The sequence below is a fragment of the Solanum tuberosum genome, unplaced genomic scaffold (genome assembly GCF_000226075.1).
Source record: "Solanum tuberosum cultivar DM 1-3 516 R44 unplaced genomic scaffold, SolTub_3.0 scf00073, whole genome shotgun sequence".
Classification (NCBI taxonomy): Eukaryota; Viridiplantae; Streptophyta; class Magnoliopsida; order Solanales; family Solanaceae; genus Solanum; species Solanum tuberosum.
The window spans coordinates 1,052,716-1,182,891 of NW_006239002.1; the positions used below are offsets into that span (position 1 = coordinate 1,052,716).

Sequence of the window (130,176 nt, forward strand, 5' to 3'; positions counted from 1 at the left end):
GTCGTTTAGGGGTTTATTTACGACTTTAAGTAGTGTCTGGCCCGCTACAACGACCCTCACCCCGCTACAACGTCCCCGCCAGAGCGACAAAATCCAGCGCCTACGACGCTTAGAAAATACCCTTCACGCTAAGATCGATTTCGGGAGTTCTACTCGCCCGAATTCAATTCTGTAAAGTCGTACAAGTTCCTTAACGACTTATCTAACTACTCATATAATCAAAATCATAAATGAGTTACCCGATTGTTACCAGATTTCCCTACACCTCAATGACTCCAATTTCGTCCAAATCTGGACTAGGTTGGGAAAATCCAAATACTACGAAAAAGTTTTCCGGTCTTAAATTTCCCCCGTTGGCATTTCTATAACAACGGAAACAGGTTGTTACACCTTTTTACTTTGCACTTGCATTAAGAAATGATGTAACTTTACCCTTTCCTTATTTTATTTTTTTGGAACTCAAGTTTTCAATCAATGAATATGAATTATTGATTAATTAATTTAACCATTGAACATGAATCATTTACTTAACTTTTCTAAGTTGGTCAAATGTATGTTTTCAATGCTAATAACTCACAAGGGTAAAAAAGGAACATTATGCTAATTTATGCATTAATTTTATGAAATGACAAGTATTATGGACCAAATATTTATAGAAAGGGATGACATATAAAATGGGACGGAGGGAGTATATAACTTTACAAAAAAATTCCAAGTTCACATGTTGAATTTAGCCTATATAAAGTTGCTCCCGAATGAATGGTTTGATGGTTCACTTGTAATTTCTTTCAAATAAGTATAAATTTGATAGGTACTTAAATGTCTTTACATTTTTCTTCGCACATTAAACTTAAAAGAGCAGGTATAGTATTATTTTTGGGAGGTTAAACATATTAATTTTGAGAGGAAAAAGTGATGTTTAGCTAATCAGTAAAACTGTTTTTAAATGGAAGTAGAAACGTTTTTTTCGTTATTGGGAAGAAGTAAAAAAATTTGCTTCTTAAAAAAAGCAGAAGCAGTGACAAAAAATTAGTTATTTCAAGAACAAAATAATTCTATCATTTATACATATTGACCGATATATTCATTATACTTATTTATTTTTGTTGTGAGTTTTTTGTATGTAATGATTTGATTTTGCGGAATAGTTTTTAGATTTATATTTTTGATATTTTTAAATCACCATAGTAATATTATATTGATATATATATTTTTTAATCATCTATGAATAATATTAATTGAAATTTTGAATATGTATATTTTAATTTAAAAATAATAAAAATTTAATCAAAACTATTATATTAGATATTTAAAATAATTTATCTCTGTAAAATAATTAGATTGAGAGAAAAAAGGCTATTAGTATAATAGGGAAAAATGAAAAAGTATAATAGTATAAAATTCCAAAGTGGTTCCTAGTAAATTGGAAGAAAGGTTAGTGGTGAGCGGTAATGTTTTACAACTATAACTATGTAATAAATACATAGTATATGTTTGCTTAAATGCAAATTTTCCCAATCAGAAATAATTTAACTTAAAAATTATTCTTTTACAATTAATAAAATGAATTACCAGTACACAAATATCTAAGTATTATTATAAATTAAAATTTTCAAAAATCTTTCCTTTTTTGGTTAAAATACCGTGCCAAGTTAAATGAAATTCTATCCGTTCTATATTTTAGTTATTCATCATACAAAAAAAATAATTGTCCACCTTACTAAGTTAAGAAAACATTAATTAAAATTGTCTTATATTATCCTTGCAATTATTTCTTTTTCAAATTATTTATATTAAATTTTAAAATTTCTAAGAATTTTTTTAAAAGGTGAATTTGTAAAACTATTTTTTTTTAATTTCTGATTTCTTAATAGGTTTGAAAAAAAGAAAGTGATATACTCATGTAGTTTTAGAAACTAAAAAACGCGTTTGACGTGGAAATTAAGCTAACCGGAAGGCTCTCTAGAATTATATCACATATAAATAAGACCCTCGCTTCACTCAGACTCCACAACTTCCTTTTCTTCGTCTCTAAACTCAAAATTTGCAGAGATGATCCCGAATGAGAAAACATTCTCTTGGGCACTGCGAGAGAATAACTTCTTTCTCTCCTTCAAACCAATAGTACATTGTAGCAGGCGCCCACTTGTTCTACAACTCCTTCAAACCAAACTTAATCTTGATGAGAGTTTTTTCCCCATCCTGGCAAACGATTCTATGATTTCAATGAAATTCGTTCGAAGATTTTGGTATTCTTGAACTGCAAGACTTTGTAGTATTAGACTTAATTTGAATTTAGACTCAAATGGATTTAAATTGGGGCACTTCAGGTCTCAAGAAGACCAAAAAAATAGAAGGGTTTCTTCAAGTTTCAAGATCAAATCAATAAATTGTGAAGTATTATAGTAAGCGCATGTTGTTTAAATTGTGTTGCTAATTATGATGATATTATTGCTTAGATTACATGCGTCTCAAGTATCACTCATCTTAGATTATAAAACAGTTTGTTGGCATCTCATTTGTACACTTCTCCCATTAATTAGTGGACGCTCTTCTTTCTTTTGCACAGGATTTACTTTGGTCATGACAATATGTAGTTGAATAACTGACGCTAATGTAAGTTATCTTTCAAAGAGACAATGCTCTTCCCTATTGTAATGTATCCTGACTGAGGCAAGGAGAAATAGTAGTTCTGACTGAATGATTATTGGCTTCTATGTGCATCAGTTATGGTTAAAGAAGATAGCTGTGGATTTTGATATGGAAATATATGCATAGACCATAGTAACATCTAGAAGCAAGGATTGTATGAGGGAGGGAAGGACACTCAACATAATGCATCTCAGTTTATTGTTCATGTGATTTCTTTTCCTTAAAATTTCAGTAATTCATTCTCTTTTCTAACTGTCAATCTTTCATCATTGTCATTAGGCGGAGACAGAAAAAGTAGCAGGAGCAAGTAAACTGTTCAAGCTTTATGATTTCTCTCTGCACTCTTTCCTTTTGTTTCAATAGAAGAGTTATGAGGCATTATAGCACCCTATAATAGGCCTAAAGGACAGATGAATTAATAGAGAAAGTTTTACCCATTGAACACCAGAAGGGGACCAGAACGAGTGTCATGTTTTGAGAATCACCTTTAAATACTTAGACATGTCTTACCTTGTAGCTGCTGGTTGTAAATTTTTATTTACCATGTCTGTTATGGCACACGAGAAGCACAACATGAACATTTACTCTTTTCTGTATGACAAATTATAGTTGCATGTTCTATGTGTAAAATCTGATCTCCTAATATGTACCTTGCTGTTTTTCTTTCTAATAGATACATGTCTTGCTGTTTGTTTGATGACAGTCGTGTCTTAATTTGAATCCATAAATAATGCAATTCTTTTTAAGGATAATTAAAAGCATTAATAGGGTGGTATAACCAAAAAACCCAAGGAAAAAGGACTATTTCTGAAGCATCTACAATTAAACCTATGATCGATCAATAGAGGCAATAAACTGTTCAAGCTTTATGATTTCTCTCTGCACTCTTTCCTTTTGTTTCAATAGAAGAGTCTGAGGTAGCACCCTATAATAGGCCTAAAGGACAGATAAAATAATAGAGAAAGTTTTAACCATTGAACACCAGAGGGGACCAGAACGACTGTCATGTTTTGAGAATCACCTTTAAATACTTAGACATGCCTTACCTTGTCACTGGTGGTTGTAAATTTTTATTTACCATGTCTGTTATGGCACACGAGAAGCACAACATGAACATTTACTCTTTTCTGTATGACAAATTATAGTTGCATGTTCTATGTGTAAAATCTGATCTCCTAATATGTACCTTGCTGTTTTTCTTTCTAATAGATACATGTCTTGCTGTTTGTTTGATGACAGTCGTGTCTTCCTTGTGATTTTTGACTTATTTCTGGGTTATTTTCTATAAAGACAAATTAATGATATCTGCCCTAGTTATGGTTGCACCTTTTTTACTTGCATTTGTGCAACAGATGCCTCTTCTGTTTTTGTTGTTTTCCACATCAATTAGATGATTGTCTATCACCCACCTTCACCCCAATCACAGTCATTGTCCTGTTCCATGGAAAATGCAAATTTCCCATGCTTGCTGTTTGATTTCCAGCTATGGTATGGGACATCTTGTTGCTTTGGAATCAGATATTACCCTGAACTTCTTGCTTAATGCAGATTTTGGTGCAACACATCAGAACACTTCTTCCAGGATTGAAATAATGCATTAGTGCTGCACTTGTGACTTCTGCAAAGGAGCATGCTAGCTATGGGGAGATCATGGAGTCAAAGGTAACTTCTTTTGTCTTCCTGACGCTTTACTAGACACTGTCCTGAAGTTCTCGGGAGTTTGTTGTCATATTACTACCAATTGTTGAGTCCTGGAGGATTTCTTTCTGCTAGGTGTACTGTAATTTGTTCAATTAGTGTTCCCGAACTTTTTATTGACATCGTTGTCCTAATCCCCTGAATCTAGGCTGGTATGGGTGCTCTCCTTCTGAACATTCTTTTCAAGTACAGTGAAGGTAATGTGGCCTATACCTTGCAATATTTGATAGTAGTCCTCTACTAGTTTCTATCTCCTATATCTAATGTTGCTGTCCAGCATAAAATATCATATTAGTTGACCATTTACACTTCTAACCTTTTCACTGGTGTCTGTCTTTTTTATTTTGTTTTTTTCTTTTGGTTGAGAGCAGCATTCTCTTCAATGATAGAATGAAACAAAGAAGAAATGTCAACTTCTGAGCATTCTGGTGGAGAAAGTTCATTACATTTTTCAGGACATATTTGTGAAGTGTTTGGAGTTCCGCTTTCTTTCATATTTACTAATGTTTGAATTGCCTACATTATTCTTTTCTTGCTTGGAGAATTGAATTCATCTATAGACTTTCTAATGTTTGCACATAAACGACGTTGATTCCATTTTTGTCAATAGGTAGCTAGGATGTATGCTTTTGTTGGTATGGCCAACTCTGAATGGGCTTAAAATTCTTTTGCTGGGCATTAAATTTTTTATTGGTGTAGTCTTCATAAATTGTTGCTAAGGGCTGTGCACATATACAATCCATAAATAATATTTCCCACATAAGTTGGTTTTCATCCAGGAACATAGTCGCATAATTGAAATCCTCCATTTTGAATAGTCGTTTATCGACTAGCTCCTTCTGTCAATGAACCACAAGTATTTACAATATGGTATCCTCATATACAAGCGTTCTAAATCTTCAAGGCTGTAAAAAGATGTGAATGACAAACACAAGAGGTTTTCAGTAACTTTGCATATTAGTATGTTTATGAGTACAATTGGAATGCTTATCCTAGGTTCAGTTGCTTCTCAAATTTCATGAGATTTCTCTTTCTCTTGCAGGAAGTTTATCCTTGTGAAAATTTAACTGATGATGACATCCAAACTGCCATTCAAAATGTAATGGGTCCCAAATCCGCTTTATTTGTGCCAGAAGTAACTCCAAAGGATTAACCTGTTCCTTCCGTGTGCTTTTCAGCCAATAGTTCAGAACTTCATTGAATACTTCCTGTAGGTTTTATGACATTTTTTTGGTTGCATCTTAATTATTGTGTAAATATGCAGGTCCCATTCGAAGTTCTCATCCAAAGGTAAATAGCACGTTTAATGGAACCGGATTTTCAGTGTGCAAGATTTATATGTGTTGAGCTGGTTAAAGTAGGCCATTGTTGACTACCTTTTTATCCCGGTAATGCATTCTTATAATTGATGTTCTAACTTGAATGATTCCTTCATAGATGAGCCATCGTTGTATGGTCAATGAGTTGCAACAGTTCCCAATTTTAATAAAGCGCATGGATGAGGTTATAGGAGAGTTTTTGTGTGAAGGACTGGGGCAGCCTTCAGAAGTAATGATTGGACACATTACTGAGATGGAGGCATGTCAATATATTGGGTGTTTTATTTGGTTTTGCTAATACCTAAATACAACACACATTTGCATCTATGATCAAGTTTATTGAATTGATCGTAAGTGTGAACTGTTTCTGAAATATTTAGCTAGAATCTGTTCTTGCCAGAAAAGTTTGTGTTATACTTTAGCAAATCACTAAAATTCTAATGAATCTTTTGCTGTTAATATTTTTATATTGTTCAACTTAATTATTCTTTCTGTTGCAGATGGATTACATAAATACTTCACATCCAAATTTTATAATTTTATCAGTGGGAATAAAGCTCACGAGATGGCTTCACAGCAGGTAAAGTCATCTAGGATTGCTGCACAATATCTGTGGCAGAAAATAAATGCTTCATTTACTGTTTCACAAACTTTTGCAAATGGTCTTGCAAATTCTATCATACTGATCTTAATTTTTTATTTGTATATTGCCTTAGGATGGAGTAGATCTAGAAAAAGTGCCAGCCTCAGAAAGAAGTCTAAAATCACGTGCTATCCTTGCTAGATCAGTTGGTGGTTTTGTCCCTGATCAGGTAGGCCCTTTCTGCTTCATCATCTCCATGTTTGGTTTCTCCATCGTCTCCCTGATTGACATCGCACAGCTTTCAAATATCAAGTATAAGAAACTTAAATTATTTGTATTGACTAGTGTTCTTGACTGAGAACAGGTTGTTCAGCTTGCTCCAGAGGTCGAGAAAACTACAGTGTCATGTGTGTTTCTATCTGGTGATACATGATGTTGTTCATTTATGCCACATGTTTGTTACATGAACATACATGAGTTATTAGTTATTTTGACAAAGTTAAATATTTTATTGACAAGATAGGACTGAATATTGTATATAAGGAATGCAAATGCTGCTTTATGAAAAAGTCCTTACTCATGTAACTTATGGTACTCTTTAGTTCAACAAGCACCATGAACTTTTCTGTTGCTGCTTAGTATCATTCATTTCATTTTCTTGGACTCTTTATAATCTTTAGAAAATATTTTTTGCTGGGTCTTATTGCCAAAGTCATTGATGACATATTTACATTGTTCTGATATTTGTACCAGGCGCCCACTTGTTCAAACCAAACTTAATCTTGATGAGGAATGGGGAGAGTTGATAAACGATTCTTTCAATGAAATTCGTTCGGAGATTTAGGTATTCTTGAATTGCAAGACTTTGTATTAGACTTAATTTTAGTTTAAACTCAATGGATTTAAACTGGTGCACTGTAAGTCTCAAGATCAAATCAAGAAATGACCAAATAAAATAAGAGGGTTTCTTCAAGTTTCAAGATCAAATCAATAAATTGTGAAGTATTAGTAAGCGCATGTTGTTTAAATTGTGTTGCTATGATATTATTGCTTAGATTACATGCGTCCCAAGTATCACTCATCTTAGATTGTAAAACAGTTTGTTGTCATCTCGTTTGTACACTTCTCCCATTAATTAGTGGATGCTCCTCTTTCTTTTGCATAGGATTTACTTTGGTCATGACAATATGTAGTTGAAAAACTGACGCTAATGTAAGTTATCTTTCAAAGAGACAATGCTCTTCCCTATTGTAATGTATCCTGGCTGAGGCACGGAGAAATAGTAGTTCTGACTGAATGATTATTGGCTTCTATGTGCATCAGTTATGGTTAAAGAAGATAGCCATGGATTTTGATTAGGAAATATATGCATAGACCATAGTAACATCTAGAAGCAAGGATTGTATGAGGGAAGGACACTCAACATAATGCATCTCAGTTTATTGTTCATGTGATTTCTTTTCCTTAAAATTTCAGTAATTCATTCTCTTTTCTGACTGTCAATCTTTCATCATTGTCATTAGGCGGAGACAGAAAAAGAAGCAGGAGCAAATAAATGCGGATATCAACCTTCTGATATCGAATCTCAGAACAGAACAATGATAATGTCGTATGTTAAGCTCCCAAGCTGCTTAATATTGGCTGTAACACCGGCTAATTCAGACTTAGCCAACTAAGATGCTCTTCAGATTGCTGACCCTGTCGGTATGTTGCAACAATATATTCTATGCTAGGGAATTTAGGTGCTTTCTTATATGAGATATTCTTCTTGCAGGTTATCGAACCATTGGAGTCATCACAAAGGTCAGCATGAAAGGAAATGAATTTCATCCTTGTGTTTATCATATATTTCTCTGATAATTCTTTAAATCGGTTGGATTTGCATTGTTTCAGCAGATGGATTCGACTTGGTTATGTTGGTACTGTGAATTGTAATCAGGAGGTAATACATCTAGCTACCCTTTTGGTGGAGAATATAGTTTATCTTATGAGCTTTTGTTTTTGCTTTATTTTTTCTCATCTGAGCTTTCATATGTATGTTTTGGAGTTGCATATGAGTTTACCATATCTCTTTTAAAACCTTTTATTCTTATTAGACATATTCTGATTGGTGTAGAACCAAAAATGAAAATTGTCCACTTTCTTCATGGATATCTAGTCTTTATGGTCTCGGAGAGGCACCTCTACCAAGTTTTCTTTTCGTGGAGTGGCTTTGTTTATCTAATTGCATGTTTTTGACATTCTTACTAAATCTGATACCCTTGGAGTTATGTGGTTTTGACCATTTTCCTGGTCATCTTTGCACAACAAAAGCTTAAACTTTAGGACAAGAGTCCTGTAACCCTGGCAATACTTACCTTTTAAATACACTGGTGTAGATTGCATATTTACCTTCATGTCTGAACATGGGATACATTTCAGGTCTTATTTTCTTTTTCAGTCTCTTGGTTGTTAATTTGTATTGAACTTCTAGCTTTCATATTGTTGTGCGATTTTCTTTTTTGAACACAAAGTAATCTTTATTGAATACCACAAGCCAGTGTCTTAATTTGAATCCATAAATAATGCAATTCTTTTTAAGGATAATTAAAAGCATTAATAGGGTGGTATAACCAAAAAACCCAAGGAAAAAGGACTATTTCTGAAGCATCTACAATTAAACCTATGATCGATCAATAGAGGCAATAAACTGTTCAAGCTTTATGATTTCTCTCTGCACTCTTTCCTTTTGTTTCAATAGAAGAGTCTGAGGTAGCACCCTATAATAGGCCTAAAGGACAGATAAAATAATAGAGAAAGTTTTAACCATTGAACACCAGAGGGGACCAGAACGACTGTCATGTTTTGAGAATCACCTTTAAATACTTAGACATGCCTTACCTTGTCACTGGTGGTTGTAAATTTTTATTTACCATGTCTGTTATGGCACACGAGAAGCACAACATGAACATTTACTCTTTTCTGTATGACAAATTATAGTTGCATGTTCTATGTGTAAAATCTGATCTCCTAATATGTACCTTGCTGTTTTTCTTTCTAATAGATACATGTCTTGCTGTTTGTTTGATGACAGTCGTGTCTTCCTTGTGATTTTTGACTTATTTCTGGGGTTATATTCTATATAGACAAAGACAAGTTAATGATATCTTCCCTAGTTATGGTTGCACCTTTTTTACTTGCATTTGTGCAACAGATGCCTCTTCTGTTTTTGTTGTTTTCCACATCAATTAGATGATTGTCTATCACCCACCTTCACCCCAATCACAGTCATTGTCCTGTTCCATGGAAAATGCAAATTTCCCATGCTTGCTGTTTGATTTCCAGCTGTGGTTATGGGACATCTTGTTGCTTTGGAATCAGATATTACCTTGAACTTCTTGTTTAATGCAGAATTTGGTGCAACACATCAGAACACTTCTTCCAGGATTGAAATCATGCATTAGTGCTGCACTTGTGACTGCTGCAAAGGAGCATGCTAGCTATGGGGAGATCATGGAGTCAAAGGTAACTTCTTTTGTCTTCCCGACGCTTTACTAGACACTGTCCTGAAGTTCTCGGGAGTTCTTTGTCACATTACTACCAATTGTTGAGTCCTGGAGGATTTCTTTCTGCTAGGTGTACTGTAGTTTGTTCAGTTAGTGTTCCTGAACTTTTTATTGACATCGTTGTGCTAATCCTCTGAATCTAGGCTGGTATGGGTGCTCTCCTGCTGAACATTCTTTTCAAGTACAGTGAAAGAAAAATGAGCTAAAAGTGCCTTAAAGGTTTCCAATTAAAAAAATAGGACAAGTGGGTCCCCTTTACTTTTTCTCTACTCTTTTATTTTTAATATTAATAAAAGGACTAAACTAATAACATCTTTCCCCTTCACTTTTTCTCTACTTTTTTATTTTTAATATTAATAAAAGGACTAAACTAATAACATCTTTCGTTGTTGTCTGGACAACTGCTAAAGTTGTTGGACGACTAAAGAAGTTGTCCCCACAACTATGACAGTTGTTGGACTAAAGTGTGGAAGTTAAAAGTTTGGGACTATTGAGAAATCATCTTTTAACCTAATTAATACTATTTGTCACTTCTACCTAATTTTTAAGACTTGAAGGACTCCTACCTAATTGACTAACTAGTTTGTCCCATACTCCCATTTAATAGACCTTCTCGTTAGTGAAGGTAATGTGGCCTAAACCTTGCAATGTTTGATAGTAGTCCTCTACTAGTTTCTATCTCCTAAATCTGATGTTGCTGTCCAGCATAAAATATCATATTAGTTGACCATTTACACTTCTAACCTTTTTACTGGTGTCTGTCTTTTTTCTTTTGGTTGAGAGCAGCATTCTCTTCAATGATTAGAAGGAAACAAAGAAGAAATGTCAACTTCTGAGGTTTCTGGTGGAGAAAGAGTTCAGTACATTTTTCAGGACATATTTGTGAAGAGTTTGGAGGTCCACTTTCTTTCATATTTACTAATGTTTGAAATGCCTACATTATTCTTTTCTTGCTTGGAGAATCGAAATTCATCTATAGACTTGCTAATGTTTGCACATAAACGATGTTGATTCCATTTTTGTCAATAGGTAGCTACAATGTATGCTTTTGTTGGAATGGCCAACTCTGAATGGGCTTAAAATGCTTTTGTTGGGCATTAAATTTTTTGTTGGTGGTGGTCTTCATAAATTGTTGCTAAGGGCTGTGCACATATACAATCTATAAATAAATATTGCCCACGTAAGTTGGTTTTCATCCAGGAACATAGTCGCATAATTGAAATCCTCCATTTTGAATAGTCTTTTATCGACTAGCTCCTTCTGTCAATAAACCACAAGTATTTACAATAGGGTTCCCTCCTATACAAGCGTTCTAAATTTTCAAGGCTGTAAAATGATGTGAATGACAAACACAAGAACTTTTCATTAACTTTTCATATTAGTATGTTGATGCGTACAATTGGAATGTTTGTCCTAGGTTCAGTTGCTTATCAAATTTCATCAGATTTCTCTTTCTCCTGTAGAGGAAGTTAATCCTTGTGAAGATTTAACCGATGATGACCTCAAAAAGCCACACGTCCCAAATCCGCTTTATTTGTGCCAGAAGTAACTCCAAAGGATTAACCTATTCCCTTGCGTTTGCTTTTGAGCCAATAGTTCAGCACTTAATCAATACTTGTTGTAGTTTTTATGACATTTGGTTGGTTGCATCTTAATTATTGTGTAAATATGCAGGTCCCATTTCAAGTTCACATCTGAAGGCAAATAGCATGTTTCATGAAACCGAGTTTTCAGTGTGCAAGATTTATATATGATGAGCCGGTTAAAGTAGGCCATTGTTGGCTACCTTTTTATTCCGGTAATGCTTTCTTATAATTGTTGTTCTAACTCGAATGATTCCTTCGTAGATGAGCCACCATTGTATGGTCAATGAGTTGCAACGTTCCCAATTTTGAGAAAGTGCATGGATGAGGTTATAGGAATTTTTTTTGCATGAAGGACTGGGATCTTCAGAAATAATGATTAGACACATCATTGAGATGGAGGTATGTCAAAATATTGGGTGTTTTGTTTGGTTTTGGTTATACCTAAATACAACACACATTTGCATCTATGATCAAGTTTATTGGATTGTGGTCGATAAGTGGGAACTATTTTTGAAATATTTAGCTAGAATTTGAATCTGTTCTTGCCAGAAAAGTTGTGAATTGCTTTAGCAAATCACTAAAATTCTTATGAATCTTTTGCTGTTTTTTGTTCAACTTAATTATTTTTTCTTTATCAGATGGATTACATAAATACTTCACGTCCAACGAAAAAAATGATCTCTTCACCAACAGTATGTTTTGAGAAATACCTTCACCTTGAAATACTTAGACATGCCTTACCTTGGCACTGGTGGTTGTGAATTTTTTTTTTTTACACAGTAACCATGTCTGTTATGGCACACGAGAAGCACAACATGAACATTTATACACATGGTTAATAATGTCCTTTATATATACCTTTCTTTGTTGGGTTTACAGTATATGTGAGCAGGGATGTACCAAGCAGCTAACTTTATCTTGAAAAAAGCATCAAAATCTGGACACTCTTTTCTGTGAGACAAATTATAGTTGCATGTTCTATGTGTAAAATCTGATCTCCTTATACGTACCTTGCTGTTTTTCTTTCTAAAAAATACATGTCTTGCTGTTTGTTAATCCTCTTACTAAGAATAACAATGAAAATTACTATTATTGATGACGATGTTGAGAAACCCTGAGCTAGCATACGTCTACGTGAAACTAAATAGGGTCGTAGATATACTAGATAAGGTAGGAGAGAACTGAGAATACAAGAAACAAAATAAGATCACAAACATACTAGCTAAGGAAGAAGGAGAGAATGAGAATAAGTAGCTTTTTTATAATCTATTTTTGGAAGATCTATAATATAATACATTGCACTAATTTCTAAAAAAATTCTGCAAATAATTGCAACTACTTCAAAAATAAATAAATAAATTATAGTAGTTACTATAAGGTAGCTTATGTTGTAAATTATATTTGTCCTCTCTAATTTTGGGTTTAGTCATATGCTGAATTCCTTAAATTGCAGGGCATTTTTTTGTAACTGGTATTAACATGTTATCACAGTCGCCGTAACTCCGGTTGTAGCTTTTTCCGATATGCTACTGTTAAACCCTACCGGAGAGCCCTCCATAGCTCAACTCGGCAAGTCCAATCCAAAACCCTAGGCTCACCACCTCCTTCCTCCAGCACCCTTTTTGTCGACAGGGCTGTATTCATTCTTAAAGGCTACGACCCAATTTCCTTGGACTCCATTTCTTCCCAATTCACCCCTCAATATGCTTCTTCCGTTCTTTTCCAATGCCGATTCAATAAACCCCTTGTTCTAAGATTCATCAACTGGGCACGCAACCACCAATTCTTCAATCTTCAATGCAAGTGCATTTCATGTAATGGGTCTTTCGAATTAGCTCAAATTTTTAATGATGATATGGTTAAAGTCTTTCGAATTAGCTCAAAATCTTTATGATGATATGGTTAAATCTGGGGTATCACCTAATGTGTATACTTATAATATTATGATCCGAGGGCTTTGTGCAAAAGGGGATCTGCAAAAGGGTTTGGTTGTTTTCAATGAAATGGAAAAAACTGGCTGCTTGCGAAATGTTGTAACCTATAATACCCTAATAGGTGATTATTGTAAGATAGATAAGATTGATGAGGCAGTCGAATTGTTGAAGCTAATGCAAGTGAGGAACTTGGAACCAAGTGTGGTCACATATAATGCTATTATTATTAATGGGTTGTGTCGAGAAGGAAGGATGAAATAGACGAGTGAGATTTTGAAAGAGATGAGGGGAAAGAGATTAATGCCTGATGAAGTAACCTATAACACACTGGTAAATGGCTATTGTAGAGAGGGTAACTTTCACCAAGCACTTGTTTTGCACTCAGAAATGTTAAGGAATGGGCTGTCTCAAGATGTTATGACTTCTTTGATTAATAGCATGTGCAAGACCGGGAATTTGCACCGCACAATGAAATTCTTTGATCAACTGCATGCTAGGGGATTATATCCCAATGATAGAATTTACACAACATTGATTGTTGATTTTCTCAGCAGGGTCTTATGAATGAGGCTTTTGAATGAAATGATTTCAAATGGATTTTCCCCTTCAATTGTAACTTACAATGCGTTAATTAATGGGCATTGTGCAGTGGGCAGGATGGAAGATGCTTTACGCGTGACTCAAGAGATGGAACAGAGAAGGCTGGTCCCAGATGTTGTAAGTTATAGTACAATAATATCTGGGTTCTGTAGAAACTGTGGGTTGGGAAGAGCATTTTGTGTAAAGCAGCAGATGGTTGAAAAAGGGGTTTTACCTGATGTTATTACTTATTCATCCCTAATTCAAGGTCTTTATGAGAAGCAAAGACTGACTGAAGTTTGTGAACTTTTCCAAGAGATGTTGAGAGTAGGACTGCAACCAGATAAGTTTACATATACTACACTTATTGGTGCATACTGTGCAAATGGGGATATTAAAGGTGCTTTTCACCTGCATAACAAAATGATCTATAAGGGTCTCTTTCCTGATGTCGTCACTTACAATGTCCTAATCAATGGGCTTAACAAACAAGCTCGCACTAGGGAAGCAAAGCGGCTTCTGTTCAAGTTGTTGTATGAGCAATCAGTGCCAAATAGTGTTACTTATGCCATGCTAATAGAAAGTTGCAAAGATCTTGAATTGAAGAGTGCGGTAGATCTTATTAAAGGATTCTGCATGAAAGGTTTGTTGAATGAAGCTGACCAAGTTTTTGAGTTGATGCTGCAAAAACACAAGAAGCCGAGTGAAGTAGCTTATAACTTACTTATACACGGTCATTCCAGGAGTGGGAATTTGCATAGAGCCTTGAATCCATTTCAGAGAAATGGCTTATCTTGGATTTTTTCTCATACAGTAAGTATTATTGTGCTCATGAAAGATATTTTAAAAAAAGGGATGAGTGAGGAATTACATCAAGTAATTCAAAGCACACTGGAAACCTGTAAAGTTGCTGATGGTGAGCTAGCAAAAGTTATTGTTGAGGTGAACTACAACGAAGGGAACATGGATGCAGTATTCAATGCACTTACTGAAATGGCCAAGGATGGCCTTCTTCCAAATAGTGGGAAAACCGCATTTTGTCACATGCCGCAATAAAGTACATATCGTCTTAAAATAATCACACCAACTTTTCCCATGCATGAGGTAGAATGCATCAATCAAGCAGGAAACTGGGTTGCAACAAATTGTTTGCCCCTCATTTAGGTTTCTCATGCCATTGTGAATGTGGGAGAGCTAATTTACTCCGATGAGCGACATTCTTTCGAGAGGGTTAAATTCCCACTTTGCTTGAAAATTGTAACTTTCCACATGCTTAGTAGGTCAGATTTTGAACTCCTTTTATCTTTGGACTTAGTACATACCTCAATTTTTGTCAATATCCTGCACGTTAAACTTACATATAGATAGGATTTTTATACTTTCTTTAGGAAGTTTCATTATATTTAGTCTTGGGTTCAGATGTTTGCAAATTTCAATGTATGGACATTAGCTGCATTTTTTTTTTTTGGGGTTTTCCTCTTCTGAAGTGGCATCATCATGCTAAATTGGGATTTCCTCTTCTGAAATGGCATTATCATGCTAAGTGTTAACTCCCAGCATCTATGTCATATATTCCATCGATACATCGCCTTCTCCTGTTGCTGATTTACTGGCCTTGCCAATGTGATGCCTCATGTTCCTATTGCCTATCACTATTACATCTGCTATATTTTAGTGGTAGGTCAGTTCCATATACCAGCAACACATTCACAAAAGGATGAACAGATAATTTTTGAATTCATCTCAGCTATATAAGTAGGGTGCTTACTTGAAAAGGTGAAACAAGACGAAGAGAAGGAAGTGAATTTCATTCGAGAAAGTGTGAAAACTCCAGGTATGATGTCTTTTACTAGTACATTTGGTTCACATAGTAAAACTACATTAGACAATAACATGATTGTAGATGAAAGAGCAATTTAAGTAATTCTTAAGCAAAACAATGCTGTTATAATTCAACTCTTTCTGCCAGTAATTTGATACATGTTTTCCATTGTGAAATCTTCCTTCCATGCAGCCTAAGGAGCTTTTCTGTTCAAGAACATTGTATGTACCATTGATGAAGTCTGTTTATGGATGGGCATGGCTGTTTCGAGAGTAGGATTTGATTTACAGTGTCTTGCCTTCAGATCAGCTATCACTTAGTCTCTGTACTTCTGGACTAACTTTTTCCATTCTAATAACAAATGTAATAATCCAAGTCTAGCAACTAGTCCCAGAACTTTCTGGTTTTGTAACTTTTATCAAAAGAACTTGAAGCTCAGTCTATCAGCCCAGAATTGCCAGTTAGAGGTAGAAAGCGTTTTCCATTTTAATAAAAACTCCAGTTGCATAAAATAGTACTGGCTTAAACATTCCATATTTCTCATACATTGACGTGCAATGTGGTTTTACTATTATGGTATACAAAAATAATCGAGAACATAACGAGATCAGAAAAGACCAAGAGCACTGCCCCAGGTCTTCTCACTTTCTATATTCTGCTAACATATTATGAATCTCAAGAAATATTGGTGCATTTGTGTTAAATAGGCTTCCCACAGGAAGCGACAGGGTGTTTTCATATTTTCCCACAAATGACTGTTTGCAAGTTCATCCAGAAGTTACATTTAATTGATTTGCTTTCTATGGTTCTAACGACACAAGTAGACCAGCTGTTCCTTTGCTACCAGTTGACATCTCATCTTACTAGAGTGCGATGTTGATTGTCAGGAACATCTGTTCCGTGTGCATCATAGCTAGTTTCTGAGTGTTGTTATTCAGTTCAGTGTTTCCTCTAGATTGGGCATGAAGGAAAATTCTCTGTTTTTCATGAATAATCGCTTTGTGCAGATAATACAAGATGGTGAAGCAATATCTCATGCAACAAATGAACATCCAGTAGCACTGCTTGCAGAACACACAAAAAAACTCTTGCAAAGAGATAATACTATTTACATGCCTATCTTATCTCAAAGGCATTGAAATGCTGCTGCTGTTTCTGCATCCATACTTCACAAGCTTTATGGCATCAAATTGGTAAGTAATGATTAATCTATCTCCTGGACTTCTAGTGCAAGGGGAAACAGATGTAAAAATTGGTAAGTAAGAGAAACAGATGTAAAAAAGCATTATTGCAAAGAAATTGAATGCAGTCATTCTTTTGCTGGATCTGCTCTCAGTAGTGTAATCTGAGCGCCTTGGATTTTTCAAATCTAAATCTGATTTCACAATTGCAAGCAATTACTGCATTAAATCGTTGTTATTTGGCAACTCTTTTATTTGCTCACTTTTATATATTCAAATTGTCATCTTGAAACTATTTAACACTCCCTTGCCTTCAGATTCATTGCTTAACAAGCTTTGACCACTAGACTAAAGGCATAAAATAATGAGGATTCACCAAATCCAGCTTTCACCCCACCCCCTAAATCCCCACCCCTTTTTCTTTTGATAGAGAGTCAAATACTTCTCTCATTGGAGTTATAGTGTAAATAGTTGAGAAATTACAGTAATCAAAGTTGCTGAGCTGTCATAAGGGGAAAGTTGTAGTCTACATATATCTTGTGATAGGTCACCTCACTCAGTCATTTTAGATTTTGAGAGCAAAACGAATTAGGTTAGCAGCGGCACATTCAACCTGATTCGAACTGGAATCATTCAGAACCAGATTTTATGGGTAAACAGGGGCCATGTTTCCATTGTAGCGTCAAGCGTAAGTTCTCTTGATCAATATTTTCTCCTGAAGTTTTCCACATAATATCTCATAATTGTGGTATTATAACTCTTTTTAGATATTTGAACTATTATTAGCCGAATCCCTCCACCTGTATCAATACTTCGATCCGTATCCCTGAATCTTAAAATTTAGAGCATGAAGGATCCAAACTACTGACACATAGACAACAACATAGCAAGTATAATCCCACGAGTGGGGTATAGGGAGAGTAGGATATACACAAACCTTACCCTACCTTTGTGGGGGTAGAAAGTCAGTTTTTGATAGACCATCGGCTTTAAAGAGGAGTATTTGAAGAAGGGTTGCAAGAAAATGACAACCAAATGACAAGATACGAAGTAAATAAACCATCAAATGGTGGGTGGTCCGCCAGTGGGTGGGTGGGGGATTATCTACCGTTGAGCACTAGAGAAAGGGATAGTCCCTGTTGAATATTATACAGTTAATCACTGTCGGCTTAGATGGTAACTTTCCTCCTTAAAATATCATGCAAATAAATGCAGTCTGCCAGGAGGCTAACTGTTCTGCATGGTACCTTGAAGTATCAAGCAAATCCTTTTCAATCTTTCCACCATAAAGCTCAAAGTTCAACTACTTTGTATGGTTCCTTAACACGGTGATGAAAATTTGAGTACAAAAACAGTTGACACATTTGAAAAGTCTATGCAGTTCACAGAGATATTTCCTTTTGTTTTGGCGAAGAAATACTCTAGTTCCGTGGTGCTTCTGTTCTCGTGAAATGCATGCTATACCTTTTTACAAGAAATCTTAATTGTCAGTGATCACTGTGCTTTAGTTTCTGAGATAAGTTTTTGCCTGTAAGAATGTTTTCTTAATTTTTCCCAGTTTAAACACTAATTAATTGTGAACTCAAACAGAAACCATTCTTTGGAGAAATGGGCCACCTGAAAAACCAGTGCTCTGCAATGCATGTGGATCAAGATGGCGGGTTAGGAGGACACTAGATGGCTATATTCCCAGACATGGAAACATAGAAAAAGAGAGCTATCAGCGACCTTCTGACATGAAGCCGGCTCGTGACGAAAAAAAGCTAGAAGTTGGAGTAGAGGTTTCTGGACAGGATGGCTCTTCAGCTTGTCTTGAAGAAGTGAATAACATATCAAGCCTAGGTTCAGCAGGGTCATCCTCAGACAACTGCATGCAGATGGAAGAAACAAATGGTAAAATAATTTCACTCATATATAGAGCACTTGACTTGTCGCAGCAAATATGATGCATGTTCTGAATCAAATCCTTTCTTAAGCACAAGGGTCATAAAAAATGGAGAACTAATGTCTTCCTATTTCTTTCCTCTGCTTGCATGGTAGTAAGCCCAAAACTCTTAATCTCAAAGAAAATTATGAGATAGATGAAATTAGACAGCCAAATCATTGTAGATGCACCTTCCCCAAAAGTAATCCTGCAGTGCTTAGTCTTCTGATTCAAAAGAAAAGGAAGAAACAGTTCACCCAATATTATTGTTGCTTCCAATTAAGAACTTCTCTTATTCTATTGATTAAAAATGGATAAATTTGCTCACCCCCCACCCCCACACCCACAAAAAAGTGCTCCAAGACAACTTGATAAGTATGTATCAAGATTCACGACACTCGGATTTATTTTTATGCAGGACATCCTTATTGTTTCCCGATTATTGCGATGTGATTGTCAAATCACATACAGGGTTTTACCAAAACAAACCGCAGGGAATCAATCACTATATTAATACTCTATAGTCAAAATATTGGGTTTCTTTCTTGTTCATAGATCATTAATTATAGTGTTTCCCCTAAACTTCAAAAACTTACTTTCCTTTACACAATGAACTGACATCGACAAATTACAGGTAATTTGGATTTTCAATAGAGCTATGAACCGATCAGTCCAACTATACATTAACCATACAAATAATAAAAGCTTTACCCCAAAGTAAAAAGATCCATTATATTAATACCTTATTGTTTTATGTGCACTAACATTCACCTTTTGTTTGGAGAAGCATACAAAGATCCTCTCTGGAATCCTGACAGTGTCCCCAGAAGAAAGAGATCAGAGCGTAGAAAACGCATTTTGTCACCTGTTGAAAGACTCCAGAGGCAACTTCATAACATTCTACAGGAGCCAGACTTTGAAAATATCTCTGCCAACGATGAAAATATTCTAATTTATGCAAGCAACAAATACATTCCTCCCAATGAGATTGGTCTTGGAGCTATGCTGCTTGTATCACCACCTACTGCTACAGAACACTTGGCATCTCAATCTCCAATGGCAGAAGATAATGATGCCTCTTGCTCAGTGAATGTTCCTGTAGGAAATTCCAATTCCAATTTGTAAGTGAATTTTGAGATGCATGCACAAGGTTCAAGCTGGTATGTGAGCCAACTCTTACTATCTAGCTAGTACAATGTTTGTTAAAACAATTTGAGTTGTTCAACTTCACTAGATGTCCGCAACGGCAACGCTCAACAACTTGTGTGTTTTGAGACCATATAGTTTGCCAATAGTGTCTTCATTTTGGAGATTTATAATTCTGTTGTTTTATTGTATGGGATTTCAATGAATTAGATATGTCTATTCTGCTTTTTGGGTGCATTTGATATGTCAATTCCGATGCCGGTCATAGTGTGCTTGCCTACAAGTTTGTTAGTGTAAATAAATAAATTTTGGGTCTAAATCAACCCTACGGGCTAGCTTATGAGGGTAGGATTGCTCAAGTCTATATAAGGAATTCATAATTCCCTCATGCACTTATGTGGGACTTAACACCCCGCCTCACGCCCAAGACCGGACATCTAGTATGTGGATCATTTAATATTGGGCCCAACATCGGATGAGTTTGACTCTGATACCATGCAAAGAAATCAATTTTGGGCCTAACTCTACCCCAAAAGTTAGCTTATGAGAGGAGGATTGCCCAAGTCTATATAAGGAGTCCATAATTTCTTCATCCCATGATGTGGGACTTAAAGAGTCCAATATCCATTATTTACCGTTTGTTTGCATGGGACTCCACATTACATGGATACTACATCAATGGTGTGTCGTTAAATTGTTCTCTAAAATGCTTCTGCGATTGCATCTTCCATATTCAGAGATGGGAGTTTGATTATTAAAGAAATAGGTATATCAACTTTAGATAAGGTATGTTCAGCCACAATAAGTTTGAGAACTAAGTCAACCAAAAAGTCTCTTCGATCTCCTTTTAAGTTATAACGATAAGTCGATAATATTTACACTAAAGAGAAGCTAGAGAGCCATTAATACATAATCTAGGAGTAATTAAGAGTCAGAATAATTTAGTATTAAGTTTCATAAATTCCCCCAAGTAGCAACATAAATCTAGAGGGTAGCGAGGGGTTCACCTGAACCCCCTTAACAAAAAATTACACGGTATTTTGAACCTCTTGAACATGAGATTGGAGGTGGACTAAGTGGTTTAGGGGGTTCAAAATTCACCTTGAGGTTTCAGTTAAAAACTCAAGCACCACATTTTTATTTTTCGAACCCCTTAGTGAAAATCCTTGATCTGCCACTTTACCCAATATAACTCTTCAAAAGCTTTATATTACTTGATTGACTTTTAAGTAATACGAAGTAGTTTAATAAAAGCAACAAGCATTGTAGAAACCAGAAAAATGTATTCACTACCATAAAACTTCTTAGAAGGTCAGGAAATACAAAAACAGTAGAAAGGAGCGAATAGAGTAAAATTCATTACTACTTAGAAAAGGAAAATAGGACATGGGAAGAAATGAGAACATTAAAATCTCCGTCATTCTTTTACACAGTGGCAGAGCGGTGTAAATGATAATAGCTGAAAAAGGAAACCATAGGAGTGATTCATGGGACTGGATAAGCATCTTAGGCTCTGGAGGGTCATACAACTGAAAAAGGCTACTTTTGGGTTTGTTAAAGAATAGATTTCGGGCCTAACTCAACCCCAAAGCCCAACTCATAGTGTGAGGATTGTCCAAGTCCATATAAGGAGACCAATTACCCATCCCATATGTGGAACTCTTAAAAGGGCCGTACCTTCATATTCTTAGTTTTGTTTGAAACGTAGAATGCTTAATCTACAAAGTTAATTATTTTGCCAAAAAAGGAAGTAGTATTGGTGGGAGATATAATTTTATGCCAAAATATTCTATAGACAAAATAGGGAATCAATCACTATATAATACTCTTATAGACAAAGTATTGGGTTTCTTTCTTGCTCATTGATCATTAATTATAGTGTCTCCCCTAAGCTTCAAAAACTTACTTTCCTTTACACAATGAATTGGCATCGACAAATTACAGGTAATTTGGATTTTCGATAAAGGTATGAACTGATCAGTTCAACTACACTTTAACCATACAAATAATAAAGGTTTTACCACAAAGTAAAAAGATCTATTGCATTAATACCTTATTGTTTTATGTACACTAACATTCACCTTTTGTTAGGAGAAGCAGTCAAAGATCCTCTCTGGAATCCTGAGAGTGTCCCAAGAAGAAAGAGATCAGAGCGTAGAAAACACATTTTGTCACCTGTTGAAAGACTCTAGAGGCAACTTCATACTAATCTACAGGAGCCAGACTTTGAAAATCTCTGTCGATGATGAAAATATTCTAATTTATGCAAGGAACAAATACATTCCTCCTAATGAGATTGTTCTTGGAGCTATGCTGCTCGTATCACCACCTACTACTACAGAACACTCTATGTCTCTATCTCCAATGGCAGTTGCTGGAAGTAAGTTTTGAGAAGCATGCATAAGGTTCAAGCTGGTAACTCTTTTATCTAGCTAGTGCAATGTTCGTTAAAACAATTTGAGTTGTTCCAACTTTACATGATGTCCTTAATGGCAACGGCAACACCTTGTATGTTTTGAGACCATCTAGTTTGCTAATTCTGCATTTATTTTGGAGATTTATATTTCTTCTGTTATATTGGATGGGATTTCAATGAATTAGATACATCTATTCTACTTTATGGGTGCATTTAATATGTCGATGTTTGTCATTGTGTGCTTGCCTACAAGTTTGTTAGTGTAAAGTAATGAATTTGGGCCCAACTCAACCCACTAAGCTAGCTTATGAGGGTAGAATTACTCAAGTCCGTATGAGGAGTCCATAGTTCCCTCATCGCATTGACATGGGACTTAACACCCAGCCTCACGCCCAAGACCGAACATCTAGTATGTGGACTATTTAATATGGGGGCCCAATATCGGTAAATCATATATTGGGATGAGTTTGATTCTGATACCATGTAAAGAAATGAATTTTGGGCCTAACTCTACCTTAAACTTTAGCTTATAAGGGGAGGATTACTCAAATCCATATAAGGAATCCATAATTCCCTCATCCCACAATGTGGGACTTAAGAAGCCCAATATCCATTATTTATGGTTAGTTTGTGCGGACTCCACATTAAATGGATACTACATCAGGGGTGTGTCATTAAATAGTTCTCTAAAATGCTTCTGCTATTGCATCTTCCATATTCGGAGATGAGAATCTATTATTGAAGAAGTAGGTCTATCAGCTTTAGGATAAGGTATACTCAACCGCAAAAAGTTTGAAAACTAAGTCAACCAAAAAGTTTCTTCGATCATCTTTTAAGTTATAATGACAAGTCGATAATTTTTACACTAAAGAGAAGCTAGAGAGCCATTAATACATAATCCAGAGAAATTAAGACTTAGAATAATTTAGTATTGAGTTTCATAAATGCCCCCAAGTTGCAACATAAATCTAGAGGGTAGCGAGGGGGGTCACCCGAACCCGAGCCCCTCGGTCAAAAATTACACGGTATATATTAGGTATTTTTAAAATTTTGTATGTATATATATTGATTTTGAACCTCTTGAAATTATGGTTAAATAAAACGGAAGAATATAAAGAAATGCACAACTGAAATTCTAGATGGTCTCAAAACACACAAGTTATTGTGCGTTGCCGTTGGGGACATCCGGTAAAGTTGGAACAACCCAAATTGTTTTTTTACCAACATTGCCCTAGCTAAATAATAAGAGTTGGTTTCCCATACCAACTTGAATGTTATGCATGCATCTCAAAATTCACTTACATATTGGAATTTTCTATAGGAACATTCACTGAGCGAGAGGCATTTTCTTCACAGATGTACTGCTGATAGTCTTGAGCATTATATAATGCTAGTTATCGTATCTACTTGTGCTGATGGAGCATCAGATACTTATTGCAGAAAGTTAAATTTGTTCAAGGTTAGGGAGCTCTTCCTGGGCTTCTTTCTTTCTTTTTATATTGCGGTAACTTAGGTTGATGATTTTGCAAAATTTATATGGGGCAGTTCTAAGGGAAATATTTTTTAGTCAGTAAATTAAGCTTATTGGATTTATAGTTTTCTGACTTAGGCATTCTAAATGCTCAGAACATTTTTATTGGTCTGTGGCGGGATGGTTTTTCTGATAAAGTTTGTCATGTATCATGCTCAATATTTTTCGTAATGAATTTGGGAACTTTCTAAGCCTTTTCTTGTTTTAATTATAGAATGAAACTGGGTATGTTGTTGTATTGAAACTGCGTCTGGGATGTTGGTACTACCATGGGTCACAACTTGCAAAATTGGGTTTACCGGGTTATTCAGCAAGTGGTAATAACTTAGGGAGTTGCTAAATCTATTGATTGTAGTTCTTTAAATAATTATATCATATATTGGCTTTGCCTTAGTCATTAACTCATTATACATCCTTTTTCTCAATAGATTTTTGTCATATTTTTCTTCCAATCTTTGCTTCGGAAACATTTCTTTTGAGCCGAGGGTCTATTGGAAACAACCTTTGTACCCACAAAGGTAGGGGTAAGGTATTACACTGGGTCGGTTGTCGATACATATTTGTGGGATGGTTAAGGACATGGATACTTTAATCAGATTGTCACATGTTAAAGACTTGGAACACTAACCATGAGCATACGTCATTTTTCATTTGCTTCATGCATGATGAAGATGACGATACTTGAAGTCTTGGTCATAATGTAAAATGGGTATCCTTCAAATTTCTGTGGTCATTGGTCATGAAGTTTCTTATATAAGCTGGTGAGTATTGCTTCTGGAGTATATGATGTACCTAATGTTGGTGCTCAGTGTCAAGCTTGTGAAGCTGAGCATTTTAGTACAAGCTAAGATCAGACACATCAGTTGCATTTTCACAGTGGTGTGGCAAGGCTGTACCTGGTTGCTTCATAGAGTGCAAAATAGGTATCCACAGTATCTGAAGTTTTCAGTTGAATCTGAGAGTTTAATTGCCTGAAATAAGAACTAACGCTATTATGTAGATGATCTTTCCTTGCTTATCCAGCTGGACGTGATTATCTTATTAAACAACTGCGCCGTCTTCTGTTGTTCAGGAAGCTCTGAAGCTACTTGGATGGGACATATGTCCTTCAAGATCATGTTCACGATCACTACCTGTTCTTTGGAAAATCTAGTTGGGGTTAATTATTGGCTTTAACGAAGCTCTATTTTATTACTAGGCTTCTACTTCCAGGACAACTCAACTGACGAAGTTGGCCGTTAAACTCTGTTTTATATTGAACCGATAGTTTTCCCTATACAAAAACCCTCTTCCAAGGAAAAAGAAAAGCTGAATAAATATTTCACTTGTATGGTGCGAAGTGGAGATCAGTTTTATGATCCATTACAAATGTTGTTTTGGTTATATAGTGTTTTTGCCCAGGAGATGCTAATATATAAGTCATGAGATCTTTGTAGGATCATTCTATTGTCGTGTGAGATCATTTCCTTGGAAATTTAGAAAAATATTGCAATATGCAATGAAAGAGACTTTACAATTGGCAATGGTTGATCGTTTAATTTTTGTAAGCAAGATTTTGTAATCGAGTTTCACCTGAGAAATCCACCATTTCTTTAGATTGCATTGGCCTTTGATTTTGTTTGCATTTTTTGGGTTCGATTTTAATAAACTACTTGTAATTTTTTACTTGGGTGAGGAGTTCAAAATTTACACTAACATGAATATAAAATTGCATACATGGATTTCGATACTCAAACAAAATAGAAGGCTTCGTTTCTTTTTCTTTGATCTTCCAAAAGTCATAAAAAGAAATGGCTTCCCCTGAACATATTGGATTATACATACAAAACAAGAAAAGCACATTAGCCTACTAGTAGGTAAATCAATAGCATCGAACCATGGAATTATAGGTGCCAAAACAACATAAAAGCTCAATTGCACTAATAGGGGAAAACGAAAAAATATGATACGTAGTATAAAATTCGGAAGTGGTTCCTAGTAAATTGGAAGAAAGGTTAGTGGTGACGGGTGAGCGGTAATTTTTACAACTATAACTATGATAATAATTAAATAGTATATGTTTGCTTAGATGCGTAATTTTTCCAATTAGAAATAATTTAACTTGAAAATTATCCTTTTACACTTAATAACACAAATATCTAAGTATTATTTTAGATTAAAAATTTCAAAAGTCTTTTTTTTTTTTTTTTGTTAAACACCATGCCAAATTAAATGATACTCTCTCCCATTCATATTTGTTGATATCATACTAAAAAATAATTGTTTCATATTAGTTGTCCACCTTACTAAATTAAGAAAACACTAATTAAAATTGTTTCTTGCAATTATTTCTTTTTGTAATTGTTCACATTTAATTGTAAAATTTCTAAGAATTTTTTTAAAAGATGAATTATTTTTATTTATTTCTGATTTCTTAATAGGTTTGAAAAAAAGAAAGTGATATACTCATGTAGTTTTAGAAACTAAAAAACGCGTTTGACGTGGAAATTAAGCTAACCGGAATCATCACATATAAATACAGACCCTCGCTTCGAGAAAATGATCAAAATGGTCCTTAATGTATGGGCTTTGATTCCATTTGGTCCTTAATGTATGGAGTTGATGGAAATGGTCCTTTATGTATCATAAATTGTGATCAATTTGGTCCTTAACCTTAAAATTTTAATGGCAGCAATTATTTAAATTTTTTTAAAACTAAAATCGCTACACGTGGAGCGATTTCCCATTATTTTTTAAGCAGTCCTCGCCTCGGAAATTTTTAATAAAAAAAATTTGAACTTTTTTAAGAAAATGGCTGCTATAGCAGCTATTTCTATTTTTTAAATGCTGCTGGGGCAGCGTTGTTAAAAAAATAAAATCACAACAGCGATTTTAAAGAAAAAAGAATTATTTTTTTGGACCGGCAGCGATTTTTATGTTTTTTAAAGGAGTAACAACGTCAATTTTGTCAGAAGAAAATCGCTCCGTCAGAAGCAATTTTCCCCTTTTGGTTAAAAAAAAATTGATGTGTCATTTTGGAATTTTTGGAAACAGGGAAAGGAAAGTCTTGAACGAGTGCATCTTTTACATATTCCGTGTATTTTGACGGCAAAATAAAATGAAATATTAATTTTAGGGTTAAAGACCAAATTGATCACAATTTATGATACATAAAGGACCATTTTCATCAAGTCCATACATTAAGGACCAAATAGAATCAAAGCCATACATTAAGGACCATTTTGATCATTTTCTCCCCTCGCTTCACTCTTCTCCCCAACTTCGTTTTCTTTCTTCTTCTTTTTGTCTAAACTCTAAACCATTCACCCGAATGGGAAAACAGAGAATAACTTTGTTTTCTACCCGGGACCAATAATACACTGTATTATCAACCATGAAGGAAGAAAATGCGGCGGCGGCGGCATTGGGTCATTCAGTGATACCTATGGTGAACAAGCTTCAAGATATATTCGTACAGCTTGGAAATCATTCCACCATTGAATTGCCGCAGGTCCCTGTGGTAGGGAGTCAAAGTAGTGGGAAATCAAGTGTTCTTGAACCTTGAGGCACTTGCAATTTCTTGCCCAAAAGGTTCTGATATTTGTAGCAACTCCTTCAAACCAAACTTAATCTTGATGAGAGTTCTTGCCCCATTCTGGCAAACGATTTCAATGAAATTCGTTCGGAGATTTAGGTATTCTTGAATTGCAAGACTTTGTAGTATTAGACTTAATTTGAATTTAGACTCAATGTATTTAAACTGGGTGTACAGCAAGTCTCAAGATCAAATCAAGAAAAGACAAAAAAAAAAAAAATTAAAAATAGGACGGTGTCTTCCATCTGTCCTGGCCTCGGCTGGTAAGAGGTGGGCAGGTATCCTGGAATTAGTAGGAAAGTAATTCGAGCAAATATTTTGTTCCAATTCCTAAATAGTTTCATCTACTAAATCAACCTATGCAGTAGGTTATAATTATGTAACAATGCTAAAGGAAAAAGATGTTTGGATTCCTGTCTATTAGTATTAGTTTACTGGTTTACTGTGTTTATGAATTGTTTTTTGTGGGATTTTGATTAGTGATCATTAGAAGATGAAGTCTTATTCATAAGACTCAAGTTCTTATAAACCGGTCTTGTCCTTCCTGATCACTATTACTGGTTTAGATAATGTTCAAGTTATGATGATCAACACACTTTTTAATTCTTTTGTGCGAGTTCATTTATCTTTAAAGATTAAATTATTAAGTATTTCTTTTTATGAAATAGACTAAACTGCTAAGTAATGCATCTGTGCCTCGGTAAAGTTCATTTATCTTTCAATTGTGAGAACATCTAATTTTATCTTAAAAGGGGTGGATTAAGTTCTCTTTTTATGAAATAGACCAAACTATGAAGTATTGCAACTGTGCCTCGGGCAAAAAGTAGTTGAAGTTGGTCATCCTCTCTATGTCCTTTCCACTTCATTCAAACCACTGTCTGGTTGATCTATTCACTCTTTATCTTATGGGTGTAAGCACGTGTTGTTTATATTGGTTGCTAATTATGATGATATATTTGCTTAGATGTTATTGTACATGCGTCCCAAGTATCACTCATCTTAGATTGTAAAACAGTGTGTTGGCATCTCATTTGTACACTTCTCCCGTTAATTTAGTGGTTACACAGGGACACTCCTCTTTCTTTTGCATAGGATTTACTTTGGTCATGGCAATATGTAGTTGAAAAACTGACACTAATGTTAGTTACCTTTCAATGAGACAATGTTCTTCCCTACTGTAATGTATAGAATATCTATGCGGTAAACTGTATTCTGAAATAGTCCCTCCCTGACATGAGCAAGGAGAAACAGTACTGTGCTACATATGAGCAACAGTATCTGTTTGTATATATATTCATAAATGTTTGTATATACTTGGTTTATAAGATTTTAATGCCATAGCCGAAATATTTAAAACATGATATTATGATGAACTGTAGTATTAAGGACGCACTTGTAGCTGAGGAGTAGTTCTTCCGCAGCCATCCTGTATGTTTACTATCGTCGCTTATTTAGTTGATTTCATGTCTATATCCATTAACTATCTCCTGTTTTATCTATTTTTTCTTGAAGGTATGTGGTGTCTCTCAATTAACAACCAGGTAATCTGTGCTGGTCAAAGTAACAGCAATTTTTCTTTTATTGGGTTGCCATTTTGCACGCATTACAACCTTGTAGGACCGAATATTTATCAAAAACATGAAACCACAATAAGCTCAAACAATTATATTTTTGAGTAGCATTTTCCAAATATCTCCAAATCAATTAATAACTTATAATTTTCATCCTCTAAAGTTTTTTCCTGAGTTTTAAAATGTAATTGACATGTTGAAATTCAAAAAAAAAGAAAAAAGAAGGGGTGTGGGGGAAGAAGTCATGTTTTGAGAAATACTTTCACCTTGAAATACTTTGTGCCTTACCTTGTCACTTGTGGTTGTAAAAAAACCTTTTTTACACAGTAACCATGTCTGGTATGGGCACTCTCCTTCTGAACATTCTTTCCAAGTACATTGAAGGTAATGTGGCCTAAACCTTGCAATATTTGATAGTAGTCCTCTACTAGTTTCTCTCCTCTATCTAATGTTGCTTCCCAGTATCAGATATCATTTTATTTGATCATATTACACTTCTAACCTTTTTACTGGTGTCTGTCTTTTTTATTTTATTTTATTTTTTTCTTTTGGTTGAGAGAAGCATTTTCTTCAATGATGGAAGGAAAAAATGAAGAAATGTCAACTTCTGAGCTGTCTGGTGGAGCAAGAAATCATCACATTTTTCAGGACATATTTGTGAAGAGTTTGGAGGTCCACTTCTTTATATAATCTTTGAAATGCCTACATTATTCTTTTCTTGCTTGGAGAATTGAAATTCATCTCTAGACTTGCTAATGTTTGCACATAAATGACGTTGATGCCATTTTTGTCAATAGGTAGCTAGGATGTATGCTTTGGTTGGTATGGCCAACTCTGAATGGGTTTAAAATGCTTTTTTGGGCATTAAATTTTTTATTGGTGTGGTCTTCATAAATTGTTGCTAAGGGCTGTGAACATATACAATCCATAAATAATATTGCCCACGTAAGTTGGTTTTCATCCAGGAACATAGTTGCATAATCGAAATCCTCCATTTTGAATAGTCTTTTATCGACTAGCTCCTTTTGTCAATAAACCACAAGTATATACAATAGGTTCCTCATATACAAGCATTCTAAATCTTCAAGGCTGTAAAAAGATGTGAATGACAAACACAAGAACTTTTCAGTAACTTTGCATATTAGTATGTTGAGGCGTATAATTAGAATGTTCATCCTAGGTTCAGTTGCTTATCAAAGATTTCTCTTTCTCCTGCAGGAAGTTGATCCTTGTGAAGATTTAACTGATGATGACATCCGAACTGCCATCAAAAAGCCACGGGTCCCAAAGCTGTTTTATTTGTGCCAGAAGTAACTCCAAAGGATTAACCTGTTTCTTTGCGTTTGCTTTTGAGCCAATAGTTCAGCACTTTCTAGAATACTTGTTGTAATTTTTATGACATTTTTTGGCTGCATCTTAATTATTGTGTAAATATGCAGGTCCCATTTCAAGTTCACATCCGAAGGTTAAATAGCATGTTTAATGAAACCGTGTTTTCAGTGTGCAAGATTTATATATGATGAGCTGGTTCAAGTAGGCCATTGTTGACTACCTTTTTATTCCGGTAATGCTTTCTTATAATTGTTGTTCTAACTTGAATGATTCCTTCGTAGATGAGCCATCGTTGTATGGTCAATGAGTTGCAACGGTTTCCAATTTTGAGAAAGCGCATGCATGAGGTTAGGAAATTTTTTTGCGTGATGGACTGGAACCTTCATAAGTAATGATTGGACACATTATTGAGATGGAGTTATGTCAAAATGTTGGGTGTTTTATTTGGTTTTGCTTAGACCTAAATACAACACACATTTGCATCTATGATCAAGTTTATTGAATTTATCGATACTTTTGAAATATTTAGCTAGAACTTGAATCCTTTCTTGCCAAGATAAGTTTGTGAATTGCTATAGCAAATCACTAAAATTCTTATGAATCTTTGCTGTTAATATTTTATATTGATCAACTTAATTATATTTTCTGTTGCAGATGGATTGCATAAATACACATCTTGTGGGAATAAAGCTCATGAGATGGCATTACAGCAGGTCAAGCCATCTAGGATTGCTGCACCAAATCTGAGGTAGAAATTAAATGTTACATTTGCTGTTTCACAGACTTTTGCAAATGGTCTTACAAGTTATATCATACTGATGTTAATTTTTTGCTAATATATTGCTACAGAATGGAGTAGATCTAGAAAAGTGCCAACCTCAGAAAGAAGTCTAAAATCACGTGCTATCCTTGCCAGATCAGTTGGTGGTTTTATCCCTGATCAGGTTGGCCTTTCTGCTTCATCATCTCCTTGTTTGGTTTCTTCATCGTCTCCCTGATTGACATTGCACAGCTTTCAAATATCTAATAGTAAGAAACTTATATTATTTGCATTTACTAGTGTTCTTGACTGGGAACAGGTTGTTTGGCTTGCTCCAGTGGTCGAGAAAACTATAGCCTCAGGTGTGTTTCCATCTGGTGATACATGATGTTTTTCATTTATGCCACATGTTTGTTACATGAAAAATACACGAGTTATTAGTTATTTTGACAAGTTAAATATCTTATTGACAAGAAAGGAATGAATATTGTATATAAGGAATGCAAATGTTGCTTTATGAAAAAGTCCTTCCTCATGTAACTTATGGTACTCTTTAATTCGACAAGCGCCGTGAACTTTTCTGTTGCTGCTTATCAATTCATTTTATTTTTCTGGACTCTTTATAATCTTTAGAAAATATTTTTTTGCTGGGTCTTATTGCCAAAGCCATTGCTGACATATTTCTTCATTAGGATCAAATGTTGGTTCAAGTTGGAGAATATCATCAATATTTGGTGGCTCGGACAATCGTCCATCTATAGAAGACAATTTCATTGGCAAACAATTCAGTGATCCTGTACAGAGCATGGACCATTCTTTCTGAATGATCCACTTGAGAGAGGTATGAGTTTTGAAGGCCCTCTCTGCTGTATGATTTCTTTATGGATTACGTTGGTGATAAAATCAAACATGATATCTCTATATGTTTTGCTTGAAGCCCCCAAGTATCTTGAGGCTTTCAGAAACTCATTCAGATCAGTAGGCTGTTGTAATTGCCATCACAAAACTGTTATTGAGGTCATACTGTGACATTGTCAGGAAGAAAAATGAAGACCTAATACCTAAAGCTATCATGCATTTTCTGGTAATTCTGAACAGCAATGACTTAGTCCTTCGTTGATTTCATGCTTTGATGTTTTTGACATCTTTGTGAGTGGCCTTTCAATGGACTTGTGCTTAGGGTTCTTCACGTCCATCTAGTGGTAGTCTTGAGGATTCCTAAATCTACCATTCTAGCAGTTCCTTTGTTAAGTTAAATGATAGTAAAAGTTCTTCCCAGCTTGTCGCATTCTCTTATTTTCCTACTTACGGATGTTTTCTTTCAGGCAGATTTTGTCAGCACTAGAAGACAGTCGAGACACAAATCGTAGAAGGCTAGAATAGAATAAGTTGTAAAATATTGCCAACAAGGGATCTTAGACAAGATAAACTCAGTAATCTGCTTTCTGTCATATTCTAAAAGCACAGGGGACTAGTGGTACTGTTTGGTTTTCTGCCAATAGTTAAGAGGCTAATTAATATCTGGGAAAAGTAATTTTCTGTAATCATCACTCAGCTAATTTCTTATCTTCTCATACTGATCAGTCAAGTTTCCATTCAGGTCTGCTTTTTCAATTGCCGATGCTGTGAAAATCCTGAACTTTATTTTATCTGGTGGAAATTTCTGTATAGTTGGAATTGTCTACTACCTGTTGTTGGCACAATTTCTCGAAATAGCCAATGAGAGTTAAAAAGTATCCTGGTGTCTGTTAGCTTTATTAGACTCAGGGTGTTGTGTTTTAAGTTTGAAGTAAGAATGCTCAAATAAGTAAGAATGCTGAAATGATTTTCATTTTCGATTTGCATTTCTTTTTTGTTGACAAAAATGGTGTTATTCTGCTTTCCAGGCAAATCAGACCAAAAGAGATCTACACAATGTGGTTCATCAAGAAACTTTATAGGTATTGGTAGTGGAGTTTTTATATTTAAGGTACTTTACAGGATAGTGGCTCATTGATCCTTCATTATGCTTCTTAGCTGCACAAACTTTTATGTGCTTATGCACTTGTATGTTGTTTCTAGCGCCTGTCAGCTTAGCCAATTCAAATGTGAACTATTTTGCATGTACTCGTAGTTCTTATCAACTGTGCTTGCTATTTATTGCAGAGAAAACCTCCTCGAAGAGATGTTGCAACAAGGTTCACTAAGCTTTCTGAAAAAAGTTCAAGGTTTTTGATAAGTTCCATCTTATTTAGGCTTTGTTTAGGAACTAAGCAGAAAAGCTTGTCTAAGTTGGGAAGAAGTATGCCAACATTAACTCATAACTGTACTTTGGCTATTTGCTCATTGTCATCGTACTCCTTGCTAAATCAGTTTTGCCAGATATTCTATTTGGCATTGTACTCCTTGTGAAAGTCTCTAACCTTATCCTAGTGATGCTTGCTGATTCTTTAAGATGTTCTGTTTGTCATCATTCTCTAGGTTTTGCTCAACTTATAATGACTTTACTTAAGGGTACCATTTAGCTGGAACTAATGTCTTCTGGTTTGCAGATATTGGAGGAGTTACCGCTTGATGCTGAGACAGTTGAAAGGCCTTTGGTGTTTATAGGAGGATGAGGCTAGTTTTGTTGCCTTTTGGTATGATCATTGGCAATTGTACCTGGCTGTCAATTTTTGGTGTCCGATCCTTCATAATTTTGTCAAATGAGATCATCACTTGTGTATAGTATTATTGCCATTATCTTGGAGAATTCTTGTCATTTTCTCACAAGGATGATGTTCCTCTTTGATGTATATTTCACCATTTTTACTATACTAGTCCTTGTTGAGCATAAAAGTGAGCTTGAACCTATCCAATTTCAGTGGTGTCATATGAGTCAAGAGCTAGAGCAATAAAGTATGAATTTAAAAAAAGCGGATTATCTTTCATGGGTAAGCGGTGCTCTTTTGTATAAGCGTAAGGTGATGGTGCTTTTATCCAACTGGAGTAGGTCTCCTATACAAGCAAGGCAATCCACAATAATGTGGAGTGGTGAGTTGTTTATAGTATAATCAACACTTCTCTTTAAGCTACTATATATACATTTTAATCGTGCATTGTTAATAATTAAATTGGATTAGCTCACAAGTCACATTGGTGGATTTTGGACTCGGCAAGTGTTTTTTCTCCCCCAATATATTGTGGCACTAGTTCTAATAAGGCACCTTCTAATAACAATAACATAGGGACATAAACATTCTAATAATAAATTATCATGAGCATTCCATAAGCTACTATGACCCAAAAATTCAGAAGTTACTACATCCAAAACCTCAATAATATCATAATAAATCACCACAAAAGACGCAGTGACCTTATAATCCCATTAGAAGAACCCGGACCCAAAAACATGTAAAAAAAAAATATCATTAATAAAATTTAAAATATATTTTTAAAAGTCAATTTTCAAGAGGCACGGATATTAAGCAATTTTTTTTATTTTTTTTTTGTAATTCGTAACATTATCCAATTAACCTCACCCAAATACTTGTATTTCCGTCGTCATACACATTCCGGCCGGCGACTAGTGCATTATCTCCGGCAACCAGAATCGAAATTGTTACCAGTAACAATGAAGTCCATATCTCCATTGTTCTCAGTTTCCACTGCCAAGTCTCCAATTTTCTACTTCAGTCCTATTTCCCAAAGACTTTCGTCTGTCAAATTTGCAGCCCCTCCGAAGATAAATTCACCAGATACGAAAAGACCCAGTTCAAAATCAGTTAAAACCCTCTCTGCAGCTCCTACAATAGACCCCATAACTACTACTGCCGCTTCCGCATCTCCCAAAAAGGTGAAGAGTCTCATTCTTTCTGTTCAGTCTTTTTTGTTTGTTTATTCATTTGCTTCGTATGCAAAATTAAAGATTTGCATTAGGAACTTGAAAAAAAATTAGTGCAGTAGAAATACATGTAAAAATATAAGCTGATTGCTTGATTATCATTTAATAATTTCAATGGATATTAGTATAGACTATAGAGGTTCATTGAGTTTTGCCTTTTCTTTTCATTTTTGAGGCGTTTATAGGTTCTAGTGCCAATTGGGTTTGGCACAGAAGAAATGGAAGCTGTAATATTGGCTGATGTTCTGCGCCGGGCTGGTGCAGAGGTAACAGTGGCATCAGTAGAGCAGCAGTTGGAGGTTGAAGCATATGGAGGCACTAGGCTAGTTGCTGATACTTTCATCTCTACTTGTTCCACTGAAATATTTGATCTTGTTGCATTGCCGGTTAGTATTAGCTTTCCCTTAGTATTGTTGATATCATCTGATCTGTTAAATGTAATATCCGTCATATATATGTATCTGTTACAAGCTGTGAAGATTCACGTGAAATGCATTTTCTGCAGTATAACTGGCTCCACTGCTTCTTTTACTACTCATATCCTTTCTCCACTTCAATATTTCTTTTACTTGGCAACTTCAAGAATTACCAAAACACAAAGCAAATCAGAGATGCCATGTTAAGCTGCGGAGTTGGTTAAAAATTCTGTGTAAAAACACGCAATTGGGTTATACTTAAGTAGTGTGTTTAAAGAGTCTAGATTTCATGGTAGTAATGGTCCTTCCCCATCTAGTGAAATGAAACTCGATTTAGTTGAGGCTGCATTGTTACAATTGATGCATGAACTTGGAACTGATTCAACTGTGAAAGAAGTGCCAGCACAGTGATACAATGATCCAACTGATTCAGTGATTAATAGGCTTCACGCTGTTCTATTGATGCATTTTCGTCCTTGTAGGGATTTTTCTTTCTCTACATAGACTTTGTATTTTGTATCTCTGATAATGTAGCTTACAGTTATTTCATCACAGTTATGTCTGTGTCAATGTCATAGGTGGAAATTTAATAACTGATGTATAAACTTGATATAGGGAGGAATGCCAGGTTCTGCTCGTTTAAGAGACTGTGAAGTTCTCCAGAAGATCACAAGCAGGCAAGCTGAGGAGAAGCGACTTTATGGTGCCATATGTGCTGCTCCAGCAGTCACTCTTTTGCCTTGGGGTCTTCTCAAGAGGAAACAGGTGACTATTGCATTTAGTTTATAGAGTTTGCTTTCTGCACTGTGTCTTTGTTCCTGGTTTGGTTAATTGATGCAGTGTCTATCAAGACCACTTGTCATCCTGCATTTATAGACAAAATTTCTTCCTTCCGGGTGGTGAAAACTAACACACGAGTCTCTGGAGAGCTAACAACAAGTCGTGGTCCTGGCACTTCATTTGAGTTTGCCATATGTTTAGTGGAGCAGCTGTTTGGCGAGCCTGTTGCCAGAGAAATTGGAGAACTCTTGGTGAGTGAATGAATTATTGATATTCTTAAATTCTTTACATAACTTCTAGTTCTAGACCTTCTTCTTCACATATAATTTTTTTTTTTAAAATATCAAAACTGAGCTGACTGGTAACTGGACCATTCATGGGTTGTTATTTAGTTATGTCATCATTCTATCTAGTTCGTATTGGGCTGAGGTACTGGAACCAATTCGATCATGAACTATTGCTAGTTAGGTTCTGAGGACATGTTTAACTAAGAGATGCAACTTATTTTGTGGTTTCCCCATTGCTTCCAGCATTGACTTGAGAGGTGGAAAATGGAGTTCTGTTCTATTTCTAGGATCAAATCTGAAAAGAGTGTTAAGAGAAAGTTGTTTCTTGACTCAGTTTACAAGTTCAATTGAACAGGATTCAACTAAATTTCAGAGGGCTTGTGCACAACTGGCAATTGTGAAAAACCTTTTGTGAACACTTCATTATTATTTGGCCTTTGATTTGTTTGTATCTGACTTACATCGTTTATCTGATTGGGTTGTTTGTTATACTTAGATTGTTCTCATAAAACTTCCGTACATTTGTGTAGTTGATGAATCCTGCAGGTGATGACCCAAAGAGACAAGAATTCAATGAAGTTGGATGGTCTCTTGATCGCACCCCCCAAGTAAGCCTTCCTTGTTTTTGCTTTATATAGCTGGAACTTAAACTGTAATTACAGAATTAATTTCAGTAACAATGCGCTCACCCCTATGAGTTCTTTATCTTGTGCATAATGTCGAAGGAACTGTTTAAGGGTCTTAATGAATGTGCATTTTTCTTATTCGGTGCTTATCCATTCATCGTTCTGGCATAATGATGATGCAAATTCATGTTTTTAATGCTGTGCTAAAAACATCTCGGTGTCAGTGGTCATCTTCCATTGTTAGGAATTCAGGAAATGGTTTCTTTATTCTTTTCTTCGCACCTTGGGTTATCAATTTATTAGTGTTGCCTTGCAGCTCTGATGCTGGTACTGCTTCAGTTGTTACCTTGTAGGTGAATATGTCTAGCAAGTGACTCTGGTTAATGTGAAACTTGTTTTTGACTTTGGGCAAGGTTTGTTGCGAATGTTATCAACGCTTGGGGGCATACATGGAATTTGTTCTTGATATTTATTTTTAGGAACAATTACACGCAGTTGCTTGTCTGACTTGATGAGAGATTGTACTTGTGTCCTAGGATTAATGATGTTTTCGTGTGAATAATTTATTTCCCGCAACATGTCAATGTTCTCCATCTTCACAATTTTGTAGGTTCTAATTCCAATAGCCAACGGGTCTGAAGAAATTGAAGTGGTTACCTTGATAGACATTCTAAGACGAGCAAAGGTGAATGTTGTGGTGGCTTCAGTGGAAAAATCAGCACAGGTTTTGGCATCAAAAGGAACAAAAATTGTTGCAGACAAGTTGATAAATGCTACTTCTGACTCCATATTTGACTTGATTATCCTCCCGGTGAGGCTAAGTCCTTTTATTTAACCAGCATTTCCACGAGTTCTCCAAAAATTTTAGGCAAATGTACCTATTACCAACTCATAAGTGAGATGATTTTTGTAGGTCCATCACTTGCTTTGATAATTAATTGGTTCTTATTCTCTAGGGAGGAGCTGCCGGGGCTGAACGGCTGCACAAGTCAAAAATTCTGAAGAAGTTGCTTAAGGAACAAGAGTCGGCTGGAAGAATATTTGGTGCAATCTGCTCTTCACCTGCAGTCTTGCAGAAACAGGGGTTAATAAAGGTATGATGTTAGCCATTTGAATGTCTTAATTTTGAGAGAAGAAGTTCAATTTACACACTTCCTTAAACAGGACAAGAAAGCCACTGCACATCCTGCTGTCTTAGACAAGCTCAAAGACGGGGTAAATGATGCTCAGGTAGTTATCGATGGTAAACTCATCACAAGCCAGGGACTTGCTACAGCGATACAGTTTGCACTGGCTATTGTGAGCAAGCTTTTCGGGCATGCAAGGGCAAGGAGTGTAGCAGAAGGTCTTGTCTATCAGTACCCCAAGAGCTAGAAATGCCAGTCCTGAAACCCTCAGAGTGCCCAAGTATGTTAAAGGGGCAACTCAAATTGATGGATTACATACATACTTCACCGGCAATTACAAGAAAGGCAACTTTCTTGTCCTTGATGACTTGGTAGCAGATATAACAAGCTCGAGAGGAGATTTTCCCAAGTCTACCAAAACCAAAGGTAGTGGAGTCATTCCAATCCAGTAGCCAAGTCAGCGATCATCTGCAATTGGGGCAAACTGGGTGGATATCTCAACCCAAGATGGCTTATAAATTCACTTATATCATTTTCCCCTTTTCTTGACAGGATTAGTCCTAACCTACAATACAGAGTTCCTACTAGATCTTTAACTGGGATTAGGGAATTTACTATCACTCGGCCAGGTCGCATTGGAAATCGTGATGATCAAAGTAATGACGCCAGTTATGGGCAAATTGTTCTTCGCCTCATCTCTGTCTCGTCTGGACACTATATAGCACCCCCAGCCCACAAGTTTCTTTTCTTCGTTTAGCTTGGCCTCCATAATCATGATTATTGGCATTTAGAGCATACAGAAAGAGGATTGCTGCTCTCATGCGTTGAATGGTGATCTTGGCGTGTACTTAACAATAGATTCCATTATGGATTTGTTTTGTTTTTTCACTTCTCTGGTGATCTTGACAACAAATAGGTATCTTATTATTTTTACAGAGAAAAGCTACTTCCAAATATGTCTCTCTCTTACCTAGATAGCTATGGAACTGATACATCCTGCTTGCATAGTGCCTCTATGACTAAAATGTGTGAAGCAAATTAAAAGTACACAGAGGAATTCATACAAGCAAATCGTTTACATAATGTACATAAATGGGTATACCATCTCATTACCATACATAAGGTTACCACACATGTGAAGAAGGTAGATCTGAATCAGATCATAACTATTGCCTATGCTTGTACTCAGCAATTTTTGCTTCAACTCCATATTCTTCTACCAAGGTCCTGTCAGTGTCCTTCTCAAGCATCTTAATTTATATCCACGTGGCATATTCCTTTTATCGGTTAGCTGCAATTGCACAGTAGAATGGAATGGTTAGCAACACCGGCAATCTACCAGACAGTAGACAACCTCGTTTAACTAATAGGAGTAACATGTTTTAGTCTCGCAGCCTGAATGTGCAATTACTCCACATCCACTCAGGCAATCGATGACATAAACATAGCTCGTTTTGCTCATTTTGTTGATTAGTAAGCCATGTACATTATTTCAACTCTTCCTTCAGACCAATTATTAGTACTAAAAGAATTCCGTACCTGATTTTTCTGGTTCTCAATAATTTCAGCCTGAACGAAAAATCAAAAGTGAAAGTTACAATATGAACACTTCACAATGCCATTGCATTAATTTTATGATCTCCAGCCATTTGACACATACCTGTTTCTTCCGCAACTCTTCATTAATTTTTTTTAGCTTTGCCACTTCAGCTTCCAACTCTAAAGTATAGGCCTGTCATATCCCAGATGAAGGTGCAACTAAGAATTACATTCACAACATAAACATTTAACAAATTCAAGTTGTTATTGATGGGAAACCAAAGTTTGTAACCAACTACTTCCCTCTTTCTCACTCTCAAAATCCCCCACTTTTGTAATAAATAAAGAAACAAAAATTCAAAGCTGCAACTGAGTAAACATGCACATCCTAAAATCTAAACCACACTCGATGTATTATTTGCTTTGCCAAGCAAACTTCTTAATCCCTGAATAACACTGTCAGCTATATCAGGGCTCGTTATTAAGATTATCAGCATATAAGGAAGCTGTTTGAAACAGATGTAATAATGTTTGAAAATTTATCAGCCATTGTTAGATCTAAAGAGTAATTAAAGAAGATTGTGATGAGGAAGTCTACATTAAACACCAAGATAATGCTGTCAAAATCTTCAGCTCTTTTACTCTGAGTCATTTTCATTATACAAAGTTGTTGACCAAGTGTCATATTAATTAGAAGTTTAGAGTAAATCCTATGAATGTAATGGTCCTCAAGAATCAGAAGCACAAGAAAATATTGTAAATCATCAGATAATAGCTCAACATATGAGTTCACCTGCTTCCGAGCCCTTGATCTAGCTGCAGATTCTCTGTTCTTAATCATCCTCCTACGCCTTCGCTCCACAACTTTTTCCAAAGAACTACCGGATCTCCTTCCCCTTCCACCTTCACTATATGCATAAGGGGAAGGTGAAAGAGACGATGTATCCACATTGCTCCTTGCAACAAAATCGTTTCCAGGGGATCCTCCTTTTGCTGGTGAAACTCCATTATAAAATCCTGTCATCCCCATAACTCCGCCTTGAGCCATATTAGCATTTACAGAAGGACTGGACATTCCAACAGCAGGAGCCCTTGTTCGAGGGCTAGCCAGGTGTCCATTGTTTGATAGCTGCATAGGAGATGAAAATGCCACTGTTGTTTGCTTGGGGAAAAGAGGCTGTTGCTTCTGAGGTTGTTGTTGCTGTGAGGCTGTGGGATCAACCACATTCAACATGTTATTGGCTGCAATTTGATTAATCAACAGTCCAGTGTTTTGAGTTGGCTGCTGAAATGCTATGTTGAAACCATTGTTGTTGTTCTGTTGACTTGAACCATTGTTAAATGTAATACCACTTGAGTTTGAAGTAGATTGCATATCTTCTCCAACTACACCTGCTTTCACCAGAAACTCCTCCAATGTCATTTCTCCCAAGGTAGACTGCCTCTGCCCAAAGTTTGATTTCCCAGTGTCACTTCCGTCTTTGGTACATACTGTAGTTTCTTTTTGAAAGTTTCTCCATACTTCATCAACAGTTTTCTGACTAAGTGTCCGAGGTAATGTCAAAGAACCTTGCCTCTGTAGATTTCCTACAGGTGCATTCCCATCTCCTCCTCCACCAGTAGAAGATGTCACAGCTTGAGACTCTTCAGCTGTCCAAATGCTTTTCAACAGTTCCTCCATATTTATTGATCCAAAATCTTTTCCAAGTCCACTAAATGTAGTTTGAAGCTCATCAAACGTCAACGAGTATATCGAAGATTGCCTAGCCAAAGGGAAATCACCATTACCAATTGACTTCCCCCCGTTGCTCTCCAGCTGTGGCGTGTCAGCAACGTTCTTGAAATTCATGTAAGATCCCATGTTACTAGAACTCAAAGGGTATTTGAATATCTGATAAAAAAGACTCATTAGTACAAATTTTAGCAGTTAAAGTAGATCAGTGGCAGCTGACCATTGGAACCTTTTTCTTTTCTTAGCTAGTGTTTGACCATATATTTTACGAGTAAATTTGGAATATTTATCTTCAAAAATCTATTCGGCCATGAATTTTGAATCTTCAAATATTTCAAGTTCCCAAAACCTGACTCAGACTAGTTTTTGGATTTTTGAACTTCCACTCACATAACTTCAAAAAAATTTCAAGTAAAATACATGTTCAAAAACTCGATTTTTCAAGTTTCAAGTTCAAAATCTATGGTAAAGGGAAACTTAATATATGTGTCAAATCCAAGAAGTACAACAATTAAACCCATAGATTCAGGAGACATAATATTCACCAAATTCACAAATAACAGGACTAATTGAATTGACAAGTTTTAAGATTATTTTTTCATAATAGAAAAGAGCAAACATCAACTCCATTACTGTCTCCAAAGAATTCAAATCATTCTTGAGCTATATTAAACCATATGATAGACCATATTAACTACAAACTCAAGGATAACAAAATTGTTCTGCTCCACCAACAGAGGACTGCTTTTTGCGGGTTTAGCTTTGACTAATCCGTATTTGGGCAGCGTAAAATCGCTCCCTACCAAGTATTTTTCCATATCCGGGCTCAACATCGAGACCTCTGGTTAAGACATCCAATGCACCACATCATAAAAGATGTCTATATTGGTCGTAAGAGATGTGAATCCACCTGTCCAACAGATTTCTCGAGTTTTCGAGTTTATTTATGGAATGAAATAACACACAGTATAGGTCTAGCTTATCGACAAGTTATAGGTCTTCATAGTCAGATTGAAGCTGTGCTGTCCACTAGAAAAAGATGCAATTTTTAAAGATCTTACTTTACTATAACTTTTGAATAACAAAAAAAATCATGATCAATATCTGGTTTTAGTTGAAAAAAAACCCAGATCAATATCAGTATTAGCTCAATTCAGTATAACACATACTAAACAGTCTTTCAATACAATGGATCCAAGATTTAACCATCCCAAAACCAAAATTCATCTACCCAACATCATCTATACTTAAAATATACTTGATCAATAAAAGAAACTGCATATTAATACAAAGATTTCAACTTTATTAAATCAAAAAAAAAAAATTGATAATTTGTTGAGATGTTGTTAGGATAGAGAAAAGAAAATAGAAAGTGGAGAGACAATTATACCCTTGTATGTGCAGAAGAAATGGAAGGGAGCAACAAGGAAAGAGCAGCAGCGTGTCGTCTCCTTCTTCTTCGCTGATTTAGGGCTTGCTGGAGTCGACAAGTGTCTTCTCTTCTTACACCTTACCCACTCTTTTAAAGCCCCTCTTTCTTCATTTTTCTTTTTCATTGGTTTTATCGTCTGAATTTACGCGACACACTTTTATTTCTTTTAGGGAAAAGGTTCAAATATGCCATTGAACTTTCACAAAAGGCTCATTTATGTCATCCGTTAAAAGTTTGGCTCATCTATGCCATTAGCGTTTAAGAAAAGGCTCATTCATGCCATTATTTTTTAACAGTGATTTTGCAAAACCATTTTTTACATGTGGCCAATTATAATTCGGCCACGTCATTATTATTTTTTTAATTCAAAGTTCTGAATAAAAATTGAATTATAATTCGGTCACGTCATTATTATTATTTTAATTCAATTTTTGTTCAGAATTTTGATTTTTTTAATAAAAAATTAATGACGTGACCGAATTATAATTGGTCACGTGTAAAAAATGGTTTTGCAAAAATTGAATTTAAAAAAAATGACGTGGGCCGAATTATAATTCAATTTTTGTTATAAAAAAAATTAATGACGTGGCCGAATTTTTGTTATAATTGGCCACGTGTAAAAAATGGTTTTGCAAAACCACTGTTAAAAATAAATGGCATGAATGAGTCTTTTCTTAAACGGTAATGGCATAGATGAGCCAAATTTTTAACGGATGGCATAAATGAGCCTTTTCTGAAAGTTCAATGGCATATTTGAGCCTTTTCCCTTTCTTTTATTAGTAATAACATATTTTCAACATAATTTACCACAATTAGTGGCGCAGTTAAGATTTTTAATAAGGAATTTAAATCTGAAAAACTAAACACACAAACTAATCGAAGGGAATTCGACATGTATTATTTATATATATATAAAAATAATTTTAACCATATATAAATAATAATATTTTCCGCCGAAGGGATTCATCAGAGTGCTGGCTCCACCCCTGACCGCAATATAATATTCCCTTCATTCATTTTTACGTATTACATCCATTAAGATAGTAATTATTGATATAGATATTTTATCAAATTATCCCCTATAAAATGATGTCTTTGGAAAAAATAAGTATTTAATGTTGAGGAGAAAATATGAAGAAATAAATATTATTTTTTCTTGATATATCAAAAGTGACAAATAAAATCGAAAATGCGACAAAAATTAATTTCGAGGATTACTAAAAAAAATCTCTACTTTTAATTAAAGGTGTTGATGTTGATATCGAAACGTGGACCAATGAGAGAGCTTTGATTCTCGATGTGAGTTTGGCCAATGAGATATATCAAAGTGGAAGAATTGGTGCCGTCAATTCAGGCTTATCCGACAATGAAACAGATGACGCTTGTTGATTTGTCTGTTACTCTTTTTGTCTAAAAAAAGAGCACGAGGGTTAAAGTTATTATATTCTGATTTAATTTTTTTTAATACTTTAAATAAAATTGAAATTATAGCTACATAAAAAGATACTATTTGCTACTGTACTAATTTTCTTAGAAGTATTTGAAAATGTATAAGAAGATTATTGTCAGGAAAAAAATTGATGTAAAATAGAAATAATTTCAAAGTTTATTTCTTTTTTGAATTCAATACACTTGTTCAACATATTTATGTTTTTTTATTTTTATTGATTCAGACTATTTTCATTAAAGGAAAATTCAAATGTATTTCAAATTTCACATTGTAGTTTCCTGGTACTATTAGTCAATCTTACATATGCTAGATGGGCGAAATTATTTTCATTATATTCTTTTTGAGCTTTTGAATTGTACAAAAAGAATCGATCATTAATCTCTCTTAAGAAAATTGAAATAAATTAATGCAGGTCGATGGTATAAAATAACTTCTTGGTGTATAGGGAAATATCGATCTTGTTCAAGTGGATGAATAGTGTGTCAACACGTGCGTAGAGCAATTGATTAGCGTACTTTGATTTAAAAGTATTGAACAACAATTTCGAAATCAAACATCATCTGGTGTGACGTCTCACCAATATAAGCCGTCTAGATCCAAAGATATAGTTTCATTCAACTTTTCTTTACTGTAACTTATTTACTGTCATTTCATTACAAAATTGATGTAACTCGTATGCTCTTAAATTACTTTGATAAATTCAACTGCATCATATTACAGATAAACATTTGGTAACATATATTCCATATCCCGACGAGAGCTGCAAGTTATTTCAAGTTAATAAGTTCTAAACTAAATAATTTATACATATTTATTGAATTTCTTATAATAAATATGAAAATTGAATTAAAAATACTAAATTTGATTGAATCCGTGTGCTCTTCTTTAATCCATCTAGCATCTAGGAGTGTGGAGAAATGGACAGCCAGTCATTTATTTATCTTTAAAATAAAGTTTTACTTGCCAACAGCATTAGAGTAATTGATACTCCACTTTGCACTTGAATACTAAAAAACGAATCTGTGAAAAGAAAAAACAGATCATATCATAGCATGTGAAAATAAAGAAGAATGTGGTGCCAACGTGCAGTAGACACAATATAGTGGACTCTAGTCACGTCATAAATCACAAATATGGTAAAATATTTTATCTAACGTGCAATAAACTTGTGGCTTCTAAGTAAAAGATGCCACATTTTAACCGACACTAGTGATAAGTTGATAACAAATAACTGGAGTAACTTTTAAACTTTACAAAGTAATATCTAACCAGTCTTATAAATTTGTGAGGATATTATAATTTAGACATTCGAATTAAATTTTATTTCGCTTCAAATTTTGTAAAATAAGAAATAGTATGTGTGTTTTCATTCATTTATTAGGTAGTTAAGTTAATCAAATAAAACCTTAAGCATTATCCATTTGAGGTTGAAGTGTATAATTAAAGGAAATGACATATTTTCTGGGGTTAAACTTCTAACTATTTACTAATAGAGAAATGAAAACATGTGTAATTTTTTTCTTCAAAATTTGAATTAAAAGTATCTAATTGAAACACTTGATTAGAAGTTGAGGTGTTCGAATGGAACAGACTAATTCGAGTATTTAAATGGAATATCCTAATAAATTTAATGATGTATTAAGCCTTTTAAAAAATGATGCAAAATTTTAACATGGAGGTGTGGCCATCCACTAATTTAAAGAAAATATGGAGAGTAGGGTGCCTGCCATAATATCTCAATCAAGGCTGTTGAAAGTGTTGAAGTGACGATTGAAGGCAGCAAAAATCTTATCTTCCTAAGAATAAAATACTCAAAATGTGGTTGAGAAATAGGTATTCTCCCATTCCTCTAATTAACAATACGATATTAAATTGGTCTTTTAGTTTATCTCCACTATATTTAATAATAAAAAAACTTATCAATTCAGAAAGAGATGACCTGCCCTATATTTATTTATTTTAATCTATTTGAAGTTTCTTCCTAGTTAATGTGATGAGAAAAGCTGAGGCAGCTAGCTACCTTTTTTTTCCCCTTGGGAAAAAAGTACATAAATTTTATACATTTGGGGGGGTTAATTACATCTTATTCAGAAGTTTCCACAATTAAAAAAATTCCAAATTTTTTATTGCTTTCAAATATATTTCTTGATTGTCTGATACATTATAAATGATATCCGAGAGGGATATGAATGTATTCGAGAGGGCTAAGGATGATCGGAGAGGGAAATTTTGTAATTTATTTAAATGGTAGGAAATTTTAGAGATTATGTTATCTTAAGTTGTGTATTTATGTAAAAAAATATTTTTAAAAATAGAAGAAGAACCAATTAGGGGTGTACAAAACCGAATCAAACCGTAAACCGAGTCAAACCGGAAAAAAGAATCCGACTAATGGTTTGGGTTGACTTGATTTGGTATTGGAAAAAAAATCCAACCACACTTGGTTTGATTTTAACTAAAAAAAGTCAACCCGAGACCAAACCAACTTGACATTAAATATATAATTTTTAAAAGGGAAAATTATATATAATAGCAAACTATTAATTCAAATTAAATGCTATAAATATACTTTGATTTAATTGTACCCTATAGCAAACTATTGCTATTTTCGCCACTCTCCCTGGTGGAATCTCGCTCGCCACTCTCGTTTGGTGGCAGTCTCGCTCGCCTCTCTCACTTTTATACAAATACAAATGTATAAAATGCGTTTGTGTTTGTATAAAAGCGAGAGGAAATTGTATATATACATATATTTTTGTTCCCCTCTCTCCCCTCTCCTAGATCTCGCTCGCCACTCTCCCAAATCTCGCTCGCCACCCTTGCCTCTCTCGCTTATACAAATTAGAAACGAAATGTATAAATTGCGCTTCTGTTTGTATAAAGCGAGAGAAAATTGTATATACACATGCAAATACATATATCTTCGTCCTATACACTTATAATTATACAATACAAATATTTTCCTGCCCAGTTTTCTTTTGCCTTTCTCTCTTTCTCATTTTATACATACACTGATTATACAATTGATCTTTTGTATACAACTTCTTTCTTTTGTATATGTATAGCGAATTATACAACTTTATGTTTGCTATGAAGCGTAATTATGCAAACTTTGCTATAGCATACAAATATGAATTTTGTGTTTGCTATATGTGAAAGTTGCTCATAAATTTATCAAAATATATATTTTCTTTGTTTATTTTTTTTATATGTTTATCATTTAAAAAGTAGATTTTTATCGTTTTTATCATATCAAGAAAAAAGAATCGCAGTAGATGAGTGTTTATATGAACTTTCACCTTATTAATAAGAATTCATATTTTATACATCAAAGTATTTACTTTGATGTAGTTTCTAAATATTACTTATACGTTTTCATAATTTTTATTTTTTAACATATTTTTTCAAGTTTTTTTAAACTTGAAATTTTGAATGGTCCCATAAATGTTATAGTCCATAGATATTACTCATATTAGTAACTCTAACAAAGCTCAATTCAAAATCAAATCAATATTAATGCAAACAAAATAAATGAATTCAACACTAAGAATGACAATAATGTTGAATATTTGTTCTTTAGTTTTTACATTGATTTAGACATTTAAAATACATAACCTAATTTTATTTTTTCTCTTTAATGTTTAATCATGTAATTAATACTTATTAGACTTATTTTAGCATGATTTAGTACTTTTAAATTATGATAATTTTTCATTATGACTTATCAATTTGAAATATTTATTTTATGCATTTTCATTATTATTTTTTATTGAATATTTTAGTGTCAACACTCGTCATATTTTGTGTTAATTTCTTAAGAAACACCTTAGATAGTTGTATTTTGGTTGGACTAAAGAAATATTTGGAGTACAAGTTAATTATATGTTTGTATGAATACTTTACCGGAAAAATCCAAAAACCCAAAAAAAATCTGAGGTTTATTAGTGTGGTTTGATTTAAAAATTTAAGTATGTGACACAAATGGTTTGGTTTGGTATTTGAAAAACCCGAACCAATCCGAGGTTGAAAACCAAAAACCCCGAGTTTTATTAGTTTGGTTTGGTTTATAAATTTAAAATTTTGACACAAAAAATTTGATTTGATAATTGAAAAACCCGAACCAATCCGATCATGTACACCCCTAGAACCTATTATGGAAGGAACTTTTGGGTAATATAGTTGGACTCATGTCTTAAATTCCTACTGGGCCATTTAAATGGGTTAGTGAACAGTTGGACTCTTGCAACTACCTTTGGGCCTATAAGCCCTTAATATTCTGTACAGATAGTTTGTTGGAAAACATCCACTTCTATGTGCCAATATAACAACAATTTGATGGAAATTTATATTTTGATCTACAACTTGAAACCTCTTTATTAAAGTATCATTAACATAAATAAAATAAAAATAAAAATGTGTAGCATATATCTAGTTTAGAGGTAAAAGAAAAATGAAAGTTATAACAAAACTACCCATCTTCAATAATGCAACAGAATGTCGCACATAAGATGGATAGATTTGCCTCGGTACTTCTAGTGTCCGATACCAATCAACCTAAGAATGTTATTTTCAGGCCGCTTCCAATAGAATCCTTGCAAAATTACAGGCAGAATGTTGCACGATACAAGAACATAAATCAGCAACGCGTTCTTTCCCATCCATTTCAGTACTATGGTCCAGTATTTCGAATAGCCCCATACATCAACCATCACATACACTGCAGTAAACAGAAATCCAGCAGCACCAGCAGTAACACACATATAACTGAAAGAATACAAAGCCTTATTCAAATGCATCCCGAAACCGTACTCACAAATTACGCCCAACAATACAAGACTAGAGGACGGTATCAACCATTGCTGAATTCTATGTTTATGATCTTTGAAATTGACAATAACGTGCCCGTAATGTAGACCAATAAAGCAAGTAACAATCGCCATTAATGAGCTCAATAGTCCTTCTGGATCGAATGGGGCTTGACACCAAGATGGAGCATTCGGAGGAAGGGGACCGTTGCTAGGGGAATTGACACTACATGCTTTTATTCGTCCATAAATAGGCTTGGTATACAAATGTCGAATTCCCAGTATTTTTCGATTGATCATTCCAACAGCATTACACGCTGGCCCAGTATCTCCCCGTACACCACATTTCACTGAGAAAATCTCTGTTTTCGACGAAGAGATCTGATACTCCCAATCAGGAACATATAAACCGTAGAACAACGAAAGGTATATAACAGTAACCATTATAGTCATGGCACATTGAAGACGATATTTCTTCAGTAAAGATCGTCCTGAATTGACTCTAAAATTAGTAGCCTGAAGCCAAATTTCACATATTGATGCTACCAAAAATGATATTGCAATCCTCTGCAATATGCCCATCCATCTAATGTTCTCGATATCTACACCATAAGTTAAATATCCGAAACCATGAAAATAGCCTCCTTGAAGAAAGAGGCCAATGATGAAAAGCTTAATACCGCGATAGATTGCTTTTCTAGTCGCGATCAGTCTACAGGACAAGTTTTTGTAGGCGAGTGCAAGTGATACTCCAACAATGAAGAGGAAAAACGGCATAACAAAATCCGCCAGAGTTATACCATTCCACGGTGAATGATTAACAGTAGGATAAATTCCACCAGCATATTCCACAAATATCATTAACACGACAGTGAGACCGCGAAAAATGTCTAGAGAAAGAAGACGGCCGCTTTGTGTTATACTGGAACCAGTCGATGTTGGTAGCGAATTAAAATTTTGGAATGACAGATCCACATTAACATTGTCCTTTGTTCCATCGCTGGTAATAATGTTAATCCTATGCGACATATTATTCTTTTCTCCGATAAGTCGATTAAATTCCATTTTTCTAATGAAATATAGCTTCGATTTTATGAAATCTCTAGGCATATGTATACCGAGATAGTACTTATATTTTGGAACAATGCAACCGGAGAAAAATATGAAGAGGAGATTTTTTTTGGATTTTTTCCATCTAATACTAATTTGAAGGGAAGTCAATAATTCTAAAGTTGTCCAGAAAATAGGTAGGTACCTAACGCCCATATTTATAGTAGTGTAAAACCTAGTTTAACTAGAATTAGAAAACTTATTTCTATATAATTTTCACTACAATCCTATTTAGTTATTAATTAATTAGAGAAACTAAAAACATCAATTGTTAAACACTTGCGGTTTCCTAATCCAAACTTGAAAATAATTAAGCATATGTATACGTTCGACTTAACACATTGTCGGAGAAATTTATGTATAAAATAATGTTGTGAGCTTATATAATTTAAGTCTAAAAATACAATTTACATAGCATTAAATTTTGGAAACTTAGGTTTCTGCCTTTCTGGTCATTTAGCATTACCCAAAATACAATTTAATAAGTTTTGACTATTTTAAGTGTTAATTAATTGGTCGATATTCGATAAGCATAATTTTTAGGGCCCTTGCAAGTATGAATTGGGATACCTGTTGCTCCCAATTGCACACGCAAGTGTACGTGGTCGCGCAAATAATATAGTGGCTCTTAAAAGAACCTGATTATCGAACCCATATGACTTGTCAATTAACTATTTTTACTAAATTATATTGGTCAAATTATTTATTTAAGAGTGTCAAAAGAAAAGAATGCAAGAATAAAATAATGAGATTACTTACAATAGTTGGAAAATCCCAGGGTTGCAGCATGTATTAGATCTCATGTATCATATTTTAGGTAAAGAACTAATTTTAGTTGTCAAGTTACTGGTTTACAGGGTTAATTGTATGATCCAGGTTCACAGCTCTCGTCGCCTACCCCAATTAGCTATCTAACTACATCGTTGAGCGAGGATAAATAGACTAACTCGCGAGCATTTATATTTCATCATGTTTCGTAACCAAGCAAGGTGTTGGTCTGGACGTCACTCCTGAACGCTAATCATTGCAGCATGTATTAGATCTCATGTATCATATTTTAGGTAAAGAACTAATTTTAGTTGTCAAGTTACTGGTTTACAGGGTTAATTGTATGATCCAGGTTCACAGCTCTCGTCGCCTACCCCAATTAGCTATCTAACTACATCGTTGAGCGAGGATAAATAGACTAACTCGCGAGCATTTATATTTCATCATGTTTCGTAACCAAGCAAGGTGTTGGTCTGGACGTCACTCCTGAACGCTAATCACCTCAATCTAATGGGTGTACCGAGCTCTCTATAATCCCTGGTCTATCTAACCCCTCTTCTCTCGATTTTAAGATTAGACAATATATTTATGTTATGGTGATCAAGCATAAAATACTAAAACAAGAATATATAAGTAACTTATAATGACAATCAAGAATTAATTCGAAAACCTTAAATAATCAACATTGAATCTGTAGCTACAGCCTCAGAACAAAGGCTTTAGCTACTAATCTCTAAGAAAATAAGAAGAAGAAAAGAAAAGAATTTAAAAAGTATTGACGACTTTATACTTTGATACCCTCTAATTGATCTCCACCTCTGCCTAATCTCCAAAATAATTATTTCTATGGACTATTTATAGATATAGAAAACGCTCAATAAAATAATTGAATCCCAATCAAATTAGGAACCCAAACCGAATAGAATTGGATTCCCAGTTTTACGCGTGAACTCTGACCGCCTCTGCACGACTTCAACAATATGAAGGTGTCTTCCGCTGCTGCCACGTGGAAGCATCCTCTTTTCCTATTTGAACTAGGGGTGTGCATTCAGTTTTTCGATTTGGTTTCACACTATTCAGTTTGAATTTTCGATTTTTTGTTTTGTAAAAGTGTAACCCAATCCGATCCAAAATAAATTTGGTTTGGTTTGGTTTTCCTCTATTTGGTTCGGTTTTTTTCGATTTGGTTATTCAGTTATGTCAATAATTAATAACATATATAACCAAAATAATAATATTTAATCCCTTAAATATACTTTCAAAATACAATACTTATAAATATACCTATTATAGATGTAATTCAAACATAAAATATAAACGTAATCATCATGAAAAACAATAACCAAAAAGGGACAAAAGTGGTTAACTCCAACTTAATTCTAAGCCTAAACATTATCTATACATACACATATATATATATAGAGAGAGAGAGATAAATTTCATTTTTTTTCGGTTTTCAGTTTTTATTTTTTAAAATTCGAAACCAAACCAAACAAAGTAATTTATTAATCCAAAACCAATCCGAAAAACCAAAAAATCAATCCAAATAAAAATTCGGTTTGATTTGGTTTGATTATTCGATTTAATCCGAATAGTGCACACCCCTAATTTGAACTTTGCACCTTTATATTTTATACATTATTATATTGAATTTATTCCATTAAGCTGTCTGCCTGATTTCCTTCTTCAATCTTCAATCTTTAATTTGTTTTAGCTTCAAACTTCTTCAACTTTATAACAATTCACTTCTACAAATAAAATACACTATTTAGCACAATCCATAAAATTAATGCTCAAAAAGGACAGATATAAATAATAAATGTGAGGCAAATAATGATTAAAAATATGTATTTTTGGCCTCACATCAACACCTATCGATTCGGGGATAATGTAAATATTCACCTAATTAAATTTGTACTAAACGTAATTGATTAATATCATTTTACCATCAATTTTCTTAAATTAGGTTTCATAATTTGTGGAAAAATTTAGAAATTGATTATGCAAATCTTGAAACTTTTTTTTTAATTGTTGTTGTTGTTATTATTATTATTTTTGTTCTTATAAAAAAAGAAATCTCTTTTTCTTAAAAAAAAACAAACTAACTAACTAATTATTCATCATTAATCACTTGCGGGAAATATATTGTGTGTAAGACTGATCGACAGGCTTCGAATGAGGTTTTGAAGAAAGAGATAGAGATTCTCAAGAGCGGTCTTCAAGAGTAAAGACCGGAGAACAGTAAGAGCTAATTTATTCAATTAGGTTTTTGATGGAGCGGAGAAAGATATGTTTGAAAATGAATCAAGGGGCTCTTTTAGTTAAATGGTATTGAAATTAAAACATCTTTTATATAGTTAACTCATTAAACGAGTCATGTAACTCGTGTTAATAATTGAGTATGATTTGTGATCATTTAGGTTCTAAATAAATTTAAATATTAATTTTAATTTTTTAAAATATTTTTTAGAAAATTTTGCAGATGTCATGTCATTAAATTGATATCAAAAATTTTATTTTTGGAAGTAATGATCGTGGAAAAGTTAACTTGACAAAGTAGAGTCACCATCTAAGTTACTAACTCTATTTCAATTTGTTGATTAATATATGTGATCTTAACATAAATAATTACACAAGTATTTAATGGGTAACTCCTGAAATATAAATGGAGGCTATATATTTACGAATTTCTAATTGAACGATTTGCAATTATTATGGTAAGAATAATTAAAATTAAAATTTTAAATTATTTACATATAAGGGACTCTCAAAAATTAATTTCATGTTCTTTGTTGTGCTCGAAATTAACTAGGAGTCTAGGACTCGTAATATTGTTTCTCGATGGAAACGAAAGATCACACGTTTTTGGGTGTACTCTTGGATCGAAAAAACAAAATGCATCTTTATAAGTGTCTTTCTAACCCGAAAAAGATACTCTATCAATTTATCAACAATACTTACTATTCCCGTATTAATTTTGAGATCATTGCAGAACTACAGTTGGATTTGCTTTAAAATATCTTCTCATGCTTGACGGTTGCCAATCTTATCCAAAATTTCTTGGCTATTTATATTCGTATATCTTCCATTGTTGAGAATAAATAGGAACCAAAAATAAATATCAAGAAAACTCTTCCTCCTATAATTTTGTGTGTTTGAATTTTTATTTTTTATTGAATTTGATTAGATTAAAACCTTTAATTTTAATTAGAAGATCTTGGTGAATCTTAGAGAATAAACTTGTAATGACTGAAATATATACCTCGAATTTTAATTAATTTCTTACAATATTTATGATAAAAAAATATTTAGTAAGATTTTCATAATACACATGTTAGCAAAGGCATTCGAAAAAAAATCCGCCTATCATTAATACTACTCCAATGTAACACAGTTTCCACTTTCCATGATGGAAAAGGAAGGTTAAAAAAGGGGGAGTGGGACCCACCTAAATTTTTTTGGAAAGTAGAAAAGAAATAGAAGATGAAAATGAGAAAAAGAACAGATTAATTTAGATTATTAACGCGCTGATGTGTAAGTGCAAAATACACTACAATTTGCCAAGTGAAGTCAGCATAAGATGTTTTAACCAATTTCTTCTTGTTTTTGTCTCCCTCAAAACTCCTCTACAGTTTTTCAACATCTCCTAGCAAGTTCTAGAAAACTTTTGCTTGTCCTGACACAAGTTCGATATGAAAATAAATTATGTTTCTTACTAGTTACGAAGATAAAAGTTATGAACTTGTTATACTTCGTAGTACACTATATTAATTATATTATGGTACAAAATATCTTCCTAATTTATTCTTTGGTACCAGGGGTATTTTTGGTCATTATTTGTTACTTAAAATGAGTAAGGAGTTTATAGGACCCAAATTACCCCCAACCTCCAGCCCCACCCTTCTTTATATATTGAAGCAATAATATTATTTTTTTATTGTCAAGTCTCCTATTCAGACTAAAACGGCGGCGCTACTTACCCCACTGTGGTAGGGCCCAATGTCGGAGCACAAAAAGGCCGCTCTATTCAAATACAAATCATGGTCTCCTGACATTCAACGTGAAGAAGTTTGGCTCAAACGCAAGAAGAAGCACTTTCAGCGTCTCGCCGCCGAACGCCGTTCATTGAGCCTCCTCACCGCCGAACGCCTTTCATTGAGCCTCAACGCCGATGAACTCCGTTACTTGAGCCTGAGCAAAGGCGATGAACACCGTTCATTGAGGATCAACGGTGATGAACACCGTTCATTGAGCCTCAGCGCTGATGAACGCCGCTCACTGAGGTTCATCGCCGATGAACTCCATTCTATGAGCTTGAGCAACGGCGATGAACGCCGTTCATTGAGCTTTATCGCCGATGAACTCCGTTCTATGAGCTTGAGCAACGACGATGAACGCCGTTCATTGAGCTTCAGCGCTGATGAACTCCGTTCAATGAGCCTGAGCAACGCCGATGAACGCCGTTCATTGAGCTTCAACGCTGATGAACTCCGTTCAATGAACCTCAGCGCCTATGAACGCCGTTTATTGAGCCTCAGCGCCGATGAACGCCGTTCATTGAGCCTCAGCGCCGATGAAGATTACCGTCGTTCAATGAGCATCACTAACGACGATATCGATGAACTCCGTGCTTGTTTTGAATTAGGATTTGGATTCGATTCGAATTCTGATTTGGATCCAAAGCTTACCAAAGCTTTTCCCGCTTTGGAGCTTTATCATGCTGTGAATAAGTTATCTCGATCCTCTTCTTCGGTTTCGACGGTAACTTCTGACGGTGAAACTCCGTCATCTGTTGAAACCTCTGTCTCCATTGTTGAACCAGGTAAAATAAAATGAAATTTATCGACACCAAACTGCGCTAATTTTTTTTTAAAGTTTATGAGTTTTCAAGTTCTTGACCTATACCTCATTTTGGTTTTAACTTTCCTTATACAACTATAAAATCTACCTAAAAATTAGTGTTTGTTCTTAATTAATTAAATATTTATATTTATTTAATAACTTTCCTTATTATACAAATATAAAATCTACTTAAAATTTGATTTATAATTAAATATTTATATATATATTAATACTCCAATTACTTTTCTTATACAAATATTAAACGAAGTAAAATAAACAAATTACAACGGAGTTTGAGCCGTGCTAATAATTTGTTTTGTTTGTGAAGGTGCTGATCAGGAGACAATGAAGCTGAAGCTGAAACAATGGGCACAAGTTGTGGGTCTTTCAGTGCTTCCATCACCTTTTATCTATAAATAGATTCAGAATTTAAAGTTGTTAGTAATATTTGATTATCAGAATGTTACGTAGATGTGAAACTCTCTTATTAGAGCGAGCAGGTGCAAACAAGATATATTATGCATGTTGTTTTAATGCTCAGTTGAATAATAAATGGAACTGGATTCCAATTTACTCCATCTGTTTTAAATTAAAATTACTAGCTTCATTCGAACACAATATAACTGATACTAGTATATATTTGCAAGTTTAGGGGTGAAAATTCATAAATAATAGTACTGTATATAATTAAAATTTGTCATGATTATTAGGTTAGTAAAATTAAATTACAGATTATTATTATTTTGCCAATGATAACAGGTCAGATTTTAGTGACTGTAATTATATACAACAGGTGCAACATTAGCAAGGATATTGAGATATATTTCATTCGCAGAATTATTATTTTTTAAGTATATATAGGTATATGTTGAGCCTTCTTTGGCCTCTTCATGTATTTATTTTTTATATTTTACTACTTTAATACTTATTTTATCCTTATAATTAAGTATCGATTATTTTCAATTTATTTTCTAATGAGTTAGATGAATACTTGTTATAATAATTAGAGCAATACAACAAAATGGTCATTTTATGTATGGCTTCTCAAAAGATATGTCAAGTCATAAAACATGGATGGAGGGAGTATATAAATATTATAGGGTGAAATCAAATGTTACGTTGTATGCAAATTAGGAAAATGCATATAGAAGTTAAGTCTGATGTTACAATTAAAGACACTAACAAAAAATCGAAATAATTAATTTTAGGAAGCATGAATATTAAGAGGCTATATTAAATTAAATATATTCTTTCCAATTTATATAAACACAAATTTTCTTTAAACGTTGTAAGAATCACGTGAGATTGCAAGTAAGATCATCAATAAGTTCATGGTAATTAAGCCGCTATGATTAGTATTCTGTCTTTTCATTATATAAGTATAAATAACTGAAAGTTTAAACTAACCTTCTTTTTTACGAAAAATTATAAATTTAAAAGTATTCTTATTAAGGAATGGCGGATCGAATATAAAAGTTTTGAAAAAGGTATGTATCATAAGAAGTAAAAATAATATTAACCAGAACATATTAAAATTTTGATTTAACGAAAAATACTTATAAATCAAAAAAGTTGTACATGACCAATTTAATCATGATTTTGGCTTATAGCCTTATAAACACTTAATTTATAATCACTTTGTGTTTATCAAACACGTCAATAAATTAAACCATATCTTATAAGCTAAACCAAATACCTCCAACTACAAGCTCATCTTCCTTACCAAATTCCAACTACTTTTGGTTGTCTATTTCAATTTCACGAAGACACTTTGTGAAAAGAAATAAATTAAAGAGAAATAAAGGTGTTTGAGTTCACGATAGAGTTTATTGTTCATTACTAAAATATCATTATATTCTCATTAAAATTTTCATCGAAAATAATATTCAGTGACTATTTTACAAAATAATTAAATTAAATTAATAAAAAACTTATTTTCACATGAAAAAATTAAGAAGCTTCTTAGTGTTCTACTGAAATACTGTTTTTATCATACACTTTTTCAGTAAGTTATAGATTTCTTGAAAAAAGAAAGATATTTTTTTTATTATATAATATAAATTTTTATTAATTCACAATTGAGAAAATCTCTATTTTTAATGCTTGTTGTAGCCCACTTTTTATTAAAGTGAAGTAGTAAAATTTTAGATTCCAACACTAAAATGAAGACAATATCTCATTGGCGAAGGGATATGTTTTTTTTTTAAATAAATAAAATTGCATGGAACACCTCTAAAAACATGTGATATATCATATTTATAGCGTGGATATTAGCAATAATCACGTGTAACGTAACATGGTGATGGACCAATTATTATTTTAATCAGTTCAATGAAGTACATTCTTTTACTTATGCATCCAAAAACATTATTACTGAAGTCTATATTCTTTTAACATATTGTGATATGAACTATTGTGATATGAACCATTTTAGGACAAGTTATTATATGATATTCTAAAAGGTCTCGAACAGTATCATGTGATACTTTTTTCTTTTCTTATTGGATGTTTTAAAAGTATGATATATTTTTATATTTAGTTTAAAGATTAATTTAATTTAAAATTATTTGATTTTTATTAAGATAATGACCATATAAATAAATTTGATTTATTTTTATATTATATATTTTTAGAATCTTTTATTTTGATTTTTAGAAGGCATCACTTCTATAGAGTACTGGTGAGGCTAATTATCTAGTATGTTGTATAGGACATAACGTTAGCCAGTAAAGAATTCTCATGTTTAGAAGATGATGTGTGGGTTAGGAGGGATAAGATTAGAGTGAGGACGTACATCCGGGATAAGAAACGAGCTAGCGACCTCTAATATGGTGTATAATTAGATGAGAAAAGCGAGACTGATCAGATGATTTGAACATGTGATCAAGAGCATAAGCGAATTCAGGATTTCAAGTCTCTGGGTGCCAAGTAGGTTCATCGGTTAAATCAATTTTAGGCTTCAGTCGAATTATTCGTCTTTTCGGTCTATGACAAATATGAACAATAATAAGATGACAATTTATGTATTATATATACTACAAATTCTTTGCGCATGGGTCATGCTAATCTTCTCCGCATTATTTCAATTTTATCAGATGTCTCCAACGGAGCAAAGGTTTATCGTTTTAATTTAGATGCTCTTGTTGAAAATCGAATTCAAGACTGACAACGGAAGATTTTTTCTCACGTAATATTTGGGAAAACTCATTTTAGCTCAATTGGTTGACTATTTGAACTCTCACCTTACCATTTTCCCTTCCCTTCCCTTCCCTACCTCCATTTATAAATACAAAATTGCACCCCACATTTGATTGAGATCATAAAGTAAACAAAGTTAAAACTTTCAATTATACTATAAATATCATAAATATTCATCATTCATTTATAATTGTGATCGACAAGTTTTCATATTTTGAAAATGATCAATGACAATATCATTGCTTGTATTTACAATAGATCACGCTTTAAGTAACACGCTAGTCAAATATACTTATAAATTAGTACTCCATATTAAGACAACTATTAGAAACAAACAAAAATAATAATGTGCCGCTGTCATATTAAGGGAGCAAGTTAAAATTGCAAATTAAAAAACTGTCAGGGCCTCAGCGAGATTCGACCTCGCAACCTCCGTGTTAGAATATGACCCTTAGCCAGCCGCACCACAACGCCTTACGGTTAGTATTTGTAATTATATTATAGATATATACCTATATATACTAGAGTTTCCGTCGAATCCCGTGGGTGGCATGGCACCCCCACGAACCTTACTAGATCCGCCCCGATACAAGAGAGAGGTGGAAAAAACCTAATGATGAGGTGTGAGAGGTTGACGATGGTGAGTTCAAGGAGCTGGAGTAAAGGTAGACCGAAGAAACATTGGAGAAAGGTAATTAATTAGACAAATATCTTTAACCCACTAAAGACATGACCTTAGATATATAAGATAATTTGGAGGTCGCGATTTAGGTTAGAAGGTTAATATGTTTGAGCATTGTCTCGCTTTCCTACGAGTTAAGGTTGGTGGTAGTTTGACGCTCTGTACCTGTTTCTCCTTTATACTGGTAGTATTAACAATGTTGCTTAGTACTTCTCTATCCTGCGTTATGTTGCTATCGACTCATGTGTTTTGATTATCGCAAATATTTTATTGTTTTTATTGCTTCTTTTTACTGTATGTTGATATTTTCTTTAGTATTTAGTATATCTTTTTTTATACTATTTGATGTGTTATTTAAGTTAGAATTGTTTCTAAAATAATTTTTCTATTATTGTTAGGTGAGAATAAGTTCTCCTTATATTTTAGACTTTTTCAGACCTTACTCTATTATCCCTACATTAAATATATCATTTTTATAATTTTCTATTTTTAACCTTTTTGTTTAATCAAATACTATTATTTCTTCTGTCTTAACTTATTTTTTAAGTATGTTTTAGAAAGAATAACTCAATTCTATCTAATAATAACACTTTAAACATCTATTTTACTTTAATAAAATAATAATTTTTAATTTTTTTTTATTATATTTAATATCAAATTAAATTATCTCATATGAATTAGGAGAGAGAACATAGATTAAGACAAATGAAATAATCTAAAACTGAGACGGAACTAACTTGCTCCGCCACCAGATTTTTTTTTTCCTTTTCATTTCACTATCCAAACAACAAATAAAAATTGGGGGACCCACATATTCGTTATTTGAACATATTAAAAAGTAGTCCTGGGCTACAATTATTATTAATTATTTTTTAAAAAAACTAAAATATCTCAGAATTGTAGCATAAGATATTTTCGAATTAGAGTTTGGTGATTAATCATTATTTGGACATGTAATCATGATAAGCATCTCTACGACCAGTGGCATAGCCACGTTAAGGGTGTCCAATTCGAAAAAAAAAACATATATACAAGTAAAATGATACACGAAATGATTAAATAATATATTTTGGACACCCTTAACATAACAAGTTGCTATTTCTGGACATCTTTTGTAAAATTTCTGGCTCCGCCACTGTCTACGACTGAGTTTTGTTTATTTATTATAAAAAAATAATTACGTAAAGGTTTTCACTTTATAATTAAGACTCATGAATTAATAAAATATCTTATATGGAAATGGGAACATATAATAATGTCCCACCAATTGTAATAGAATAATTTTTTTCTTCTGAATATCATCATCATGTCTACCGCATATATTTTAGTTATATATCACTTTTTGGATAAGAAATCAGCACAAAAATACTACTATAAAATATATAATAAAAATAGTTTTCGAGGATTGTAGTATTATTTTATCTTATATTAAAGATGAAATAATTTTTTTGAAATAACTAATTTCCAAATTGCTTGTTCTTCCATCAAACGAACTGTAAGTATTTAATTTTATGTTGGAGGAGGGGCTACGTCAATTTCTTAAATAAATGGGAAAATGACAAAATAAATGATTTACATACACAAAATGTTTAGGCTAAATCCTATATATTATCATCGATTACTTTGTAAATTATTTTCCAAGAATTTATCTATGGTGCCCTTTCTTAGTTGTTGCAGACAAAGAAGATGGATTGTGTAGCAAAACCTAAATAGTTTTGGAATAATGGCATAGTTATTATGTTGTTAAATGTAATTGAATTTTGAGGGTTTATCTTGAAGTCATTTCCACATTAAAAGCTAAAATCAGTCATGGAAAGAACTTAATTATACACTAGGCAATTACTTGGAGTTCTATCAGAAATTTAAAATCGATCACGTGTAGATGATGAAATTCATATAATTTTCAGAAGTTATTTAGAAAGTAGTTAACATGTGGATTAGGAAAACAGATTAACAAGATAAAAAAACATAGTTTGTTCATTTAGCTCATTATCAAAGATGAAAAGAATATTGTTTAATCTATTCTGAATTTTTGTATATCTACCTGCATGATTAGCAAGCTTTAAATAATGAGAATTTCCATTCAAAGAGGACTTAATGTATATATCTTAGAGCTTAATATAAATGAGACACGTGACAATAAAAAAAGCAATGTATTGCCGTACAGTTGCAATGGTCCAAAGATTGAAGTTCATTCAAAAAATATTTTAGAATACGAGAAATTGAACATGAAATATGCAAAGAAAGAAAAATTTAAAATAAATAACAAAAATAATATAGGAGAATAACAACAAAGTACGAAAATTCAAATTGCATCAACAATAAATCTATTTATTTCGAATTAAAAAGACCATGTTGGGTTGCATATTTTATTTTAAATAATTTGATCGCCTAATTGCACCCTATGTGAATTAAAATATCTGAATCATATTAGGAGTTGTAGCGTAAAATATTGTTGAGCTATAATTCTTTGATAAATAGTTATTTTATTTGAAAGTGTAAGCATAATTTTTCCAAACACCTGTATGGTTGAGTTCTATTAATCATAATTTCCCAAACATCATCTATATGATTGGATTTTATGAATCTTAATTCAGAATAGAAATAGACATGTAATCACAATTTTTTCGACACTTGAGAGATGAATAATATTGGATCGATTTGAATTCGAAAGAATTAAATAAATTAATTATATATACACATGGCATATTTTAATTATATTTTCTTTATCAGATAATTAGTGAAGGATTAAATAATTACCCCTCAAACTATCCAATAGCAATTTACAATTAAATAAATGATTAAGTCACGTGCTTTGCTTAATTTATTCTAGAATAGTTTGTCAAAATTGACCGTAGACTAATTACTAGTTACATTAAACAATTTTTAAATATTAAAAAAAGCGCCAAAAATAAAATACAATTGCAATCAACTTTTTCCTTTCAAATCAAATAACATTGCATTCAGTTCAGTACTGTAATAATATGTGAGAGAATTTATTTGCTGAAAAGTACGTGTTAACTCCCTCCGTCTTAATCGATTTGGACTAATAGATAAGGAAAATGACATAATTAAGAGGGCTAAAACAACTAAAATAAATCTAATTATATTATACAAATATATGTCACGGAAACAACCTTAAAATATCTGATTAGATATTTATCTCATTTCTTAATATCGTTTATAAGAGCGATTCAAATAAATTGGTGATTTGAAGACAAAATTAAATGAAAACCTTAAATTTTTTCTTTAAAAAATCTATTCTTTAGAATGCAAAATTGTTAATAATTTTTTTAAATTATTTTCTTTTAATAATTTATGAAACACACAAATGTGATTAATAATTGGTTATCTTACCTTCCTTTTGGTACGTTTTAAAAATATTTTTATTTTGTAACTTCTTAATTCTAATTTTCACTTAATATATTTAAAATCGTAAAATTAAATGACATTTTATAATATTCTATATATTTTTAACTTGTGATCATAAGATTCACAAATAAATTAAAACGGAAGGAGTAGTATTTATGAATAATTTCTGTCAACGGTATTATCGTACGGTTATCTGGTATTTGACGCAGTGACCAGTAAACTCTTATTAGCTGTCAGCCTGTCACGCACATGGCGCGTGTTCAGCACTTCCCAATTCCAAAATACCCACACGCGATTTCGCTCGCTTCCTAGAAAAAATATCTGGTTGACATTTTCTGTAAGATATTATCAACCACTGCTGACGTGGCAAAAAGCCAAAATCACGACACGTGTAAAAGCGTCGCCATGTGGAGCCCACGTTGGCCCCCACCGAAAAAAATATCCCCGGCTTGATCAAAACCGCCTCCACAGCCCCTGAACCCCCCAACCCCAACCCCACCCTACCCCAAACTTCACGCTGTTAGACATCTGCTTGTAAATATATAGAGGAGATATTTGTTGATCTTTTTCAAATCTCACATTATCGGAGAATATAAAATGGAACAGAGCTCCCGGAAGGAGAGACCGTCGTCGTCGTCGTCGGAGAGTTGCGCTAATGAGTTGACCGGGTTGAATTCTGGTGCGTCGTCTTTGAGTGTTGCGGATTCCAAAGATACTTTGCTGCAGGGTGGAAATGCTACCAAGGTAATAATTTCTTTATTTGCGATTCTTCCTGGTTAAATCTCGTGTATCGTTTGGTATTTTGAGGAGATTTTGTGATTTAGTGTCTGTAAGGTTATTTCTTTGTCTATTTTCCTAAATTGTTGGTAGTAGATGCTGATATGGTGACCGTATGGGTTCTCTGTTGTCCGTATGATATTTTTAGTCGGAGCAACGACTAGACATGATAGAGAGAGAGAGGATATTTAGCTTGATAATTATTGAAGGAAGAAATTGAAAAATTGGCTCACTAGTTTAATTTAGAGATTGGGTTAAAGATCTACGCGTGATATGTTAGTTCAATTCTGTTTTTAATCTGGTTAAGGAATATCTAGCATAACCTAAGTGTGTTTTTGGAGTTGGAAGAAGTGGAATTATGCTCATCTTTTTTGTGTTAAAGAGACAAAGAACAGTTCTTGTGGCAAGGATGGTCTGATTATATTATCATCTCGTGTATACTGCAGGTTAGAGTTTTTGCTCACATGAATTCTCTTTTTATTGAACTTCTATAATTCTCCGTGTTGAGAAGGAGGAAATGGGGTCATTATTTGTTGAAGTCGTGAGGGGTTGTTGCTTAGTTCTTGTTTAAAGGCTGAACTGGAAAATTAGCATCAAAAGGAAAAATTGTTCTTGTAGATGATCAATCATGAGTATTTAGCTTGTCATGCTCATTCCAAATTACCTATTTTCAGATCTAATCAAAAATAATTTTTACACGCTTGAGCATTACTTTACACTGTTGTCAGGGTCTTTATTGGAGACTTTCACCTATAGATTCAGACTACTCTATTAAATTTTGTGTAGAACATTTTTGTGATGCCATTAGTGTATGGTGTATCAGGCTGAAATTCTCTTTCTTTATGCTAGTTTGGGATTATCAGATCTTGTATTATGTATTCCTGGGTAATCAGCGGATACTGGTAAAAAGAATCGCAGTCAGCCTGCTGGTGGGAGGTAAAAAGTACTTGGTGTAATAGTCCACAAGTTGGCTCTATTCCCTAGTTTTAAAAAAGGTTACTTCATTGTCGCCTTTAGAACCCAGTTTTCTTTAAAGCTACATTTCTAAATATGTAGTCATTGAATGCTTAAAACTTGTGTCACACTTCTTGGTTAGTGATGTTGATGCATAATCCTGCACATGCTGTTAATAATACCGGACTACCCTTTTATGCAATTAATATTACAACAGCATACCTACTGTAGTTCCAGAAAGTGGGTTCTGGGGAGGGTAAAGTGTATGCCTGCTTATCCCTACCTTTGAGTAGAGAGAATGTTTCCGATAGACACTTGGCTCGTGCAGTTAATATTAATAATCTATTAATAGATTGAATTGTTCTGTTGAAACTGCCGCATGTGTGGGAAGTGTACCTTGATTTGAAATTTGTTTTATCATTATTTTATAAATGATGTAATACAACTTTTGAGAATGAAATTTCTACTTCTAAAAGGTGTTTTCCTGAGACTGCCTGTTTTCTCAGAGATTTTAGATCCCCTAAGTCTCTAGGTTTTCATTTAGCTATTAATATGATAGTGCTTGCAAGGTATACACTTTGTTTGCATATAGTGATTCCACCACATTGATCTCTCTGAGCACTCCATAGAAGATACTTGGTTAGTTCCGACTGCTGTGATAAAGCTTGAAATCAAACATGCAAAAGGATAACTAGGGGATAAACTGAGTTTATGAAGTGTTTGGTTCAAGCATGGAAATGACTTTCCATAATCAAGTGTATTTCAAGAAAAAGAAGGGAGAAGTGGGAAAAAATGTATATTACATAGGGAATAAAAGCCAAAAAGTGCAACATATTATGTGTTGGAGACATCAGATGTGATTAGAAATCTCAAAAACTTTCTCGCTGCCTTTATTCTTCACTGCTGAGAGCATCAAAAGATTAAGTCCTCCTTTCAAGGACATTTTTTAGTATGCTAGGGATGAAACCCTAGATTCGCCAATCAGTGTAGAAAACAAAACAAGAAAGATAGTCGGGAAGACCAAGGAGAAAGCAGTATATGCAGCATTTATTGTGGCATGCATATTTCTTGATATGTTTTTCCAATTTTAACTTAATGAGCATTAACCTGCCAGAATATCAGGATAACAACACTTGCATATTTCACGTCTTAACTTCAGGACAAGTACACAGGATGGACAAATGCAAAGCACAATGCATTTCTGGACTGTCTTGAAGCTTCATTTGTTAAGCAGTTACACAGATCCATGGCATTGCGTGCTGGATCTGTGGAAATGAACCTCAGCTGTAGAAATTTGTCAGAAGAGTTATCTGCACATGTCAACAAAGCTTCAAAGCAGGTCAGGAGCCTAATTTTAGTTCATTCTTTATTTCTAGAGCTATAACACAACCCTTTTTAGCTGCGTTTTAACAATGACCTGGGGCAGAGGCAGAAATATATTTTAGGGCCTGCGACATTTTCACACCAAAAACTAGTCTTACTGAGCTACTGACACCAATCTGACTTAAGTGTAAATCATGCAACATCAAGAAGAAAAAGAATTCAAAAATGCACAGCTGATATTCCAAATGTGTGTGTTGTGTGTATCTCTATATATATGTATGCATGTAGTTAGCATGCTACAATTCAGTATATGTGAAAAATTATGCTGTGTGAGAAATAGCTTTTAACATTGATTTGATGCGATCGTCATTTTACATAACCATAGCCAAATACTTGAATGGAAAAAAAAAAAATACTACTTCTACTGTCTTGGAAAATTATATTTATTTTGTTCTACTAGTAATTAGGTTATATAAGTATATACGAGTAGCATATATAACCAAAATAAATTATGATGATGAACAGATGAAGTAAATATCAAGTATTTGATGTGATCTTCATTTTTGGCTTTTCTTGAATGACTTCCAAGGTTCAAAGAAACAAATTTTGGTGTCTTGCCTTTTTAATCTGAGATGCCAAAATTCAAGAATTAAGAGGGAAAAAATAAAGTCAGGTATAGCCATTAATTGGAGGAGGCCATGGAGAGAATGGGAGAGAAGAAGATCCTGATTCTGTCTTACTTTATAAGTGTACATGATCCATTGTAATTTCCTATTAATTGGGGAAGGAAGCTTAATTATTAATTTCCTACTTTTTACATCCTTTCTCTTTTAGGAAGACATTCTTTCTTTGTTTGAAAATGAAAACTTGTTCGTAGGTTCCATGCTTTCTAAAGGGATGTTGGTTGAATATAATTTTTTTGCATAATATTTATAGTTGCCTCATTATTTGCCTCCTGTTTTGGTTTCTCGCTGAAGTACTAGTGATGGGTATCGCTCCGACTCTTGAAGGCTTCTGCACTCATGTTGGATCCTCCAAATATGCACTACTTCTGGAGGATCCAACATGCACCATCAACATTTTTGAAGAGTCCTAGCAAACATAGATCACTAGGGATCTGCACAAAATTGACCCGTCATGCCCCACTAGTTTTCTGTAATGACAATGAAAAACAGCACCATGCCCATCTTACAAAGAAAATGAAAAAAACTTCGGTGGATCTTGCTTGATAGTTTTTCCCTTCTCTTCCAGTTACCTTTTCTGCATCATGGCTCTTGGAAGACAATCAAGACTGTGAGGCAGCCACCTGTTGTGTATATTGCAGCTGATTCTCATGATTGCTTAAAATATCTACGTGGTGATGGGCATCATCAGGTTCTGGATAGTCAATTTTGTAGTGAACTCCTTTGCAAGGGGAAACGAACAAGAGATGAGAGGTCTTCTTCATCTTGTGAATACAAAACAAGATCACATTTAATCCCTTCCAAACCGGGAGAACTTCAGAAAACAGTTTGTAGAGTTACTGGTAAGCACTTTGCTACATTTACGTTAAAATTGTTTTTAATTGAGGATTCGAGGATAGGCAGTCTTCCGTAAAGACTTAAATGTGGAACTTGTAGTTCTACATGCTTAGATTCCTGGGATTCTGAAAAACCAAAGGATCATTATTAATGAACATTAAACATAGGTACAATATAGTTCGTGTAAATTCTACATTTGTTAGTATTTTTTGACATTGTTAGAAATTTTGCAGAAGGTTCAGGTCAGAATTTCTTGGATGAAGATTCAGACGAGAACTCGAGATGCAAAAAGATGAAGACAGCTTCTGTGGACACTACAGACCAAGAGCAAGTAGTGTGCATCAACTTCTTCCATTAACCTTTGAAAAAAATGATTTTTAATGGTTGTAAAAAAAACCTTATCTAATCGCTGTATGTGTACTTTAGGTCGTTCCAACAAGGAATACGAGAGTTCAGGAGTTGCTAGTTCCATGTTCCAGAGAAATAACCAAGTAAATCTTGGAAATTCTTCACCAAACAATGACGGGAGCTAGTTCTATGTTCCAGAGTAGTGACAAAGTAAAGCTCAAAACTAATCAGAAGACTATGGCCAATGTAAGACTTTTGAAAGGTAGCTGAGGGGTGGTGAAATACTGGAGAAGGGGACTCTCAACACAAGGAGTTGGTAATTTTCTTGTTGCTTTTCTAAAGGAGGATGGCAAATTTGAGAAAGGTGTACTGGATGAAATCAGATTTGTTGCAGATAGTAGAGTGTTGGCGTGTCATTTTTTGGGTTAAAAAATAGAGTAGGAAAAGTCTAGCGTGCATTTGCATAGTGTTGCGATATAGCAATAATGCTGTAAATGACATGTAGATAGTTATCCATACAAGCGTAAGTGTTTTACACGAGAAAGAAAACATTTGGGGGTGGGGGAGAGGGCAGGGGAACTAGAAAATTATCAGTAGAGAACAAATGTCTATATAAACTATTGCGCTTAATTCTTTTGTTTGTTTTTTCTTTCTTGTCGTCCATTTGAAGATGGATTTGTACTTTTCTACGTATATTTAGTGGAATTCTCTCGATCCTTTACTGTGTCTTCAGCTTCTTTTTTTCCGTAGTCCTGTTCTCTTTTATATGTCACTGTTTCTTTGTTTTGATCTTCGTTGCAGAACAAAGTTCTCTGTTTCAATTTTGAAAGTGGAGTTATGATGTGTTTGCGATCGATCATATTGCAAGGTATGAGATTTACATTAATTTATTGGGAAGCCAGCATATGTAGGGCTTATATAATCTTGAGCTCTCCCACTTCAATATCAAGCTTTTGGAGTGTGGTTTTCTTTGGATTGTATCAATGATACAGAGCCGTCCACCTCTCTTTGTGACGGTCGTGCCTTGGTGAAGCCGGTGTTACAGTGTTGCTCGGGGCTAGAATGGGCAGTGATCGTTGAAAAACTACATAAAAAATCATTAGTCAAATAGTAACAGCTAAATACAATAACAATCCAGTGTTAACCCCACCTATTATGATTTAGACATACCGATTAAGTGGGTGAGTTGTTTGGTATGCATGAATAAATAAGATATCTCATAAAATTATTTTATTCTATTTTCTATATGAATAGTATTTCATTTGAAAATTAATTAACGCTCATAAACATGAAATAAAATAATTCGATAATTTGTTTTGGGTTATAATCCTTAATTATCCCACCACCCAAAAGTAAACAAAAAATGAAAAACTATATCAACGTGAATAAATTTGGATAACTATAGGCATGAATAAATTTAAAGTAGTACTACATCTGTCTAATATTATTTGATTCTCATATTAAAAATATACTTATTTCAATTTATTTCTCGAATTTTAGAAATTACAAAAAATTCTTTTTTTTCCTTTGTATCCTTAATATTAATAATCACACACAGTAATAGTATACAAATTTAAAATTCCAGGGAGTAATTTGGAAAGTGAAATCAAACGAACTTGAAAAATAAAATCCGGAGTCCGGACACGTGTAAATTATACATTACATTATATATACAAGTTTTTAGTTGTCCAATACACACTAAACCCCTTTCCAGTATCGCTATCGCCACTTTGATAATAACGTGAATGAATTCCAATAAATTCAAGAATCAGCTTGTCTATTTTTCTTCCTCTTTCTCTCAATTTTAGCGATTCATGGCTACTGGTATTCCAATTCAAAGATTCCCTTGGGCAGATGAAGCACCCAGTTCAATTGGGTCATCCTCAATTTCAAACGTACCCAATAAAAAATGGCGTAATTGGTTGCCTCTCTTCGTTGCCCTTGTGTTTATAGCAGAGATTTCTTTTCTTAGTAAAATTGACATGGCTGAAAAAGCCAATCTTGTTAATTCTTGGGCTGACTCCTTCTATCAGTTCACCACTTCTTCTCGGTCCACCACTGAACTGGCTGTTGATGAGGCCGAATTGGGTGTTTTGGTTAGTGAGGTTGATCAGGGTTTAGTACCAGGGGGCTGTGAGGAGTGGTTGGAAAGGGAAGATTCTGTGGTCTTTTCCAGAGATTTTGACAAAGAACCAATTCTTGTTCATGGCCGTGAACAGGTTACTTTTTACTTCTGCTTATTAATCCCTCCTTTTCAATTTGTTTGTGTGGTTTTGACTTTGATATGGTGTTCAAGAAAGTAAAGAACACTTTTGAATCTTGTGGTCCTAAAGATGTTACTAGATATGAAGTTCAAGAAAGTAAAGAAACTTTTGAATCTTGTGGTGTTTAGTACTAACGATACGTAGAATGTTCCAAAATAAATGAGTTTTAATCTCATGATCTTAAAGATGTCACTAGAGGAGTTCAAGAAAGTAAAGAAACTTTTGAATCTCATGGTTTTTAGTACTAAAGATACATAGAATGTACCAAAATAAATGAGCTTTAATCTCGTGGTCTTAAAGATGTCATGTAGAAAGTCAGAATTAAAGAGTTGTCGAAAATGGATGGAGTTTTTTTTTTCTTTTTTGTTGAAATGGACTAAAAAGTAAAGTAAGGCAAACAAATTGAAAGGGAAGGGAGTATTGAGTATTGGAAATAAATGGGCCAAATGGAGATAATGGATAATGAGGATTCATATAGTGGAACCTACTAGTTTGGGATTTAGGGACAGTTGCTTTTGTTTTCAACACTGCTTTTAGTGATATTCCTAAGTCTTTTTAGATAATGCATTTACTTCTTTTATGGATTTGTTTGCACGCTACATAGAGCTCTTTTATTATAGGGCGAGGAGTCTGCTTCCTGAATCCCATATGTGTTGACATCACGGTATGCTTAAGAGTGCATGGTTGACTTCAGACTTTTGGATTGTAGCTCGGATATAGCAGGAGAGTTTTCTTAGGTGTGATGTCTTTTGGTTGTTGTGATTTGTTTGCGAGGAAACTTTAGATACGGGTTGAAATTTATGATCTTATAGTGAATTTTGATGTCTATTCAATCACTATACCTTATACAGAATTTGATGTCTGTTCAATCACTATATAGACATTTAACTCCTGTCCGGTGGGATGTAAGTTTGGAACCAATTTCAATAAGAAGTCTGATGCAGCATTTCGGCTACCACGACAAGCTGGCATAGCTAGCGTGCTACAATCTATGGAGTCAGCTCAATACTATGCTGAGAACAACATTACTCTGGCACGACGGTGGGTAAGCACATTATGAAAAAGTTTTATTGCATTCCCTGCCGTCAATGGACAACTGTCTTTCAATTTTTCTAAGTAACATTTTTCATCACATTATTCTTTAGTATTAGATTTAGACAGCTTTTGCATTATAAGCACATTGGCAGCTATAGATCCTTTGTCCAAAATTTTGCCATAGGCAAGATGTTTAAAAACTGATAACATGAATGCATGCTTCGTTAGGCAAAAATATATTCCCTGTAGAAAATAATTCAGATTCAGATTGGCTCTGCATTTGCTGTATTCTTTGTTCAATGTGATTTTGTGAGTGGATAGTGTTGGTTTTCTTCATTCCTTTAGGGCAAAAAGAATAAGAACTTGGCTTTTCTGTATGGGCATTTTGAGGATGAGGGGAGAACTTAGTTTCTGAGTGGTATAAGTCAAGCTCTTCCTATTTTACTTACAAAGAAGTTCTTTTCTTTTTGTTTACTTTATTAAGGGTATCTAAGATGATAATTATAATTTGTCTACTCTTGAGGTCTTTCGGTATGCCGGATGAGTTAAAGGGGGCTTACAACTCACAGCTAGGTAAGTAGGTATTATGAACCTAATCAGAACTCATTTTCAGTGTCTAATAGGAACAACTTTTGAATAGTTAAGGTGTTCAGCAGGTATAAGGTTGGGTTGGGTGTCTTAAGTGAATGCTATGGCTAACTTTAACTGGTGGTGTATGACTTAAGCCTTTACCGAACCATAAGTTTATGTGCAACCATACATATTAAACAAAAAGAAATTACTTAAAAGTTGCAGAGCTAATTGAGCACCACCAGATACTTAAAGCTATGCCAGCAGAATCTATCATAAGTTTGATCACAAAGTTAATTTATCTACCAAAAGATCTTTTGATTATGTTGTAGTTGAGATTTTTCTATAGCCTTGCTTAAAAATTGGCTTAGCATTATAAACATGGTACTTAAACCAATGCTACCTGCCATGACGGATTCTGAAATTGCCTTGGTTTGTGCTTCTTCTTTATATCGAATCACAAAGTCAGTCTATGCAGCCAAAGTTCTCAAGGATCCTAGTGTGGTTGAGTTTTAAAATTTGCATCATTTTGCTGACCTATTTCATTTTTTTCACTCACATACAGAAGGGGATATGATTTTGTAATGACAACAAGCCTCTCTTCAGATGTTCCTGTTGGGTACTTCTCTTGGGCTGAATATGATATCATGGCTCCAGTACAACCTAAAACAGAGAATGCCTTGGCAGCGGCTTTCATTTCTAATTGTGGTGCTCGGAACTTCCGCTTGCAAGCTTTAGAAGCCCTTGAAAGGGCAAATATCAGAATTGATTCTTATGGAAGTTGTCATCATAACAAAGCTGAAAGAGGTTAGTATACTTCAATTATTCAACTTCTGAAGAAAAAGGATAAAATATGGAGCATTTTTTAAGTAAAATAGTACCACTGTGGAGCTAATTCTTGTCCTTGGGATAATATTATGGATTTTGATTGACTCATTCTCGGTGTCACCACATCCTTCAGAAGACAGGGTTTTTCTACCAATGGGAACTTTATGTTTTTTCTCCTGGCTAATAATGTAAGTATGCATGCATGTTGTCTTTATATTATTGGTGTAGGTGTGTGATTAGAGTTTATGCTAGTCCAGTGATTTTGCCATGTCAATGGGCTATTTTTCTCTTGTTCTTGATTAAAGTTTGAGTTGAAATAAGTTGGGATACAGTATTTAAATTCTTGAATTTCATTCTGAGGAAATTATATTGAGATTTGTTGAAACAAAAGTATACCGAGAAAAGGTGTTGTGGATAAATCATCTATGTGGATGTAGGGTATTTTCTGTTCTTCTTTACATGCATTTGGTTTAGGTTTGCACTGATATCCAATTAAATCTTTATTGTTACTTGTCAAAAAGGAAAAGGAAATCCAATTAAATCTAACTTGTGGTCTCTGTTCTCAATCTGATGGCAGTTGACAAAGTGGAAGCACTGAAGCGCTACAAGTTTAGCTTGGCTTTTGAGAATTCTAATGAGGAGGATTATGTAACTGAAAAATTCTTTCAGTCTCTTGTAGCTGGTAATCACATTTGTATTTCTTAGTTGGTAATGTAGACTTGGATTTTCAGAGTTGAGTGCATCTGTGATTTTAGCTTAGTCCTTTCTCCCTTTACAGGAAAGATATAGTTGCTCCCATTGTATGCTGATGTGGTTTTAGTTAGATCTTCTGTATTTACTAGCAGACCTCGGAAGGTGGAAATATTTTTGATGAAGTAATTGGCTTCATTAGAAGCATCAAGAAGATGCATAATAGTCACAAAATATAGAAGTAAAAGCAAAAGAAAACCTGTTAGCTCCTTTTAGGAACAAAAAAAGATTTCTCATGACCAGGGAGCTAGCAAGGGGATGCATTGGCCGCATTTAGCCTTTCATTCCATCAAAACATCTTCTATTCCTTTCAATCCATATGCTCCCAAAAATATGAGCAAGCATCATCTTCCAGATGCTGTATGGTGCTGTCAACTTTCTCGCTGCTCCAACTCTCTAGAGTTTCCTTCATGCTGTATGGCATGCTGTAATGCCATTTCCAAAAAACAGAATAAAACATATTCCAGAGATCTGTTGCTACTGTACAGTGCGTAAATAAGTGACAGTTTTGCATCTTTATGACACAGTATATAGAACTTACAGTTACTTATAAAAGTTGCAGGTAGGACAAACATTTGAGTTCTGATAAATTCTTGATACATTCAACAATGGTTTGGATTTGGACTTGCATTTCTGTAGCATGAACAATGTGAGGCTAAAGATATAGGAATTTTTTTGAGGTGATTATGGGGGTATCATTTTTTTTTGACAAGGGAAACTCCCCGCCCACTCCTATGCAATAGTTCACAAACCACACAGGAGAGGTAACTCGCACTAGGCAAGCCCAGTGCGATGAGCTCGACCCAGAAGGCAAACCCCTTGCTTTTGTTGGCAAGGAGTTTCGAACTTGAGACTTCCAACATTCCAACATGGAATTGGCCACCTCGAAGGGTTACAGGGGTATCATCTTAATTTGAGCATTTTCTTTATAAGCTCTACAACAATAACAACAACAATGCCACAGTCCTAAATAAGTTGAAGTCATCTATATGAATCCTCACCGACCATGTTTCTCTATTTAAATTTATCTCATGCCATAATCGTACCAAGTAGAAATAAAAGTAAAAAAAGTTAAATATACATAAAGTAAAAACTAGTATTAGAAGTCTTCTATATTTTTACTAGCTTATAAATCTTTTATTAAGGCTAAAGTACTCCTTGGCAACCCTTCGGGGTAGCCCAGTGGTTTGGGCTTGGGACTTCCATGTTGGAGGTCTCAAGTTCGAAAGCAAGGGGTTTGTCTTCTGGATCGAGCTCGTCGCACTGGGTTTACCTAGTGCGGGTTACCTTTCCTATGTGGTTTGCGAGCTATTGCATAGGAGCGGGGTTTTTACCCTATGCGCACCCAAAGGGTAGCCGCTGCAGGTTTCCCTTGTCATCAAAAAAAAAAAAAAGTAATCATTGGCAAAGCATCGGGTCAGACTAAACATACTAACATGACCATATTCCTAATTAGTGTATATATTACCTGTATAGATTTTTTCTTTCATTGTGCATTATCTTTAGCTATGTCTGAATTGGTTCCAAGAAATTGTAGGTCTATCTCGTTCTTCATTAGCACCTTTATTCACCATGGTTTTACACCTAAATACCGGTGCATCTGAGGTTGACACATGATATGACCAGATTATCTCAAGTGACTTTCTCTCCTTTTAGCCCCAATGTTTGCTACTTGCACCGTTTGGTTGGTATGGTTCTGTTTAATCTCTTCTAATCATCTATGCCCCGAACATCCATCTTAGGATCCGCATCTCTTCAATACTCATCTTGTCAATATGTTGCAGTTTAGTGGCCCAATATTCACTACATGTAGAACGTCTCCATTTCAACCATCTGGTTTTGATTCTAAGATTAACCATCTTCATCTATTGTTCCATTCTCTTGGAATTGCATTTAGGAACCCAAATCCTATCTGACTCACCTTAACTTTGCTCTTCATGTTGACTAAACTTGCAGTGCATACGTTCAATCTTACTTCTACTTATCCTATGAAGTGCTTCTCCACAATTCAAGCTTTTGGTTGACACCATCACCGATGTTGTCAATTAACACAATATCATCAGCAAATAACACACACTATAGAACCTCATATTGTATTTTGTTAGTTACCTCATCCATAACTAGGGTAAACATATAGGGGCTTGATGCCCGATTATATATATGTTCTAAGACTATTTTTGTTCAAAGTTTTTCCCATGTTTGAGATTTTGAAAATCTTATCAGTTCAGGTGAGATCGTAAGGTTTTTAAATCTTTACTGCTGACAAAAGTAAGACTATAAAACTTGTAGGATCAATCCCAGTGGTGGTTGGTGCTCCAAACATCCAAGACTTTGCTCCTTCTCCTACTTCAGTCTTGCACATTAAAGAGCTAAAAGACGCTGTATCAGTTGCCAAGACTATGAAGTACCTTGCTGAAAACCCTGTTGCATATAATGAGTCATTAAGGTATGCATCAATGAAAATTGTTCCCTTTTTTTTTTGGCTCCAGTCGTTCACTTGATAATGGGATGGTGCTCTTCTTACTTGTTTGAATTCCCTCAATCACAAATTTGATTATCTGGCTCTCCTTTTTGGATTATCCCAAAATTTATCCACTTTTCTAATGTGTATAGACTTTTTTTCTAAGTCATCTGCTACCTTCTCAACATAAAATTACTAAGAAAGTAATACTGACCCATTTTACTAAATTGTTTTCACTTCTGGTATTTCCAGTTTTTGACCAACTTATATCTAGATACTGCTTTTTAATCTGAGCTGGATAAATAATTTGGGATGACAACACAATGGCTCTCTCTCTCTCTGTTTGTCTATAGTTATAAAAACACTTCTTCCCTTTTGAGTTTTACTAAATGCTTCTTAATTTTAATGGGGCATCTAACAGATGATTTTCTTTCGTCATTCAGGTGGAAGTTTGAGGGTCCATCTGATACCTTCAAAGCCCTGGTTGATATGGCAGCAGTTCATTCATCTTGTCGTTTGTGCATCTTCTTGGCAACTAGAATCCGGGAGAAAGAAGAGCGGAGTCCAAAATTTATGAAGCGTCCCTGCAAATGTACCAGAGGGACTGAAACTGTCTATCATGTATATGTACGTGAAAGGGGGAGGTTTGAGATGGATTCCATTTTCCTAAGGTATTTTCAATCTCCATTGACTTCATTCTAACCCATGAATATCTAAGCATATTTTCTTTAATTATCAAAAAAGATATTTAACCATATTCTCTGAATATGTTAGAGCAGACACGTGTCTACTTTTTCCCATCAGTTCCACTGCTTTTATCCTATTAAGTATTTCTGTTGTTTCTCACTCAACCACTCAATCAATGACAATTTTTGACAAATATTCTCCAGAACTACACCTGACAGAATAATATTTCAGATTTCTATTTTCTGAAATCTCCCATGCTTTTCTTTGATCTCTGGGAATGGTGGACTCTTTCTTTGTCCTTGCTTCCGTTGTCCAGGATGCACCTGAAAAGAGTATCATTTACTTCTCTCTTTCCCTTTTTTCTTTCACCAAGTTATGTGATTATTTTCATGTTGAAGAGCTAAAAGTGGAACCTAGTTGGTGTTTGACCATAGGATTTGGGGGCCCAATTTGAAGTTTTTATTTGAAACCAGCATTTCTTTATGAAATCTGCACAAAACTTCAACTTCAATTTTAAATCTCAAATTCTCCAAAAAGTAGGATTTCAAATTTCAAGTTGCGATTTCAAAAAAATTTAAATGTAAAATTTGACTCATAACTTTATATTGTATAAACAAAGATTCATAAGTTGGTAGATATAAATCCAACTTTACCGTATTTATATTCACAACCATATTTACTTCTACCAACCATATTTTTATTAAATGTGTGCTCGACGTGAAGAGATTGTACCATGTGGGAGGATTATATTAAAGAGTAGTTACACTACACTCATGTTCAATTTTCTTTCAACTTCAAATTACTAAATCATGTCTAAACGGTCTGCAGCCGATGTTGGCCCCTTATACTCTCTGTTTGTCTCCATGTTTAGGCAAAGATAAGAGCAGAGATGTTTTCACTTTTGATTTTCATGATCATATTGCATATTAACCTACCAATAAGCTGCGTGGCTTAATGAGTGTTTACCGAGAATTCATGTGAAATACATAGAGACGATTTCAACCTCTGCATCAGCAATTCTAATTGATTCATAGGCTGAAACAGGAAGTTCCTGAAAATTGTTGGTAGTTGAGCAACTAAGAGAAAGGAACTTGGAACCCTTTTCATTTAAATTTGCACTGAAATTCTTAGTTATTATATGGAAGTCTTGCACCCACTATATCTAGCGATTTATGTCCTGTACTTTTTCCTTCTGTTTTTGCCTTATCTCGTTGATGTTAACTTTGAATGATCATAATTTCTGTATCTGCGCAGGTCAAATGATTTATCGTTGCAGGCCTTTGAATCTGCTGTGCTTGCAAAATTCAAGTCTGTTAAACATGTTCCAGTTTGGAAGGAGGAAAGACCTCAAGTACTTCGTGGTGGAGATGAACTCAAACTTCACAAAGTATATCCTGTTGGCTTGACACAGAGACAGGCATTATATTCCTTCAGATTCAACGGGGATACTGAGTTCAAGAATTACATCGAAAGTCACCCATGTGCAAGATTCGAAGCCATATTCGTATAGCTGAAGTTTGAAATTTTGCTCGTATCAGAATTGCAAGCCATGGTGTAACTCTCTGTTCTTTCCCCGTGCCGTTGTTGTCTACAAAATTGGTTGTGGATCTTGCCATATGGATGCAACCAGAGAGTCAGGAAGTTATTGTTACAAAGGGTGAATCTGATATTTGGTGTAAACTTCTCATCCTTCACATTTTCAAGCATAAGGAAGGCCAGGAAGGATCAAATTTTGCCTTTTTTTTTTTTTAATGGATATGCCCATAAAATAACTTAAGTTATATACACTGACAACGTAAGGATTTTTAGTGCGGTGAGCAATTCACCAAGTTGATTGTATAGCTAAGAATTGTAAGTTTTAGTTCAGACTGCAGGTTAGTGTTACAGGTATTGACAACGATACAAACTTTAGCAACGGTTTCATAATCATGAATATAAGTTTCTAAAACCATGACTATAGTACTTTTTTGTGTGGTTAATTAAAGTACGAGAACATTATATTAAACGCTAAATGTAGTCGTTACACAACCATAAAAATATCACTGAGGATATTCGAATTGCCAAGTCCAGCCAAAATGTTCAGTACAAACGGAAAACTTTTCTTTCGGAAAACAAGATTATTAAAATTGAGGAAAATGATTTTCCTAGTGAAATTAGAAAAAATAAGTTTCACGAAGTGATTTTCCTCCCCACCATTCAATATACTTCATCTTCATTCATCCCACCCTGCCATCACTGTCACCTCCCATAGTATTTGTATAGATTATATATAAATATTTTAAAGATGATTGTTTTTGCTTACTTACTTAATACAAGAAAAAAAAGAGTAAGAAATTCAGTTATTTTTTACAAAGTGATTTTCCTCCCCACCATTCAATATACTTCATCTTCATTCATCCCACCCTACATCCGTGCCATCACTGTCATCTCACATAGTATTTGTCTAGATTATATATAAATATTTTTAAGATGATTGCTTTTACTTGCTTACTTAATACAAGAAAAAAAAGTAAGAAATTCACTTATTTTTAAAAAAAATTATTTTCCTGGTACCCAATACACCCCTAAATGTATGCTTGGAACCTTCGTTGTCCAAAGACGAGTAGAGAACATGATGCTCTTTTTTTGTTATTATATTTCTTGTGTGTACTAGGGGGACAGTGCACTTAAGTTTGGGTGAGAATGAAATTTTTTGTTATTTTGTCTGTATGAACTGTATTACTCATATTAAATTCATTTTTATAAAATTTATCTTTTTTCTTTTTTTCACTATGTGTAAACACGTTAATTATTTCGATCAGTATTCTATGTAATTATTTTATATTAATTTGCCGCAAAATCAATTTAGAAATTTTTTCCATATGAAACGAGTGACATGTTGGTGAGTATTGGACAATAACAAATATAAATATAAACATGATTTTGTTTTTAATATATTTGAAAGTAGAGTAAAGTTTTTACTAAATAAGTTTTTTTGTCAAAATTGAAGAAAATAATAGTGATCTTCTATAAGTGATGCAACGATTATAATCATACACATATCACCATTAAATGTTAAATAAATATTTGTAATTTGAAAAAAAAAGTTAATTATTGCATTAATTTTTTATTTATTTTTTGCATAATAATAGTGTTCTTCTATAAGCGATGCCTTTTTTTTTTTGTTGAGGACGAGTAGGAACTAGTTCCTTTTTATCATCTTTGTGATTATATTTCTTGTGTAGGAACAAATAGGAACGAGTAGGGATAGTGCACTCTTTTAAATGTGGGTGAGAAGATTATTTTTTGTTATTTTGTCTATATTAATCATATTATTCATTTTTTTTAAATCTCTTTTTTTTCACTATGTGTAAACACATTAATTATTTTGATTACTGTTTTGTGCAATTATTTTAGATTAATTTGTCGTAAAATTAATTCAGAAAAGTTTTTAATGTGAGTCAAGTGATATGTCGATGAATATCAAACAATAACAAATACAAATTTAAGAAGTATTTCATTTTTAACATATTTGAAACCAAAATAAAGTTTCTACTAAATAAGATTTTTGTCAAAATTGAAGAAAATAATAATGTTCTTTGAAGCGATGCGACGATTATAATTACATACATATTATCATTTAATATTTAAAAAATATTGTATTGTTTAAAAAAGTTTTTTTCTGCATATTGAAATATTGTTGAAATTGATATTTCAAAATTCACGGCTAATATTTAAAATTTGTTTGCTTTCTTTACTCTTTAATTTTATATATTTGTAAAGTAAAATACACAATTTTATTTTAACTTCTTGATGATTGAAATGAGTAGAAGCAAACACATATGTTATTACTCTATGATCACCTTTTGTGGATATAACTTAGATTAAGAGCTTGCTTGGTATTGATGTTGGCAGCTCATAAGTCATAAACACTTATTTTGAGAGAAAAATATTTTTCTTTAAAATTAGTTGTTTGGCAAGCCTGTAAAACTTTTTAAAAATGGAAGCAGAAATAATTTTTCTACTGTTGGAAATAAATTAAAAAATTTTGCTTTTAAAAAAAATAGAAGCATTATTTTTTATTTATATATAATAAATTCTATATTTTATTTTTGACGTTTATTATTATTTTTATTTAATATTTTACAGAATCAGAAAAAAAGGTAACAACAATATTTTGCAAGATTAGAAAAAAGAAAGAATAACAATTCAAGATTTCAACCCTCCAAAAAAATGTATAATATTGATTGAAAATTTGAATATAATAAAAATAAAAAATTAATTTTGTAATAGATGTTTAATCTAGTTTCTCTCTATAAAGTAATCTTACAATTAAAAGTACATTAATATTTGCCCTTTGTTGCAATTTGACTCTCAAAATTTTATTTTATTTTAAAATTAGTCAAACACAATTTGATTATAAAAAGCATTTTTCAAATGAATTAGCCAAACATAAATTATTATTTTTTCAAAAGCACTTCTCTGAAAAACTATTTTAAAAAAGTGCTTCTAAAAATAAATTATTTTTAACGGCAATGCAAAACAGACTCTTAATCCAATTAAATTATTCTCCTAATAAATAAAAATTGCTCAAAAGAATTGGTCAACATAAGATCAAAGTCATACATTACATATCTTTTAAGACGATAACATCTAATTTGGTATCGAATCCGTCCTTATTTAATTTCATACCAAAATTGTTGTTGATGACAGTAAATAATCAAACTATTCAAAGTTTTACCAAGCCTTAATTTTCCTACAAATAGGAGTTAATCTTAGGCAAAGAAACATACAACAACAACAGAGTCATTTGATCCTCACAACCACATTTTCCCTCCTCTTTCTCATTTTTAGCCATGACTAGAAATATTGGTTTGATTGAAAATATCACAAAGAGAAAAATCTCGTTCAAGAAAAGACATAAGACCTTCTTGAAAAAGGCTTTTGAACTCAGCACCATTTGTGATGTTGAATTGGCTATCATAGTCAATAGTCCTGACCTAAGATATTTCCAAATAATGATATGATGTTATAAGTAGCTTTGAAAAATTTAGAGATTTCCCGGCGAAATCCACGATGACACCAGAAGAGTTAACCAAGCAAAGGATCGAGAAAATAGAAGAATAACTCCAAAAGGTAAGAAAAAAAAAACAGGGTGGAGGAGTTCACAAACAAGATGTATGAAGTGTTGAATAAAAATGATATTCCCACTGACATACACCCTTATGATCTCAACGAATTGAGTAATGTGATCAACCAGTTACTCAAGTACCCCAATCAATGTTTCATCCTTTGATGACTTTTTCTCAAACGGTACCTTTTGTAGACCATTCATGGGGTTGTCCTTCTCCTTTTTCATTTTCTTCACAAATATTGTATCCTTCAATACCTCAACAAATGGATTTTACAAGACCTCCTGAATTTGCACCTCCAATGATGTCTCCTCCAATGTTCCCTTTAATGACATTACAAGTGGAACCTTTAATAAATAATATCCACCAAATGGATGCACTAATGCCAATGAATTACGATCAACACTATTTTATTGGCGATTAACAAATGTTGGACTGGAGTGTCGATGATATAATAATAGCCTTATGTGATGATTTGCCTTTCAACAACAATAATGTTCCACATCCAAACAACACAAACACTATGTAAGATCAATGTGTCTCTTTTATTTATTAATTAATAAGTGGAGTACTAGTTTGCATATCTGTGTCATCTTTTTGCATCTCTTTCATTGTGGTCTCATTTGAAGTATTTGTCCGTCATATTTCCTTTTTTTCTATGCCTGTTATTTTATTTACTTGTTAAATTTATGAATTTAATGTTTATTGGTACTCAATATATGTTTTTATTATTATTATAAATCGAAAATGTAAGCTAATAACAGATCTAAAAATCGAAAATGATTTTTTTTTTTAAAAAAGAAGTAAAGAACACTCATCTAAAATAATATGCATAAAGATTGTAATGACTAATGAACAGCAAAAGTTAAAGAATTCTTTCTTATTTTAGAAGCAAAAGTTTCCGAGACACAATTTTAGTATGAACAATACTTTCGAGTTTCGAGAGGCAAAACGAAAATATTTGGAATATTGTGTCTTACGGATCAACTAAAATCAAGTTAAAGATGTCTAAATAATTGGGTGTTTTTTGGTTGCTAGTAAAGGCCACATTAAGATGTCTATTTATAGATTGTGTCATTTTAGAGACTCAAGTATAGCTTTGTAACATAACCTTCCTTCTGGTTTATGATATTATACTTATCTTGATTTATTTATAACTTCTTTTAACTTATTTATCATTAATTAATATATAAAAAAATCAACATGACTAATTTACCCTTTTATAATATTATATTATATTACTTTATTTATTGAAGATCTTTCTAAGGAAATTCAATTAATCTTTTTTTTTTTTTAAAAAAAGACACTGAACAAATCTCTTCTAATGTGGGTGTGTAGTAAATTCATTTTCCTGAGCATTAATAAATCCATGGACTACTCATTAATTTGCAACCAGGAAAGTCAATATGAAAACTGCGGAGAGTAAATTGTATTTCTTTTTAAAAAAATGGCAGGTAAGCAACAACTTTGAAAATGCACTTCTAATCACTTCAATTTGACTTAAATTGACCCGATAATAAAAATCTTTAATAAGATAATATTTTTAAAAATAATATAGGTAAAATGCTGAAGTTAAATAATAATTTTTTTATATATATAATTAAAAAGTTATCATATAAACAAATAATTAAAAATGTTAAGAATGAAATAGACAATATTGCATAGCAAAAAGAAAAAAGAATATCTATTATTCAAAATTGAGAAGCAAGTTTGATTTTTAAAATAAAATTAAGGGTCTAATTAGTGTTTGGCAATAAATATTTTCCAAACATTCCTTGGAAAATATTTTCTATGAATAAACAAGTTCTTTAAAAATAAGGAAAATGACTATGTGACAAATTTCCTCCGCACTCACCCAATCCCCAACCCCTACACATAGGCCATCCCCCCTCCCCCTTCCGAACTCCCACTCTCCATCTCATCACATTTTTGTAGTGTTTTCTATATAACATATAAATAATTTTGAAATAATATGTTCTTACTTACTTATCAATACTAAAAATAAAAAATAAAAAGTCATCCACTTATTTTTTAAAAAAATATTTCCTAAAAATTTATTTTGTGTGAAAATATTTTCTTTCCTACCAAACACACCCTAAATGATTTTCAACAAAAAATAAAATAAAAATGAAGATTAATACAAGAATATTTTTATATATTTATTTAAAAGATTGAGATATAAAAAGAAATGAAGCGGTAAGATTCATGATCGGACATATCTTGGTAAAATACTCGTTGAATTTGTCAGGGTTACAAGAAAAGAGGAAAACAAAAAGCTGCCCAAAAATTAAGAAATTGTGTGCCTGCAATTTCACGAGGTGAATTTTGTATCTCTAAGATTCTTCTTTTCTTTTTCTTGTTGGTGAAGACAAATTAATTCATCTCTTGCTTGACAAAGGGTAAAGTACCGTTTCAATTTTTTTTATATTATACCTAACAAGAAACGTCTGATTTTCATACCTGTGTTTCTTTTGTTTTATGGGGATGAGATGTTGTTTTCTAATATGATCTTGATTAATTTTTCGATTGAGTTAGGTCCAAGTTTTGTTATCACAAAATATTATAGTTAAATCCATCTCTATTGTTATATTTTTCAATATTGGGCCTTTATATTATTTTATTCACTTTATCTACACCTCCTGATGTCCAATCTTGTCGTGTTAGGTCATTAATTGTTGGAAAGACTAGGTGTAAATGTGTTTTTGTCTCCTTATATTGTCTTAGTCCATTTTCATGATTTAGTTTTTTAGTTTTTTTTGTTAATGAAGTTTTTTATGATTTTGTTTTTGGGGTGAGTTAAGTGTAATGTTGATTATCTTAATATGGTATTAAAGTCACCGTCTCCATAATTGTGTTTTCCGATATTAGGATTTTGTTCATGTTCTGGATGCTCAATCTTGTCGTGCTAGGTCGTGAATTGATGTCCCATATTGGTTGAGGGAAAATGTGTTTATTGTCTCCTTTATGGTTTTAGTCAATTTTCATGATTTAGTTGTTGAGGTTGAATCAGACCTATGGTCCATACGGTATCAGAGTCACCATCTCTATTGTTGTGTTTTTCGATGTTGGGTTTTCATGTTATATTATCGACGCTTTAGATACCTAGTCTTAGCGTGCTAGGTGTTAATTGGTGTCTCCAGATTTGTTGAGGAAATGTGTTTTTGTTTCCTTATAGTTTTCGACTATCCTTTCCTCCTGAGCTACCTTTGTGGCTGAAGTAAACTCAAGGTCTATTTTCACCCAAGCTAGATACGTCTTCAAAAATTCCAGTTCCGAGTGTGTGGGGATTGCTATATATAGTCTTTTCCAATGCCCCATGTAATGTTTAAGTTGCAGTCTTGCTTTTACTGTGTTCTTGATGACTTCGAGTTATTATAATTAACTTACATCCTTGTGGCTTTATTTATGGCCAGATCAAGAGGATTAGACCTTCTCATGTCACACAGAAACCTTAGGTAATGAAGGACAGGTCATTGGAACTCAAAGGGTGGCATAAGCAAGTGAGCAGATTTCTAATTTCTTTATCTTTTTTTCTAGTGTTCGGAACTTCCAAATAACTTCAAAGGGCGGAGTGTTATTTATGGGTTCACATGAATTCAGTAATTTTTATCCATGATATATGTATTAAGTATTGGCAAAATACTATGGTATTTCTAAAGTTCTTGGACAAATAACAACTATGCAAAGATGACAAGTTTCAACTATTAATTGGCTTGTTTTGGAGATCACCGACCCATGTCAACCTCTCAACATTTCGCCACCTTTTCAAATACCTATAAATAACTGAGTTCACTGTAAAATATTTATAGAGATTTACTAGATTATAATAGTGAATGTTATTTATTTATGAGAAAAAATAAGTATAATGAAGTGATGGTTAGGCTCATTCTTCTTATGTTCAAGCGATAAAGACAATATGTTGTTATTGTATATATTAACTTAATGCGATCTTTATAGCCTATACACTTCAAATCTTGAATCAGCTTCTGATAAGTTCTTTTGCAGGTTGTTTGCAAGAAGTCCAAGAAACGTGGAAGGTACTTGTTATTATTATATTTCTTGTCTTGTACTTCTCCTCCTCAATCTGAAACATGATATTAAATTTACTAAAATCTGCTTGTATAATGTTGTTGTAGCTGTAAAAAGAAAATGGCAATGATGCACAATCTTTATGGTCAAATTGATTTGGCTACATCTGCCAAATATCGAGCAGAGGAGGTCCTATCAAGATTGAGCACAAAATATCCAAGCTTTATGAAGCCTATGATCAGATCAAATGTTAGTGGAGGTTTCTGGCTAGTAAGAACCAATCTATCACCCAAATTAAGCAATTTCATATAGTTGACTAAAGTTCAATCCACGTACACCGACAGTGTTAAGAAATTTTACACTACCAGTGTAGTTTATCAGTTCATATTTGTTGTATATAAAAGTTATCCTTTTAGTGTTTTGTTAAACTCATTTGAATATGTTAGTGATTGATTTGCTTCATCTCTTCTTGGGCAGTCTCTTCCAAGGTTATTCTGCCAGCTGCATATGCCACGGCATGATATAACCGTTACTTTGGTAGATGAAAGTCAGGAAGAGTACAAAACAAAATATCTTGCTGAGAGGAATGGACTCAGTGGTGGATGGCGGGGTTTCTCGCTTTCACATGACTTAGTGGAGGGAGATGTTTTAGTTTTTCAGTTATTCAGATTCTGCAAATTGAAGGTCAGAATTCGAAAATCGTCCTTCTAGTAATCTGGTACATGTTGCTCTGCATTAGTTGGATGGTTTGTGAATGAAAAAGGAGTTCAGTGAATTGTGAGTTACTGAATTGGAGCTAAAACATGAATGTTACTGTAAATTGTTCTCCGATATGATTTCGAGACCAACTTTTCCACACGAACTCTGTGAACCAATTTTACAATACGAGGTCGTGTGAAAGATAACTACAGATGACTTCCAATTACGAGTAGAATTAGTAAACTGAAAAATAAAGCAAACCTAGGAGTTCCAAAATATTGCAATTTTTAGGATGTCAGTGTATATGAGTCAAATACTTCTATGTATTTTGTGTTGCTCGTTCATTGCTGTTGACATTGTACAGGTGTATATGGTCAGAGCCAATTATTTGGCTGAAGTTGATGCCGCACTTGTTCTTCTCCATTTAGATGCTCACCATAAACAAATTGATCCTGGTTAGTTTTGTAACCCAGAGAAGATATTTATAGTCCCCTGTATGAATCTGTCCTCTTTTTGCCATTGTTCTTACGTTGATGTGTCGAAGAGCAGTGCACCAAAGGCAGCATAATATAAGTATGAAACAAGTTGGGATCAAGCGTCAAAGACTTTCCTCACAAGAAGGGGATGATTATTCTACAGAAAACATGTTACACAAACATAGTCATTCGAGGAATATGTTCAAGAATCTTGATTTACCTTCAAAAGGTTCAAACTTACTCCCTCTGTTTTCTTTTACTCGTTTCTATTCCAAAAATAGATTTTCACTTTTAGTTGTTACTTATAGCCTATCAAGAAAAACAGTTATTCTTTTCCTATTTAACCCTCAGGCCTCAACATTAAATACTTATTCCCCAAATTATTTTCCAAGACCTAAGACTATACATCAAGCAATATGGACATTGTGATAAAATATTCATATTAATACTTGTTTCTTAAAGACCGTGCAAAGTTCAAAGTAGACAAGCAAAAGGGAACGAGAGAGTACTACATTTTGCTTCAAATGACGTGAAAAAGGACAACTTTCCTCTTGCACTTAACTTCAGGAACTACTAACTAGGCCTGTTTCAATAATTTAGAGGCAGATTGGGCCAAAACCTTTTGCACGCCAATTTTTTGCACCAATGTAACAGATGTAAGACATACGTTTTGCATATAAACATTATCAACCCGTCATTGGTTATATGGCATATTCTCTTCAATTTGTGACTTCTAATGTTAAATAGGTTGCATTTAGTATAACATTGAGTGGGATTCATGTAAACCTTGTTGATTTGCTGCAGGACTGGACTATGAAACTCTTAATATTGTAGATGCTGTAAAAGCCAGCAAACTCAGTGACCCTCCAAATGGTACTTTCTCATCCTGGAACACAAGGCCAACCCAACTTGAGCAGTTAGAGATCAGACCATTTTCGAGTGGGTACTCCATTGAACCAGCTTTAACCCTATCAGGGGCAGAAATGGTATTTAGGCTGTGAACGCGGTTGCTCCTCTTATCCTTGACTTTAACTATAGTGTTGAAGTTGTATACAATGGATTGTAAAATCTTTTTTTACACCAGTGTGATTTTAGTTATAGCATGTCATTGCTTTATTATCCGAATTACAATATTAGGCTTGATAGGAAGAGTTACGTGTTAATGTAAATCAACTTAACCTGATAGCGTAAAATTTTGTTGGTGCATACAACATAAACTTCCCCAGGAGGAGTTTTCACTTTGAAAGTGTATAGTCTTAAGCAAAGTGGCTTGTTCTATTTGGAAAGGTTAATCGTTTATCTCCTTTGTTTTTATATTGAGGGGTAGCTGCCTAGCTGGTGCTAAATTGAACACTAATAAATTTAAGAAAAGAAAAAACTTTTAAGAAATTGACAGAAGTAATCATCCATCAAAGTAATTGGCAATAACGGTATGTTTTTTTGTTGATTTATGCCTGACATACATTCTTTTATTCATAATAGTGTATTTTTTTTTATATTGGACTTGCAAAATCCACTAATGGTGGACAAAAAAAATTACACCATCAGCTCATTTTTAAAAATATTTATTTCTCTCAATTTAATTATTATATTTTCATATTTAAAGATTAATGATTTTTTTAGCTTCTCTTTTTTTTTTTTTTTTAAAACACCTTCTACAAATTTAAGGTTTTTTTTGAATAACATTCAAATATTTTTTATATTATCGACTTTGAGTATTACTTAAATAAATTGGTTTGAGTATTACTTAAATAAATTGGAATACATATGAAGGTATATTGATCAAAGTTTGTTTTCAATTAATTTTTGTATTGTCGATAAAATGAACTAAGAAGAAAAAAGATAGTCTCAAGCAATGGAAGCATCTATCGAAAAACTTCTTCATGTTAGAAAGAAGACTTAATAAGTCATGAGTAATTTTTTTATGAGATCAATTAGTCTAGATTTTTTTAAAAATAAAAAAGTAAAAAGTTACTATTGATGATTGCCTCAAATTGCTTCAATGGTGTTGATGGAGAATGAGGTAAAAATAAGGAAAAATTACTTAAATACACAACACTTCTTTACCTATTCTCAATATTTCCCTACTCTTTTACTAAAATACAAAAATCCCTTATTTTCCCCCAATTCAACTTAACCGGATACTTTATTAGTTTAAGTATCCGCCCGTTATTAATTAAAGTATCCGCGCTGCTATATTATGTATCCGAAAAACACTAAAAAAAGGGATTTTTGGTAATTAATGAAAGAGTAGGGAAAGGAAGTAATTTCTTTCTTATACTATGTCATTTGCCTAATTTTTACTAAAAATAATGAGGACAAGAAAGCACCAAAAAAAAATTCTTATCTTTGGCAACCAAAGAAGAATCATAAACAAACTCCTATCATTAATTTAGAGTTCAAGTTACCATATAATACTTTTTTATTATTATTTAAATATTAATAATAAGTAATATATTAAGAAAAATAAATATTTCTAAAAATCAGCTGATGGTGTAATTTTTTTTGTCTACTCGATGGATATAAGTTAATCCTTTTTTTTTAATCAATTGGCCAAATTTGAAACTTGGCTACAAACTTTTGTCACATACCAACAATAACTTTATGGGTGACTTGATAATTGGTTTGAAATGAGTTATGTAGGTATTAAATTCTCCACAAGTAATGTCATGTTGGGTAAATGGTTAGAAGATAGATTATTCATGTATAAAATTAATACGGTGTTTGGTTTACAATATAGAAATTTGCATAATTAATATATGCATAAGTTATGAGGGATTCTACGTATTATTTTATGTAGGTATTAGATATGGTTAAATTTTTTGTAACTAATACATGCATAAAATAATATATAATATTCACTTATGATTAATCTTTGTATTACTAATACATGTTTAATTCTAACTAGCTACCAAACGACCCTTAAATTCTAAAAATTATTAAGAATATTCAATCGTACCAAACAAACATACTTGTTAATCATGTATATGTAAAGAGATATCATTCATTATCAATTAATTCAATACACTAGTTTTAACCAAACACAAATCAATAAAAAGAGAGGGAAAACGTACATATGAATTAGTTGTGATCATTAAATAGATAGGAGACTTTTTTCTAAGTACAAAACTTTGGGGCGAGTTTTGAATAGTCTCAACTCTCAACGTCATATTTTGGGTCAAAATGAAATCTGAAGTCGTTCTTGGGATTTTAAAATCTTTTGGAAAATAGATAGATTTATAAGTAGACATATTTTTTTTAAAATAATGAAACTTGACTTATAACACACTCAGCAAACGCAAATTTGACAATTATGTATTCCTACACAATTATGTATTCTTCTCATCGTTATCTAATCAGTTAATCGTTTGGTAGAATATATTCGGAAAAATAATGTATCCATTAGCCTTGTGTATTGTTAGTACCTTGTTTGGTACTCTCTTCTAACCTATGTATTAGTTATACACTCTACAGTGTATTAAGGTGTGTATTACTAATACCATGGATATTTAAGCAGTGGCGTACGCAGAATCTTCAGTAAGCGGTGTCGATATTTATACAAAGCAAGTTAAAAATATAACTATCGCATTTATAATAAATTATATCGTTGACTCATTGGTTTAAATTATTTTTAAGCTAAACGAGGTCTTGGGTTCAAGACTACTTAACCACATTTTTTAAATATGAGTAAAATATTTTGCAAAAAAAAACTTTGATAGAGGATTGAACCCACAACCCCAAACACTTAAAACGGACAATTAACCAACACGCCATCAAAATATTACTGTCAAATAGTGTCTTTTTGTTTTAGATAAACCTTTATACATAGTATTAATATATAGTAAAAAATTCCGCCGAAAGGGTGTCAATTGACACCCCTTCGCCTAACGTGAGTCCGCCCCTGTTTCTAGGTATTAACAATGCAATGGTCATAATGCATTAGCTCAATTAAAGACTCAATTGTTCCTCAAATTTCTTTTTACATCTTTTCCATCATAATAGTGTAGGGTATCTTTGTAAATATTTTTTTTTATGCAATGCATGCTATTTTTAATGCATCAAACCAAACAATGCATAAAAATAATCTATGGATAATTAATGGAAGCATAGCTAATACATGCATTTCTAATACAAACATTAATAATACACTCTATTTCACATTATTCTTATACACTATTAAACGACTCATATTCTAAAATGACTAGCTATTTCTTTTTTGCTAGGCTTGTTCCGAAAAACTTGCTATTCATTTACCATTTCATTTTTATGATTTTTAGGCAAACATGAAATATAATTTATACTCTTAAGGGGTCATTTGTAGTTGACTATAGTTATACAAGTATTAATCATATAAAAATTAATTATGAGAAATTTTTGAAATATTAAAATAGTCTCAATGGTGGTATTTTGGGGAAGTTCTGAAATGCTTAAATAGTCTCAACTAGGGGTGAACCAAATTGAATCGAAAATTAAATCAAATCGCAAATCGAGTCACATCGGAAAAAATAATTCGACTAGTAATTTTATTTGACTTGGTTTGATATTGAAAAAAAAATGTGACTATATTTGAGTTGATTTTAACCAAAAAAAAGAAGTCAAACCGAGATTAAACCAATTCGACATTATATATATAATTTTTAAAATTTATTTGATAAATAAAAGTATTTACTTTTATATAATTTATAAATATTTCTAATATTTCTTCATATTTTTTTATCTTTTAACATGTTATTTCAAGTTTGAGACTTAAAATTTTGAATGGTCCAATAAAAGTTATAGTTCATAGATATTAGTATTAGTAATTATAATAAAACTCAAATAAGAAAATCAAATCAACACTAATGCTAACAAAAGAAAATCAATTCAACACTAAGAATGAATAGTGTGAGAAAAGACCCAAAATAGTCCTTCATCTTTGGATTAAGACTCAAAATCATCCTTGAGTTTCATATAGAGCATTAATAGTCCCTCATGTTTGCAATATTGGTGCACTTTTGGTCCTTCTCCAAAATTTTGCCTATTTTTTAACATTGATTTTGTCCATAATTTATGTATGGAGTGTTCAATCGTCATTTTATATATTTAGTAGAAATAATAACTCCACGTGAGAGAATGTGAGAAGAAAAATACTTTATTTTGTTTAGTAGAAATCGTATTGCAGGTAAAGTCGAGAGGTTCATCACGACGATTTCATGTGCCATAGTACAATTTTTTCTTTTCTTACAATGTCATATGTTAAAATATTTTTAGCTTAGCTGCAATAATATTTCTTCTGAACAGAACAAGGTGTTCTTCTTCTCACCTCCTCTCACATAGAATTATTATTTTCTACTAAATATATAAAAAAGACGATTGAGCATTCCTTACATAAAAATTGTGGACAAAATTTAATGTTAAAAAAATATGCAAAAAGTTTAGGGGAGGACCAAAAGTGCACCAATATTGCAAACATGAGGGACTATTAGTGCTCCATGTGAAAACTCAAGGATGATTTTTGAGTCTTAACCCAAAGATGAGGGACTATTTTGGGCATTTTCTCCAATAATGTTGACTATCTGTTCTTAGTTTACATTGATTTAGATAATTAAAAATGCATAACTTAATTTTTATGTTTCTTTAATATTTAGTCATGTAATTAATACTTATTAGACTTATTTTAGCATGATTTAATACTTTTAAATTATGATCATCTTCATTATGAATTATTAATTTGTAATATTTATTTTATGCGATTTCATTATTATTTTTTGTTGAATATTTTAGTGTCATAACTCACCTCATATTTTGTGTTACTCTATTTTCTTAAGAAGCATCTTATATAGTTATATTTTGATAGAACTAAAAACTATTTGAAGCACGAGTTAATTATATATTTGTATGAATATTTTATCAAAAAAATCCAAAAAAACTCAAGGTTGAAAAACTCATATTTTATTAATTTGGTTTATAGATTTGAAAACAACCACAGTCTAAACGTTCATATTTTGGGTCAAAATAAAGTCTTGAGGCTATTTTGGAATTTTAAGATTTGATTTTTAAATTTTTTCGAAAAATAAATAAATTCTATAAATAGACAAATATTTTAAAAAGAATATAATGAAACTCAACTGATATTACAGTTCAACAACAATGTAAAGTTGACCATTATATATTCCTATCTATACAAGATAAAATTTAAAATATCTAATATCATTGTAACATAAATTTCCTCATAAATAATGTATATATTACTAATACCTACATAACTATAGCACCAGTGGCGTACACAGAAATTTTTATAGGCGGTGTGTCACGATCCAGACCATCGTGATTGGCACCCACACAAAGCCTCCGGTGGGAGAACCATTACTACAATCCAAACAAACAAATTTTAAGAAAACTAAGGCATTTAAAGATACAGAAGCAAGTTTAAATGCAGAAATTATATAGAGTTCTCATAAACTCCAAAGGTTTAAACAAATAACTTAACCAAACTAATGCGGAAGTCTTAACCCTTAGAACCTGAAAGTCATTGGACCAAAACTATACTAACGACAAGTCTAAGAACAAGGGGTACAACCTCGAAACTAAACAAACACCTTAAACAAATAGTCTGAGTCTGAAAAGAATGGACTTAAACAAGAGAGATCCATGACAGCTTGAAAGAACTGGCACACCCTTGATTCCGGTCACGACCAATAGTCACTTAGCTGAGGTCTATCAATAGCCACCTGAAGATGCCCTGTACTCAACAAAGAACAAGCAAGTGCAGTATCAGTACACAACCACAGTGTACTGGTAGGATCACGCGGCTATCCCAATAAGTGAAACACATGCAAGTAACCACAACATTATAAAACATGCATATACTAAACATATACAATATTAGTCATCTTTTCAGGATAAATGTACCATCCCACGTTCTCAATAATACACATTGGTTATCAATTTAGAGCAACATACAGTCTTCCAATATCAATCATCATTAGATATCAATATAATCATCACAAGTAGATACACAACACAATTCATTGGTCCTCTTACGGAACCTAATTCAATGGTCCTCTCACGGAACCCAATTCAATGGTCCTCTCATGGAACCCATACCCAAACTGTTAGCATACCGGAACGTGATATCCGATCCAATGTTTATGTCGGAACGTGGCAACCGATCCCATATTTATGACGGAACGTGGCAACCGATCTCATGTTTATGCCAGAATGTGGGAACCGATCCCATGTTTATGCCGGAACGTGGCAACCGACCCATTCAACAAACCACAATCACAATGTATATTCTCACAATCATACAGCAAGAGGTGATTCATGGTATACAATTATTCAATTATCCTCATTTACGATTAGGGTGATCAATAATGCAACATTCACATACATACATGCATTATAATGAGCAATTACAAACATATATCACACCAACATGAAATCACAACCATCACCTACCCAAGCTTGAATCCTGGCCCTAAGGCACTTGAATCTTCCTTTCCGGATTCTTCTCACTTGTTTGTGGTCTAAAAATATACAATTAACGCAAGAATCAACAATCAAAGGTCTAATTATCCGGATTATAACAAACCCAATAACCCTAGACCAAACCCAATAACCTAAGCTTTTTCCCACCATAAATCACAGATCAAAACCCTCCCCCATCGATAATTACCCATTCTATTAGGTTCTACGGATCGAAAAGCGGATTGGGGGAGTGAAAAGCTTACCTTTAGCCTCAAGAATGGTGAAAAACGGTCAAGAACTCCTACCCAAGCTTGAATCCTGGCCCTAAGGCACTTGAATCTTCCTTTCCGGATTCTTCTCACTTGTTTGTGGTCTAAAAATATACAATTAACGCAAGAATCAACAATCAAAGGTCTAATTATCCGGATTATAACAAACCCAATAACCCTAGACCAAACCCAATAACCTAAGCTTTTTCCCACCATAAATCACAGATCAAAACCCTCCCCCATCGATAATTACCCATTCTATTAGGTTCTACGGATCGAAAAGCGGATTGGGGGAGTGAAAAGCTTACCTTTAGCCTCAAGAATGGTGAAAAACTGTCAAGAGTCGCCAGGGGTTCGTTTCTTAGCTCTAAAAATCAAAAAGTGTAGAATAAAGACGTTTTGAGGTTTATTTACGACCTTAAGTCACGTCGGATCCGCCACAACGGTCCTCACCCAGTTACAGCGGCCCCGCCCTGGCGGCAGAAATCCCGCCCCAGTGGCTTGCACGGAACTAGTGAGCTATTTTAATAATTCCAAGACCCTCATTTCACAACACACCTTTAACCAATGATGCTAAAAAAATACCATTCACGCTAAAATCGATTTCAGAAGTTCTACTCACCCGAATTCAATTCTGTAAAGTCGTACAGGTTCCTTTTACGACTTATCTAGCCACTCATGAAATCAAATTCATAAATAAGTCACTCGATTGTTACCAGATTTCCCTACACCTTAACGACTCTGATTTCGTTAAAATCTGAACTAGGTTGGGAAATTCCAAGTTACTACTCCAAAGTTTTCTATCCCCTATTCTTTCACCATTGGCTTTTCTATAACGACGGGAACAGGTTGTTACACGGTGTCACATTTTTATTAAAAAAATATAATATTAGGTCATATTAAAAATTGAATACAATACAAGTAAAGTACAATCCACGTATATATCCCTTAGCTCGATGAATTTTCATTTTTGAAATAGATTCAAATAAACCTCATTAAAAATTAATCTCCCTCCGTATTTTTACTGGTTCATGTTTGACTTGACACACCCCTTATAAAAATAATAAATAGAGGGGTATTTTATTATATCACCCTTATTAATTATAAGATCGGTCAATAAATAGTGTTTAATTGCAAGGGTAAAGTAGACACAAAACGGTCACTTATATCTTAATTATCCAAACTAGACAAGTAAAGTTGGACAATTATTTTTAGTGTATTGAATAAATAATGATGAATGGAGGGAACATTAAACATTTTTAAAAAAAATAAATGGAATATGTAAATATTAGGCACCAAACAATTGAGGTATAAAAATTATGACTGGTTGGTTCAGAATTTTGTTAATTCATACGGTGTGAAAAAATAAAAATAAATAAAGTAAAGGAGTACTGAACACAAGACCTTTTAATAAGCAGTGTCACTTTATTAAGTTTTATCTTTTATTTATATGTATGTATTTAATAATTTTTTGATTATATAGGTATTTAATAATTTTTTCCAATGAAGCCGTGTCATGTGACACCCCTTAGTATAACACAATTCCGCCCTTGTATAGCAAATTTTAAATTTTATCATGTACGAATAAAAATATAGGATAGTCAAATCTATATTGTTGCTAACCTGTGTTATCAGTCAAATTTCTTTTTTTTCCTTTTTTAAACATCTATTTGTTTACAGAATTTGTCTATTTTTCGAAAGATTTTAAAACCCAAATCTTTATATTCTAAAATAGCTACAGATTTAACTTGACCCAAATATGACCATTGGGACTATTTAAATATTTCATTTTTTTCCTAAAATATGACCTTCAACTATTTTAATATATTAAAACTTGACCCTAAATATGACTTGTAGAACTATTTTAATATTTCAAAACTCACCTAAAATTTCAACTTTATAAAAAAAGTCCCCCATATGTTTGTGATCCACAACTAATTCATATTTATTTTTTTATCCCTTTTTATTTGTTTGTGTTTGTTTAAAACATGGGTCTTGAATTGACTAATAATAATACATATATTTTTCTTTAAAAGAACAACTTTGGAAAAAGGGAATAAATCATTCCAAATCTAGTACTCTTCGAATTAATTCCAATTTTGGCTTCAAGGCCTTCCTTACTTCTCCTAATAAATACAGTATCATCTCATTTCTCCACTTCATAAGTTCTTTTCGGTCGAAAAATACCCCAAAAAGTTCTATTTTGTTTTTCCTCGCTTTTTTTCTTTTCTTCTAAAATGAAAAGTCGAGCTCGTTCTCCTTCTAAGGTACTCCATCTCCTACTGCTATAATTTTCATTTCACGGTTTCAAATAAATTGTTTTAATTCTTTTGTCTGTCTTTTTTGTTTGCTTATAATTATTGACCTATGTTTTTTTGTTCTTTCATTTGATGGCTTAACTAGAAAAAGGCGTTGTCAATCAATCAAGGGATGCTCAAGAAAAAGGTTTTGCCTCCCAATAGAACCAACAAGGTGAGAATCATTTTTTACTCCGTGCTTTGATAAATAGTTGACGGTTCTAAAAAGCCTATATAGATGTAAAGGTAAGGTTTGCGTTTGATCCATAAAAAATATTTTTATTTTTATTTTTATGAGGTAAAAGTACGATCTGTGCATGCTCTATCAGAAATAATCTTTTTATATCTATGAGGTAAATACAAGGTTTGTATACGCTTCATCAGGAAAAATCTCTTTATTTTTACGAGGTAAAGATAAGGTCTGCGTATGCTCCATCGGAAACGACCTCTCTATCTTTACATCGTTAAGATAAGGTCTATGTACGCTCCATCAAAAATAACCCCTCTATCTAATGAGATAAAAGTTATATCTACATATGTTATATCCTCTCTAGTCCCCACTGATGGGGTTATACTGAGTATGTTATCGTTTTGACAAACTAGTATTCCTGTACGAAAGTACTTTAAACTAATTCAGATACTTGGCATATACATTTGCAGGTAGAAACTGGAGATAACAAGAAGGTTCAAATGTGGTAAGTGGAGAAATGCAAAAATAAATTATATTAATAAAAAAAAATAGGTGTTAAGATATGAATTTTATACTGTTTGATTTTTTTTAATTGTATTTAAAGTTGAGCGGAAAAAAATATTTTTTGAAATTGAAGTTGTGTTTGGATATGTATTTTATTTGAAAAAATGTTACTCCCTCCATTTTAATTTGACTATGAATAATCAAAATATATTTTTTTTGAAAAAAAAAGGATAAAAGATTTTTATGACCAATTGGCTGTTAATATATCCTGGTATTATTATCTCTTTAAAAATGATTTTTATTCTCGATTTTACCAGCATTGGAAGGAAGGTACAGACAGACAACTCTGTTGATATAAGCTCATCAGCCCAATTGCGAGCGGAAATATTTCAAACAACTTTATCTTCTGAATTTCCAAATTTTCTCAAATGTATGCTCCCTTCCCATGTCACTGGGGGATTTTGGTTGGTAAGTAAATATCTTCTTAATAGAATTAGGAAATATTGAAATTGTTTTTGTTTCTATTTAATCTAGCCTTTCTTATAAATATTTTTATATAACAGAGCTTTCCAAAAAGGTTTTGCATTTCTCATTTGCCAAAACATGATGCCAATGTTGTTTTGGTGGATGAAGATGGAGATGAATTTTCCACCAAGTACCTAATTGGCAAAAGCGGATTGAGTGGGGGGTGGAGAGGTTTCTCCATTGCTCACAATCTAAAAAGTGGATTAAGTGGGGGGTGGAGAGGTTTCTCCATTGCTCACAATCTTGTTGAAAATGACGTTGTTGTCTTCCAATTGATTGAGACTTGCAAATTTAAGGTAACACCTTTTAAATGTTTAAATTCTAATCATTTTGTTAAATCAAGAATTACCTTCGCTTTATTTATCTTAAATGCAATTAGTATAAATGAATTTCCACACAACTATGAATAATCAAAATATATTTTTTTTGAAAAAAAAAGGATAAAAGATTTTTATGACCAATTGGCTGTTAATATATCCTGGTATTATTATCTCTTTAAAAATGATTTTTATTCTCGATTTTACCAGCATTGGAAGGAAGGTACAGACAGACAACTCTGTTGATATAAGCTCATCAGCCCAATTGCGAGCGGAAATATTTCAAACAACTTTATCTTCTGAATTTCCAAATTTTCTCAAATGTATGCTCCCTTCCCATGTCACTGGGGGATTTTGGTTGGTAAGTAAATATCTTCTTAATAGAATTAGGAAATATTGAAATTGTTTTTGTTTCTATTTAATCTAGCCTTTCTTATAAATATTTTTATATAACAGAGCTTTCCAAAAAGGTTTTGCATTTCTCATTTGCCAAAACATGATGCCAATGTTGTTTTGGTGGATGAAGATGGAGATGAATTTTCCACCAAGTACCTAATTGGAAAATGTGGCTTAAGTGGGGGGTGGAGAGGTTTCTCCATTGCTCACAATCTTGTTGAAAATGACGTTGTTGTCTTCCAATTGATTGAGACTTGCAAATTTAAGGTAACACCTTTTAAATGTTTAAATTCTAATCATTTTGTTAAATCAAGAATTACCTTCGCTTTATTTATCTTAAATGCAATTAGTATAAATGAATTTCCACACAACCAAGAGAGATATTATTAGAAACATAGATATTTCTGATAAAGTAGGAATGACCTCCGTTGTGAAGAAGATTAGAGAAGTGAGACTAAGATGGTTCTGACATGTGAAGAGAAAGATGCATAGATGTGTTAGTAAGGAGGTGTGAGAGGTCGACTATGGTAGATTTGAGGAGAGGTAGAATTTAGTAGAAGAAGTATTAGGGTGAGGTAATTAGACATGACCTGACACACCTACAACTTGCGAGGACATCACAAAGTTCGAGGATTAAGGTAGAAAGTTAGTATACAGCAGAGCCTTGTCTAGTTCTCATTATCAGTGTTATTAGTATTACTCTTCTATATATTATTCTTTAATTTTCATTACTTTTTTTCCCTTTGTTTCAATGTCATATTATTTGTTGTTGCTACTCCATTACATCTCTTTACCTTTAAAAGGTAGGGGTAAATTTATGTACCGTCCTCCCCTTACCCCATTTGTGGAATTACATTTGGTATGTTATTGTTGTTGTTGGGCCTAATTATAGTTTTTATTGTTTTAGGTATACATTTTACGAGAAAATTGCTTGTCACATATTGATGTTGCGGTTGTTCTTATGGATTTTATTGTTGAAGCACACAATGGTATGATTATAAACAATATATTTTAATTTCTATCACAATCAAGATGTACATTCTAACTTTCTATTTGCTTATATTATCTCAGAAGATCCAAATGAAAAGATGAATATGTGTGAATCAAATGATGATAAATATTTGGAGCCTCCTAAAGAAAGTTAAGCTCGTCTTGCTTGAAGGAAATGTGAGCTAGGTGAAGCAAAAGAGGAAATGTTGAATCATGAAGAAAAACTTTTGAAAATGAAACATACAATAAAGAATTTGAAATTAAGGGTGTGATAAAGGAAGTTGCAAATTTTGGACTCAATTTCAAGGCACTAGCTGGAAGCAGCTGCTCCATTTTAAAGATTTATTTATTAAAAAAAATGATCCTCATTAATAGTATTAGTGTAGAATTAGCTCATAGCAGGAATGTAACTCTTCCTTAAAATGGTCTTTGCTATTTTTTGTGAGATTATATATTCTGTCATATCTTTTTTTTCCAGTGTAACTGAGTAGCTTTTATATGTAGTAGGAAGATGAACAGTGACTAGTTGACTTTTATTCTTTTTTATTTCTCGACTCAAATTTTTTTCTTCTTGATCGTTGTTCACATATAAAAACAAACTTTTAAAACTTGTGTATTTTATTCTTTGTCCAAATGTATAACAAGTTTGAGTTTTTCTTTTATATGTACCTAGGAGCGTATTTTTAAGTGAAGCAAAAACAGTTTACTTATTTCGATAAATGTCATCTCTTTGAACTTCACTTGTAATAATACATCAAGTTTGTTGTTGGTGTTACATCAAACCATTTGTAAATGTCTTGCCTAGGGGAGAACACCGCATAATCCTAATTATGTCTTTACAACATTGATTCACAACAAGAGATTAACAAACTTTTAACAATTTTTTTAAGAAAATGTGGAAGAAGGTTAGGATTGTTGACGAATGTAAAATAAAAATATTATGCTCGTTTGGATATGATTTCTAACCATGAAAGAATTCACATTTTATGAAAATATTTTTTAAAAATCAACTCTTAAACAATCTTATCAAATTAGAAAATTATAATTCACAAATAAGATAATATAATATTCTAAGACACTACATTAATAAATTATTACATATCTCTATTTTTTTTATAAAAAAATATTTGTGATCACATGTTATTGCAAACTTTCAAAATACATACATTTTTTTATTATAAAGATTAACTAATTAAATAAATCAACTTTCACAAGGTAGGGGCAAGACTATGTACACATTATCCTTTTCGGAACCTACTTGCGGGATTACACTAATTATGTTGTTGTATTCGCTGATTGGAATAACTAGTTATTCTTTAATATATCCTCCTACATCGTACATACGATTTCTTTACAACAAGCTTGATTTTTTTTTCTAAATTTAAAATGATGGATTTTATGTGCAAAATGTATTCTTATGGGTCAAGTTTTACATTTAAAAAAAAATAATCACAAATTGGAATCTTGAAAGCCTTTTTTTGCCTTTTATGGATAAACTATTTTATTAGACATACATCACTACCATATATACTAATTTTACCTCTACTTTCAAACAATTACATATATTACCACTTTTAATATTTTATACCATATATTATTAAAGATACAATCAAATACCACCTCCCTTAAAATTAGGATTGATTAATTATCTTTACATTTAAACTCCAAAATTAACATTTTAATTAAAAACAAATATCTTTATCTCAGGAAATATGAGTTACGTAAAACTCTAACTCTTCCTCTTTCTCCTCCCTTGATCAATAGTCCGTGAAAAGAAACACTCCATTAAAATGGATGTTCTATAGCTTGTCAACCTACACGTCAAACTCTTAGCCTTTGATTTTCTCACTCTTAAACCAATCCCCCACGTACGCATCATTTTTTTCTAGCAAGGGGTGACACCTCTCGCGCACAGAGACAATGAATATCAAATTCGACATTGACGATGGTGTTAGTTACATACTCAACCAAGAAACTTCGCGTCACTTCTCCCGTCGGATCTAGGCGCTATTATTATGTCATGTATTCGAGTGTTGTCATATGTATCTGTCTTGTGTCATGTATCTATATATATATATACTTGTTATGTTATTATAATGTATCTGGTTATTTTCGTATTTATCCGAGATACATGTTTTTGGATATAAGGTATGAAATTAATACTTGATACATCAAATTATATATATAAAAGATGCATGAAATAATATTAGACTATAAATAAAAGAATAATAAATTAAATTAATTAAATATAGATACACTCCTTGATTCCGCCTTACATTCGATTTAGTTAATTTAAATTATCAGAAGTAATTGTTTATATATTTTGAAAATCCTCAATTACTCTTGTAATTAAGGAAATCAGTTACAACCAATTAATTTAAATAAATAAAATATGTAGCTCATTTTAAAATTTTGACAGATACATGCATTTCACAGATGAGTTAATTTCCTAAATGGTCACCCAAGGAATTGCCTTGAAATATCATTTATGTTTCATTTAGGACCAAAATATCACTCAACTATCACTATTTTCCTCCAAATATACTTGACACTTCAAAAGCCTCACTCTCTCCTAGTTGGCATGACATGTCATTAAAGTCATTTTTTTAAATAATAAACTAATTTAATTCATTAAACTCATTAAACTAAAATAATGATCATATTTTTATTTATTTTTAAATATTAGTTTATTAAAAATAAATTTTCATACTTAAAAATCTTTTATCATAATTAAACTTTTTATTCATTTATGCTATGAAGGATAGTTTTTTAAAACTTACCATAATGTCATCAATTTTGAATAATTATAAATAAATATATTCAAAAAACATTGATATATAAATCACTTATGAATGTCAACTTACATCAATGAATCATATATTATATAATGGATCAATAATATTAAAGCTCAATTAACATTCGTGAGTGATTTGTATATCAATATTTTTTTTAATGTATGTGTTTATAAGTATTCTTAATTGATGATATTATTAGTATCTTTTAAAAACATATTCTTCATAACATAAAAGAATAAAAGTTTAATTATGATAAAAGATTCTTAAGTATGAAAATTTATTTTTAATAAACTAATATTTAAAAAAATAAAAATATGATCATTATTTTAGTTAAATGATTTAAACAAATTAAATTAGTTTATTATTAAAAAAAGGAACTTTAATGACATGTCATGCCAACTAGGAGAGAGTGAGATTTTTGAAGTGTCAAGTATATTTGGAGGAAAATAGTGATAGTTGAGTGATATTTTGGTCCTAAATAAAACATAAATGATATTTTAAGGCAATTCTCTAAACTTGGGTGACCATCTAGGGAATTGACTCTTTCACATATTCTGAATCAAGTATCCTAAGCATGAAATATGGTAAAGAAAATAATATTTGAAAGTATCGAGAATTTTAATAATTAGGACCTAACCTAATGAGATTTATGTAGTTTGCACTTTTCTTATTTCTCGGAGAATTTTAAATTTCAAATCATCATTTGAAATTATAATTCTATTCATATTTCATAAATAAATATTATTAATTTTAAATCCATGTCACAATACCTATGATCAAATGTCTGCTCAAGTTTGTCACTTGCCAATTAGTCACCGTCCCTGGTCATGTAAAATAAGTGCCTTATGTATTAAGTTTTAAGTCATCACACTATAAACATGCTAAATTACTTAGAGCTCGCCCATTAAATATGAATTTCTCCAAATCTTGAGAGAAAAATATAAGTATAAATTATTGGCAAAGTAGGTGAAGATTATACGATCAAAATATGTTAAATTAATTATTGGATCAAGATCAAATTTGTTCAAAATTTATTTGGATAAAAATTTGTTGAATCAAGATGGGTCAATAACAAATAATAATTCAATCCGATTAACAAAACCTAGCTTCTCTACTCATTTTATAGTGTATAAATTGAAATTATTAATACATTCGTTTTTTAAAATTATCATCACACCTGTGATTGAATGTAAGCAAATATTATTGCGTGCATAGGCGGAGTTAGGTGGGGTTCAGTCCGTTGAGGCAACTAACTTTTTTGATAAATTATTTGGGTTCAATTGAGGCAACTCAACAAATGAGAGTCATGAAAAATACTGAATGAATTGCCATAAATTATATTATTGGGATTGATTTTATCACCTCTAGTGTCTAGCATATTACTATCATCGATAAAATGTTTTTTGTGCGGACTGTGGAAATAGTAATAGCATGTTTTAAGGAATCTAGAATTTTGGAAACATCTTTAGGAAGCTAGAATTTTTAGCCACGTTTTTAAGAAGTTAGAATTTTATTTATTTTTTTAAATAAAAAGAAAGAGTTAAAAGTACTTATTGTAAAGATTTGAGATATTTGGTCAAGTTTTTTTTTTTAAAAATAAATATTTTCAAATAGTACTAATAAAAATTGACCGTCAAAAATAGCTTTTTCCCCAAAAATATCTTTAGAACTTTGAGTAAATACAAACTACTGCTCTAATATTAATAAAGACAATTTTTTAATTAATTAATTAACTATAACTACTCTTTAAATAACTTCTAATATAAAATTACTGAGAAAATATGAAAAATTTAACTAAACAAGCTATAAATAAAGAGGGAATAAATGGGAAAGTTTTGTAGGAGAAGTAGGGGTAAATAAATACCTCAAGTGGACAAGTGGGAAATTAAATTTTGGACTCAAGAGGCACCATGTTTGACGAAAGCCGTGGACTCAGAAGCAATATATATTTTGTATATTTCAACGGTTAAAAATGATTTATTTTAATTTTTTTTTATCAAATAGCATTTTTTTAAAAAGTATATTGAAGAATTATAATTTATATTTGACTAATTATTTTTGTTAATATTAATAAGTAGATTATATATGTGATCAATCTTTTAAAAGTGTCTTTAGTGTCAAATTATATAAAAAGAAAAAAAAATAGATAAGTATTATGTAGGATATTTATCAGTGATTCGATTCAATCAGATCTTCGATTTATTGGTTATGATTTTTATATGTGCTAAACGCTACTAAAATAATTAAATATTGATTAATTCGATTCGATTTATTATCTGTTGATTATTAGTCAGATATGTTCAATGTTTCCGATCTCAAACATGATATTACAATCTTGAGGCATAAATTCCTTTCATCCACGGCCCATGAAAGGTCCAAGTTCATCGAAGAAGAAACATTATAAATTCCTACGAATTGATAGATTAACATATTATCATTTTTTATTAAGAAATTTACTTGCAATTAACTTAAAAATCGACCACGTGTTGCCATAAATTGGTCAATAAAATTTGAAATTTTGAAATAGGTTTAGAAAACAATTCAATTTTCACTCAAAGAATTTGAAACTTTATTTTATGTCCAAAGCCAACTTCCTTTTCAAATATATATATATTTAAAATCTTTACCAAATAATGTATTCCTAGCAATACTCTGTTATTCCAAAGAGACAAAAGAGAAATAGAGAAAAGGAATACTAATACTAAGAATAAAAGAGAGAGAAAAAAAAGTGATTCATATTTATAGTCGACAGACTATTTCAAAATGAAAAAGAAAATAAAAATAGAAACTAAAACAAATAAAAGGAAAAAAGATAGTGAAAATAATGATAGGATCATGAATTTCAAACTTAAACAAATTTAAAATTCAAAATACGATCCTGATTTTTGAAATTCATAACACTATCATGATAACGATGCAATCCATAAATGAGAAGGAGAAAAAAGAAAATTCTAAAAAAAACTCCTCACGCTCTCAAAATTCGTGAAGCACACATACTATGTTAAATTAAAGAGAAGTGTCAAAAATGACCCAGAAAAGACCTCCTACAAGCGTTTAAAACGTACCAAATTTATTTGAGATGTCTTAGTGAAAAATCATGGCAATAATAGAAATATTGGACGGTGAATTCCACCAATTTTACTAAATTATTATTTTTATTACAAATTTACTTACAATTAACTTTAAAAAATTGACTACATTTTGTCATATATATTGGTCAATAAAATTTGAAAAATTGAAATACGTGCTAGGATATTTTAAACATTTTCAGTTATAATTAGAAAATTTGAAACTTCACTTTTTTTGTCCAAATCCAATTCAAATATATTCACTTTTTTCGACTTCATTTTATTTTTATTTAAAAATCTTCTTTATTTACTTAAACTCCGTGCCAAGTCAAATCAGGTCATTCTTTGTGAAACAGAAGGAGTACTTAATTACAAGTTTTATAACTAGGAGTAGCAGCAGCATCCTCTGACTGGCCCGCATTTCGCTGTCTTTGTCTTGGTTGGCTGTATTTTCTTCTTTCCTTCTTCTTTTGTCTTCTCTTTTCACACTGTTTCAAAAAAATTTATATATAAATACATTTCTACGTATTTCAGGTAGCCTTCTGCTAAGAACTTAAATCGACATCCATGGAAGAGAGGAATTTCATTCCTGTAAAACGTAGGACCAAAAGTTGTAAAAAAAGGCAACAACAAGTAGAACCTCATAGACTAAAATCCACTTCACATTCTTCTGCTTCTACTTCAACTCAAACTGATCCTTTATCCATGGTTTTATTTCTGTACCTTAATTCCTTTTCTCTTTTTTTTCGGGAGTTTTTTTTGAAATTTTTTTGTGTTTGTTTTGCTTTCAGATTAAGACGGTGCAGTTGGATAGGAAAAAGATGATTCCTAAAAAGCCTAGAAGTGTTAAATCTAAGGCGAAGCAAGTGAGAACATTCAGTTTTTCATTGATGTTTTTTTGTTTTGGTCTAGGATCCAATGAACCTGATGCGTTATTCTATTTGCTATATTGATATTTTTGTGCGTTTTCGATTTGTGCTTGACTTCCGATCTGATTAGGTTTGCCCCTAATTGTTCATGAATGCTTGGCTTGAAATCCATTAATTGGTTATGGATGTGGAAGGCGGAGTTAGGATTTCAACTTTATGCGTTCTGAATTTTATAACGACGATGACTTCAAGTGATGATAATTGTGTTTACAATTTATTATATATACATATGTTTAATGAATTTTTTAAGCACAAATAAATTGTTTGAGCTAAAGCTAATGGGTTCAGCCGAACTCCTATCTGGGTTCGACCTCTGCTCCTACTTGGAGATGGTGGGATTACTATTTTGTTAACGAGTGAGATGAATCCCTAGCCACCAACTGTACACGGTGGTTCTCAAAATCGGTCTGGATGGTAAGGAGATAGGGTAGGCCATTGCACGCTCTGTATGTGTACACTGGTGCAGGTTTCCTCCGTTTGTTCTACTGCGTAATCCTACTTGTACCAAAGATAGGAAAGAGAAGAATGAAGAGGCTCCTTCGAGGAGTCAGAGTGGGAGCCTGCAACTCTAACCTTAACCCATGTTTTATGAAAGATGACTGGGGTCAAGGAATAAACGAAAGGCAGGGAAGATGTAAATGAAAAGGCTCACGGTGGGTGTGTATCCTTTGTACAGCGTAGAGTGCTTACGAGTCTGTGCAGGGTCACTAACTCATGTCTTCTTTCTTTTGTGTATGTATGTGTGTCTCTGCCCATATCCCCTTTTCTCCTGTTTCTTTTATTTCTCCTTGGTGTACTCCTAGTATTTCCTTGGTAAAGTGTATGTGTGGCCTCTATTTCCCCAAATGCTCCTTGGTGTCTGTGTCCCCTCTTGGCAAATAAGTCATAGGTGATATAGTTGCTTATAGTTTGTTGGATAGTTGCTCTGGGTTGGTTGCCTATAATGGTGCTCAATGGTATTCATTCTTCTTGTCTATGATAGACAACTAATTGAAGTTGACAAGACTTACTATGACTTGTTGATGGTGATTGTTCTGCCGTTTAATAGTATGCAAAGGTTTTTAAAATGGTAGTCTGGAAAGATGTGTTTTACTTGTTCCTCGAGTAGAATTATTGTGGTGATTACTTCATATTGAGCCTTAGATTTCCTCACTGATCATTGCTACTTCCATTTCTTGACTTTCTTTATGATTCACTTTACTAATGTTGATTGGATTATATTCGCTCATATACTGACAAGTTTGATAGTTAGAATAAACGTGAGATTAGGTGAAGATACACACAAGAGTGCAAAAATCTAGCTTCATATGAGAACTTAGAAACTCTGTGGTACTTAGTAGATCAGTTGATGCCATGTCGCCAAATATGCTACAAATACAAAATAGATGAACACTTCCCACAGGTTACTGAACTGTTATTTTTATTGTACTAGCACCTTGAGTTATGTTTTCGTTAATTTTTCCTTAAAGTAGTTTTCTGCATGTTACGTGCACTTGGTCTACCTCTTAAAGCAGTAAATTCCTACATGCCTGAACAAATGTCATTATTTATCTTATCATTTGGACATCTGTTAGGATGCAAGGTTTGAGGCTATTGGCTTAAAAATAGAGTGTCACATATAGTTTTTGATGAAATGGTGTGATTCCCTTTTCTTATTGATTGACTATAAATTGTAACAGAAATTTTTGCATTGTCTTACAGGTGAAATCTAATCATCCGAGGAAGGCTGAGAGGTAGGCACTTTATTTGACTTGCTTTTTCTCTTTCCTACCCCCAAATCTCCACTTTTCTCTCTTTCTTGATGGTTACTCATAAGTAAATTTCTGAATCTGTTGAATTCATAGCATTAAACGTAAGGGGTCAAAGAGGACAAGGATTAATGACCTTTATGATGATGTTGAAGCTAAATATTCTGTTATGGAGCGAGCAGAAAAGGTTTTATCACGCCTACCAGATGAATTTCCCAGCTTTGCAAAGTGTATGCTCCCTTCGAATGTTGCTCATGGATTTTGGCTGGTAAGTCTGAAATCATATAACCTCTTTGCAGCAAAAACTTAGTAGAGATAGAATCTAAACAATTTTTCTTCTTCTTCTAACTTCATTCCTTTTTGCAACGGTAGCATCTTCCAAAGTCATTCTGCAACATGCATTTACCTAGTTCTGATACCACAGTCATTTTGGTTGATGAATGGGGCAATGAGTACAAGACAAGCTATCTTCTAGAACGGAATGGTTTAAGTGCTGGTTGGAGAGGATTTTCCATCTCTCACAGACTACTTAAAGGAGATCTTTTGATTTTTCGCTTGATTGAACCTTGCAAAATGAAGGTAACCTTTCAAATTCTTGATACCTACATAGTTAAGCCTAAACTTTTCTTTGTTATTGGAGGAATGGAGATATTTTGTTTCATCTAATAAAGATGACCTCTTAGACTTGCTTGTAATTTTACTTTTAATGTTTGTATATAATATTTATATTGAGTTTGGTAAAGAGGCATCTATAATAATTGTTCAAAAATTGAAAAAAGTAGAATAGTTAATTATCGATTTCATGTTGAGTTTAAATAACATTAACTTACTAAGTACTTTATATTGGTTATAAAAGATAATACTTCATCTTACTGCTATGTTTTTGGTGTAATCAAATTTATTCTAATGATACTGTGTCTATCATAGATGTTCTAGATTCTTTATAGCTAGAAAGGAAAGACACTAGAGCTCTATTGTAAATATGGTTTCAGTACTACCCAAGTACTGTTTTGATCCTTGAAATGATACAAAGTTACTGATTTCAAAGAAAGATAATACTTACTCTGACTCAATTTATATGACACTTTTCTTTTTAGTCGGTCCCAAAACGAATAAAACATTTCTAGCAAATATTTATAATGAAATTATCAACATTTTACCCATATTGAGTCCTACTTGTTTGGCAAAAAGCCCACAAAGGTGTACTATTCAAGGGTAGTATTGGAACATTGCAAAATCTTTCCATTTTCTTCAACTCTATGCCCAGTCAAACTACATCACATAAATTAGTAGAGGGAGTACTAACTTTATATAAGTTTGCCTTCTTGGTTGGGGTGGGGGATTTTCGACTCAAGGAATTGGCGGAGAACAACAACATACCTAGTGTAATCCCACTTGGGTTTGAGGAGAGTGGTTTGTACACAAACCTTATCCCTACCTTGTGTAGGTAGAGAGCTTGTTTCCGATAGACCCTCATCTCAAGTAAAACATGGGGAAAAAAAAGAAAGTAGCAACAACAAATAATACGATATCGAAGCAAAGGAAACAACATGTAATAAAGAAAATCGAAGAAAAGATAACAGAGGGTAGTAGTAATAATATTGATAAAGAAAACTAGACAATGCTCAACTACCTACTAACCTTTGACTAATCATTGTCCATATCCTTCTATCTAGATGCATGTCCTCGTTAAGCTGCAAGTATATCATGTTTTGTCTAATCTCCTTTCTCACATATTTCTTCTGCCTGTCTAACTTCTCCTCAGACCCACCATGGCCAACCTTCCACAACTTCTTACTAGGGCATTTATACATTTGCTCTTCACATGCCCGAATCATCTCAGTCTCACTCTCTGATCTTGTTCACCATAGACGTCACTCTCACCTTGTCTCGAATTTCATCGTTCCTAATCATATCTCTCCTTGTATATGCCCACACATCAATCTCAACATCCTCATTTCTGCTATTTTCATCTTCTAGACGTGCGGGTTCTTAACTGGTCAACCGCCTCATACAATATAATTGATCTAACAACCTCTTTATAAAACTAATCTTTATATCTTAGTGACACATTCTTATCACACAAGACACCATATGTGAAACTTCATTTCATCCACCCTGCTTCAATACTATGTGTACCACCAAATCCGATGTCCCAATGCTAGATCTTCCAAAATCTAGCTAGATTTAACATAAGGGTCTAATTTGCTGATGGGCCCTACTTGTTATTGGCTATTGGCAAAATAAATATTGAAATCCATTTTTGACTATGGATTAATTTTGGCCAAAAAAGGTCAAAGTTGCAGCCAAGGCTGACAGGTTAGGGGGTAAAACTCAGCATAAGTTCTGCTTCTTGCAAAATTAAGGTTGTAGAATATGATAATTTTACTGGCTACTGATTGATTATCTTGCGAGTTAAACTTGACTTGATTGCTTCGACAGTTTTTGAAAGAACTCGTGGATTTTTGGCAATGAAAATGATAGAAGGTAAATTGAGGCGGGAAAGCAATAGGAAGTCTAATTTTTTTAGAATCTGTGATAGTATGATTAAGTGGGGCTCTTTTAAACTCTTACGATCCTTCCGCATGTATGCTCAACCACAATAACCTTAAGAAATAGGTTTCATTTATGTATTTTCTGATTATTAAGAATGATGTTTCTAGGTCTATATAGTCAGAGTAAATGGTCAAGAAGTGGTAGATGCAGCTCTTTGCCTCATGAATTGGGAAACTCTGAACACATCAACAGAACTTGGTAATTTTGTCCTTTCTGCTTGTCCACCTTTATTGCTTTAAAGGTAGAGGATATCCAGATTTGGTTGTTGATCTCCCTTCTTCTTTCTTTGCTTCTTGTTTTGAATGAGAAGATCTTGTACGGAAAGATAATAGGAAGCGAAAGAAAGCAAAGCATTTGGCAGAGCCTTTTTTCGTTGATTTATCTAAACCAAAAGAGCATGTTCAGAATGACAGCCATTGTGCTGTTGATTTAAATGTTTCACCTTCAGAGCATCGATCTGAAAATAACAGTGAAGATTTGGATTCGGAGGTTCTAGAAGGTATGAAACACTCTTAACTCCATTGCATTATAAATGTATTTGGAGACCACTATGATGTGCAAAGGTCATTGCAGGTTCGGATGTGACCAATCGCTTGCAATCTAATGAAATATGCTGCTCCGAAACATCATTTTTACATGATAATCCTCACAAGAGCATAGCTTGTAGGTAGAGATGGCGGAGGACTCTGACCATTCGTTTGAACTAACAAGTTCTATCATGAGAAGCTGTGAAGAATTACCATAAAGAACAACTTATAGTTACCTCAGAAGTAAAAAGAACCAAAAGTTTTTGATGAATATATATATATGACAAAGGGCTGGAATGAAGCCGAAGTGAAGATCTTTTTTGGATGTATAATGCTTTTGTGCTTCTAAAAATTATACTACTTAATACCTTGTCCTATAGGTTTGAAAGATGTAATTTTGAGATGATAGCGTATGATATGTACACTTTTCATATTTGTACATAGACGCACACAGGAAATGTAGTTTGCATATCTGCACAACTGTACTAATCAATGAGTTTCTTTTATTCATTTGAAATTTACAAATTCAAATTTGTTCGAAATTCGTGTTTTACTTTGTATTTCTCGTTAGGTGATATGTAGTTGAGTTGAGGATTTTTCAAAAACTCTCTATCTCCATGAGATAGTTACGGTCTGTACACACTCTGCACTCTTCAAACTCCACTAGTAAGAATATATTGGATATGTTGATGTAGTTAGAGTAATAAAATCCTTATTACGTGTCTCACACCACTGATACTAATTTTATGGCATCTCTTTTTGGTCTCAGGAAAAAGTGAACTCAAATCTTTTACTTTTGAGTCCACTTTTTTTGTGAGACAAAAGTTTTTTTTTTTTTTTTTTTTGTGAATCTTTGTCTTGCATTACTTGTTTGAGAAAAAAAAAGGATTAATACTAATACTGTCCAATGAGACATATCACCAATTCACCCTACTTTTTTATTATTCAATTTGATATTATATATTGATGATTAATTATTTAATTCTTTAATTAGAAAAAAAGATCAAAATAGAGAAAAGATTTTAAAATAAGTGTAATTAATAGATTAAAGAGAGGAATTTAAGAAAATGAAATAAATATCAATAATTGATAATAAAAGTTAAACTATATTTTTTACAAATACTTTTGTCAAAAATTAAGGGGGAAAATCAAAATTTTAGGAAAAAAGATAAATAATGAAGTTGCCCATAATTTCACCTTACTTTTTATTGTCCAGTTTCAATAATATATATATATACATGGATTTTTATTTTTTTTTAAAAGGAAAAAATATAATTAATAAATTGAAGAGAGGCATTTAAGGAAATGAAATTAGGAAAGTTAATATATTCTTTAGAAGTTTTTTTGGTCAAAGCTTAATATTATAAACATAGTATAGTTTGTATGATTAATTATTTTTAATTAGAAATAAGAAAAAAATAGAGAACGATTTTTTAAAAAAGTGGAAAAAGTAGAATTAATAGATTGAAGATAGACATATAAGGAAATGAAATGAAAAATGGAAAAAAGTATAATTAATAATTGAAGATAGACATATAAGGAAAATTAATAAGCAAAACTAAATATTTTTTACAAGGTAAAAGTTCAAAATTCTAAGAAAATAAGTAAATAGTGATGTTGTCATCAAATATGTCACCTTACTCTTTTATTGTTTAGCTTTAATTATTATATGTAACAAAGACTCTTTACATGTCTTACAAAAATTAACTATTCATAACTCACCCCTCTCTAATTACCACTCTTAATTAAAAAAAAATCTTTTTCTTTTGACATTTTTCTAATTATTAAATGACAATATATTTTAAGTATTTTTCTTTATTTGGGAATTTAGATTGTTTGCTAAAAATACTAATCAGACAATAACAAGTTATATAATCAAACAATAATTGTCAAGTTTTTTCCTAAATATTTTTTTGACAATATCTATGGTCAAACATGTCCCTAATTTCATGTCCAAACAAATTTCTTCAAATAAATAATTATATTCAATTTAGTAAAAAAGAAAATATTATTAAAACTTATTATCTAATCCAAAAAACAAAATTTAATAAAAAAGGATATTTTATCAAAACTTATGGTCTAATCCAAAATTTTAGATATTAGTGCAAGTATTATGTTCGAGTCTAGAGCGCTAGTGGCATTTGAAATTCAAAATATACAAAGTGGAGCCAAACGAGGCATTGTTATATTTTTTTCTCCATAAATCGAGGGTTTTAAACTATCCTTTGCAGCCTCTTTGTCCGATCATCTTCTTCTTTCCCCCCTCTCTCTCCTTCTACTTCCTAGTTTTGTTGAATCGTTTTCTGCTTTCTCTAACCAGAAAAATGGCGGAATTAAAGAAGAAGTTAACTTACGAAGAATGCCGATTGAAGAGAATCGAAGAGAACAAGAAGAGATGGCAAGAGCTGAAGCTAACTATGCTCGCTGAAGATGTTCACAACGCTACGAGCCCTAAGCCCTCTCCTGTATGCCTTTCTTTCTATCTCTGTGTGTCTCCCTCTTTTCTGCTTGTAGTTTATGTGAATGCACCTTGAATAGAGCGGAATAGATATAGACGATGTTTACTAGTTTAGGAATGAGGTGTAATTGATTGATCTATTTATCGTGTACTGATTCGCTTAAATGTGATTTTGGGGATTTTAGATGAAGAAGGTGAAGCCGACGGTTAGACAGGAGGTTGATCGCTCTGCTGTGAGAAGGTCCAATCGTGTTGCGGATAAGCCTCCTCCCAACTATAAAGAAGTAAGCTATTTCCTTTCTCTGTATCTTACTACTGTTTCCTTTGGACTTCGTTTATTCAATTTTTTCCCCCGACCTAGTATATTAGAAGTGTTTTCCACTTATTCCGGCGTAACTTGAACCATAAATAGGAGATAGATGTGGTTTTCCACTTAGTATCTTTCATGTATACTTTAAATGAGCATTTATTATATAGCTATGTGTCTAAAGAACCATATGCAACTCAGGTGCCATAAATCTAATTGTCACATCAGCCATAAGTCCCATAACATTCCAGTCCAGACACTCTACCTGGCTTAGTGGTAAACCACTTCTATCTCCTATTTACGTTACCAGTTCCAAAAAAAGAATATAGTAGATAATATTTTGAATCATCCATGTTGATCATTGTGCCTTGACATGCTTGCCATCGTCATGGTAATTTTGTATCATCTATACCTGTGCAAATGAACATTTTTAGTGGGTGTTTGGATTGAATTACTCTAAGTAGCTTTTGGCTTTTTAAGTTCTTTTTTATTTTAGTTTAGTTAGTGTCGGAAATTGTTTATACCTTTTTGTTGTATAAGCATGTAATGGAACATTGCTCACCTAATACTTCTTTATAGTCTATGAGTGTGTTGGGTATGAACTATGAAGGAAAATGTTTTCCCTTGAATTTGATTTCTTGGAAAATGTTTCTTACTTATTTTCTATTATTTGGTAAGTAAGCAAGAAAAAATATTATCCCAAGGACAATTATATGTTATTTAGCAAAGCACTATGGAGGTGGAATGAGGTGGGGATTGGGCGGTGGGATGGTCAAGGGGTGGGAGTTGGGTGGATTAGGTGGGTGGGAGGAGATAATAAATTTGGAATGTCACTTGTACAACTTGTTATCCCTACTTCCATTTTGGAAGACATTTTCCTCATTTTTAAGGAACTTATTTTCCTAAAGAAAATATTTTCCAAACATGGGAAAAATGATGTTTTCCTCCATACCAGACACACCCTATATTGTGGGTGTATATTCCTTTCATTCGTTTGGGTTGCTCTGTCATAATCAACACTATAGTTGTTGACATGGAAATCTCTGTTGAAAGGGGAATTCATAGTTGGCCATGTGAGAATACATGTTGCGGTAGATATAGTCCAACATTCAGGATTCTTTGTCCTAGTGTTTTATTTATCGTATCAAAGAATAGTCGAATTGAAAATTGTTTGCGAACAAATTTGAAAGGATATCCCTCATTTCAGGTGGTGGAAGATAATTTTTCGAAATGCACTTGCTTGCCATCGGATTGTTAGATTGTAATTTTTGCATGTATGATGTTGTTGAACCTTGTGGCGATCCATTCGTGAGTCATTGCGTAATTCGTCTGAAGGATCCAAATTCCTAAGTAGCATGATTGGCACATTTTCTACACATTACCTGTGTGGTGGATGACCATTTGGTGTTAAAGTATTCATGTATTTTTCTTGATAGTGTCAAAACATATAAATACTTTGCTATTGGGAAATTTCTATACCAACATCTCGTTTAGTTGATCCACATATTCCTTTCAATTTGCTAAGTTTTGCCCCATTAGTTATAAACTTTGGCATTTTGGTGTAGTGACGGGAATATTTCTAATATTTAGCTTTCCTATGTAGTGGTATCACCTTTGTGTTTGACAACCATTTCTTCTGGTATTAGTATCAAACCATTCTTTAATGTTTGCTCTTCCTCGTTTCCGACACGGAGTAAGAAGTCACTGGATTTGGGATCCACTAGTGTTATTAAATGCAAAAAGCACAAAAAAGCTCTAAGGTCCATGGGGCTTTAAGCACTAAAGGCAAATAAAGCGTTGACTTTAATGAAAAAGGCACAAAGGGAGAAAAGAATACAAATATATATGTTTAGTCCAAGACTAATAATTATAAACATGAATGACAAATATATGACCAAAGAAATTGAAATTTTTTTATGACCGAATGAAATATTAATTATTTAGTGTCACTTCTTCATAAAAGGCTCATTGGCAAGTAAACATTTGCCTTAGAACCTTGATGACAACACTGAAGTGCACATAAAGCAAGGCAAAGCGCTCAACACGTTTTGAGCCTTGCTTCAGGGCTTTAGCGCGCTTAAGGCGCGCCTTTGATAACACTGGATCCACACTTGCTCGCATATGTCTTGAAGTGGATTTTCTCCATCAAAGGCCACAAATAATATCTCACCTAACTAGCATTAAATGTCTCTGATCGTGTAGATTTAGGAACTGGAAGTACTTGCCGAAAAATCACTTTCGAAGACCATGGCTTTTCCACCAAACGATTGATTGACATCCATTATATCTCTAAAGCTCCTATCATTTGTTTTAATTGTGTGACACTTGGCAATGGGTGCTTCGTCCCATATTATTATTTTAGTTGCTCGTATCAACTTAGCATCTCCACTTTGTGTTGACATTTGCACCATACTTGTATTAGCGTTATCAAAGGCGAAAAGCGCAAAAAAGTTGTAAGGCCCATGAGGCTTTAAGCGCAAATAAAGTGTGGGCTCAAAGGGAGAAAAAAATACAAATATATATATATTTGTTTAGTCCAAGACTAATAATTATAAACATGAATGACAAATATATCGTCGCACCAGGCTTGCCTAGTGCAGGTTACCTCTCCTATGTGGTTTGCGAGCTATTGCATAGGAGCAGGGGTTTTACCCTGTGCGCACCCAAAGGATAGCGGCTGCGGGTTTTCCTTGTCATAAAAAATATATGACCAAAGAAATTGAAAAACAATTATGACAAAATAAAATATCAATTGTTTAGTGTCACTTCTTTAGTAGAGGCTCATTGAACGTCCGTCTTAGAACCTTGATGCTGACACTGAAGCGCACATAAAGTGAGGCGAAGCGCTCAACACATTTTGAGCCTTGCTTCAGGGCTTAAGTGCGCCTTTGACTGCACTGACTTGTATCATTTGTTTGTACTGGTATGTCAAATCTTGAGTGAGTGGTACAGCCTCTTGGTAATATCGCAGCTACTACACCACTTGTTATAATTGCCTGTGCTTCATACCCCTTGACTTGATATTTGCCAGAATGCCCGATATAGATATGTTTTTCCAGTTCCCAAGGTACAATATAGATATATAATAGAGAATTAGTTTATTTTTAAATGTCATTTATCCATTAAATTTAAGCTATAAATAAATTACCAATAGCCATTTGTAATCATTCTGTGTATGATTGAATTAGAACAATTCTTGTATAAAATTTGCTTCTCAGGTGTGCCTGTGCTTTCTCTAGAAATTGAATCTGCATTTGGGAGATGTTTGTGTGCGTCCAAGCTGTGGGCACCTCAGGTAGTTTAGTGAGTGTTTCAAAATTAGGGAATCAAAATTTAAGGTGATAAACCACGAAGTCATTTAATGGTAAAAGCTTGTATGAATATGTGCATGCACATTTATACCATGGGTTTAGATGTGTATGGTTTATATTCATTGTATCCAATAAGTAAATGTGACTCATATAGTGTGTCATAAGACAATAAATGTTTACCTTGCAAGTGAACTGGACTCTGAAATTCGAAGATGGGAGTATCTTGAAGGGGCCTGAAGAATTCAATCTGTAATTAAAGTTTACAATGAAGGTGGATTTTGTTTAAGATTTAGCTACAGCGACAAAGTTGGTAAGCTTAGAGGATGCATGTGTCTTTAACTAAATGTCTAGAAAGTCTAGCAAACCTTTAAAAGCCTCACATTAATCCTAAAGTGTGTTGCTTTTTTTTCCTTCTGTTTTGTGTGGCAGTAAGTGTGCCATGTTTTGCAGTTGAAAATGGTAGACGATCGTCGAACCTCCAAATCGGGGGTTTATGCATAGTAGAAATTAGTCTTCGGTAAGAAAGAATTCCAAAGCACAAAAGTTAGCAAGTCCTAAGGCTGCGGGTATCCTTAACAAAATGGATTAAAATTCTATCTAACATTTAAAAGGTTGCATCAATCTAGAACTTGTAATAAAATTCAGAGTTGGTAATATGAAGGATATGCAATAGTTATTGCTCAAATGTACCAAACTCTGAAAGTCAAAGATCATAAGACTTCAGAAGCAGTCGATAGAAAATATATCTAGCATTTAAAAGCTACCATCAATCTAGTACTTGTATTAAGATTTAGAGTTGGTAATTTAAAAGCGCCAAGTGTGGCAGTAAGTATGCGTGCTAGGTTTTGCGGTTGAAAATGGTTGATGATTGTGGTAGCTCCAATTCGGTGGTTTGTGCATAGTAGTAATTAGTCTTCGTGAACGAGGACTTTAAAAGCAATAAAGTTGGTAAGCCATGAGGATGCGGGTATCCTTAGCTAATAGGATCAAAAAGCTATCAAGCCTTTTTTTTTTTTTTTTGATAACCGAGAAATCCGTCTGTGAGCTATCAAGCCTTTTTTAGGCTGCATCTATCTAGAATCTGGATTAAAATTCAGAGCTGGTAATAAGAAGGAAATTTAGTAGTTATCTGCAAGTGTAGGACTGGTCGAAGATGGTAGTATGGGTAAGCAGGAAAATGAGTAGTTACTTATCAAGTCAGGTAGACTTGAAAAGCAATAAAGTTGGTAATTCATGAGGATGTGGGTATCCGTTATAAAAAGGAAAGGTTCCAGAATCTAGATAGCATTTTAAAGTATCATAATAATTGAAATGTGCCTTGGGATGGAATGTTATTCAAGATTATGGATGGGGGAAGGGTATTGATGTTTGGACATAAGAGGTTAGTCTATCTGAGTTCATAGGGGAAATTAAAAGCATTCAAGCGCAGGTATTCACTATCTAGCTTTATGTAGCAGTTTTGACTTAACACTTTGCTTTTGACGGAGACAGTTGTCGCTAGCTGCATCCGGAGTAAAGCAGATGGTAGATGCCTTCAAATCGGAACAGATGAATGGGAATTGAATTACGCAGAAAGTTTGATTCTCCTGTTTGTAGTTGGCATTTGAAGAACTGACACAAAAGGAATTGTGTAGCGTATCGGAGGAGTTGCCACTAAACAGGGGAGCAGAGCTGAGGGGGTATTGCGGCTCTTCAGGCTGATACGAACGGGTAGCAAGTTTATTTTAGTTATTAGAGCTTTTAAGTGTAATGGGGAGAGTAGATTAGTAATTAAAAACTTTAAGTTAGAGGGCTTTCCACTTTTAATGTGTTCGGTATGCATGAAACTTTCAATTTTTTCATGTTCAGTTAGTCAAAATTCCTGAAAAACTAGATCACTAAAAATGAGGAAAACGACCTCCTTAATGGAAGTATGAAAAAGATAAGTTCCGTAAGTGACAATTCCACGTTAATTGTGTCCTCCTTCCTCCAACACGTCTCATCTTCACTGACACTCCCTATCCCCACTATCACACCCCTACTTCCCCACCCCCACCTCTCGTAGTGTTTGTCTAGATTATATGCAAATGCTTTTTTACTTACATACTAAGCACAAGAAATAAATAGGAGACCCACTTATTTTACTAGAAAGCATTTTCCTTCTTACCAAACGCACATGGTATGAATTTTTGATTGATTCGTGTTCCTTCTCGAATAAATTTCTAGCTACATAGTATTCAATAATACTGTGCCACTTTCTATATAGTTCTACTATGTTTCATTATTGCTTTCCCTCTAATTGATATATCAATCATAGTAATGTATGTATATCTTGATTCTGGCAGGTTCTTATTGAACCTTTGGGACGACCAAGGAGGTTTGACTCCTGAAGAAAAATTTCTTTTTTACTTGAGTATTCAGTGATGCATTTTCAATGTGGGCCTAAAATGTGACTTTCTGGTTTACAGCTACAAGCGAAAAGATTTGTTAAATCGCGTCTATGCTGCAGATGAAGATAGGCAGTATGCTATAGGAAGAGCAGAGCAGTTGCAATCAGAGTTTGATGCTGATTTCCCAAGTTTTGTGAAACCTATGCTGCAATCACATGTAACTGGTGGGTTTTGGCTGGTAAGCGAAAGAAAATGATATCTGTTACCTTTGTCAAAAAAAAAAAAGTGAAAGAAAATGATAAACTTGCTGAATGGTATTCTTTGAAAAGCTATTAAGTTTTTCACTTAAGAGTTCTTTCTGAAAGCTTGTAGCACTGTAAGACTTCAGCACTTCTTTAAGTTACAGTTCTTGTCTATCCAAACTAGTTTGGGGTGAGGTATAGCTTATTAATTTCAAGTATGGTTCGTTCTTTCTAGGGTCTTCCTGTTCATTTTTGCAAGACACATCTCCCTAAACACGACGAATATGTTACCTTGGTTGATGAGAATGGAGATGAATTTCAAACAAAATACCTTGCGTTGAAGACGGGCCTGAGTGGTGGATGGAGGGGGTTTGCCCTTGATCATGAATTAGTTGATGGTGATGCACTAGTTTTTCAGTTGGTTGCGCCAACAAGATTTAAGGTAAAATGAGAATGTTATGTACCGTCATTGCATATTTTTTCAACAAACAAATCTATTTCTAAATACATCTGAAATATATAACTGTACTCTCTAGATTAGGACACTGCCTCAGGCTTTGAATCCTACATGGTTTCTCTACTTGGAATTTCAGGTTTACATCATAAGGGTTAATCAAGCGGAAGATTAGGAGACAAAAGATAATGAAATGAATCAAGTAAGCAATTTCATCTCAAGAGATTTTTGCTGTAGAATTTTACGTTTTGCAGTGTAGGGTAACTACAGGACTTGCATCGCGAGCGAATAGGAATCCACATTTTAATCCGCTTTGACAAATTCCCTTTGATGATTGATCGGAAACTGTGTGCCAAATCATATAAGAAAAAAGTACCATTTCTTATGTCAGGAAGTTAGCTGAGATCTCCATGTCTGATTCAAAGTAAGGTCAACCGATGGTTGATAGGCCATTCCCTCCCTATCTGTGTCTTGTTCCATCATGCGGCCAATCTGTTATTACTGACTTATTCGAAGGCGTAGATTCTCCATTTCTGTGTTATTAGCGCTGGAGCTCTCTGAATCATGCTGGATACTATCCTCATCCTCTTTGATTTAAGTTGTTTATCTGCCCTCAACATTCACACCTAGAAGAGCTAAAATCTAGTTCATGATGAGGAAGAGAAACTCCTCATTCTTAAATGATATTGGGTACTAATGCTTCTTTTTTTCCGTGTGATTGGCAGGGAACAAAAATGTCATACACCTGAGTGTAGCTTTTGGGATCACCCTTCTCTCCTTGTAGATGTCTAAATTATTTAGGAACCTGGAGCAAGCATCACTGTAATTATTATTGCTGCTTGAGTACTCCTTTGACATTATAACTTAGTACTAATGCCGAAAATCAACCATGCGACTCGTATGGTGCAATAGTTTTTGTTCATCCTGGAGCTTTTCCTTTTAGTTTACAGGCTGTATTTAGTCCTAGTTATTATTTATCTAGGTCATTTATAAATTTATGGGACGTCTCTGATTTTGTCTGATATTCCCGACGGACAGCAGTATGTTAACTAATGGGTGTTATGGGACATTCAAATTTTACAAAACATTAAAAGGGAGATTGAAATTCAAGCAGGCAAGTCTGTTTTATAATTTTGAGTCTTCTACGCAAATAGGTTGAAAATAAATACTTGACACCTTATAACAAGTTTGAGAACTGTTTTACAAAACGAATGCAATTCCATATTTGTCATTGTACAGTGCACCTTGCACAACAAGGCTACCATATACTTTCAGAAGTGATTATTGCATCTTGAATTCTCCTTGGATCCGGATATAGTTGTTTTCCTTGTCTACTTAGAGTTTTGCAGGTTGTTGAGCGTATGTCGGGTCAACGCAAACGACAACCTAAGTGGTTTTTCACATCACAAAAACGGATAATAAATAAGAGATGCAGAAGTACTGAAATCAACAACAAAAAAAATAGTAATAATCAAACGCCTTTCTCTCATACCTTTCCAGCACTTTCACCAGAATGAAGGTACTCAACAGCATCGGCAACTGAATGTAGGCCAACAAATTGTTTGGGATCTATACCAATCTTCAAAACATAGATGAACAGATAATTGTTAGTACTTTATTAGCCAAACCACTCTTTGAAGTACACAAGATAAATTCATCAAGAATGAGTGGATAATAATCAGTTCTATAACAAATCCAACTCAACTTCTTCAAACGATGGTAGTAGATAGGTTTGAAATTTGTTCCGGCAAAAATATACCAACCTTAAGCTTTCCAGAAGAGAAAAGATTAACCAGTCTATCCAAATGCTCTTGCCATAGGTGAGCATATTGTATCAGGAAAAACCCAGCCTGAGAACAAACTCACACAACCAAATTAGCAAAGGATGATACAAATACCATGCACTTGAAAAACATGACATCCAGACAGAGCTAAGCACGCTTCTATAAAATAGTAAAAGGCAAATTAAGCAAGATGATCACAAGCAATGCCAAAAAATCCTATTTGAGATCCACAAACGAGGATCTGACAACATATATCCAAATCTCTTAGGACATGGAAGAAACTTCTTTACTAACACTACTTCTTTGGGTAAAGTTAATAATGTAGGTAGTCATCAGAGTCGCATCTGACCAGGATACCTCTCTATTGTCATCGAACAATATAGAAGGTTCTCTATGGAGATACAACATAACACCAAATATGGGGGGACAAAGAGGGAACCTTCTTCCTCCATTGTCGTCAAAGATCCAAATGACATAAAATAGGTTTTTCGCTCATCGTAGAGCTTTGAATTCCCTAAGAGATCTTCTTTTTTAACTGACTCACTCAAAAATCTACAAACTTCTCATTCCAAATCAATTAAAAATTTTAAAAATTAAAAATGCAGCAGTTTTATGGTACAACCAATTCAATTTTTCAGCAAGAATCTCCTAGTGTTTCGAAGAGCAGAGAGGTCAAACTGTTATTGCTCAATCAGTGAATTAGTTACAACAGTTCCCCAGCTAACTGAACTTCCCTTCCTTACCTACGCATGACTCACGTGCAATTTTCTCTTATTTTTGGGGTTACAATCAGGGCCTTTACAAATAACCCCCTCTTGGTAATCATCCTTGAGGATGAAATGTGGTGATGGAAATTTAGCTCTCATAAGGGACAACTGCAAAATTGTGTTTAACCCTGAAGAAAATAGGCGACTAGTGTAGGATTCCTGTTTATGCTCTTGATCCTTCTGGTCATCGTGATGGAGAGACGGCGTTAGCTAGTTTAGAGTCTAGATAAGAGATTGCGAAGTGTTTGGATTATTCTGGAAGGCAGCGAAAACATATTGGAGTAATGGTTAGACAGAATGTTGATCCAAAAACAGTAAATGTTGCTACTGAACTAAGCATTATGTATGCAGTTTTTCTGGAACTCATCAGGTGCAGACTATCTACACCAATATCTGTGTTTTCATTGACGTTGGTACTCGAAGCTTCACCACTCGCCAAATTTGTTCCTGTTAGGAACTATGCTAGCATGCTCTTCATTTCCTACAAAAAATGTACATGCTCCCAAGCTAGGTCAGCCATGGATTTCTTAACAACATCAATTTCTAGTTGGATTTTTGGTAGTTGATATCCTTCTCCATGGCTGCCATTGCTGTCCAAGAATCGATACTCTGATAATATTGTCACCAATTCAAATTTGTAGCAAGAATCTCCTAAAGAACCAAGGAAGAAGGGTCCCCGAACAGAGATCTAGTTTTTCAAAGAATAGGAGGAGAGATCAGAGAGAGAGAGAGCACTTATAACATGATTCCGTTAGATTTCTTGATCTTCTATACTAATGACAATAATTGACTAGAGGTGGCATCTAATGAAGAAGAAATTATAATAAAATTCCCTTGAATTTATGTTGATGCGGATCCATTTCAAATTAACCTATCAAACTCCCAGAACTGGGTATGATGATTCAACAACAACAACAACAACCCAGTAAAATCCCACTAGGTGGGGTAATCCCACTAGGTGGGGTAGGGTATGATGATTGATTATGTATAAAATTTTGCAACCTCTTTCCATTCCCAGTCTGGGAGTTCCTGAAGATAGGTCCAAGAGCACTTGGTTTTCATCCCTCCTTCAGAGTTCAGCTACTGTGGCCTCTTTATCTAATCAAAACTAAACTGGGGAACTCATCTTCTAACCTTTCAGGGCCGAATTCCAGAACCATAACTCAAACCTAAACCAGATTTGGTTGCTGATTGCTGTTACTAACATCAAAAACGAATGAGCAATCCTTGATCATCTCACCATAAAATATCCATTATGCTTCCCTTCCCAGAAAACCACCCATACAATCAGCACCCACTTCCCGATGGCTTGTTTGAAGATGCATATAACTAAGCATCCTTCTCATATGGGGTTGTTGCCCTTTAGGCTTTACCACCAGACCAAATGAAATCAAACATACAGATTAACGTGAAGAGTGTTATGCGTTAGTAATCAAGCATGAAAAATAAAAGTCACAAGATCTAAAACTCATACTTTAGTTGTTCTATAACTTGAGTGAAAATTCATAATTGCAATCAGCACATTCATGATATGATACTGTGTAAGGAACATATTAGATCACTGAAACAACAGACAGCAAGACATACCACCGTTTGACTTTTCGCTAGAAGCTTTTCACAAATTCCAGTGTAATTCCGAGGTTTCCACCCATGTTCTCCTTGATACTGAAACCAGAACTTAGTGAGTTGGCTTTCAAAGTCAAACTAACAAGATAGGTGTGTTGAGACACCAATAGAAATTGTATTTCTAAGAGATCATCACAGCAGCCAACAAGAAAGAAGAAAACAAGATTAAATCACCCAAAGAAGAATAAGAGTGTGCATCTATGAGAAGTTCACCTGAGAAATCATTCCAATGACAACAAGTCGTCCATAGACAGCCAATGCATTCAAGCAAATGTCAAACATCTCACCACCAACGGACTCGTAGACAATATCAGTACCTTTAGGGAACTCCTTCTTTAAAACCTGGTAAAGGAAAAATGTATATACAACTAATTATAAAACTTACCTCTAATCTGAAACTAAGACATCATTTGCTCACCCATAAAATCAGAACTACAGCAAACATTTAAGAACTTGTTTCAAAAAGGATTGACAAGCAAAATAAAACAGCGTACCCACCCTTAGCAAATACTGCACTAGGTACTCATGTTTTGCTGCTAATATATCTACATGGTAATGGTCAACTTGCACTCTCCACCCACTACAATGTTCAAAATTCCATTTCATGAACTTAAAACATCACAGAATCAACCTCGCATGACACTCTGTTTCCACATATTGATTTTATTTTTACACATGTTCTGGGCCCTTGAGGAAGAAACGTTACAACAAATGAGACTTCTGTATATAAAGCGTAGTGTGACAGACACTCATCTATATCAATGAGCTCTGGGTTAGTGATAGTAGTGAGAGAAATTCAGCTCCTCGGAACAAAATATTCTACCCATGACGGCTGGTGGTGAAGGTGTACTATGATGATATTCCTTTTCAACAGTGAGGTGACAACACCAATTGATCAATCAACAAACTAAGTCTCAGTCCCAGAATTATTGGGGTCAGATATACAAAACCTTATATCCATTCCGCTCTATTCAGGTCCATTTCACTCAGCTACGACATGACTTATTTTTAAGGTAAATTAGTGATTCTGTGAAACTAGAGGTTCTTGAAAGATCCCCATTCAACAACTCTTTTCCCATTAAGGATTTTGACATTTATAAGAACACCCTGGAGGGGTTCCATGCCTTTCCTCAAAGAATTTTGAGGCATTACATGCTTAGTTCAATGCAATAACACTTGAATGACAAAACTAATAATATGATATTTACCCAAGACAACATCGTGCAAGTTATAAGCACATATAGCCAGTGAGTTTGAGAAACTTAACAGATTTTATATCTTCCACTTTGTAGTCAATGGCTCGATCGACTCCCAAATCCTTAAGAAGCTTAGCCTTTACATAACCTCCACAAGTTGCAATTACTGTGTTTCCAGCTAATTTTGCGAGCTTCCGTAGCAAATAGTTCAGTATGTGTTAGTAACCTTAACAATATGACAATGAGAAGTAACAGTACAATACAATATATATATCTATCTATCTATATTACCTTAAAAGCATGGACTCCTAACTTGAATGTTAAATTACTATAATATCCCTAACTTAGGTTATGACTTTTTCGATGAGTTGTGACTTTTCCTATAAGTTGTGATTTTTTTCAAAGGGTTGTGATTTTTCGATGAGTTGTGACTTTTTCAAAGGGTTGTGATTTTTCGATGAGTTGTGACTTTTTCAAAGGGTTGTGATTTTTCGATGAGTTGTGACTTTTTCAAAGGGTTGTGATTTTTCGATGAGTTGTGACTTTTTCAAAGGGTTGTGATTTTTCGATGAGTTGTGACTTTTTCAAAGGGTTGTGATTTTTCGATGAGTTGTGACTTTTTCAAAGGGTTGTGATTTTTCGATGAGTTGTGACTTTTTCAAAGGGTTGTGATTTTTCGATGAGTTGTGACTTTTTCAAAGGGTTGTGATTTTTCGATGAGTTGTGACTTTTTCAAAGGGTTGTGATTTTTCGATGAGTTGTGACTTTTTCAAAGGGTTGTGATTTTTCGATGAGTTGTGACTTTTTCAAAGGGTTGTGATTTTTCGATGAGTTGTGACTTTTTCAAAGGGTTGTGATTTTTCGATGAGTTATTGTGACTTCTCGGAAAAATCATGATTTTTCAGATAATATTGGTTCATACTACCCTTTGATGACTATAAATAGAGAGGAACCCTCTCAATTTTCCACCACAATTTTTTTAATCTTCTACTCTTCTTTTTTTTTTGATAACCGAGAAATCCGTCTGTCGACCCGCCCTTTGGACCAATCACAGCCTTCTAAACTCGGTTAATCTTCTACTCTTCTTCTTCTTGCATTTTTTATTTTTTTTGACATTTACAAAAGAATCTGCAATATTGTTTTTTGTTAAGCTTATTATTCAAATCTTCGCTTAAATAAGCAATACTATTTACTATAACATATATTTTTTGAATTGGTAATCCCGTGCAACGCACGTGTCAAAAAACTAGTATATATAGATAGACACAAGAAACAGGAAGAGAAGATATGACATAATTTCACCTATACAGACACTTCCAGAGGGAGAAAATTTTGAAATGTGGAACGGGAGGACATAAAAAGAAAATCAGCACAACAACTAGAAAAAAATTAATCTAGTAATTAAGAAGCATTCTGAAAATTAATATTTTTTCCAAGTTCCTTGTTCATTTTTTAAGTTTAACCTGCACGGCTAGTTTCCCATTTTCAAAAGAGAGACAAAAATACAAAAGATAAGTTGTACAATTTCACTGCAAGTTTGTTTGATAAGAATGGTATTCACAGCAAATTATTTGACGGGATCAAAAATATTTTATGATAGGTCAAAAAACACTTATTATTTTCCTTATTACATGGCAGAGCACACTTTTATTATCTTATATATGTTGTGGATAAGAGGTCTTAACCTAACTACTCTTATTATAGGTTCGTTTATCTTTTAAGCTATACCTGCACTGCAAATTGCCCTGTTGCTCCTGCAGCAGCAGTCACGAGGACAACTTTTCCCGATTCCATTTGAGCAGCCTACAGATTCAATGGTAAATAATATAATTCAAATAAGAAGAATGAACTAAAACATTCATAAATCAACCCCCAACTGTTATGAAATAGAGTGCACACTGTACATGGCATGACTATAGACAGTCCTTTTTCACCAGAGACAACAGAAACAGGGTAAAAATTTCTTCAAGGAAGATTAAATTAACCTTTTCCAAAGCAATTGATGCGGTGAGTCCAGAGGTAAGCATTGCAAGTACTTCTGGATCTGGTTTTGCTACAGGAAGGATGTGTTTGGAAGGGACCTGAATGTAGAAGCCAAATTACATAAACTCACCAAGGAAAATGAAAGATTAGACAATTCAAATCTGATTAGAGTAAATGTGCAAAACTGCAGTTACCATGACAAATTCAGCATAACCGCCAAAAGTCATTATGGCAGCAGGCATACCAATCTTTAAATTTCTAACAGCATCACCAATTGCAGCAATTATTCCCACAGCCTGCAGTACAGGAGGCTTAAATTTGAGGCAAGCTAATTCAGGAGTTAAAAGAATATATAATGAAGAAAGCATGAAAGTACTCCAATTTAAGGAATTAAATTATAATCAAAGTAGAAAACTGACTTTCATTCAATACTCCTTAACACATTCAGAAACCTATTCAATCCTCCAGTATCACGACTAGTACAAGCTAATAAAACTGTAGTTTACCATAACGTGGTCAAAATGAAAGGCTAAGAAGGTAGCAATAACATAACATGACCAAAGATTACATTAACAGGAGCATATACATCTAGGCTTTCACACTTGCAACTGAAATTGGACTGAAGTACATACAGTATGGTTTAGTGCAACTGAAATTCAACAAAACACACCAAAGGCTAATTTTAGTCATCTTGTGTTGAAGTTGACTGAAATCTAGCCAACTTAAGGATGCGGATATCAGGGAGGGGTGGAAGGGAAGGACAGAGATGACATAGGTAAAGAATTTTTTCTTGGATGCCTCAGTTAAGAAAACAGGCTTTAAGGAGCGAACAATTGGTTTGAGACTGAGTAATGGAGGGGTGCTCATGTAGACTGGGAAGGAAACTAAGGAGAAGACTGTTGCCTTGAGTCTGAGTCATATTTTTTTTGATAACCGTGGTGTCCGGACCAACTTTACACACCTCGACTAATTTCATGGGATACCAGCGCAGTTTAAAGGACGGAAAAAAAAACATGACATTTGAATTTTGAAGGATTGACACTTGAAACCATTGCACCAGTCAATACTTTTAGCATAATCCATCGAGTCACAACCAATTTTTTTGTAAAACAGAATGAAAAAACAAAATAATGCTGAAATAACTTCAGTATATGGATTGATGTGGATAGTTAAATCGGTTTTAACTGATTAGTGCACATCCCTATCCATGTCTAATTAGCAGCTTCCGGAAAGCACTACCACTTCGTTTTCTTTTTTGTTATTTTACTTTTTGGATCAAGTAAAAGCATCACCAATTAGTAATAAAAAATATAAACTGAAAGAGCTAATGCAGTAGACTCTCCTCCTTGTGGTTCATTATGTTATATATCCTAATCGAATCAAAAAGGGCAAATGATACAGAATCTCAAGTGAAAATGTGCATCAATAAAACACAATATGAAACTAAGTCAGTACAACTACAATTTACGCAAACATTTTCTGCTGACTGCTTGACTAAAATACCAATAGCCATGTCAGCCTGAAGGACAGTGTAGGAAACTGCTGCGCTTTATTTTTTCCAAGTGCCAGTAGTTGTACCTGTGGATAGGGCTTTCGTTTCTATTGATCCGTATTCCAATCTATGATTTTTATGAATGACATTTCAGAATCGTGCATTTTGACAGAAATTAATAAAGATGGAAGATCGCAGCAGCTATAAGGTTTTCCCATGCTGCTCCTTCCAATCTCTCCTCTATACACACACACACACATTTATAGACAATACGCATAATATGTAGTGTATGCATGTATGTGGGCACGTGCTGCATGCATTTTTTCTCTTACAGAAGATTTCCGAATTTCACCAACAAACCCAAAGAATTCAGACAGTTCTTTTTGTACCTCGAAGCCAGAATCCAGTGGAAGGAGGGAGGTGATGTCTTTGCCATTTCCACTGAAATACCGCCCTGAGCTGAAGTTGACCTATTGCAAATGCTTCTGTCAGTGAAGAGCTTAACCATGTGTGTATGTTCAGTGGGGGTGGGGCATCAGGGGGGCTTGCAAAATGGCTCAGTCAGAGAAGAACTTAACCATGTTTGTGCATGTGTAGGGTGGAGGAATTTGATG

The 130,176-nt window shown here is 33.4% G+C and overlaps 10 protein-coding genes and 2 pseudogenes across 18 annotated transcripts in view; 9 read left to right on the forward strand and 3 right to left on the reverse strand.

The window, feature by feature from the left end:
* The first annotated feature begins 2,020 nt into the window (after window positions 1–2,020).
* Window positions 2,021–25,364, forward strand: LOC102590989 (pentatricopeptide repeat-containing protein At5g39710-like; annotated as a pseudogene).
* A 3,474-nt stretch (window positions 25,365–28,838) lies between these two features.
* LOC102602704 (dynamin-related protein 3A-like) lies at window positions 28,839–33,970 on the forward strand (annotated as a pseudogene).
* A 637-nt stretch (window positions 33,971–34,607) lies between these two features.
* Window positions 34,608–39,139, forward strand: LOC102591328 (protein DJ-1 homolog C). Of its 2 annotated transcripts, XR_001473303.1 has the most exons (9): window positions 34,608–34,967; window positions 35,201–35,401; window positions 36,047–36,196; window positions 36,283–36,462; window positions 37,029–37,106; window positions 37,735–37,935; window positions 38,081–38,218; window positions 38,289–38,677; window positions 38,804–39,139. XR_001473303.1 is itself a non-coding variant. In XM_006346347.2 (8 exons), the coding sequence occupies exons 1-8, from the start codon at window positions 34,746–34,748 to the stop codon at window positions 38,496–38,498; spliced, it is 1,380 nt and encodes a 459-aa protein (XP_006346409.1). In that variant the 5' UTR covers window positions 34,608–34,745; the 3' UTR covers window positions 38,499–39,139. The 2 variants fall into 2 exon arrangements, 1 of the variants encoding a protein (XP_006346409.1); XM_006346347.2 differs by having other exon boundaries at window positions 38,289–39,139.
* A 126-nt stretch (window positions 39,140–39,265) lies between these two features.
* On the reverse strand, window positions 39,266–43,064 carry LOC102591655 (ABSCISIC ACID-INSENSITIVE 5-like protein 7). 2 transcript variants are annotated; one of them, XM_006346349.2, is made up of 5 exons: window positions 42,913–43,064; window positions 40,584–41,681; window positions 39,912–39,983; window positions 39,791–39,820; window positions 39,266–39,542 (listed from the first exon to the last, which is right to left on the reverse strand). In XM_006346349.2, the coding sequence occupies exons 2-5, from the start codon at window positions 41,649–41,651 to the stop codon at window positions 39,468–39,470; spliced, it is 1,245 nt and encodes a 414-aa protein (XP_006346411.1). In that variant the 5' UTR covers window positions 41,652–41,681; window positions 42,913–43,064; the 3' UTR covers window positions 39,266–39,467. The 2 variants fall into 2 exon arrangements, with proteins under 2 accessions (XP_006346411.1, XP_006346410.1); XM_006346348.2 differs by lacking the exon at window positions 42,913–43,064 and having other exon boundaries at window positions 40,584–42,864.
* Window positions 43,065–48,936: 5,872 nt separating this feature from the next.
* LOC102603038 (heparan-alpha-glucosaminide N-acetyltransferase-like) lies at window positions 48,937–50,274 on the reverse strand. Its single transcript, XM_006346460.1, has one exon. The coding sequence runs from the start codon at window positions 50,272–50,274 to the stop codon at window positions 48,937–48,939; it is 1,338 nt and encodes a 445-aa protein (XP_006346522.1).
* Window positions 50,275–55,086: 4,812 nt separating this feature from the next.
* Window positions 55,087–56,349, forward strand: LOC102603373 (uncharacterized). Its single transcript, XM_006346461.1, has 3 exons — window positions 55,087–55,189; window positions 55,667–55,909; window positions 56,258–56,349. The coding sequence occupies exons 1-3, from the start codon at window positions 55,087–55,089 to the stop codon at window positions 56,347–56,349; spliced, it is 438 nt and encodes a 145-aa protein (XP_006346523.1).
* A 7,331-nt stretch (window positions 56,350–63,680) lies between these two features.
* LOC102592216 (uncharacterized) lies at window positions 63,681–68,824 on the forward strand. Its single transcript, XM_006346350.2, has 5 exons — window positions 63,681–63,925; window positions 66,072–66,251; window positions 67,487–67,760; window positions 67,989–68,086; window positions 68,182–68,824. The coding sequence occupies exons 1-5, from the start codon at window positions 63,779–63,781 to the stop codon at window positions 68,248–68,250; spliced, it is 768 nt and encodes a 255-aa protein (XP_006346412.1). The 5' UTR covers window positions 63,681–63,778; the 3' UTR covers window positions 68,251–68,824.
* A 963-nt stretch (window positions 68,825–69,787) lies between these two features.
* LOC102592560 (glycoprotein 3-alpha-L-fucosyltransferase A-like) lies at window positions 69,788–78,660 on the forward strand. Its single transcript, XM_006346351.2, has 7 exons — window positions 69,788–70,322; window positions 71,248–71,408; window positions 72,538–72,779; window positions 73,378–73,482; window positions 75,840–75,996; window positions 76,455–76,682; window positions 77,953–78,660. Exons 1-7 carry the CDS (start codon window positions 69,918–69,920, stop codon window positions 78,206–78,208), a joined length of 1,554 nt encoding a protein of 517 aa, XP_006346413.1. The 5' UTR covers window positions 69,788–69,917; the 3' UTR covers window positions 78,209–78,660.
* Window positions 78,661–83,991: 5,331 nt separating this feature from the next.
* On the forward strand, window positions 83,992–88,278 carry LOC102592894 (B3 domain-containing protein At5g42700-like). Of its 4 annotated transcripts, none has more exons than XM_006346352.2 (8): window positions 83,992–84,127; window positions 85,223–85,309; window positions 85,815–85,846; window positions 85,946–86,108; window positions 86,316–86,522; window positions 86,902–86,992; window positions 87,087–87,242; window positions 87,818–88,278. In XM_006346352.2, exons 2-8 carry the CDS (start codon window positions 85,268–85,270, stop codon window positions 88,012–88,014), a joined length of 888 nt encoding a protein of 295 aa, XP_006346414.1. In that variant the 5' UTR covers window positions 83,992–84,127; window positions 85,223–85,267; the 3' UTR covers window positions 88,015–88,278. The 4 variants fall into 4 exon arrangements, with proteins under 4 accessions (XP_006346414.1, XP_006346415.1, XP_015163758.1 ...); XM_006346353.2 differs by having other exon boundaries at window positions 84,115–84,208; XM_015308272.1 differs by lacking the exon at window positions 83,992–84,127 and adding an exon at window positions 84,614–85,127.
* Window positions 88,279–106,321: 18,043 nt separating this feature from the next.
* LOC102593459 (B3 domain-containing protein At5g42700-like) lies at window positions 106,322–112,083 on the forward strand. 3 transcript variants are annotated; one of them, XM_006346355.2, is made up of 8 exons: window positions 106,322–106,521; window positions 106,605–106,679; window positions 108,444–108,475; window positions 108,587–108,758; window positions 108,863–109,069; window positions 111,154–111,244; window positions 111,357–111,545; window positions 111,714–112,083. In XM_006346355.2, exons 1-8 carry the CDS (start codon window positions 106,381–106,383, stop codon window positions 111,734–111,736), a joined length of 930 nt encoding a protein of 309 aa, XP_006346417.1. In that variant the 5' UTR covers window positions 106,322–106,380; the 3' UTR covers window positions 111,737–112,083. The 3 variants fall into 3 exon arrangements, with proteins under 3 accessions (XP_006346417.1, XP_006346416.1, XP_006346418.1); XM_006346354.2 differs by having other exon boundaries at window positions 106,323–106,521; window positions 111,620–112,083; XM_006346356.2 differs by lacking the exons at window positions 106,322–106,521; window positions 106,605–106,679 and adding an exon at window positions 106,686–107,395 and having other exon boundaries at window positions 111,620–112,083.
* Window positions 112,084–113,753: 1,670 nt separating this feature from the next.
* Window positions 113,754–121,656, forward strand: LOC102594203 (B3 domain-containing protein At3g19184). Its single transcript, XM_006346357.2, has 7 exons — window positions 113,754–114,038; window positions 114,217–114,315; window positions 119,974–120,005; window positions 120,097–120,256; window positions 120,496–120,702; window positions 120,854–120,916; window positions 121,440–121,656. The coding sequence occupies exons 1-6, from the start codon at window positions 113,898–113,900 to the stop codon at window positions 120,887–120,889; spliced, it is 675 nt and encodes a 224-aa protein (XP_006346419.1). The 5' UTR covers window positions 113,754–113,897; the 3' UTR covers window positions 120,890–120,916; window positions 121,440–121,656.
* Window positions 121,657–121,857: 201 nt separating this feature from the next.
* LOC102594537 (probable quinone oxidoreductase) overlaps window positions 121,858–130,176 on the reverse strand; it is an 18,191-nt gene continuing 9,872 nt past the window's right edge. The window contains exons 9-18 of one of the 2 annotated variants that reach the window (XM_006346358.2): window positions 129,952–130,032; window positions 128,265–128,366; window positions 128,073–128,168; window positions 127,816–127,890; window positions 126,159–126,278; window positions 125,105–125,233; window positions 124,853–124,930; window positions 122,478–122,564; window positions 122,207–122,293; window positions 121,858–122,100 (exon numbers count right to left, since the gene is read on the reverse strand). In XM_006346358.2, coding sequence (XP_006346420.1) covers window positions 122,050–122,100; window positions 122,207–122,293; window positions 122,478–122,564; window positions 124,853–124,930; window positions 125,105–125,233; window positions 126,159–126,278; window positions 127,816–127,890; window positions 128,073–128,168; window positions 128,265–128,366; window positions 129,952–130,032 — 906 coding nt within the window. In that variant the 3' untranslated portion in view covers window positions 121,858–122,049. The remainder of the gene's footprint in view (window positions 122,101–122,206; window positions 122,294–122,477; window positions 122,565–124,852; window positions 124,931–125,104; window positions 125,234–126,158; window positions 126,279–127,815; window positions 127,891–128,072; window positions 128,169–128,264; window positions 128,367–129,951; window positions 130,033–130,176) is intronic. The other variant, XM_006346359.2, reaches the window with a different exon arrangement.

Bases quoted from the DNA above. Each gene is read 5' to 3' on its own strand.
- LOC102591655 (XM_006346348.2), bottom strand. From the start codon at position 41,699: ATGAGTCTTTTTTATCAGATATTCAAATACCCTTTGAGTTCTAGTAAC. The intron at 39,984-40,583 runs GTGAACTCATAT...GGGATATGACAG, and splicing joins GATCAAGGGCTCGGAAGCAG to GCCTATACTTTAGAGTTGGA. The intron at 39,821-39,911 runs GTATGTGTCAAA...TTTTTCGTTCAG, and splicing joins AAGAGTTGCGGAAGAAACAG to GCTGAAATTATTGAGAACCA.
- LOC102603373 (XM_006346461.1), top strand. From the start codon at position 55,087: ATGTCGGAGCACAAAAAGGCCGCTCTATTCAAATACAAATCATGGTCT. The intron at 55,190-55,666 runs GTCTCGCCGCCG...GCGCCGATGAAG, and splicing joins CAAGAAGAAGCACTTTCAGC to ATTACCGTCGTTCAATGAGC. The intron at 55,910-56,257 runs GTAAAATAAAAT...TTGTTTGTGAAG, and splicing joins TGTCTCCATTGTTGAACCAG to GTGCTGATCAGGAGACAATG.
- LOC102593459 (XM_006346354.2), top strand. From the start codon at position 106,381: ATGGAAGAGAGGAATTTCATTCCTGTAAAACGTAGGACCAAAAGTTGT. The intron at 108,759-108,862 runs GTAAGTCTGAAA...TTGCAACGGTAG, and splicing joins TTGCTCATGGATTTTGGCTG to CATCTTCCAAAGTCATTCTG. The intron at 109,070-111,153 runs GTAACCTTTCAA...TGATGTTTCTAG, and splicing joins TTGAACCTTGCAAAATGAAG to GTCTATATAGTCAGAGTAAA.
- LOC102594203 (XM_006346357.2), top strand. From the start codon at position 113,898: ATGGCGGAATTAAAGAAGAAGTTAACTTACGAAGAATGCCGATTGAAG. The intron at 114,316-119,973 runs GTAAGCTATTTC...TGATTCTGGCAG, and splicing joins CTCCTCCCAACTATAAAGAA to GTTCTTATTGAACCTTTGGG. The intron at 120,703-120,853 runs GTAAAATGAGAA...TTGGAATTTCAG, and splicing joins TTGCGCCAACAAGATTTAAG to GTTTACATCATAAGGGTTAA.
- LOC102603038 (XM_006346460.1), bottom strand. From the start codon at position 50,274: ATGGAATTTAATCGACTTATCGGAGAAAAGAATAATATGTCGCATAGG.
- LOC102592216 (XM_006346350.2), top strand. From the start codon at position 63,779: ATGGAACAGAGCTCCCGGAAGGAGAGACCGTCGTCGTCGTCGTCGGAG. The intron at 66,252-67,486 runs GTCAGGAGCCTA...CTTCTCTTCCAG, and splicing joins TCAACAAAGCTTCAAAGCAG to TTACCTTTTCTGCATCATGG. The intron at 68,087-68,181 runs GTAGTGTGCATC...TGTGTACTTTAG, and splicing joins ACACTACAGACCAAGAGCAA to GTCGTTCCAACAAGGAATAC.
- LOC102591328 (XM_006346347.2), top strand. From the start codon at position 34,746: ATGAAGTCCATATCTCCATTGTTCTCAGTTTCCACTGCCAAGTCTCCA. The intron at 36,197-36,282 runs GTGACTATTGCA...GTGTCTATCAAG, and splicing joins GTCTTCTCAAGAGGAAACAG to ACCACTTGTCATCCTGCATT. The intron at 37,936-38,080 runs GTGAGGCTAAGT...CTTATTCTCTAG, and splicing joins TTGACTTGATTATCCTCCCG to GGAGGAGCTGCCGGGGCTGA.
- LOC102592560 (XM_006346351.2), top strand. From the start codon at position 69,918: ATGGCTACTGGTATTCCAATTCAAAGATTCCCTTGGGCAGATGAAGCA. The intron at 70,323-71,247 runs GTTACTTTTTAC...ATCACTATATAG, and splicing joins TTGTTCATGGCCGTGAACAG to ACATTTAACTCCTGTCCGGT. The intron at 75,997-76,454 runs GTATGCATCAAT...TTCGTCATTCAG, and splicing joins GCATATAATGAGTCATTAAG to GTGGAAGTTTGAGGGTCCAT.
- LOC102592894 (XM_006346352.2), top strand. From the start codon at position 85,268: ATGAAGGACAGGTCATTGGAACTCAAAGGGTGGCATAAGCAA. The intron at 86,109-86,315 runs GTAAGAACCAAT...CTTCTTGGGCAG, and splicing joins TTAGTGGAGGTTTCTGGCTA to TCTCTTCCAAGGTTATTCTG. The intron at 86,523-86,901 runs GTCAGAATTCGA...GACATTGTACAG, and splicing joins TCAGATTCTGCAAATTGAAG to GTGTATATGGTCAGAGCCAA.